The 117,978-nt window shown below is 40.4% G+C and overlaps 6 protein-coding genes across 9 annotated transcripts; 4 read left to right on the top strand and 2 right to left on the bottom strand.

Moving 5' to 3' along the window:
- The first annotated feature begins 10,667 nt into the window (after positions 1 to 10,667).
- Positions 10,668 to 81,154, top strand: LOC306963887 (galactosylgalactosylxylosylprotein 3-beta-glucuronosyltransferase 1). Of its 2 annotated transcripts, XM_079557643.1 has the most exons (9): positions 10,668 to 11,163; positions 45,104 to 45,252; positions 67,582 to 67,736; positions 68,637 to 68,779; positions 70,394 to 70,465; positions 70,543 to 71,048; positions 74,168 to 74,464; positions 78,310 to 78,418; positions 80,139 to 81,154. In XM_079557643.1, the coding sequence occupies exons 4-8, from the start codon at positions 68,668 to 68,670 to the stop codon at positions 78,394 to 78,396; spliced, it is 1,074 nt and encodes a 357-aa protein (XP_079413769.1). In that variant the 5' UTR covers positions 10,668 to 11,163; positions 45,104 to 45,252; positions 67,582 to 67,736; positions 68,637 to 68,667; the 3' UTR covers positions 78,397 to 78,418; positions 80,139 to 81,154. The 2 variants fall into 2 exon arrangements, with proteins under 2 accessions (XP_079413769.1, XP_079413770.1); XM_079557644.1 differs by lacking the exon at positions 70,394 to 70,465 and having other exon boundaries at positions 10,669 to 11,163.
- A 2,886-nt stretch (positions 81,155 to 84,040) lies between these two features.
- LOC306963843 (beta-galactosidase-1-like protein 2) lies at positions 84,041 to 92,685 on the bottom strand. The gene is made up of 19 exons (XM_079557578.1): positions 92,451 to 92,685; positions 91,223 to 91,408; positions 91,069 to 91,137; positions 90,743 to 90,838; positions 90,528 to 90,636; positions 90,240 to 90,332; positions 90,087 to 90,168; positions 89,842 to 89,906; positions 89,666 to 89,750; positions 89,415 to 89,558; positions 88,949 to 89,029; positions 87,710 to 87,816; positions 86,126 to 86,272; positions 85,842 to 85,913; positions 85,603 to 85,681; positions 85,440 to 85,527; positions 85,062 to 85,176; positions 84,848 to 84,964; positions 84,041 to 84,716 (listed from the first exon to the last, which is right to left on the bottom strand). Exons 1-19 carry the CDS (start codon positions 92,543 to 92,545, stop codon positions 84,630 to 84,632), a joined length of 1,917 nt encoding a protein of 638 aa, XP_079413704.1. The 5' UTR covers positions 92,546 to 92,685; the 3' UTR covers positions 84,041 to 84,629.
- Positions 92,686 to 93,572: 887 nt separating this feature from the next.
- On the top strand, positions 93,573 to 97,687 carry LOC306966685 (beta-galactosidase-1-like protein 2). 3 transcript variants are annotated; one of them, XM_079561496.1, is made up of 19 exons: positions 93,573 to 93,693; positions 93,761 to 93,923; positions 93,990 to 94,058; positions 94,169 to 94,264; positions 94,343 to 94,451; positions 94,571 to 94,663; positions 94,735 to 94,816; positions 94,940 to 95,004; positions 95,383 to 95,467; positions 95,554 to 95,691; positions 95,789 to 95,869; positions 95,949 to 96,055; positions 96,142 to 96,288; positions 96,383 to 96,454; positions 96,539 to 96,617; positions 96,705 to 96,792; positions 96,860 to 96,974; positions 97,059 to 97,175; positions 97,262 to 97,686. In XM_079561496.1, exons 2-19 carry the CDS (start codon positions 93,763 to 93,765, stop codon positions 97,370 to 97,372), a joined length of 1,815 nt encoding a protein of 604 aa, XP_079417622.1. In that variant the 5' UTR covers positions 93,573 to 93,693; positions 93,761 to 93,762; the 3' UTR covers positions 97,373 to 97,686. The 3 variants fall into 3 exon arrangements, with proteins under 3 accessions (XP_079417622.1, XP_079417624.1, XP_079417623.1); XM_079561497.1 differs by having other exon boundaries at positions 93,574 to 93,693; positions 93,799 to 93,923; positions 97,262 to 97,687; XM_079561498.1 differs by lacking the exons at positions 96,539 to 96,617; positions 96,705 to 96,792; positions 96,860 to 96,974 and having other exon boundaries at positions 97,262 to 97,687.
- A 531-nt stretch (positions 97,688 to 98,218) lies between these two features.
- Positions 98,219 to 102,562, top strand: ilvbl (ilvB (bacterial acetolactate synthase)-like). Its single transcript, XM_079576591.1, has 14 exons — positions 98,219 to 98,582; positions 98,935 to 99,136; positions 99,479 to 99,606; positions 99,680 to 99,930; positions 100,035 to 100,134; positions 100,202 to 100,299; positions 100,414 to 100,550; positions 100,630 to 100,764; positions 100,840 to 100,954; positions 101,070 to 101,239; positions 101,350 to 101,420; positions 101,487 to 101,558; positions 101,799 to 101,904; positions 101,990 to 102,562. Exons 1-14 carry the CDS (start codon positions 98,469 to 98,471, stop codon positions 102,166 to 102,168), a joined length of 1,878 nt encoding a protein of 625 aa, XP_079432717.1. The 5' UTR covers positions 98,219 to 98,468; the 3' UTR covers positions 102,169 to 102,562.
- Positions 102,563 to 103,166: 604 nt separating this feature from the next.
- On the top strand, positions 103,167 to 109,212 carry fam118b (family with sequence similarity 118 member B). The gene is made up of 8 exons (XM_079564319.1): positions 103,167 to 103,376; positions 104,245 to 104,334; positions 104,490 to 104,742; positions 106,272 to 106,499; positions 107,016 to 107,144; positions 107,792 to 108,089; positions 108,298 to 108,363; positions 108,562 to 109,212. The coding sequence occupies exons 2-8, from the start codon at positions 104,252 to 104,254 to the stop codon at positions 108,630 to 108,632; spliced, it is 1,128 nt and encodes a 375-aa protein (XP_079420445.1). The 5' UTR covers positions 103,167 to 103,376; positions 104,245 to 104,251; the 3' UTR covers positions 108,633 to 109,212.
- A 502-nt stretch (positions 109,213 to 109,714) lies between these two features.
- On the bottom strand, positions 109,715 to 114,893 carry srpra (SRP receptor subunit alpha). Its single transcript, XM_079561437.1, has 15 exons — positions 114,805 to 114,893; positions 114,553 to 114,694; positions 114,050 to 114,133; positions 113,806 to 113,969; positions 113,553 to 113,716; positions 113,184 to 113,343; positions 112,831 to 112,981; positions 112,624 to 112,745; positions 112,438 to 112,553; positions 112,277 to 112,363; positions 112,015 to 112,187; positions 111,731 to 111,944; positions 110,870 to 111,033; positions 110,683 to 110,781; positions 109,715 to 110,609 (listed from the first exon to the last, which is right to left on the bottom strand). Exons 2-15 carry the CDS (start codon positions 114,673 to 114,675, stop codon positions 110,481 to 110,483), a joined length of 1,950 nt encoding a protein of 649 aa, XP_079417563.1. The 5' UTR covers positions 114,676 to 114,694; positions 114,805 to 114,893; the 3' UTR covers positions 109,715 to 110,480.
- Between the last annotated feature and the right edge of the window lie 3,085 nt (positions 114,894 to 117,978).

The raw sequence follows: 117,978 nt of genomic DNA, 5'->3' as shown, positions 1-117,978 counted from the left end.
ATTTCCATTTTGTAATTGGATGTACAATATCCCTCTCTTCCTTTGTCTTTTCTGTCAGCGTAGTATTTACTCTCATGGACAATTAATGAGTAAACAAACGCAACATGCTACGACACCTGCAGTGGCGCTTATGGCCTCTAGGGGCATAAGTTACTTACTTCTGCTTTAATACCCGTTTGAAACAAATGTTATTCTTTTTGATGACATGGCCTTAATTGTGTCAAAATTCATTAGATTAATTGATTTTTTTGGCAAGTTTTACAAAAAAATTTGCTCAAAAGTTTCCCATTGTGTACAATTTGGTTTACCTGAATGGAAACAAACCAAATGACAAAAACATAGATTTTTTTGCACATTTGTGTTTAGGCAATAGAATAGCATTAACAAAAGCTTGCCAACAGTGATTGGAGTAGTGGAATGCAGCATTTTTAAAAGTTGTCTAACCAGTGTTATTATGCTACATTACTCCGGAAATCCTAAACCGTTCCAGAGAAGTGCAGGATTAGTGTTAGGATTTGGGAAGAGGCAATATGCTATCATGTGAGCTCTCCAATCAGACGCAGACATACTGTATAATTCCTCCTTTATCCTCAGTGCGCTTCTGTCGGCTGCGTTTAGACCACATCACACGTTGAGCTTTGATCTCCCGAACACAAACTGCCGCCTGAGATCTATATTTCATGTTTTGTTTGCAATGCTGTTTGTAAAAAAGCAGATGGAGGAGAGAGAGAGAAGGAGAGTCTGGTGCTTCATTGATTACATCACAAGCTTCAAGGATTTGCCTTTTCTGGCATTTTCTCACAAAGAGCTCTGCATGCACCACAGTAACCTTTGCAGCTATACATTTCAGACAAACATGCCTCACAAGCAAGGGAATGTGGAGAAAAGGACAGAAATGCATTCTTGGGAAGAAAATATGGGGTTTTCTACAGCCAGTGTCACTGGGCAAGAGCAGGATAATGCACGACCATGTTTTATGTATTGCATTTTCAACATTGTATGATTCTCATTGGCTTAAACTATGAATGAACATGTGGGATTATTTAGGAAACAAAAGGGTGAAATTCTTAAAAATTGCCTTTATTCTTGGCATTTTCATTCACTCATGAAAATGGTTTCCAGAGTCCTGTGAAAAGTGTGCAAAGCAGTAATCAAAGCAAAAGGTGGTTATTTAGAAGAATCTATTTCACCTTTTTTTGTTCAACCTCTGAACCCCCGTCTTAAAGCAGAACTAAGTAACTCATGCTCCTAGATTCCGTAAGCGCCACTGCAGGTGTCGTAGCATGTTGCATTTTTTTTTACTCATTAATTGTAATATTGTACATTGTGCCACGACCCATTTACACAATGGAGATTATTTTTTTCACTCAAACTTGGCTGTAAATACTGCTAAAGTGGCGCTAGCCCACAGTTAGCTTTGCCCATTAGCCTGTTGGTTTCTCCTTGTGTGTATTGCGCCTCTGACCCGGAGGCAGGGAAGTTGCAAGGGTGGTTTTCTGGCCAGAGACACCAGGGGGAGATGAAAGACCCCCCCAATCATCCCATTAACACTTGGATTACCCCCACAGGGACTACAAAAAGATTATTAAGGTAAACAAGTTGCTTAGTTCTTCTTTAGCTGAGTGCATTTTCTCCAGTTTGGCTTTACCCAAATCTAAAAGCTTCTTTAAAAAAGTGTCAAAATAGCAACGAAAACAAGGATGAAAACCCAACCATTACGTAACACAGAAAGTGACAAAGAAGCTACAAAAGGGAGATAAAAACGTGCCTGAAAAGCAAAAATAATTCAGAAAAAAAGTGACCCAACTGGCACAGAAAGGTGACAAACACATGGCGAAAACTAAAAGTGAGGAAAAATTGGGCAAAAAAAAAAAAAAAAAAGATGGAAAAGCAACCACAACACGACAAAAAAACTGCGAAAACCCGACAAAAACACTTCATAAATGAGACAAAAACGCGTCAATTTTGTTGGCCTTAGCTTTCAAATGAGCCGTTATTCTGTTGCTCTCCAGTCCGGGAGAATCTACAGTGTGAGTAGTCTTGAAATAAGAAATACACCAATACAAAAGCGTTTCCAAACTCGAGTGTATGTAGTTGGCGTGAGGTAGACTGACGGAAGCGAGGCAGCCGATCCCTCCCCAACACCAACCAACCACTCACTCACACACAAGGTTGGTAAAATGCCCAAGGACACAGCTGCACCTGTGGGAGACGGGATCTGAACCGCTCTGCCACCGGAGCTGCTGCCACTCCAACGTTGTAACTTCACAATGAACATGTGTATTTACCAGAGAGAGCACTTTTTTGAGGAATGAATCAACCTCAGACTGAACTCACACCACAAGACAATGCCGCAACCTTTTTTTTTTTTAATCTAGCGAAATCGAAAAGTTCATCTCTGCTGACAAACTCAAATGAAAACGTGGCACACTTAGCTTCTCTGTTCAGCTGGCAGATGCGGTTTATGCAGATGAAACCACGGCGCTGCTTTTTCTGATGGTGTTGTTTATCTCAGATATAGAAAGCGGGCCTGGGGTCAGATCATCTAAAATATATGCTGCAACTGTGCTGCTGACTTCACTTTTTTACTTATTTTTTGTTTACAGATCCATTTCCAAACTGCCAGACAGATGATAATATTCTAAGACTGAATCCATTTGCCGATGCATACTGATGAAGCCACCTCGGTGCTTCAGCAGAGCCTCGGCACAAATATTATGATCAAATGCTTTATCACAAGCTCAAATCACACCTTTCAGCACATCACAACTCTCTCCCAGACACACATAAATAACACAGGTGCTGCACAAAACAGTGGAGTGACGCCGAAACAACCATAAACAACTATCTGTGAGTGGGGGGTAATTTGGGGAGTGGACCCACTGAATGTCAATGAAGATACTTGTAAAGACACTTGTATTTTGTTGATCAAAATATAATTGATCAACAAAACAATTAACAATTTTGCATGTCTTCTGTAATTATCTGTGTAAAAATGAATCCAAAGCAGTTAGTTATGACCATTTAATAAAGCGCTTGTACTGTATTTTCTAAATAAAGACCCACAGATGCGAGCCGCCGCTGTTAAGTGCGTAGCATATGATATTGTTAATGTCCAGAGCAGCTTGAACACTGGCTGGCTCTGCAGATTCTAAAAATGACGCTCAAAACGAACACTCACAGAGAAAGCGTTGTGATGTTTCTTTGGATGCCTTCTCTTAGTGGGTGGAAGAAGAACTTTCACAGAACTGAGCAGCGTATTGACTTCCTGCGCACAGACAGGATAGTTTATTGTAAATTGTCTGTTTTGTGTCACAGTGTCTATTCGTAGTAAAAAGTGCATATGACACGTTAGAGACAATTTTTGCTAAAACATAGTTAACACAATTATATTCACTTCCTTATTGGACACCGACAGGAAGTGACGTAGAAGAAGGTAAACAATTTTAAACTGTTGCCGTGCCAACCATGTTAAGTCAATGGGAAATGAGTGAGTCAAACTGCGATGGAACGTTACCTTCTTCTGTGTTACATCCCGTCAGCAGCTTAAAAATTAAAATTAAAATACCTTTTCTGCCCGACATTTCTTCATTAAAATTATAGCTTCACAGAAATAATGCAACTGATGTTATCTTTCTAAATAAGCAGAATTTTCAAAAGCATTTAAACCTGTCATATGCCCTTTAGCTCATGATTTTGTTTTTTAACCTCTTAACCCCCTGTTTGACTTTACCCAAATCTGAACTCTTAAAAAAAGCATAAAAATAGCGACGTAAACCAGGATTAAAACGCAAACAAAAACGTGGCAAAAACACGGCAAAAAAGCAATAAAAAAAAGCAACTCGCCGTTCATTCACCACTCCAGGTTGCGCATTATGGGAGACAAAGCCTTCCCATGTCCAGGCCCCAACACTCTGGAACTCACTCCCTTCACACATACAAACCCGTTCTGAAAACACATTTTTTCAAGTTGGCCTCAGTCCAACAACCCGTTAGTTTGTGTGTGTGTGTGTGTGTGTGTGTGTGTGTGTGTGTGTGTGTGTGTGTGTGCAAGCAATGGTTTATATATAATCAGTGCTTTTCAGTCTGAGCATCCTTATTGACAGCTCCAGCTCTTCTTAGCACTGCCTTTACTGAGAATCCAACCTTGAAGATGAGCAGATCGATCGGGTTTGCCACTGGGTCTTAGTCTTATCGCGTGTGGCTAAACAAACGGGTTCACTCTACACAGCAACAGCTTTCTACTTGGACGGCATCAAACATCTATTATATAAAAGCAAAGAAAGGGAAGCAGGTAGTATTTGTATTGTGAAGAAAAGCGGTTTCATAAATTCACTGCTCCGATCTGATGTGTGCGCGTGTGTCCGGGTGTGCCCTTGAATCATAGCTGTCAGAAAGCTATTTGTTGACGTGTCGGAGTCCCCTGTTCGTTGACAGCCCCGTCCAAGTGATGGGCTAACTCAATGTAAATACAGTCCCTCCTCACCTCGGCCTGCTGTTGCCAATGGCAGCTGTTCAGCGGGCCGCCCGCCTCTCCGCGCTGCTCCCCGTTGTGAGCAAAATACTAGTAACAAATGTATGAGATGAGAAAGATGGTGTTGTGTTTCACTCCATCTGGGATCTGTATATTTTGAAGGCGGGTAGATTTATTTTTTTGTCTTTTCCCAACTAACTTGCTGGATTTTATGGAGAACACAATGTAGTCCTACCACAGCAAATTGTGCCATTAACAGTCCCATAACTCCACACCCAATTGACATAATTTCCTCAATAACTGAGTAATGTGTGAATGAGCAAACATGACGACTGCCACCCAAATGTCCTGCCCGCTACCACACCCCAGCAACACATACTGTAAAACATTAACGTTTTCATTGCATGGTTCTGAGTTAGCTAAGCTCGTGTGCAATCCCCTGTGTTGGCAATATCCCCAATGAAGCTCCTCTGTGGCTTTCTAATCCAGGCTCCAGGAAGGCTTCCCATTTATTCTCAGGTAAAATTGGGTTAGTGCGCCATATCTATCTGTCTTCTGGACTACCTATGTGGTCACTAGGCCACTATATTGCCTTTAAGTAATGGCACACCCAAGGCCATAGAAAAAGAGACCATTGCACAGACTGTTATTGGTCTGGCCACCTGCCCAAAATCTCACCCAATGCTGCGCGATTGATCTAGATAACATATGTCTTGGTGGAAAGTGTTTAGCCAGAGGATAGTAAATGCATTTAGTTGGGTTAGTCAAAAAAGAAAACTATTGTAAGGCATTGGGATTTACTTAGTTTGCTTTCTTGCAGTATAATGTCTCCTTTTTTCTTAATCGCTTAAGTGCATTATCTTTTACTCTAAATGTTACTGAAATATCATTGCCCTTGGGAAATAAATAATAAGTTAATACAATGACATTCCCCCCCCCCTGCCCGCTCTCTCATTAGTGAAGGGCACAATACATGTAGAGTTTAAAGCTTCATGTTTTTAAAAGGTCAGAAGGTTTTGGAATGTATTAAGAATATTTTTCTTCTCCTGTAATTATTGACATTGACTCATAATTGAATTGACTTCTCCTATTTTTGAACAATACCACTTCTTATATACAGTTCTGGTTGCTCAATAAAGTCCTGACTCCAGCAGCACAGTAGTCAGGCTGCATCTTATAAAATAGGGGCAGTTCCAGAAGCGGGTTGACTTGCATTATTGGTCGCTCACACATTTGCACTCATTGCATGCAGCACCCAGAGCCACCATAATTGCCCCTGACACAGCCCTGACACCAGCCTTTTCTATTTCCTCTCTGCCTCCTTGTTTGCCTGGTAAAAGTGCGCGCCTCCGGGCCATCCTGCTAGAGCCACAGAAGGAGAAAAAAAACTCAATTGTGCGAAAGTGTCGCACGCTGTGAGCCGAATACAAAGAGCTTTTGACAACTAAATTTCACAAGCGCAGGAGGGAACATTTGTCTTCCTTATTCTGGCCTAAATTGACTTGCATAGCCTGATTTGTCTCGATATGATAATGGGAAATGTAAATGAAGGACAAGCGTAAAGATTAATGTTTTATCAAATGGCGTACGGTACAATGCATCGTATTGCCGGGCAGACAGTGTTGAATATATGGGCCCCAAAGTGAAGCGTCTGTGCAGCGTAATTCTCCCACTGATGCGTGGCATGCAAACATAAATGAAAGCGCTGAGAAATGGGAAACTATTTAGACAGAAAAGTGGGAACTAATGGCAATGAAGGTAGCTGGAGTAGTATTAGGACGTTGACCAGTGATGATGGTGGTCATAAATGTCGGTAGCTCTAGGGAAAGTATTGTGACAGTAGAAGATAATTACTTCTTCTACTTCTTGGAAAACGGTGACCAGACATTTGACCATTTGAATAGCAATCACAATGCGTACGAGTCTCCATCCCAATGCCCAGTTCAATGAGTGTCAGGGAGTGTGATGTGGATGAAACCCCCAGTGAGGAAAAAGAGGGGCCCGGTTCGAGCCCTGGCAGTGGCCCCTCCATCTGCTGCCCTTCTCCATTCACCGCGTCCTGGCTGCGCTGACGCTACATCATGGCAACATTAGGTCGGCGGTTTCTTGTTGGAACTTGGCCTTTGTGTCCCAGGATAAAAAGAGGTCCCATATCGAAAGGGTTGTGTTTTGGTTTGAATGTAAGAAACCCATCTTAGTGCGTAACTTATAGTTTAACCAAGGGGCCTATGTAATAACAGAACATTCTGTATGATACAATTACGACTCCTTCCTGATCGGGAAAGAATTTAACATAACATTGAGTTTACATAATTATGGACATTTTTAATCCGGGAAGATTGTTGATGACCTTAGCGTGAATATGCTTTTAAAGAATTATATTCATTATAAAAGAATCCACTTCCCCAAAGTGGCAAAGAGAAAGACTTTTGGAACATTGAAAAAACACATTATGTTCCCTGGCTCTGCCCTGTGGTTACCTGACAGGTTGTCCCATCAGCACCAGTTGACAGATTACTCAAATGCTCGCTTTTATGCATTTTATTTGTTCACAATCAGAAGTTAAATCTGCCTTTTTAATGCGGTATGAGCTCGCCATTCCCGCCTCATGTTACCTGTCCTCAAAATCACCCACTATGGCAGTAAATCTTGGTCAGGTCTGAGGACAGATTCTTGACGTATTGAACCAAAAACTCATGTCCTTGGCCACGTTCACACTGACCCACCGGCAGCACGCGGCGCAGTCAGCCTGTAATCAGTGAAGTTTATTTATGGCGCTTCAGACCGGCATGTTTCAATTCATCAAAACGCACTTAATTTCACTCAAACGACAGTGCACTCAACCTAAATGCACATCCACTCCACAAACAGGAGTGTATGAACTGGGATGGCCTTGTACTGGGGGCAATAGTTAACTCAACATGTCATCTTAATGGTTAAATCCATATTGTTGCTACATGGATAGTGAGGTTGTTTCCATTGTCCCCTTTGACAGAATATAAATGGTTTACGGAGAATACGAATCCACAGTCGTAAGGAGGTGCGAGAAAACACATTGTTTGGCACATAAATAAATATTTAATCCTCTTTATAGATTACTGTGGTTTTTCCTTTGAAAGCAAGTATGCACTGGCAACAATGAGGACGTTGCTTTACAGCTTCACACATCAGTATATACATATATTTCAAGCAAATATGGGGGATAACACTAACACAAGATAACCAAAGATACAAAGTATCTTGCAGGTGCACTGCCATCAGAAACTCAAAATGCTTGTAGTTGGTTCTCCAAAGCTCTCCATCCATACTAGCCCTGCAAAGTTGTTCTCTAGAGTTAATTATGTAATCTAATCCAGCAATATGTCGGACAAAACTACATTACCGACTTGTCGACCAACATATTTCTTTTTTTTTTTTTACCATCTTTCACATAACAGCACTTTTATGTAAGATTTGATGTACTTTTCCAGTTCCGTGCGCAAATCCGGGCAGACGTTTGCCTGTCATGTTTTTGATTCAGCGCAGTCACATGAGTCAGATCCATGTGGACACACAGCTCAAAATATCACATCGCACGTGAGCTCGAAATGTAGCAGGTCTTTGCAAAACCATCAGAGGCCTCTTCCCCCGAGTGATTCAGGCTTACGGACATTCGCATCGCACTGCAAGCCATTTCATGTGTTAGATGCAATAAAATGGACAAGCGTCAGGATTTGCGTGATTCTGACAAAATTGTACAATGGCTTTATGAAAACTGCAGCCCTCGTCAGGGTATTTTAATGTTGGGAGTACTTAAGGTATAGCAAGTGTTGTGGAGATAACGCTCTGATTATTCTTTTAACAGGCTTCCTTTCGATACCTTGATGCTCTGCTGGCGCTGAGGGGAGTGAATCAGTTCAAACAAATATGAAAATAATAGTGGCCAGCAATGAGAAAGAAAAGTACTGGAGGCAATTCAAGCACTGAAAGGATCAAGTGCGGTGGGCCAGTGGTTTATAAACACAGTCACACTGATGAAAACAGCAGGTTTTCATCATCCAAGGTTTTTCGCGGTGGTGACAAATCAAGGCTGATCCTGGTCGATGTTTGCAACAATCATGACCACAAACATGGTCGCAGCAGCTCGATCGATACAGATGTGAGCTAACGGCCCTCAAGGTTGCTGGTTCGATATCGCCAATGCGCGTTTGGTCCACACATGTCATCCACAATCAGCAAATGCAGATTATTATAAAAGCAACGCTTGTAACGCTTGTGTAGATGCCGACCGTGTAATCAAAGGAAAATAATCATAACCACATCAATCCAGTCCTAATTCTCTGGTGTTGTTTTTTCCGCCGCCGTCAATCAGCTGGGCGGTTGGATCGGTGCCACCTCTCCCCCGGTTTTTGGCTGTCTCCCCGCGGTCTCCCGGAGGTGCGGTGACTGGCCGTGTTGGTGTTTTTCAGCCCGGGACCAGACGCTGTCTCACCTCCGCCGCACACTGGCCCTTTATTCATTCAAGCCTGAAATTACATGATGCACTTCCTGGAGGTGATGGAAATGTGTTGGAAAGAATAAGGAGGTGTGGGGGTGGGTGGGGGGGGGGATGCGTCTGTCAATCGACAAAGATGTAGAGGCAGAGAATATAAGCATTTGTGTTCTCTGTGTCATGCAAATTTTCTTTAGTGTTTCGTTCAATGCATGCACAATCCTAACATGTGTCACGCGAAAAGGGCTTAACGTGACACAAATGCATCTCTTCCAGAAATAATTCACCGCTGCCAAAAACAACACATGTTCCTGCGTTGCATTGCGCGTATGTCCAAGCTACGGCATTTAAAGGTTTTTGTCAAGGATGAAAGCTGTCTACCATGTTCATATTCACACTGCATGCAGGGAACTTGCAAGGATTAGGAAAGCTCGCCACTGCGAGTTTAGTACGGCGTGTCGGTTATTAAATTAACTCCGTCTGTTCTGGCTGAAGAATTTAATTGGGGGAAAAATGAAATTGAATCCATAAGCTAATCGACAAAATCATTACATTTATTCATTTATTAGAGTGCCGCTATTGCTACAGTTGTTCATTCATCTTCGACTGATGCCAAGACACAAATGGCTGGAGTCCTGTCCAAGCCTGCACAATGACTGGCTCTCATGTTTGAAGATACAAACAAGAACTATTCATACTTCTATTTGTTTGCACCGTGCAAGAAACTCGCCCCACGTGTAAATGCATTGCCTGTAAACGTGCCATGCTGGAGTGCAGACATTGTTTGTGTCTAATTTGTGTCCCTCAATTTCACAATCACAAACACATTCCTACATCAGCGTACGCAGAAGACACAAGGGTGCAACAGTAGTATTCTCTGGCTGACCTCAGGAAACCTCTGCCCCCCACTCATTTTCTTATTTGTTTGATTCCGTATTTACTACTGTTCCATTGCTCCAGCCATTGTTCATACATTTTTAAAGGGTAGCTGTTACTGTTATCATTTACAAACACAATTCTCAATTCAAACATGACAGAGTATTCCATTAAACCTGGGCTGCAAGATGACTGACAATTCAATCAAACGTTGAATGGCCATGATCATAAATTGGCTGCAAACATTTATATCATGTCTTGTCTGAGTTTTGCAGTTCCAGTTTATATTAATAGTCAAATACTAATAAATCTGAATGTGTTTTTTTTCTTTTTGTGCTTAGAAAACTGCAGTCCAGATGGCTTCCCTGACACAACCCTCGCTGGGCATGGGACTGGCACAACGAGGACAAAGGTTAGAGATTCATACTACATGGCTTTGCTATAATAAAAATAGTTGTTTAGTACATAGAAGGACAAATTGTCTTGTAATTTATACATTGATTCAGGTGATTATCTTATCGATCCAACTCTCCCTGTCATGACTTTACAGCTGAAGCCATTTTTAATCATTTAACCAGCTGTAAAGAATTGCCCATTAATCATAATTGCGACGCACACTTCACTCCGTCATTATATTGATTTAAGGTCACCTCTATGGAGCGTACGCACATGTCATAAGGCATTGCATCACTTGAGCGCACTGAAGTGACTTCTATTGTGTCTGTAGTTATTTTATCCACAACACCTTCTGTCTCTTCTCCCCCCCCCCCATCGTCGCGCAGTGCTATAGCCCACCCTGCTCCCAGCTTTAATGGTACATGCCATTAGAAAGCCCATCTCTAAAAGGGAAGGAGGGGGTGGTCTCGATCTCAGCTAAGAGGCTACTTTAGTCCCCCCCTGCCACCCTCCTCTGGCATAAGCACATTCGCAGATGTCTCTGCACGCGTAGAGCCGATCCCGCGTCACGACAGTAGCAGCGAACCGCGGAGGGTGAAGCGGAGTAGGACACGAGACAAGGAGAGGAAGGGAAGGGAGGGAGGAAGCTGAAGCACAGCAACACTTACTAGTCTGATGAGAAGAGAGAGAGAAAACCAGCACGCTTTATACTCCGGTCTTTTTTCTTTTTTTTTTAACCCATCATCTGAGGCATGAAGGCGGCTGTCAGCTGTAGCATAAAACAAAGGGATGCTTTCAATGCTGCCTCTCTTCTTCTGACAAGGGACGAGCGAGAGGAGAGGAGGGACGTACAGCGAGGGGCAAAGCCAGGATTTCTGGAATGAATGGGGAACGCTCCTGCCGCATGCCGTGAAAGAAGAGTCAACCAGCGAAGTCTCCAAATCGGGTGAGAACCATCTATTCACTTTTGTTTGTTTAACTGTGATCGGCGAGAAGATAAACAGCCCTTGGAACAACGCTGCGCCGCACACAAGATGAACCAATTTCTATGCTGATCATGATTAGTCCAGCGCGAGGGGAGATTACCATCTTTGTCAAACCCCTTTGGTCCATGTTTACAGAGCGGCAGTGCAAGTGAAGACGGGGGGTGGGGGGGGGGGTAGACTATGCAGCGTTTCAGAGTGCAAGAGTGATGAAAAGAAGTGCAGATAATCCCAATGATGAGCATGTGTGGCTGCTGAGATAGGGAATGGACATAGCAGAGATTGCTTTACACGAGTGACAAGGAGATGCTGAGAACAACTTGTGCTTCGGATTGTCCGTAAATGCATAAATAAATCAATGCTTGAAGACAGAAGCAAGTGTAAGGTTTTCTCCCGTCAGACAGACCACTTTTACTGGTGACCCTCGGGAGCTATACAGCAGCTCTCAGACAGAAAATAACAACTTGTCCGCTCAAGTAAACAATAAAAGGGCCTTTTTATGGCAGAAAGGTGTCGGGACTTAACGGGATGGCAGCTTTTTCATCTTGACAGATAAAGATGATTGTCTCAGGTACATACAGCTCTACCACAGGAGCAGGTGCATCATTTGGCTGTTTGCTGATGTCACTGTTTTAAAGACGGTGATTCAGGGAATTTACATTTTCAGAGAAAAATATCTATTTGCATTTTTCTGTCAAGCATCGTGCTTAGTTACATTTTATTGAAATCAATCCATTTACAACTCTGAACAATTATTTTATCTAAATGAGCAAAGCCCTGAGGATTTGGTAATTGCAACTGCGATATTGGCTCTATTGCAATTAATTATGCAGGACTATGGTGAATTGACGACGTCTACGACAGCACTTGTTTGCGTTTGCAGCTAAGTAAGCATCATACTGGAACATTTTGCACAATGTCACTTTGCTGCCAAGGGTTAAGTCCTCTGTTCTTGTTCAGGAGCCAAGAGACAGGACGCTCCCTGGAAGTTCTGACCGGTCCCAGTTTTGCCCAGTGACACCCCAATGACATCAGGCATTATTTACGAGGCAAATGTTGTTTTTCTTGACAACACTGGAAATTCATAAGCAAGCTCACTCAGCTTAAGATAATGATGTCTATTTATACTATAATGAAAACATGACTAAACAGAAAAGGATTACATCAAATTAATGGCAAATGCTATTGAAGCATGGATTTGATGTTTGTCCTCGATTTCCTTCACATGCATAGGCTCCAAAAATCTTCCATCTGTTTTGTGAAGTGGTTCATTTAAACCAAGGACTCTCAAACATTTTGGGACAGAACAGAAAAAAAAAATCCAAATCCCTGAACAACATGCTCCTCTTCCCCATTCAGTTTTGCTGCAATGAATTCAATGGTTCAAGACCAAGCATAAAAGTATTTCTGTGAGGTTTTTTTTTAATGTGATTTTTGTCGATGAAATTGTTGTTTCCATCAGCAATTCACCCTTCAGGTGATACCAGGGAAACTAAGGCTGTGTGGTTTTCAAGAAGGACAATCAAGAAGGACTGCCTGAATATTTGGTTCTCAAATAGATCTGCCGATTAAAATCACTGCTACACAAAGAGAATATTAACAGTATTATTATGTCTTTACAAATCAGTTTCCACACGTCGCCCCCACATGTTATAGGGACCATACTCTCTTTCTCCATGTGTAAATGCCGACTGTCAAAAGCCCATACTTGCTGGCATAGACATGAGGCCGTGGTGACCCCTTTTACTGTGAAAATAATTAGAAAAAGATAAATACTTGAACGCTTCCAGCTATAGGCCATGCTTCAGACAATGACCTTCATGATAATAGGTTTCGCAGACAGTGTTGATAGATTTGATAGACTGCTGTAATGTGGATCTGAGCTCAAATGGGTGTAAATTCCAGAAGCGATGAAAACAGTTTGATTGAACATAAAGCATATCTTCTGAATAACTTGCAGCTGCACATCACTGATACGATGAGCACTTGTCACTTGCTGGTTCCTTGATTAATTAGAGGAGAAATCAAATGCTGGTAGCCACACTAACAAATTTACACTTGGTTAAACTCATTATATCCTAAATATTGTATAACTTCACTTGCTTTGGAATGCACGCGTACATTTCTTGTGTTTCTTGTGCTGCCAACCATAACAACTGAATGCCATTACTGTGAGATCAATACAATTAAGGCTTGTTTTAATTACCAACAGATATTACTGTATGCTGATGTCGAGGGCGCGTTCCTCCAGCTGTTTTTCACATAGGTGCCAGCTTCATGCTCCTATGGCTTTGCACGCACTGATCAAGTGTATATTTAGTTTCAGCTGGTTGGGCTTGGTCAGCAAATAGCAGGCAGGTCTCATTTACAGGAGCAGACGGCTTGTCGCTTCATTCTATGTTCCTTAGGACCACACAATGCACAAGAGTGCAGCGCGTACAGAAATCCAGGCTTGATGGAACAGCTGCTGTACAATACAATAAGACCGGGACCAGGACGTGTAACAGGGCAATTTACTGTTCCCACTGTGAAAATAATAACAAAGTAGAATAAGAAAATATAACATCTTCTATGCTGCAAACCAGTGTGAAATTGTTCATAATTACCTCAGATGCTGAATCAGAAATATACCTATTTACTGTAAGGCCACACAACAGGAAATATGTTTAGGGCACTTTGGTGTGGACTGTTTTCTAATTCCATATCTGCATGTTTGTATGAACTGAACCATGTCCATAACTCTGCGTGGTTTAAAAACCTGTTCCAATTCAGTGAATTTGTGAAGCAATACTGAAAGAATACCGCATAAAATGATCACCCTGATGATTACTGCCACCGCAAGCACTATCAAATAAAACAATACGCATTGTTAATCTGTTTGACATTAGACGCGTACAGCTGTTGTTAATTTATATGTTCATAGTTTCCCCTATGCATGGCTGGATATGCAGATGTGCCCGGTGCATATGTTCATCAGCATTTACCCCTTCAACATTTCACACATGACTGCACTCTTTAATAATGCGCACAGAACCCGACAACATACAAAGGCTGCAGTTGGCCCGTGTGTGTTTTGAGCATTACTGACAAGATGGGAGCACTTTTGAAACAAAGGGGCAATGTGTGGGTGCACGTAAAAACCACCTCTACGCACCCATGGTTGAGATGCTCTGCTTTTTTTTTTTAACGCCGCTCCGACGGTCAAAATTCATTTATGTTTGATGTCTGTTCTCTGAGTGCTGCAGGTTTCCCTTTGAAGGCAGGCCGACTCTCTCTCTAGATTGAGTAGCGCAGCTGTTGGGCCTTAGGCAACAGAGAGGTAAAGCGGTACGGAAAAGATAATTTTGACATTATTGTTTATTTGTAGAAATGCCCTCAACACCATTTTGTATTGTTAGTGATTCTATTAGATCAGCCTTTTATACATTTGTGTCTAGAAGGTCTTTGTTATTAGCTTGCTTTCTAGGCATCATTTAGCGGTTTCCAAATAAGGGGTCATTGATGAAAATGATGTTGCAGAGGGGTTGCATCATACAGTAGCTCACACCGGGACGACCACAAACCTGTCACCAGTTTACCGCATTTTATTCCTAAAACAACTTTAGATTGACACTGACCACGTTGACATGCTGTGATCCCTAATTTTGTTATTCATATTTATGTGAGGTACAGTATATACATTTAAATATGTGACCAAACATTTTTAGGCATGTTTTTGTTAAGGAAACTCCAAAAAACAAAGAAATCTGGGAATGCTTGAACTGATTTTGTGCCACACCTTGAAAATATCCTGTCAGTGTCCTCCCACAAGTACTGGTGCTATGTCAGATCATTTGCATTTGAGATAGCAAGAAGAGTAAATGAATAACAAACACGCGTTTTTCCCCGTCCTACAATGCGCCTTTGTTAAGAAAATTCAATCGTCGAAAAAATGACTGTTCCTTCTGCAATCAATTTTGAGGCTTGTTTATTATATTCAACATAAATCTGCCCTTGCTCTATGCTCTGTGCCTGAGCCATTAATAGCGGCACAGCTTAAAGAATAAATCTGAAACCTAAATCATGGGAATACGCGATGACAGCGTTGGACTGTGGCCTGGGGCGGTCCCGGCGGCGGAGGCTTAAATCATACCGGGCACTTGGCCTTTTTAATGAACAGCTCACAGGCAAAGTTATGGCAAAGCGACACCTAAGGACAGTCGTACGGCGTGTCTCTATCTCTATGGGTTACCCTCCACGGGGCTCTTCAACCCTTCCCTGCTGCCGATTAGGACAGCCCCGATGCTGCCTCATTAATGTCCTGTGGAGGACTCTGAGGGCCCACAGCACTGCCCTCTCTCCTGGCACAGCAGTGCTTTGCCAAAGGGAACAGCAGCAGTAAACTGACCAGTGGGGCACATCTCATTTGAATCTCAATTAACATTTAGAGTTGTTCAAACGATTTAAATCCTTTTTAAATCGCTGCTCAAAACCCACTTATTTAAACTTAGTGAATCACTTTGATGTGCTTTTGTAATGTCCTATTGTGATTTTATCATTGTATGTCATGTGAGGTGACCTTGGGTGTTTCGAAAGGCGCAGACAAATAAAATGTATTATTATTATTTTTTTAATCCAGTTGTTTTTTAAAGGCGTATTGTTTTCAGCAGTAGTTCAGTATTTACTATGAGAATCTGAGAACTGACAGCTTTTACAAAGAGCTGACGTTTAACAGATTAGTTTTAAAACGTGCTTCATTTCTTAAGGGATTTGCTCCTAAAGCTTGTAATACTGTTTGCTGATTCAAAAAGTAACACTGGAGTGTTTTTTTTTTTACAGTTCCCTCTTTTTCTTAATGAATTTTAGTTATAATCCCATTATATGTATTAGTGGTTACCCACAGTCCCTTGGGGCAGTGGAGCTCTGTTAGAAAACAGGCTGTATAAGAGACAGCTGGCCGTCTGGTATCAGTTCATTTTCATTAGCCTGGACTCCGACTGGAGATGAGAGTCAGAGCAGAGATGCTGCTGAAGTGTGAATTCTCTGTATATGTCCCCAGCCTCACATTCACAGTTACACACTGTCACTGTCTATGGGCTAAAACAATGGAGCCTGCACCAGCCTGCAGCTCTCCCTCCCCCACTGTCAGAGTCTGTTCTGCCACACACAGCCACCCAGAATAGCAAACTCGCCTATTCTTTCGGATCAGACATTTACCATTGCATAAAGCACGTGACGAGTGTATCCCAATGTCTTTTATGGTGAAATGAGCTTAGCCTATAATCAGCGTGCCCCGTCTTCAGAGAGGTTGGTCTGCACAGTGGGAGGCAGCACATACACTGAACAGTCCTTCTGACAGTGGAGTCAGCAGCCTGTGACCGTCAGTGCTGTAATGACACAGGGCTCCCTTTATCATGTCACTCCCCATAATGATGATAACATGAGCTGACAGTTAACACTAGACTCCGCTCTTCTGTAGTGGCACTGGCCCGAACACTATCGCCAATTATAAGACTTTAACAGAGAAGTAACGGACTCCAGCATTCTGCCAATCTCGCTGGTGTGGTTAAGGGTGCAAGCATTTTCTAAAAAGTTGCAGCAATATGAAATTCCATAAAACTTTTCGAACCTTGATCATGTTCTTGAAAATGTTTTTCAGCTTTGTACAAACGAAACACCACTGTGGGAAAGCGCCTAAGCTGCTAAGAACTGACCATATTAAATTATGCTAACTTTATACCAACAGAAAATCCTTTGTTAGTATTCACTTTTGACCAACTGCAGCTCCTTTTTAGTTTTGCTACTGTAATTGCATCCACCTTCAACCCGTGCTAACCTCAATAACCGCATATCCCTGTTTTTCAGACACAAACAAGTCTTGTTTTGAGACACAAACCACCGTTCTCAATTACCCTCTTCACAAAATCCTTGGGGGTTTACGGCAAATCCCTCAGCTTTAGAAATAACTGACCAAACCAAGCGGTGGGGAGAGATACGGTAGCATCGCCTTATGAGCTCGCTCGTTCATTAGCTTGCAACGCTCCCCCATTGACAACATGGGCTAATAAAGGAACCTGCCTATTACCTGAGGGCTTCTGCACCTATAAAGTGGCTTCATTGTGATGCAAGTCGTCTCCGCGAATCATTAAACTGAGCAATTACGAGACAGAAGATGGCCCAAAACATTGCCTTATATTTAAATGATGCTCAGGAGATTTGGGTGGACGCACAAAAGGGATAAACGGAAAACACATAGTGGCGTTTCTTTGCTCGTGAATATATGTGTTAAATCCATTAGGTGGTAAACATTTTCAAAGCAAAACAGATTTTTTGGGGGGACTTGGTTAGTTTAGTACTGACGAGAGCTGAGCGTTCGCAGTTGCATGTGAGGGTAAGCAGACATTGTCCCATTTTTGGTCGATGTAATGATTCTGGCAAAACACTGACCTATATCCCCAGGAGCTGTGGGGGACATTTGCAGTTGCAGGATCATGATGTTAGTGGAATAAAAAGATGGAACGTTGGATTTCCAAAATTATTCGTTGTTTTACTGTTCTTTTTTGGTAGAAAATAACATAATAATTTATCATTTGTTTTGCTCTTCAGTATTTTGTAAAAGCAGACATTGGTGAAAAAGGGCTTTGTTCATTGTGCATTTATTTTTTACGTTTTTGATCTAGCAGGGTATTGTTGTGTACATTACTGTGACGACATTGCTACCTGAAAGTTGGGAAACATGTAGACTCATCCCTGTGTAGAATTGGGGTGTTAGAAATGCCATTGGACAGTTAGGAATGAGTCGGGAAATGTAGGTTGTCCTTCTTTAATTGTTTGTAATAAAGGAAAATGAGATATAAGACCTTTAAATTAAAGCAGTACTAAGTAACTAATGCCCCTAGAGGCCATAAGCGCCACTGCAGGGTATCGTAGCACGTTGCAGTTTTTTACTCATTGTCTGTGAGAGTAAATACTATGCTGACAAAAAAGACAAAGGGAGAGAGGGATTTTGTACATCCAATTATACAATGGAGTAAATACTGTTTAAGTGGCGCTAGCCCGCAGTTAGCATTGCCCATTAGCCTATTAGCTTCTTCTTCGTGATTCCATTAGTGTGTATTGGTGTCTCCGACCCGGCAGCAAAGTTGCAATTGTGGTTTTCTGACCAGAGACATCAGGGGGAGATGAAAGTCATCCCATTAACACTTGTATTACCCCCAGAGGGACTACGAAAATGATTTATTAAGGTAAACAAGTTACTTAGTACTGCTTTAAATACAGTGCTTACAAAAACCTCAGTCTACAAATAAAGAATATTATGACAGTCACTACCTCTATTTTTGCCTACCTTGAAAACAAGATGAAGCAGAGAAGTGAGTGACGTCTTTACCATTAATCTGATTTAAAAAGCACAGCATTTTGCAATGTACTGACAAACTCCTTTTGCAGATATTAAGGTGGCATATAGGTTACACATGTGAGCGTTTTCTTTGCCAACAATGGCAAAGCTCTTTGAATGCACCAGAAGGAACTGAATTTGTGTCAGGAGTCTAGAGAAATACGTTTCTTTTCATTTCATTTTTATTCCCTTGGTCTCTTTAATACCGTACGCTGGAGTCAGTCTGAAGTTATTGTGTGACTGTTTAAATAGATTAGTGAGAGGAATGAGAGCTGAGCCACTTGCCAAATCTCAGTGTCACCCGGAGAAATTAAAACATGTTTAACGCAGCTGTTATTGTTATACACCTGAATTATTGTCCTTATGGTCAGTCATTCATCAAATTGTGTCAAATTGCTGTTAGTTACAAAATGATGAACACATCAAGTGTCCTAATCAGTATTGGCATCCACATAAAACAAATTCACATTAGTTTAACCTCTTAAATTACAGCAAATGCCCAACGTCGGTTTACTTTTGTAAAGGTTGTAGCTTTTTAAACACACCAAACTGGTTCCCCTGAAGAGCGCATTTGCAAAAAGATACAGTAAAGGTCATTGTAAAAAAAAAAAAGCGAGGCTTGTAATTTACTTTTTGCAGAGCTTTGTTTTTAACATCCATATCTATCACGCATAAAAGGTGGTATTTTGCATTACTTTTTGACTTTTTGGATTATTATACTAAGAAATGCTGCTCTCTCTTTGAAACACTTGGGGTTGTGTCTCGAACCACAACACATCCCTCTAACAAAAACATCAGCCGAAGCTTTACAACGCAACACACTGCAGCCCACTGAGAGACTAGTCCGAGCGAGGGGAGTGGCTTATGGACAATGCTCGTTGAACCAGGAAGAAAGGCCAGGGGAAGGTTGTAGTAAGCTATACAAGATCATTTTAGCATTTAAGTGGAATCCGCTCTCAGTCAGCACTCAGAGAGAACAAAATAAATACACATTCAGAAAGATACATAGACTTTCTGTTGGATTTTGGCCAAATACAATTTTTTTCCCACTGTATCTACACAATAGTTACTGCATATGACCATGTGGAAACTAGAAATCTACATTTTGTACTTGATCATGATGCAAAGCTCTAAAGTAATATTTTCAAGACTTTTAATTTGCTGTGTTGTGCTCTCACTGCTCTTCAAATATTGTCACCTTGATCCATTTTCTACTTGTTACTGAATACTTATGCTCAGAGGGTATGAAGAGCAGTTGTAGAAATTGATTTGTTGTTAATGACTTGAAGAGCAAGGTGACCAAGACTCCACTAAGTCTGTCCTAAAATAACAAGGTCAGTGGAGCAACATGCAAGTTCACAATTTACCAACCTTCCTTTTAAAATGTAATACTAATTACCAAATATTTTAAGTTTCCTTCCATTAGACGTGCATTTAATGAATGCATTTTGAAGATGAGCTGCCTGACCTTCTTAGCATCAGCGTTCCTTTGCTTTAAGCTTATCCTAATACAAGTTAATTAGTGCAAACAAACCATAAAGTAGGGATAGAAAAGTAAGGCGATTTTACAGTTTGTTGGCCTAATCTCTTCAAGGACTAAAGATGGTGAGTTGAAAAAAGTAAAAGGTGTAAAATTAGGTGAGCATAGATAAAGCTAATCATAAAGTTGAAATGAGAGTCTGCTCATGACAGTGACCCTCTCTCTCCTTAATTTGAATAAGCAGCTTTGATATGCACGTTTACAAATGCAATCCTCAGGGCTACAGCAGGTTGCCCCCGGCTACAGCTCCTCCGCTTGACTCTCCCATCTGACTTCACTTTGAATATCATGGCTATTAGGTTACATGTAATATTCTTCAGAGCGTTTCATAATGAGATGGAGGATTTGTTTATTTGTCAATATGTCAACTGTTAATATACAGATGTTTTGCCCTGGTTTATGGTGATTATTTCTATTTCAACCACGGGATCTGCATGAAACAAAAAATAACCAAAAAAAACATAAATGTCTACTCAATCAGCAATAATGAGCTAGGGTGAAATATTTATTTCTACTACGGTTTTAGAAATAAGTGGGTGAATGCACTAACGATCAAAATGTGCACCCCTACCAAGAATTCTATAGGCCTGTGCCATCTTTCTTTCATTCAGAAGATGGACAAACACTACCTTCAACAGGGCAACAAGTTGGTACATGTACCAATATCAAACAGTGTATTCTGGTCTCTCTACACCATTGCTCCAGAAAGAGCATCTCCTGCTACTGTTCAAATCCTGTAAGTGTGTCGCGTTTTGATCTTGAAAGACTGTTTTCTTAATGTATCCCTTGCTCCTCAGGCCCAAAGTCTAAGCAAAATAAAGCAAAAGAACTGTGTAAACGGTTCATCAAGCAGGAAATTGCATCCTTTCCAACAGAAAAAGTTGCAAATATGGTGCTTGTGCCGTCTTTCTCTTCATTAACATACTGTCCCACCATGAAGACCTCGATGAACTGCCTTAATAATGTGTGTTCGGGACAAAGCTGTGATGTTTAAATGAGTACTTTGAGGTCTTGCTGAGCAGTGTACTTGTATCTAATGACACATACTGCATGTCTGCTATGCCGTAATAATTGTTTATACTGTGAGATGGTGTGTCTGAGAGCGGTTATCTCCTGCGAGACGTGTGGCGATCAAAAAGGGAAATGGCAGAGACAGCATTTTCTCGCTCAGGTGGTCCCCTACTGTCATCTGATTGATCATCTGGTTATAGTGTTTTTTTATAGCTATTGTTGTTGGTAAAGTGACTATAATGATTGTAGCAGACGATAGGGTAACATACTTTTTAGCTTAGAAGTTTAGATATTAAAAAGTATGTCTTTGTGTGCTGAGGTATCAGTATCTATTCATCATCTCGGAGTTATAAATAGCCCTTTATGTAAATAGTTTTGTAAGCAAACAGTGGAGACACTAATCAGCATTTCTGTAGGTAATATGCATATGTGATGTGTGTCTACGCTACATGCTCCCAGCACACGTGTCTTTTGTCTTGGATTTGTTATCAGTATTGAAACAGGATCATTTGAATGAACGCCAAGAGGCTCTGTGATTACATGCCGCGCAGTGTACTGCCAATGCTAAAGATAACGTCAGACAACACAATGTGCAGCAGGCGGATAGGAGCGCAGTTATATCACACACACCACACTGGGTTTGGAGCCCTGAAACAAATGCCCTTGTGTGATTGATTACACGCTACAAGCTAATGAGATAAACAGAGCCTGAATCGATTGAGCCGAAGAGGAGTCATGCCACAGGCGCGCTGCGGCTACATTCACACACAAACATTTGTAAACCTATGAACAGTGTGTGTTTTATCTTAGAACGATGCCAAGTCCTAACCAACGTTGGAAGAGTTAGAGGTAGTGTTAAATAACTACGGCAACCCAAATCACGCAGAATAGACTCATCATTCAGTGAGGCACTTTCAGAACGATAACGCTGCTTAGATGTGGGGATGGATCTCCCGGGCACTAAACGGCGGTCGCCCACTGCTCCTGACAGGTTTCTTTGAAGGATGGGTCAAAAGCAGAAGTTAAAATTCCACTTAGGGACAGTAAAGTATACTTTAACAAATGTCAGTGTGTATTGAAGACATTAAGTACCAACAAGAGTACGTTTTTTTTTTGGACATCTTGGCACTCACAACTTAATTGTGACAGATGGATGGAATACTCCATGTTCTAATAAGTAATTGACTTAAGTACATGCTTAAGTGGGTCAGTTCAAAAGTATACTCAAACATAAAGGTTCTCCCCACCTCACATCCTCTTTCACATTCTTTGTTGGCAAAGGTCAATGCTGTTGACTTCAGCGCAGAAACCAGCGTCGAGTGGTCGGTTGGAGAAAGCACTGAAACAGTTATGACATAAGCAAATTGTACCACGAGCATCAGGGCTAACCACAATTGAGTCTTACTGACAACAGCCATTAGCCTTTCACCAAGACAGTGATAAGAAGAAAAGAAAAGTTTCACCGAGTCCTGGCAAACTTGACATGACATCTAAATGTTGCTCAGCATTCTGTACCGCTTTTTTCTTGTCTTGTCACTATGTGACTCACAATTCATAATCAGACATTAACTTCTTGTCTATAATTTATCAGATTTGTTTTATACTGCCTTTATGGTAGATTTGTAGATCTTTTTTTTAATGTAGGTTATGAGCATAAAATGCTGTTATGTGAAATTGCAAGCCAAAGGCGAAATTCAGCAATTTGTTGTAAATGGAAGACAATATTCTTCGCCACTGGCAAATAATGGTCGCTTGAGGCAGCAGTTTTTATAATATCCTTTGGGCTATCTCACAGTTTATTTTTTGTTTTCCATTACATTTCAACTATTAATCAGCAGATTAACCATTCCATCCATTTCCACCATGGATGTCCAGCATGGATGCAAAGTATTTCATAAAATACCAGAAGGACAGTCAGAGAGGAGGCATGTTCTTGTTTTATACATCAACCCAAAACATGCACAAAAGGCTCATCCAATGCTGCTCAAAATCTAGGTTGCAAAAAATGCGCGGTGGCATTGAAAAAAAAATTTGAGGGTAAAATACCAGAAGGACATTCAGAGGAGGCCTGTTTAATTGATTGCTTTGTGATTGTGTCACTCAAGTCTGCCCGGCTCCACAAAGGACATGGGGCCAGACCATCAGTCAGGAGAACGAGGTGGAGAAGGCTATAGAGAAACTGCACGAAATGGATGTTTATAGCTTCCCCTTCCCCTGCACAGAGGACGAAAGGACACAATTGCGTTAATCAAGTGATAGTAAAGATGTGGAGTTCAAATACTATATTCAGCCTTCCACAACCAGAATATCAATATATCAAAGGGAGCAAGTCAGCTATAAAACGGCAAAAGTCATTTCTTCCAAACGCTTGACTGAACAAAGCTAGTTACTGTACTGTATATTTAGTAAAAAAAAAAAAAGGCAAATAGGAGGATAGATGATTTTTCTGGACCTGGCCTTTTCACCCTGTACTGAGGCAGAAATACGTTTCATTTTATTATTATCTGTGGCCACTTTGACAATAGTTTGATGTTGAAAAACCAATTGATTTAATAAAACCTTTTGCATGAGTAACCTTCAGTTTTGCGCCACGAGGCCTGTAATTATCTATGCTAATTGACATGTGCTGCCCAAGATCTGACAAACCCCGGAAATCAGGCTTTTAAAATCATATTCAAGGCTGAGAAGTGGGATAGGAATCGATAGCTTTCCTGCCGCGCTATACTGCTAATGAAAAGCGTGCAAGTCATGATAATGGATATGGATTTTGTGTGTGTAGCTCATGTTTTATTCCCATATAATGTTCAAATCTTTATATTTAACGGTGCAAAATATGATTAATGCTACGAGTCCCGGCTCTAACAATTTGCTCGATATCTCTGGCCTGCTTTTCATTTTCTTCCGACCTGAATTGCTATGTCCAAAAAAGCCTACGAGCCAATAAATAAAGAAGAATAAAGAAGGGAAAAAAAGAAGAGGAAATGTTTTGGAAATTGGACTTACATTGAAAAGATGCCAACGTTTTTCTCCACATCTAGGGGGCTTCCTTTTGACAGTTTTTGGCGGTCGTCAGTTGTAAAAAGGTTGAAGATGTCATGTTGATTTTAACCCCCACCTGAGCCGAACACATTTTCTCCAATTTGGCATTCCCCAAATCTAAAAGCTTCTTTAAAAAAAAAAAAGCACCAAAATAGTGAGAAAAACAAGATAAAAATGTGATGAAAATGCAATCATAAAGTGAAATAATATGACCAAAAATTAACAACAAAAGTGACAACAAAAGCAATGAAAACGTGATGGAAAAAGGAATAGAAAAAGTGACAAAAAAGGCAAGGATAAAGTAACAAAAAAGTGACAAAAAAGGCAAAGATAAAGTGACAAAAAAGTGACAAAAAAGGCAAGGATTAAGTGACAAAAATGTAATAATAATAATAATACAATTTATTTATATTGCACTTTACATTTCAGCGAAACCTCAAAGTGCTACAGCAGATGAAAAAAAATAAGATATAAACAAAAATAACATTCATATAGTAAAACAAAGCAAGCAAACAAACAAATTAGTCAGAAAAGGCATTTTTAAATAAATGTGTTTTGAGGCCTTTTCTAAAGACACTCTGGGGAGCCCTCAGGGACTCTGGCAGGGCGTTCCAGTCTAGGGGCAACTGCCTTAAAGGCCCGGTCTCCCATTGTGGAGAGCTTGGTCACGGGCTGGTGTGGGTGGAAGTGGACCGTAGGCGCCTTGTGGTGGTGTGTGGAGTAACTAGCTCAGTGAGGTATGCCGGGGCTGTTCCATGGACACACTGGTGTGTGAGGAGGCAGATTTTGTAGTGGATTCCGTAATGGATGGGCAGCCAATGAAGGGACCGGAGGACGGGGGTGATGTGGTCATATTTGAGTGACAAAAAAGCAATGATAAAGTGACGAAAAAGGAACAAAAAAGTCACAAAAAGGTGATTAATGCAACAATACATTGACCGAATTGCATCAAAAAGAGCCACAAACGACCATGTGATGATGAAAAAATTAAACAAAAAAGTGACGGCAGCAACGTGAGGAGAAAATGTGCTCATGTTAAGGCGGGTGGTTAAGAGATTAAACAGAAAATCTCAGACGTCCAGGTGGATACATAAATAAAGTCAAATGAAACAATACAGCTGGGTATTTCGGACCAAATCCCTTCCTCCAGGTGGTAGCTGAGTCCCCACTAGATCGGACGGTGCACACAATGTGTTTGTCCGTGACTGAGAGCTGTTCCTGTACTGCCACCCACTTGTCTACTCACTTATGGCATTCATGTATGGTTGCAGGCCTTCAGCTATGAAACGTTGACCAGGAAATAATCAAACCAATATTCCCAGTTTTTTTTTTTTTTTTTCCAAATATACAAGCGATGACTATGTTCTTGTAAAGTGGGAGGTCTAGCCTGCCATGCACTTTGAGTAAAACTGTGTGGTTGTAACCAGCGTGTTTGAAAACACCTACAAAGCTCAGCGGTGTAAATATAAACGAACTTTCAACTGGAGGCAGATGCGGCGCGTGGAAATGTCAGTGCAGAATAAAGAGAGAGGGGTGAGCATTAGCCTGTTAACCCCGCTGAGAGGCAGGAGAGCGGCGCCGCGTCTCTCGCGTTGTTTGTAATGAGCAGGACCTCGGCTTTCGCGTTCAAGACTTCCCGGTGTGTCTAATGTCTGTGTTTGCATCCGATCTGTGCGTATGTGTCTGAATTGTTGTGCGCTTGGCATTACAGTTGTGTGCTGGATGCGTCCCGCTGCGTCTATCTGCCAGGGGGGTCCCACTGTCGGGTTCCTCATGCATTTGTATGGACGGCCTGGTGTGTGGTATTTGCGGCTGCTGATGATACCGTTAGCAAGAGGGATAGCGCCTGGCATAGGGTGAGTCATTTAGTGATGTTTTCTTTCTTCAGCACAGTCTCTCTGCATAAGACTATGGATGGAGGATGCTTGTTTGCGGTGGTCACAGGTAAATGATTTCAGTTAGAGAAAATGTCACGGTCCGGTGTTGTTACTGTGCCGCTGCCCAAACGTTGGACAGATGTTGGGCCAGGCTGATGGTCTGAATCACCTGGCTGGAGGATCGCCTACTGTGCATGTTTTTGGAAACCGGAGCACCTGGAGGAAACCCATCCAGACGCGGGGAGAGAAACAAACTTTGCACACTTCACCACTCAGCCACCGCATCAGTTGCCTGTGTACTTTGCAGCCCCAATGAATCACATAAACACATACATAAATAAGAAAACGTTTTATTACACAGCAATACCCATGTTGGCTCACACACATACAGTTTACACACAGTTACTTAAGTACCTGAGCTCTTAAGTCACAAAGTTTGCCGATTAAAAGTAAGTCTATGTGACAGGCTAAGTCCTTTCTCTTTGCTTCCTGAATGGGTTGAAATCCATAATTTAAAGCCTTAATCCCCTTGCAAAGTACAGTGACCTTTTAGTGAACATTTTGGAGCCTCTGCGCAAATGTGGCTGCAGAAAGGGAACTAAAGGGAGCTGTTGTCCCGACTTATAAATAGATATCGGTTTAATGAGGTCACTCTAATGTGCAGCTTAGAAATATATGAATTGGGCCTGCGTCCCTTATCACAGATGCTGTTAAGATGGTGTATTCTATTTGGAGCCATTGGGGCCAGGGTAATGCTGTTTTTCTGTAAAAGTAAGTCAAATTCAAAGTGAGAAGGCATACAGCATATACATTGTGATAGTTACACTTTTATGTGTTTTATTGAAATTCAAAAAGCCGAAAATCATGCAAGGTCTTCTGTCTGACGGTCAGCTCTGTTTGCACAAGCCATTCCACGGTGTTGCTTTTTGACAAAGTCTACACCACAAAAACAGTTACTTTATAATGTGTTTCTGACTTAATAATGCATAAAGATGCAGAGCAAGTATAAAGCTCCATCGGCATCCAAAGAAAGCCACTCTGCTCAAAGTAACCCGCCACATTCTGCCGTGATGGGAATTTGGGAAGGAGCCCAGCATGTGATTATATTTCAAAGGACAAAAAACGGCGGAAAAAACGGAGCGAGGTGTCAGACATTCAAATGCATTATTGATCGCGGAGTCAGCGCGCCATTATAAAACTCATTTTAACAACACGCCGTCATCATTGAACACATTCAACTGCGCCGCGCTTTACTAACCACCTGATCAATACAGTCTCATTCACTCTGCCCTCACCGGTGACAAGCTGCGATAATGGCTTCTGTGTCCACCGGCCAACCTGACACATGCTACACTTGTAACATGGGCTACTATAAAAGCCCACTGTAAAGGTTTGGCAAGCTGTTGTAAAATGTCTGGTTATTGGTGTAGTAGTCACATCAAGATTTTAGATGGACTTTGTTGTTCCTGTAACAAAATACCTTCGTAACCCAGGCTTCAACGCTGTTTCCCCCCCCTTAAAGCAGTACTAAGTAACTTGTTAACCATAATAAAGCCTTACCGTAGTCCCTCCGGGGGTAATACACTTGCAGCTTTCCTGCAACGGGTCGGAGGCCCCAATACACACTAATGGAATCACGAAGAAGAAGCTAACAGGCTAACGGGCAAAGCTAACTGCAGGTTAGCGCCACTTAAACAGTATTTACAGCCAAGTTTGAGTGAAAAAAAATCTCTCCATTGTGTAATTGGATGTACAATATCCCTCTCTCCCTTTGTCTTTTCTGTCAGCGTAGTATTTACTCTCACGGACAATTAATGAGTGAAAAAACGTAACATGGTACGACACCTGCAGTGGCGCTTATGGCATCTAGGGGCATGAGTTACTTAGTACTGCTTTAAACTTCCCTTAAACAGTGCAGCAGCTGTGGACGCATCTCCATATCTTGAGGTTTGATCAAAGGAGCTGGACTTCTCAGCAGAGTCAATGATTTAAAGTTCAACCAAATATAGCAATTCTAAATATAAGTCTGTCAATCAATAAAGAGTCAGTCTGTATATTTCATTGTGTACAGCGACCATTGGAATCCACCTTGTTATCCTTTTTTTTTAATATACTTGACAGCGTTTTCACAGTATTCATGCATTGACCATAACGTTCCCTTTTAAAAAACAATCTATCAACAGTGATTTTTGGCAAAGTTATGCAACGAACTGGAAATGGTGAAGCGACCCACTTTTGGTCCAGATCCATCAGTTGAAAACCAATATATTTACGAAAAGGAACAACTCTCAGATGGTCACACTCATAGCCAAAATTGTTGTGAAAATTAGCAAATTATCTTTCCTGGCTGAAAGATTTTGGTTGAATCAGAGAGGAGTCATTGACTGACGTGTTTTTAATCAAAAAGCTTTGGAAATTCACAGAGGAAATTTGCAACACCTATGAGGCCTTTTGCAGATCCGCTGGGTGCAACTGAAATTAAATTAAAACTCGAGGAGCAAAACTAAAAGCAGCGAGTCTTATCTGATTGAGACACTGTTACTTTGCGTAAAAAAAAGATTGTCAGGGTTGAAATGTTCTTGTAAAAACAAAACCTGAACATTTAAGCTGAGCCAGGGAGCTTACAACTGTGGTCTTCGGAGAGAGATTTCAGTATGATCCAAAAACGTTAACAGAAATGTTTTTGCCCAAGGAGGTGTCTCAAGGTGACGAGAAGCAGGATGTCTTTATTCTCCAGCAGAACACCAGCTTTCTCTGACCACCTGAGCCTCCACACAGTTTGACAGTAACCTCTGTACGGGCCAGTGTGAAAGTGGGTCTGCCTGCAGGCTTGTCTGTGTTAGACCGATGATGTGAATGATGCTTCTTGTGCAAAATCGCCCTTTTGCAAAAAAAAAAACAACAACTCTAATTTCGATGTTTTTGCTTTTATTCAAGATTTTATTATAGTGGCTAATGTTTTGTCAATTTTAATGGTCAAAGTCTGAATGCCCAACACACAGCGTAAGCATAGATTGTATAACATATCAGCATGTTGGCCAAGATGTTAGGCTTTTGGTTCAATAATCAAGGAAACTATGGAGTTTATACAGTATGACCATCCTCTGGTGGGTTTCTGCCAGGTTTTCTACATCAACCCAAAATATGCACAAAAGGCTCATTCAATGTTGCTCAAACAGTGCACTGCAGCATTGAAAAATAGATCAAATGTAGGCAAATTTCTCTTCCGCCATACCACCTTTGCTCTGGCCGATTTCGTCAGATCTCAGAAGCTAAGCATGGAGGGGCCTGGTTGAGATGGGAGTCCGTTTAGGACCTGGAAGCCTGGGTGAATGTAATGTGTGAGTGAGTGGTTGGTGGTGGTCGGAGGGGCCGATGGTGCAGACAGCATCTATGTAGAACCAATGTTTTTTTTTTTTTTATATACCTTTGGTCACCTTTATATCGAACCAGTATTACCTTATTTTGCAATCTGAAATATGGAGTACGTTTGCTGTTCCTATTACACGTTATATAGTTACAAGGTTTTTGTCACAGGCAACTTCTGCAAGATACTGACCACTAATGACTGACAACTTATTACTGCGGACAGCAGGGGAGGGGTGTGGACTGAAGACCATAAAAATGCCTTAACAAAAACACCCAGTTAACCTGCTTTATTGTCAGAAATGTATTCATTGTCATGGCACTTTGATGGACGTATCCAATTCTTTAATTTGAGATAAAAATGAGAGGTGCCTTTGCTGTCTGCGTATTACGGAGATGCAAAGGGTTATGATCCACAGGAATAATTGGTTTCTGAAGTATTATATTCAAAGAAGATGATTGTTTACTAATCCTAATGGCTTTTGGATATTTCTGGCTGTATACAATAAAATGAAAACTGTAACTGCCCAAAATCTTAACCATAATGCACTTCAAAATATAATTTTAAAAAATGGATTAGAGAAGTTGTCCAAAGATGGCAACGCTGGTCCACCAAAGTAGAAATGCTGACTGACAAATACACATACTACAGTACTTTGGTGACACTTCCATTGCAAGTAAAATAAGTGTGTGAAAGAGGGAGTGAGGCAGCGAGGGTTTCGACGGCCCTTTATAGCTTCAGCAAGTGCACACTATATCACAAAGTTGATATTCAAGGCCAGAAAATGACATCTCTCCAAAGTATATATCTGAAAACAGGCATTACGCGGGCAGCTATTTTAGGAGCTGTATCCTTGAGAAAATCAGCCCCGCTCAAGACCTGAGCAACATTCAGAGTTATGGGGAAATATATTTTTCAACACAACGCTTTGACTTGATTTCACAACTTTGGGCTCTCGAGGTATTAACACCTGCTGTATCTGTTTTCCCACAAGTAACTTAAACTCTTCGACTTACGCATGTCCCAGATGCAATGGAAAGGCAGTTGTTGGATGATACAAGTATTGAATACTGATGTTGTATCCTTGGGCAAAGTACTTAACCCGCCTCGCATGTATGTATGAGTGGTGTAGAATATTCGCCTGTCCCTGCAACTGTAGCTTACCACCATCAAGTGTGACAGAACAGTAAATGCAAAGCCAATGTCCAAAAAGACAAATATTACTCTTCTTAGTATTGTTAGATTGAATAAACAACTGAGAGTTCAAACCAAAATGAGTGAATGACATTGTTTTTCCAAATGTTTGTCCCATTTATTCGTTGTATCAGCCTGTACGGGTGCTCTGCTGTCTGCCGTGTCTCTAATGCTGTACTTCAGAGCAGGTGATGGATGGCAGAGTAAGGACACAGTCCCTGGCTTCATTCATCACACACAGACAACCTCTTGGGCTGGTGGCCCAGTGACAAATGAGGACTGGAGTCCCATGCTGGGGGGCGCAGGCCAGTGCTGCTCCAGAGAAGGCAGGATTTAGTCCAAGAGGACAGACACCTCTTATATTTGATCTTCTTCTTCTTCTTCTTCTTCTCTGTACTCCCCAGGCTAAGCATTATGCCAGACTTCATAAAACACCTTTGAACTTTTGTCTCGAGGAATGACTTGCATGACAAATCGCTCTTTACACTTTAAGCTGGGTTCAAAAAGGGCCCAAATTGGTACTTAAAAGTGTGAAGAGAGACAGATGCTCTGAAGGAGGCTGTGGAGACTTGTGTCACAGAATCACATTTTACATTTGGAGCCAGGCGGCAGCGAGAGAAGTGATTCTATTTGAAGCCCCACATCAACCGCAGGCTTCAATGCATATTGTTAGAAGTCTTTTGAAATGGGAGGAGAATGCCAGTTTGAGAGCAGAAAAGACACATTAACTTCCACATCTTAGCTAAAGCCCTCTGAAAAGGGCTGCCTTTAAATAGCATAATTCAAACTATTACACAATTCTCTGAGCTGTGGAGTCTCATAAATAAATAGAATTGCTAATGTCGCATTGCCTGGTGAACTACACCTACGAAAGCTGTTGAAGTACAGCATATGCAACAGTCCATAGTCATGCGTGTAAAAAACTGTGAATGTTAACAGGATTCTTTGCGTGCTGATAAAGTTTATCCCTGCCAAATGTGTGGGACTGGGAGGCAGGTGCAGTTGGTGTCTCATTTGTATAGTTAAGTAATGTATTAATTTTTCTATTTAAGTCACATCCTTTCCACAACATTTAGTAGTCAAGAACATTCTGCTAACTTGTAACACAATGAATACATCTCAGTCGGGTATTTGTGAAAACAAGTCAGTGCTCTTTGTGCCAGTCCTAAGCATGGATCAAATTGAAGTATTGGGAAAAAATTGGCAGGGATAATTGGCCTTGGGGCTACGTGTGTTGAAATTATAGGTTAATGTATCTACATGTGTTTACATTAACCTGATTATGATCATTGTCACTTTAGTAGATAAAAAATGTACAGTACAAATACTAATCATTCAAAAGCAATGCAGTGTCAGTAAAAAAAGAGTAGTATTTGTCATGTAGTCCTCCTAAGTTACGTGTAACAAGATGGTGTCTGGTCACGCACTGATCCACACTTTGAACTGGTTTAATTACGAGCTGACTTTGACTGTGACTTTGCAGCTTAAACCATCCATTCCCCAAATGCAAAGGAGTCCATAAAGCCTTAAACTTCTTATCACCAGTGGCTGCGCGATATGCCAGGCCACGTTTGATGGCTTTTTACCCCAGCTCTTTGATTTCATTTCAGTCCCTCGCCTCTCTCTCTTTGGCTTATAAGAGTGCCTCACACTCTTGTGTTTGGTTTGATGTTTGCACATGTTATTGATTTTCCTAAGTGCTTTGGCTGGTAAATAAGCACAGCTTGGATGCAAGTTTGTTGACAGAGCTGGAGCTTTTTAATTGTGCTTTGCTTTGTGCTTGATTTGTAAATTTTCCGTTATGATCATGATTGGTCATGATTCAGTTTTCATGTTTAAAAACCATGGCTTTTGTATTGCATGTAATGAGTTTACATAAAACCCGAAGGACTGCATGCCCTCCAAAGTGAATGGCACTCTCACACAGGGGAGCATATTTTATTACGACCTCAATGTCAGGCTTTGGTAACTGTCCATAGGGAATATAGTGGACACACTTCGTGTCTCTAATGTTAAAGATCCAATACTGCAAAAAACAGCATTGGAATAATCCAGGTCCGTGAGGTGAATATAGTTTGACTGTTTTAAACACCTTTGAAGCAGTTATTAAAGGAACAGGCCACTGTTTTTACATACTGAGATATGTTCTTACCTGAGCTTAGATGAGTTGATACGTACCTGTCTGGTCTTTGTGTGTGCCCGTGGAAGAGCGTGGTAGCTTCCAACTTCACCCCTGTTTGGAGCTATAGGAACACATTGGAAGAAGCCAAATGCTAACAACATCTTTGGTCATTTTGCGTGACTGATGGCACGCACAAAGACCAGACTGGTACGCATCAACTCGTCTAAGCTCGGGCATGAACATATCTCAGTATGGAAAAATGGTGGCCTGTTCCTTTAATGATGAAAAATGTGCCATATGGTTAAAATATGTGGCAGCAGTGCAATAGTCTAACAGTAATCTGGGAATTGCATAGTTGGCCTTTTTGTGTTCAGTCTGACCACTTCATGGGCCACTTCAATCATAGGAATGTGGCTGGTTGTAACATGAATATGCCAAAAAAATAATTAAAATGTTGCTGAAGAAGCAGTGGTGGTTCTTTTGGAAAGTCGCAGGAAGATGTTAAAAAAAATGCATGGTTAAATTGCATTTCATCAACAATCGACATCATACTTCGGTTTAAATTCACATATTTTATACCACTGTACAAGCTTTACCCCCATGTTACATGCTTGTGACCTTAAGAGAACAAAGGCTTTGAAATTGAACCAAAGAAAAAGATTCTTGTGAAGTGGCAATTATCTGTAATCTAAATTACAATCTCAGTTGGCATTAATGCATATCCATATCTTAGTCGTACCCCCTTATAGATCCTTTCCATATCACATGCTAAAAGCACTGTTTTCATCCTCGTCAGCAATTACACCGCTTCCATCATGTGTGTTTGTAATAGAATCTGCTTTATCGGCACATCTCCCTTCATTACTCTGCCCGTATCGCATAACCCTTGCAATTAGTAAAAGAATGTTTCTAATGGTCATGGAAAAGCTGTCTTATAAAGGTATTTTCTTGACGCAGTCTTAGCGTCGCAACTCTGCTACAATTAAGCGAAAGGAACAAGGGCTTCGGGAGTTGTTTTCCCATAAAGGCGCTCCAAGAAAATTGATGAAATGGCCATGCTGTAGGGCTCCACTGGTGGGCTTCTCGTTATTTCGCACTTGTATAAAATGGTGTTCGATATGAAATAGTCATGGGGATCTCGACACAAAAACGAGCCAGATCAATCTTTGAGTTCTTCAATTAATGACCGTATTGATTTGGCACACATAAGAGGCGCAGCTTCATCCCCCCTGAACGGATAAGTCCACCCTTACTTCTCTTTTATAAGTAATTTTTCGCTCCACAATCTGGTGTGCTCGTCACTGGTATAAAGGCTATTGTTAGAATATTGACTGCAAACGCAAATCACACGTTTCTTTGAAGGTTTTTGGCAATCAGCGCAGATGGAAGAATATCAAAATTCTCCTTTTTCTTTTGGCAAATATGTTAAGGGTAGAATGTTTTATTGTTTCTTGCTTGTCACCAGACCTGCAATTTGTGCTGGTCATATTTATGATAATATCTATATATTTCATTATTTTTTATTTTTTATTGAAGTTACGTTGGTTTTAAATTCAAGATTCAGCTCACAGTGCACATTTACAGCATGTTTCAGAATTAATAATGCTGCTTAAACTACATGTGTGTAGACTGAAGAGGTCCAAATAAAGGGTTAATATACATGCCTTTCAGTCATGTATCTTCTGTTGTTTTGGCGGTCATTTTGAATACCAAAATAGAACATGTAGCAATATCTCTACTCAGGATATAAAAGAAAGACAACTGATTGACAATGGCATTTTAATGTACTCGTAATCATTGCCCAAGAAGATAACAGTAAAAACATGGCGCACATTTATGTGAAGAAACCAGTGACTCATTGTTTTAGCTGCTCAAGATGTTAGCATGCTACCGGATTGCATTTAGCTTCAACACGATAAGCCTCTCCAAGAGAAAGCCCTGAACCAAACTCCAAACATCTAGCCTTGGCTACAACATGTAACAGAGGTCAGAACTGAGCTGTTACTGTAGTATTTCCTCAGTGTTCATAGAAGAAATATGTTTATCGTGTTGAAGCCATTGACAGTTGGTTGACAGTTGCTAACCGGTAGCATGCTAACGTCTTGAGCAGCTCAAACACTGACTCAGACTGAGACTCTGTTGACACGACAAACTGTAAAAATCACAGAGAAAGGTTTTCTGTTTCCTCTGATGGGTTAATTTAGTCTGAGGAGTGAAGCAGATCTTTAGTAAATTCTGCTGTAGCTCAACAGACAGAGCTGCTATGTCTGTGCCACATTTGCTGGTTTATTCACATAAACGTGTGTTCTTATCTTCTTGAGCAATTATTAAGACTCCATAAAAATGCCACTGTCAATCAGTTGTCTTTCTTTTATATCCTGAGTAGAAATATTGTTACATGTTGTAGTACTGCATAATTCTACTTCAGTATTCAAAATGGCAGCTGGAACTATGTGTGATGTCATTGGAAACACATTTGATGACCATACGTTTTTTCCCCCTTCTTTTCCTGCAGCCCTACCTGCAATATACAACCGTCTCACACTGGCACTTTCATTTTCTGTCATAAATGATTACGTGCTGTTGCCTGATCTATGGTTCTCCTGCACTTTGTGTCTCTGTGACGTACAGTATTTTGTGTCCCAGTGAAAACACGTCCTTCACCAGCCACGTTACACCCAATCATCATGATCCATTATGCCACTGCTCTGTCACTGGCGTGGGCCCGTGCCGAGAATGCAGAAATAGAGCTGCATAGGCATGAACAGGTCAAAAATACTACTGATCGAATGTGAAGCAGTGAGTGTAAGGACTTGGAAGTGAAGCTGACTGTGTGCTGTCAAGCCTCCACGCCGCAGATGGACGGGGGAAACCGTGTCATTTGTCAATGCTCTCATTGGACCTGTCAGTAGATTTGGTGGGGAAAATTGTCAATAGTAAATGTATGTTTTAGTTTTTTTCTAAATTTAAAGATGTAAATTAAGCCTGGTTTGCTTGGCTTCTTGTCAAGGTCTTTCATCCCTATGGCAGAATTGATTTTTGAACTGTCAAAATACAGATGTGTCTGCCATCCAGTGCCTCTGTCAGCCCAAATTAACTGAATTGAAATTATTTTCTCACAACTGCGTGAATAACTGGTGGCATTTATCAAAATAACAACTGTAATTATTGTCAGTTTGAAGGATTTCTAGCCATGAAATTAATCTGGGAGGTTTATGGACCTAATCCCACAACAGTATCCAGTTAATACAGAGAACAGGCCATAATAAAATGCCCCTAGTGAAGGATGTTGGGTGGATTTTTCCCCCCCGTTATTCTTTTCTTTTATCTGTCTATTTGTTTGCTTTTTCATATAACAGCAGATAACCATGCAGTAAACAATGTCTGTAGCATGTTCATTGTAGTTACAAGGTTGCATGGAGAGTCCCCTTGGTGGGTACAAAAAAGAAAATACTTTATTTATTTACAGTGATCTTGCAGCCATAAGGAAAAGACAGAGTGAATGAATACCTACACCAATTATGTTCATGGATACTGGGTTTTACATAATCCTCTCCTTCACATTCAACCTTTTAAGGAACCGTGTCTTCACTTAAATACAGCTACTCGCCAACCTTCACAGTGCACCCATCCAACAAGGACATCCACGTTCTTCTCAATATCCTCCTCTCCACTATAACTTGCTTCAGCCTATCGTTTTATGGACGCCAAAGCTCTTTGGATTCCCCCGCTCCTGTAATAGCACTGGCTGGGTGCAGGGACCTCATCAGCAGAAGGTGTATTACCTCTGAGGGAGTCAAGGAGAGTGCTTGTGGGAGCTGTGCCGGAGTCAAGGGTTGGAGCATGTAAAGGGGATTTTCTCACTGTTTGCTTCGCTGCGCTGACTGCCACGGGCGCCAGTAATTGTCATTGGCAGCTGTGTAGTTGGTCATAATGAAACATAATGTGAATCGTGATTAGACGCCAGCGACATTTGCTGTAGGCCAGTGGCTCACTCGACTGCATGTAAGGTTTAGCGCATTAAGAGATGTCGGATGTCCCATATTGATAACATTGTGTCGAGTGAAAATGGCCACCACATGAACCTTAAGTTACTGTTACTGTGCAGGGCCAAGGACAGAAATATCAGTGGTGTCAAAGGCTTAGTAGACCATGGCACAGCTTAGTAGACCATGGCACAAACAAGCATATCTGTTGGATTAAAATAGTTAGTTTGCTCAGGTTTGATCTATTTGTGGCCCACAATTCAAATTTAATAAATTGTCTTACGCTAATGTAATGCAAAAAGAAAAAATAAAGAAAAAATAGTAATATCTTCAGTAAATATTTGGTTGTTCATCCTTTTAACTTATTATTTTAATCAATTGTACTTTTATGACTGTTCAGAAAACAGAAAATGTTCAGCATAGTTTTTTTGTGATTAATAAATAAATTAATACTTTATTTTTAAAGGCATCAAATAATCTTTTGAATAATCGTTATAATTCATAATCGTGATTATTATTTTTTCAATAAGCGAGCAGCCCTACCACCGAGTATGAAGTGAATGTAAATTGTTCCATGCTTAGCTCTTTGTGACCATGTCTGTGAAAGGCGCTGCACAAATAAAGTCCTTTCCTTTCCTACAGTTATACATGAGATACACTGTTTGCATGAGTGGAGAGATTACCCCACAACAGGCATTTGTTGAAGTTGCCTTCGCGCTGTATGTTGCCAGAGACTAAACAGTGTAGAGTCGGATATTGCTGTCGAGATGTCCCTTAGCTGCTGACTGGAGTTAAATTGACTCCAGTCCACATTTGAAACTCAAAGTTGGAGTTGTTCCTCAGAGTGACTTCAGTAAAGATGAAAGAGATGTAGTGATATGTTGTGACTGCTGTTCAAGTAATGGTAGTGAAAATACTCAGCCGAGGCCTGCCATATCTGACAGTTTATGGGTTATGAAAAGTGGTACAGAACTGACAGCCAAAAGTGTGGCACAGCAGTAGCTCAATATGGCTGCAACATTCACTCGCTGACCCATTCATCTGCGGTTCAATCCCTGCTTTAGGGATCTGTTATTGTTTCCTTTGGCAAAACACTTGATAAACACTGCCTTGAGAGAATAATTGTCGTGGCTTTGATTATTTATTCTAGCTGATTCATCCTGCTTTCTACATGCCAACATTTATAGCACAAACTGTTTACTTGCTGCTTCACAAAAACCCTCATGTACCACAATGAAAACATAACGTAACACTTGGTTTTCTATTATTGTGGGCAGCATAAAAAAGCAAATCAATCACTTAGTAAAAACATCCATAAAATAATATGCTCACATTTCTACATCTGATCTGGAGTATTAATTTCAAAAGGAGATGACACTAAATCTCTAGCTATTTATACACTTGGGACCAACCCAGCAGGACCTTGCCAGCTGATGTTATTCAGGCCTGGCTCAGACCCACGTTCCCCACAGGGATCAGTGTGTTGTACAAATGCAGTGGACAGTAGCAGTAGTTATTTGTGTGTGCAAGTATGGGGGCACTGAGGACAGTCGTAATAATAAAACTGGGATTACCTGCAAAGCCACAACCTTCTCTTGTCCTTTGTCCTGGACCAGAGGTTTACCCCAAAGTGGTATCACAGAGGGATTTGGCAAACTCCAGACTGGGATTGCTTTTTTTGGGTTCAAAACATTGAATAAGTCTTAAACGAGCGAAAGGTTTGACTTTTGCCAAAGTTGTTGAAGTTGTTTGTAACTTTTCTTGTTGATGTTTTCTTTTTCCCCTTTTCTTGCCCCTTCCAAATTGGACTAAACATGTATAGTATCAAAAACGTACAGTTCACAACAGCAGAATATCTTTTCATGCATTCATTGCATTTACAGTATTTCTGCCCGGTTCAGTGTGTGTATGTTAGCTCAGTAAAGCTCTGTTGTAACATATGGTACTTTATAAAAGCATACCTTTCTATTGTATGTGATGCTAATGTACCATGCGAATACCCTTCATGAACATGTCCCTTATTACGGTGCAATTAACTCTCGTCTGGCCCATAGGAAAGACTGAGACTCGCTGGGGGTGAATAGATTTCTTGTGATTTAACCTACGCTCAGCTCTTTCCAAACACTCTAGTCTTCGCTGCAGCACATCGCCATGGCAACTGATGGTCAGGCTGAAAAGCTCACTACGGTTTTTTGGCCCTAAGAAAACAGTCAATAAAAGGCGGTTGCATGATATGAAAAAATGAATGTGAAAATTAAGCAGTAAATTAGATGTCATTTTTGTTTGAGCAAGCTTATTTTAAATGTATATAAGGGATAACAGACAACGGCTCATAGAATCATATGATGCTTAAATGAGGATAAATATGATAAATTCGCCACATTTTTAATTTGGAAACAATGTAGCACTTATTTTATTGCCAATGTAAAGCATGTGTAGGCTAATCCTCCACCCACATCAAGGTATGCTTTTGTTGGGACAGTATGAAACTTACACACTGACCAAAAATACCACGATATGCCGGTATTCTGTGAAATATTTTTTGACATACAATCATTGCAAATCTTGAATTCTCCTATTGAGGTAGCTGGTATCCCGACAACAATTTGACCATGTTCTGTGGCCATAGAAGAAGAACACACTCGCCAAGGCAAAACCTCCTCTCCCCAAAACATAATGTCTTGCACATTATTGTCACTGTATGCAAATGCTCGGTGTCGGTGAGAGGCCTCCTCTGCATCCATCACTTGCGCCCAATTGTACATCTCAGGGAAACGTATGAGCGTGTCAAGAGATTATTGCTGCAAAATCTTCCACATAAATCACCTTGCATGTAATTGCATCACATCTCCGTTATTGCGCCCGTGACATTTCCCTTATCCTTTAATGTGAGTATAATGGAAGCCTAACATTACATCCAGCGCTCTCGTCCCCTGTAGATAATGGACTAAGTGGGTAATTATGAGTTAACTGGACGTCTTCGAGATGTGGCGTCTCCAGAGTGACCTCTGTGCTGTGCGATTATCATTGCTTACATTTTTGGTTGTTTGTCTTATTTTTTGGTGGGGCATACTTCTCTACTCACATGTTGGCAGCGTCAAACGATGCAGAAATGTCTTCTTCATTCCATCTATTATTTAGGCCTGAGCACCATCAGGGCTGTTTTTTTATATTTGTTGTTGTATAATACTAGATATACCTTAAAGCAGTACTAAGTAACTCATGCCCCCAGAGGCCATAAGCACCACTGCAGGTGTCGTAGCAAATTACGTTTTTTACTCATTCATTTTCCTTGAGAGTAAATACTATGCTGGAAGAAAAGACAAAGGGAGAGAGGGATATTGTACATCCAATTACACAATGGAGATATATTATATATTTTTCACTCAAACTTGGCTGTAAATACTGTTCATGTGGTGCTAGCCCGCAGTTAGCTTTGCCCGTTAGCCTGTTAGCTTCTTCTTTGTGAATCCATTAGTGTGTATTGGTGGCTCCGACCCGGTGTAGGCTAAATTGCAACTGTGGTTTTCTGGCCAGAGACACCAGGGCGAGATGAAAGCCCCCCCAATCAGCTCATTAACACTTGTATTACCCACAGAGGGACTATGAAAAGGATTTATTAAAGGATCAGGCCACCGTTTTTTCCACACTGAGAGGTTGATGCGCACCTGTCTGATCTTTCTTTGTGTGTGCCCATGGAAGAGCTTGGTAGCTTCTAACTTCACCCCGTTTGGAGCCATAGGAGTATACTGGGAGAGGCCAAAAGCTTACAACATCTTTGGTCGTTTTGCCTGACTGAGGGCAAGACCAGACAGGTACGTATCAACTCATCTAAGCTCAGGAAAGAACATATCTCAGTATGGAAAAAGGGTAGCCTGTTCATTTAAGGTAAAGAAGTTACTACTGCTTTAATGTCAAGCTTGCTAATTCTATTTTCTAGAAAAAAATATTGCTATTAAATTATAGCCACTAGGGCCATTTATTATTGAATTGACTGGAAAGTGAAGTGACTGGAAATTTTTCTGACTAGTATTGCAGTAGCGATCATGTTTGTAACTTATCAGAGAAGGCTGAAATACTATCACCGGCGTGCAGGACAATTTTGTGATGAGGTTTACAGCGCAGGTTAGCAACTACAGCCTTTTCATTTGTGATTGTTTAATTAAGGTCGCAGCCCTAATAATTACCCTTTTTGGTTGTAAATGATTATAACAGATTGGTCTACCACTGGGCTGTATGTAGCCTGTCCTCTCTCCCTCTTCTGTCTTTGGGATCAATCACACTGTCGCCCTCTGAGAGAAACCCAACCACCAAAGCTCCTCCAATTTCTGCTGATAGACCACATCCATCCATAGCAATAGACCGGGCAAGGACACAAAATGAAAGAGAGGAGGGAGCAAAGAAAGACAAGAAAGGATGTGGTGATGAGTGCGTTGAACTTTGCCAAGACGGATGTTTAACTTATACCCGTGTGTGCATTATTAATGTTGACCACTTAGACAAGAATAAAGAAGCATTTATTCTCAAAGCGACACGCCTGAATTAATCATGGAGCCCGTCTCAGAGGCATTGTGGATTCTCTTTATGACACTCTGAATATAAATGACAGATGTCACGCACAATAGAAAAAGGTCACAAACTCTTCCTTTTCTCCGTCTTTGATGGGGTTCGGTAAAGGATGATAACGTTGTATTTTTGTCTGTCCTTGAGCGGCTTTCTTTCCTTTATAGACATCAGTATTTGGTATGCATATAGGCCTGTATTAAAAGTAATCTGTCTTATTTGGAACTTATGTTCTTAGATGACACAACATTTGGGCTTGTAAATGGATTTGTATTGATACCAAACAAAATTGTTCATTTCATCGTCATATAAACGGCTTATCTTGGTGAACACATTGCCTACTTTTCCAGATTTTTCACTCCATCTTTAAGTGTATCCTAATAAATAGAAAAGAAAAGAACAACATAAATAAAATAGATCCTAATGCATGATGAAAGCGAGAGCACACAGAAAGTATGTTGAAGTGGAATGTGCAGTTAAAATAAATTCTTCACATTGCACTATGGAGTTGCTATGCTCGCCTCAGGCACCTAAGGTGCCTTCCATACTGTTTACAGTTATTATTCACATACTGTATATTTAATATCTGCTTTATACTGCGCCTGGTTTCACACTGGTCCCAGTGGTTGCTCCAGGAAAGGCTGAAAACACTATTCCCCCTGGAGCTCAAGATGGGTTGAGGACTGTATACACATACATTAGATTCAACAGATGGAGTTTTACAGTGTCCAGCGTTGGGAAATGGTGCTCATGTTTGTGTATACTTGAATCTAGCCTTAAATCATTCATTGTTAAATACAATAGACTTGCTCTTGAAAAGTATTATTGTTACTATTATTATAGTTTATAATGCCCAAACACTGGTCTGTTATGTTTAAAAAAAAAGAAAATACAAAGTTACAATTTGTGCATAGTAATTTGTTGTATCCACTCCATTGGCAAAACCCCCCCAAAAAAACATCTCTAACGAGCGGTTAAAGTTTATATGCGAATGAGGGGTTTTATATGCGACATTTGTTGTTTCCATCACTCATTACTTCTGCGAAACGTCAAAATATTAATTAAGATTTAGTGACGCAGAAATGCTGTTACTGATTCCAGATGTGTGTTTCTAAACCTTCAAATCAATTGTTGCAAGATTTGCACACACACAAAAAAAACAAGCTTGCTCCCACTCTACGTATACTGTAAATCTGCACATCACACAGCCCCCCTCCCTGACATAGGTCTAGTCTCCCCCTCTCTCTTCTTCTCTGTCTCAGATTGATTGTACGATCCGGTCGGCTGTTCTGTGTAGGCCATCCGTCAGTGTCAGAGCGGCAGACTGACGGGGACACAGCGGTCAGCACACATCACAGACACACAGCCCACTGCACACTGAAGCCCGCCTGCAACTGGGGAACAAGACTCACTGCGCTCGCGTGAGGAACAGGAAAGGCAACATGAGTGATTGCTGAAAAGTGTGCACTCCAGTGTGGACAAAGTATTGGGATAAGTTGATGTGTTCACGCAATGGCAAACATTTGATTCACGTCACTTGTTACAATGAGGGATTGCAGAGAAATAGTATGGATTTTCTTTTATATATAACCGTTTAATGCTTTTATAACAATCCTTTGAAACGGCCACTATCCTCTGCTGTTATCGCTGTACACAGGCACAAAAGACACATTTTGGGCAGAAGCCGAGTTTTATCTGCGAACCCTGAACACCAGCTGAGCTCCAGCACAGTGTGAGATCAGTGTCCTCGTTTAGTAGGACAGCACCTTAGCTCTTCTCCGCCCTTTAAAGCGTTTTCTTTCATTGATACTGTGACCTCACGACAAACCATGTGTTCTCCACTCGCTCCTGTAACGCATTCACAAAGCATTATAAATCCTGGCTTGCGGACTGTCTTTATTTTATACATTATGTAGGAGGGCTGCACAATACATCGCAGAAAATATCGCGATATAAGGCGATGCAATATGCGCATCGGAAGACTTCACAATGTATCGCAACATCAATAAAGTCTAAATTCAGACACTTTTTTTGCAAACTCCGGATTTTTTAAGTCTTCTTTTGACACAATTTAGAATGGAAAGTATTGTGTTGAAATGGTTTAGTGAAATATCGCAATGATATTGTTTTCGCGATATTGCACAGCCATCTCGCAAGTTACTTCAGTATCGTTCAGCCCTAATATGTAGCTAGATATATACAAAATGCCAAGGTTTTAACACATATTGACTGTTATTATATATTTGTTTTTAAGTCGCCCCACCATCCTTTGATATGGGTGATCTTCTCAGGTGTACACTGAGACAACAGTTTGCAGGGGTAAGGTTAAGATCTACTTTATTGTCCCTATAGGGATTTTTGTATAAGATCCCAGTCATATAGCATCGTTGACACTAAAACCATTCCCTAATCAGTTTTATCGATGGAGTGTGCTTCAGCGGCAAAGTTGAGCAAGCGTCTCCAAGTCATTGTGGGTGTTTCTGTTGTGTTCCTCTGTATGAGGTACTCATAAAGTTATTGTTGATCAGTTGCATGCCCTGGAGTCAGTGGGTTGGCGTTAGGAGATAATTACTGCCTGCCCGTGTCACTGCTCTATTGAATTTAGATTAATGCAATAACAAACCTTTCGACTCCTGTGCCCTTTGCGTTGCCACTCGCACAAGCTGTTAATACCCTCAACCCCTTGTCTTTTTCTTAACCGTGGCATCTGCTGGTCCTCCGTTCACCCGCAGCTCTACCCACAGGCTGCTACTCTGCACCCAGCACAGTGGCACTACGGCTGGGGAGGAAGTGGCATTAATAATAGAGAGACGAGCAGAGGAGTGACTCACTGCAGCTGTTGTGTTTGTCCCACTTCTTTCAAATGGACACTTTGAAATGTCTCCCCGGAGAATATGCATACAGTATGAGGCACGAGGCTACACTGTACATCATAGCAGTGTGGGCTGTAATTTAGCTGTATACACAAGTTGTATTCTCTTTGAAATATACTTGCATAAGAGGATGTTTACTCGCTAAAGGAGTCCTCAGGTTCACTTGAAATCATTTCCTCTCAATATGCCATGTATTTGAAAATGCCGTGCAAGTCACTCTTTCTAGGTAAGATTTCTATTTGAAGACGGTGAGTTGTTCATTTCCAGACAAGTTTCAATCATCAGTTGAAATGAGCATGTATGCAGTGCCGCGGATGAACTTATTTTGAGCTACTGCATAGCTTCACTCCAATTCAGAAACTCGCAAATTAGAAAATGACCAAAGTTGAACCCCAAATATTGTCAATTTACTGTTTGTTTTTTTGCCATAGCTCTGTTTTGCTGCTTTACAACATTGCCCTTGATACACAGTCAAATACAAGAACAATGCAGTCGGACACCGCAACAGTCTGAGTCACTGCCCTTTCATTTGCTGTAGCCCATGACTAATTTAATATCCTATATCTTGCTCTGTGATAAAAGGCATTCCCGCCAGGAGCATCATCTGCTGCCGTATCACTGCTAGTTCCATCGTTGCACTGATTAGGTTTACCGTGCTCCTAAAGGTGTGCAGGCGGGTTGCTCTACTTTTCGCTGTCTGAGAGAGAAATCTACTTTGTTTCTTAAGACGGGTGGAGGAGGCAATGCCAGTCCACACAAAGCCTGATTTTGTGTTGTGTATGAAGCTGTAGAAACTAAAATATCAAGTTTGCCAGTACTGCTTTTCTTATGCTATCTCTCCTTTACCCTTTCGCTTCGTCTGTGGAAAAAAGTTTTGTGCAGCCTCTTTGTTATTTAATGGACAAAAACAAATAGAGCTGTGTGCTTTATTTTCTCCTGTGCTTGTGTTTCCCTAGGGGCCAGTTGAGGACTTGAATTTGTTGCATGACCATTATCAGATGCGGGCAGCTTTCCAAACTGCGCTAATTAAGCGAGCGCGGTGTAAGAGCGGTGACAGCCCCCAGCAGAAGCAGTGGACCGCTCTGGCAGGGGCGGGGTCCTTTTGGTGAGTATACTGACATTTGCAATTTTGAAGGCAGCTTACGTCGCATGCACTCATAGGGGGTCATTTATCAAGAGTGCAAGCTGAAAAATAATGTGATATTTGTGGGAGCGTTTTGAACCGAATGTACCATTTGAAATATCCCGTTTCACAGAATTAGGGCCGCATGTACATGAGAGAATGCTGCCTGAGTAAAAAGTACAGAAATGACTCTCCTGCTGATCCACTTTTGCATGCGAGAAAATGCTTGGTAAATAAGCCCTTTGGCAGTTTATAAAATGACCTTTTTCCTGAGCCCTGCACTTGCGTTAGTGAGAACTTGGTTAGAGACTAAATTTCTGGTAGTGTGTGAATGGTTTTATGGTTATTGCAAACTGGTTTTAGCCCGAGAAACCAAATTGTGTGGCCCTGTCTGATTTCTAATTAGAAATTTCAACATAATGATTAGGGCTGACAGATATATCGTTATCTTGTCGATATCGAGATATGAACATTCAAGATATTGATATCGAAAAAGCAACGATATAAACTATGTAGATTTTCATCAATAAAACTGCACTCTTTTGAATTATGATGTTTTTATTTTTCTGAAAAATGCTTGGTTTTCACCAAACCCGTAGTTATGTCGTATTGTATCAATATTGAGATATCTGGCATAAATATCGAGATATGAAATGTTGTCCATATTGTTCAGCCCTAATAATCATTATTTATCAGTATATTTTATTATATATATATATGCATATTCACGTTAAATTTGGGAAAAAATGGCAACATATATACGCTACCTTTAAATATATATACATACATGTGATTGTTTATGTTTAATATCGCGATAGAGATTGATGTGATACTATCTTTTAAGATTTTGACATATTGGAAGTTTCATTAATGTTAGAAGAAAAAAATATATCTGATGAAGTAATATTGCAATGCTTTTAACCAATGGTGATTTGAATACTGTGCTTACTAGTATTGCTATGATTAGGATTTGGCTGGTTTTGTAGTATAGTATTATATAGTGTATAGTACTGTGCTGTAGAAGGGACATAATATCTGAGGACTGACTTATTTCTGCTAGATGTTTCCAGATAGAAAATAAGAAATTGAGTTCATAACCAGAAAGTGTCATGGTATTGATTTCTCCGTTAGGAACAGTGTATTTTGCCCTGGAGACGTTCGAATATGAGATTTTTTTCTCTCTCTCCTGTAATCTGTGTGTAAGCAGTGTTGTACACAGTCGACCCTGCTGACCTTGACAAATTTTCTCTCATATGTGTCTGTCACTGAGGATTTAAGTACATTTTTACAATCGCAAAATCAGTAAATTAGGGGTTTTGTCAATAGTAACAGTAGTTGGGGTGGCAGTCGAAATAGCATTAGGAGGAGGACTTATAGATTACCTTTTATTATTATTTTTCAGCATTACTTTGCTTTGAATCCATATTTGCTATGGCAACAGTCCCCATATTTTCATCACTTTGGACTCAGCACTCAGGTGCTTGGTTTTCTGAGATGCACATTCATACTGCTTGCACACAATGTAATACTGTGTGTCCTTTTTGGTCGGTTACTCTTAACCAAAAAGTAATGTATGCTGCTCTGGAGATGTTTCTCATGAATGCCAGTCACCACCCATAACCTGTGCTGACCTCGACCATATTGTCTTTGCTTCTCTTTTTTCTCTTTTCTTTTCCAGTTCCGCTTTAGTCATAGAAAACCGTACTTTCCATATTTATTTATTTCCTGACAAGCAGCTAAATTTAAAACCCAACACACATCAGAGAACAGGGTTAAAGTGAAACCTGATGTAAGTGACAGAAACTCCACCCACAAGTTTTTTCCTCCTGCTGTCTTCTCCTATCATCATCTCGCGATCCTATTCGGTGCATGTAGTGCGCATTCCCCATGAAATTTGGCAACAGAATTAGGTAGTGGACTAGGGCAAAATGATCTGACATCTTCACTTACCTGCCCTGTCTCTGGTTCTGCAGGCCCGCTCATATCGTTAGAGCGTAATACCCCACTGACACAGCACACGGGAGGCTTCGGGGTAGAAGGCTGAGAGACTCTGAACTGAGAACAAGACAAAAAAAATTATACTGAGGTGCCAGCGAAGGCCAGAGAATAGTGGGTTATGTAGCAGTTTGAGCAGCACACAAAGCCAGGATAATGTGCACTGAAGCAGTTTAAATGAATAATAACTGCTGCTTTTAGCAAAAAGGTGTAAATATTGGAGGCAATTTGATGAAAATATCATTTTATTCATTGCACTGCACTGTAGTGTTAATTTCAACGGGAGTCAAAGAAACACAAAACAAAAACACAGCGTGGTTGCAATTCTCACTGTTTGTTTTGTATGATTCTTTTCATCCCACCTGAATATGTTGTTCATTGCATATAGTTTTGTTTCCACAATTGCCGTATGGGTAAGCTGGCACCAGTTTTGCACAAAAGGTGATCATTGGCTCATGAGGAGTCACACCACGGAGCTTGGAGCCTGTGCTTTATTATGTGATTCAGTCACTTATAGCCTCCCCATCATTATTGTCATACATTACTTGTGTGACCTGCCTCGGGACTACAGATGTAAATGAGCAGTTTTACTATAATCTGGCACATTTACAATTTGTATACAACTTGTATACGATTGTTCATTAATGTGTGTTGTCCTGATCAAATAAATAAATCAAATCAAAATAAAGAAATTCAGCAGTCTAGTCATCTAGTCCTGACTAGTCTAGTCATCCCAGTGCTGGATTAACTCTTGCAGTCTAAAGGGAAAAGTGTTCTCCAGCACACGCACAATATGCTGATTGGACTTGTGGTTTCCTCTTGGTTATGTGCCACACAAGCTGTACGTGTTAGTATGAATACTGACTGTGCAATCTTCAACACCTGTGCACTGGAATATGTCCACTCTAAAACCTGGTGGCACTTAACTTGCTTGGCCTTTTGAAGAGGAGAATTGGATGCTCTCAAAACATAAGCCGTATAAATGCAGAAACTTGATGAGCTTTAAAAAAGCTTGGGCATTTTTGATCCTGCACACTTGCTCACCACCTGTGTATATGTGTGTCTTTACCCACAACAGTTATATAGTTGAAGACATTTTTCAGGTCTTCAACGAAACAACATCACCTCCAACTTTGAAACATGCCTGGATGAGTTCAAACACAAAGCTGTATTTAGTCTGTAACGGTCTCTTTGCCAGTTTGATAAAGCAGTTGTAGTACATAGTGGTGCTGGAGTTGTTGTGGCAGAAGTCCTCGGTGTAATAGTTGTTGTACCGGTAGCAGGGATTAAGCAAGTACTTAGCAGAATTAGCCACGTGTAATTAACATGTAGCGGCCTCTCATCACCGATCTTTAGATGGTTACGATCATACCAGATTAACTAATTCGATCGTGAGGGAAACGCTTTGCTCATGCACACTCCTCTCTCTCACACACACATACTCACACACATGCAAATTAGTCTTGGGCTTTTCCTTATGTCCTGGTAGAGCTGTCACACAAGCTGCCTGTCCTGGCACCAAGAGACCAGGGTTGACTTGAATTAAACCGAGCGGATGTCCTTTTTTTCCAAATCTACAGCGAAGCAGGGAGGCGCACACCAGCATTCCCCTGAGAGAACAAGTCAAAAAGACTGACATGCTGAACACACTGAATATAGAAGACTGTGGAGATGCCTGGGAGAGGAGGAGGAGCAAGTTAATAATAAAAAAAAAAGGGGGACAGGAGCGGAAGGAGAGATGAGGTGAGATGAGGAGGACACTGGAATATGAAGGAGGCAGATGGAGTTGTGTGTGGGTGTGTGGCGCTGATAGCAGAGCAAAGAGAGAGAACCAGCGGCCAAGAATTCAATCTAATTACTATTGTGCAGGTTGGACCTAGCCAGAAGGAAGTATGAATTTGAGATATATATGTGTGTGTGTGTGTGTGTGTATACGGTATATATATATATATAACAGTGATAACTGGAGGAGGCTGCGCTATAGGAAAGGTTGTGAGCATATCCTGTGATGATTAGTTTGAAATAAAAACAAATATTACTCAAACTAGTCACATAATGAAACAGTTGTAAGCAATATGCAGTTGATGTGCGTTTTTCCAGATCTGATGACTTTTGTTTGTAATATCTATGTACAAATGTTCTGTGTGTTGTTGATCATGTTGCGTTTATTGCAGTTTTGGAAGAGATATTTGAGGGTGCGTAATTAATGTAAAGTAGTCAATATGGCAGATGCCTACTGTGCTGTAGAATTCATTCTGATGAAGGAACAGTTTCCAGTAACATAAACTTGGCTTCAATTTAACGTAGCAGTTGGAAACTTGGTCTCATTATGTCTTTGCGTATTGCATTAAAAACTAGTGTTTATTTGGATGCAGTTCTTGACATATTTAGTTGCTTATGTTTAACTGCAAATGCTCAAGATCTGACTCACTTATTATAAAAGGCTTTAAACAGGCCACCGTTTTTCCATACTGAGATATGTTCATACCTGAGCTTAGATGAGTTGATGTGTAGTTGTCTGGTCTGTGTGCGAGCCCCTGGAAGAGCTTGGTTGCTTCTAACTTCACCCCGTTTGGAGCTATAGGAATATGCTGGGAGAGGCCAAATGCTAACAACATCTTTGGTCTTTTTGCGTGGCTGAGGGCACACAGTTCTTCCACACTGTGATATGTTCTTACCTGAGCTTAGACAAGTTGAGACGTACCCGTCTGGTCTGTGTGCGTGCCCCTGGAAGAGCGTGGTTGCTTCCAACTTCACCCCCGTTTGGAGCTATAGGAATATGCTGGGAGAGGTCCAATGCTAACAACATCTTTGGTTGTTTTGTGTGACTGAGGGCATGCATAAAGACCAGACAGTTACGTATCAATTCGTCTAAGCTCAGGTAAGAACATATCTCAGTATGTAAAAACGGTGGCCTGTTCCTTTAATATATTGAAAAAACATTGGGAGTTGTTGGTATTGCCTTAATGCTAAACTCTGCATCGCATTCAACTTCCTTCCACTGCCACTGAGAGCCAGAGACACTGGGTACAGCAGCTTTAATGACCCTTTTGCAGGGGTTTGGGTCAGACATAATGTCCCGTCTCTCCATGAAGATGCACTCCTGAATGTTGCACCTTTTACAGTGCTCGTTGTAATCTACATGTTCACCGCTGTCTGGCACATGAGCTGAACATTGTGCTGCATGTTCAAAGCAGATTACTACAATGTATATCCTCTACCTAAGGCTGTGCAGCAGATTTGGTGAAAAAAAAAAAAAAAAAACACAACAACAACAACCACCGCAGCCTTTTCTGTATCTATCCTCCAGGCCGCATTATTAACAGTGAAAGAGCTGCAGAGTCTATTCATACTGTTTTCTCCATTTCTCTGGATGATAAACACAGCCCGCTTCAGGTTTGTGTTGAACAAAAAAATTGAAACATAAATTATTAAGTGAGAATGTGCTGCTGCCAAAAAGTTGCATTCAATGTATTGTTCCCTCATGGCAGCGGCCCCATACAGAAAGGAGGGGTGACGCGAGGTGAGCTCATTACTCTTGATACAGGGAGACATTGCACATCATTGTCACTACAGCTGCAAGCCACACTCGGCTCTCCCACATGATTTGACGGCACTCCAGAAACATCTTTATAGGTATTGTTCCAGGACGATTTCCACATAGAAAAGCAACAGTCATCTTAATATGATGTCACAAGCGTGTGCCTTAAGGGTAGACATTTTGAGGAGGGATATTTACTTTTTACTCAATAACACATGTTGTAAGGATATTGTGATTTGTTGCATATATTTGGAAATGTTGAACCGGGATAACTGTATTGATTAAAATAATGCAACATTGGTTCAAATCTCACCCAAATCTCACCACATCCAGTCACAGTAAATGTCTGGTTTTGACAAAATTCTGTTAAATCACAAAGCAGCTTGTTGACTGCCGCGACCCTTTAACATGATCACATTTATATTTTACAGCCAAAACATCTGTAGAAAATGAAATTGTTGGAAGAACACTTAGGTTGGGGCCACATATGAATGCAGATCAGATTGCGACGTATTTCCTCTGTCCTTCCCATTGCCACTCAACACTAATTCATATTCATAATAAGATAGACTTGCTATAGTTTTCCATTTATTACTCTGGATTTCTCATTTCACTTTGGGGGCTTTATAGTCATTCCCACTCTAATGATGACATTCCAACCATGAAGCACAATCATTGGACTGCGAAAATAGGCAAAATTAGCAGTTCAAAGCAAGTAGCACACATCATTCTTTACTTGGGTTCTTCCACCTACAATTCAATTACAAGGTTGCCTTTGGCAGTTTCACAATGTTCATTTTACTGCGATGTACGAATGCTGTAAATGGCTGACCTAACATTTGTGCAATACCTCATTTGCCAAGAGTTTTTGTGTCCTATGGATTTTATGAACTGCTTAGTACTAAAATAGATCTCCAACCCTTTCGAGGTACCTCGCCAAAGACTTTCCACATTTCGACACACGCAACACAATTTGCAAACATTTAGATCAATATAACTTAAAAGGACAAAACTCAAGTCGTTTTCTTTTAAATCCTCCTGGGTGAACTAAGTCACACAGTAACATGAGTGTCTTCGAAGGATAAGTAGCTCTCTGATGTTTTTGTTGCGTGAAAGTAGCTTTTGTCCAGCATTTTTGTCAACTCTGGTTGTTGTGAGGCCCTATATAAATAAGAATTGATTTTTGATAAGTGCAGTAGGGCACCACAATCCATATATGAGAAAATGTCCCAGTGTAAGGAAAGAAAAGAGAAAGTCATGATGCAATTCTTAGCAATTGCATTGTAAGCAAAAGAAATACTGTTCAACAATTTCCCATCGAATGGTGAATTATTTATTCCACAGAAACCTGGTTTCGCAAAGTAAACCTTTGCAGCAGATTCTGGGACAGTCGCTGTGTAGCACAGCGGCACATTAAGGACACAAGTCAACAAACAACACCAGGAATTATTTCAGAAGGTTTTTTTTGTTTGTTTTTACAGAAACACTCTTGTAATATTTCTTGTATTTATCAACGCAAGATTTTTGCTTGGCCCTAACCCTCCGCACATTCACTATTCCACACACTCTCTGTTAAATCCATAGGGCTGAGTCTGGGCATGGTATCTGCACACAGTGAGCCCCAGATCAGATAACCAGGACGGCTCTAAGACCGAGTGCTGTCCGGAGGAGCCCACTCAGACCCACACAGGAGATAGGAGATAGGAACCAAAATAAACAAGTTGTGCTGCTGTACCTTTGATGCCATGCATTTGAGTCACTGTTCCTGTTGTCATTCTTATAATGTTGCTTTTAGTTTAAAACTATATAATAACGATAGGACAGGACGACCGTGGCGCAGATGTCTCGTGATCGGAAGAGCGGGGTTCGAATCCCGCAGGTGCACATTGTCATTGTGTCCTTGGGCAAGACACCTCACCACCTTGTCTCCAGTGTCTGCGAATATTGGTGTATGAGTGAAAGTGTGAATGGGTGAGTGGTCTCTTGATGTAAAGTGCTTTGAGTGCCTAATGTAGGAGGAAAAGCGCTATATAAGTTGAGACCATAATACGGGGCCTATTTGTGTGGAGTTTGCATGTCCTCCCCATGTTTCCTCCTGTACTCCATTTTCCCTACCACTAAAAACGTGTGTGTGAGAGTGAGTAGTCGGAGGGACCGATGGAGCAGATTGGCAGCCTCCCATACCACCACAGACGATGGAGTGAACGTAAAATTGTAAAGCGCTTTGTCTGTGAAAGGTACAATATAGTAAAATTAAATAAAGTCCTTTCCTTCCTTTCCTATAGTTTTATCTGAGGATCAAATTGAAATTCAGTACACAAATAAATTTCATCCAAAAATAAATGAATCATTGAAAAATTGGTGAGCAACTGCGGCTATTTATTTTTATTGCACTGAAAATTGGTGTTATAATACAGTTTCGTTCCTGCTGAAGTGTATATAAGCAGTCTCACTGTGTTGCATTTGTGTAGTGCCAGTTAAAAGGACAACAGCTCGGTTTGATGCACCACCCCCATCACATTACCACATGTGTTTTCTCTGCTGGGACCATAAGAGGGATATGGTGATACTGTTTTGCCCTGCAGGCATACAACCACAGCAAAACCTCAGTGGAGCTCTACTGCAGGATTTTCTACCATAAATGGTCAAAATATATAATGCAGATTATTTCAGCAATAAAACAAATGTTCAAATAGCAGCTTTGGTCAATGTCTTTCTTAATGTATTATTTGGACAGTGAACAATTTACCGAATCAAAATAGCATAAACAAATATCAGCAATGCCAACAGAATGAAGGATGCCTGTCCTGAACAATGAAATACTCGATGTCAGTATATACGATTACTGGAAGATGAATGGTATTATTGGCTACACGACCTTTCTTTTGTTTATATGCACCCTTCTGAAAGGTCAAAGGGTAGAGAGTTCATCCATCAGCCTTAGTGACGCTGTGGCCATGTTTGTTTCAGGGCAGAGATAGATTTCTTACAACTGGAAATGATAAATGTGAGGGAACAGTCACCTCAGGGCAATGGAAAAAATCTGTCCATGAAACATGTATTTACTGTATTATGTCTGTGGTAAAACGGGAACACCCTGTAAAATACAAATGAATGGCAGTCTTTTTATTTAAGAGTGAGCAGCGCACATTGGCTCTAAAGTGTTGTGTGAGAAAATAGCCTTTGATTTGTGCAATCAGCAGACTTTAGCAGAGCTGAAAGCGCAGGTTCAGACTGGAGTCAGTGATTGAATGCAGTGCTGATAGCGCCTGATTGTAGCCCACTCTGTTCCATAAGCTCAGCTCTAAGGATATTACTGCCCAGGCCTCGGCTTCCTCTGGCCTGTACCTGGGTGCACTAATATAGATATGCACACTTAAAATGTATATAGGATTAGAATCTTCAACATTGCAAATTGAGTGATGGATCTGCCAGGCTGTTGCTATGTTATGATATTGCAGGCATAACCATTTTCCACTGGGGTAGCACAAAGGAGCACATTACAGACACTGGCCTGCTCAGCTCCCTCACTGAGGGCAAAATGGTTTGGTCCTCTTCAGAAGGAGTGATGGTTCAGTCTGATAAATACAGAAGGGCTCCCTATTGATCCTACGGAGGTGTCACAGGGGTTGATGTTGTGTATCTGTGACGCAGAGAAAACAGTGCTGAAATGACTCCCATGCACCATATTCTCAAATGTAACACTGGTAACTTAAAAATCGACTTTTTTTGAGCATTGCTCAATAACTTTGTTATTATGTTGGTGGTGGCCTGTATCTTGTTTTCTTGTTTTTAGCTGCGGCCGGCAAGCAACAGACGAGTTCCCAAAGAGTAGTCTTTATTGTGTATTTTACATGATCACATGCACTGAATTAAAATCATACAGCGTGAAATCTAAATGTGTTTGTGATCACGGTTTTGCCTTCACTTAACAATGGTAGGTGATGACGGCCACGGCTCAGGTCGTAAAGCAGTTGTCTGAAAACCACAAGGCTGGCCGTTTTCCCCTGACCAATGTCTGTCATTGTGCCCTTGGGCAAGACACTTCACCCACTTTGCCTGCGTGAATGTAGTGTGAGTGGTTGTGGATGGTCAGAGAGGATGTCAGCTCAAGTTGACCACAGAAGTGTCACCACTCCACCAGTGTGTTGAGAATAATGGCTGCTGTTGCACCTTCAGACTGTAAAGAGTTTTATTGCAAGTCATTATTTTCAAGATTATTAGCCTTAATGTATTCTGATGCTGTGTAGAGCCCTCCCTTGCATTTGGTTACAGTGGCCCTAAAGCTGTGCTCGCCCTTGGCCCATACAGTATGCTCATATTTCTCACAGTTGCAAATGGTCCGCGGCTTTCCTGCGTGCCAGCGGAGACATGCCGTCAGTCAGCCACTCAGAGTGCACTCTTTATCTCTGAAAGTCATTTGTGACTCGGTGACACTGCTGTAATGTCCCGTCAGCAGCCTGCACCGCCCGCTGTATCAACACTCTGATGGTGTCATCTTTCTGCTCTTTCTCCAGTACTTCAGGATCACCGCATACACTCATACAGAGCAATGGGCAGAGAATAGCAGGCGATAAGCGCTGGTTTAGCAGGCGGCACTGAAGGAAATGTTAAAGGCCTCATGTTCGAACGCTGAGGCGGTAAATACTTGTGAACTCGCTCTTTCATTAGGCCTGAATCACCACTTATCTGACATTTAAAGAGCTATTCTAAATATCGGTGGTTTTTAGTCCAGTCTAGGGTGCAAATTCCGGCAATTTTCAACGTCAGAAATTTTCCATGGAAATGTATGGGAATTAAAAAATGAAATAAACACAACTGGAGGTTGCTTCTTTCTTGACAGATACAGACTGCAGCATGAGATATTCAATATTTAGTATCCCGGGGGAAGGCTCAAACAAATCATCTTGGCCCTGTATGACACCAGTTTTTAAAGAGGACAGTGTGTTTAGGTTTACGGCCAAAGAAGAGCTTTTGGAAATGGACTAAGCTCCATTCCATGTTTGTGTCCATCGTATGTGTGCTGTGTAAGAATATTATATAGTTTATTGTAGTGTGTGTCTGTGTGAGTCTGTAGAGATTGTTCTATATTTAGGTCTGTTCTGTTTGATGCAGCTCTGTATCAGACACGGGGTCTACAGTTCCATCCACTCCTCGTACCGTATTGGTCGCTGAGTGAGTGACAGGTGAATTCAACCAATTACAGTCTGATAAAACGAGATCATGGTATAAAACTTTGCCGTTTGTCCCACGTATTAGATGGAGAGTTACGCTGAGTTAAGCTGTTTAGAAAAGTTGTATTTGTGTTTTATATGACGATATGGAGCCTCACATTTCTTCTACGTACATTTTTAAAATTCCCCACATTTTTTTTGTGACCACTACCACAGCTGCTAATACTGATATTTACAGCACGACTATTATGGCTAATGATTTTTAAGCGCTGTTTTTGTGTTTTTGTTTGAAAAGTGCTTTATAAATAAAGTTTGATTTGATTTGGAATTTTATGGCTTGCATAAGCATAATGCTTACAAATCTTTTTTTCTTCTTTTTTTTTAACCATTAGAAACTATTGCAGTTCATAATTACACTACACTATGTAGTCATGTTTTAGTCACAGTGGTCTACTACTGTGACTAGCTCTAGTTTTTTGTACTAGATCTAACATGTGTCTAAAAGGGTTCTGATTTTCAGGATAAAGATTGTTTTGAGTATTTTATTCTTTTTTTACTAGCCATTACAAATTGTTCTGAACAACTGTCACTACGTTGGCTTAAATCCCCTAGGTTTAATTAGCCATGATCACATCTATAATGATATATTTTCACTCCACAAGGGCATATAATTGGACAGCTTTGACACTTGGGAATCTTTCATAGTGTCCACAGTCTAACCCCTTGTTAATGAACACAGAAATGGCTGGAAGTTAGCTGGTAGATTTCTGACAGTTTGAAGGTGCAAGCCAAGATTCTCTACGTTCAAAATGTTCACTCAGGAAGCAGGCTTTAATTAGCTAAATGAATCAGTGCGCTCCCTCTGCCAACCCTTAACCTTATGGCGAGCCGTAATAAGCCAGTTCACATTGAGAGACACGTCACACGCAGTTCAAATCAATGGTCTGAACACCAAACCCTTTTTTAATGAGGTAAACGCAGCACCGGACTTGATGCTGTAGTGAGGCTGGTGTCCTCCTGTACACGTTTGAAATCTGTTCAGGGAACTCTATAAAAGGAAACGGATTGATTAAATGTCCGATGTTTTTATTATACTTATTAATGCGCAAAGACTGTAAAAGCGTTTACAACCACATAGCTGTAAAGGCAAGTTAATGGATGCAATAAAAAAGGTCAATACATTATTAAACACAGCAGATCAAATGATGAGGTTTTTATGTCCCACATGTCCTTATTGAAAGCATTGGTTCAGGGCTGAACAATCTGCAAACGTAAAAAATCTTTTAAAAATGCTTGAAAATATGACACCTTGCCCAGTGTTGTCACATGAGTCATAGCAATTTTCAGGAAAAAACAACAACTCTTTGGAGCCAGGCTTTAACCCGCCGAAAACCAAGCGCATTTTCTCCAGTTCGGCTTTACCCAAATCCGTTTCTTGACTGGAGCTTACAGCCTATAGGCCAGTGTAATTCCTCATTTGACAGATTAGACCTACAAAACTGATGGAACTGATCGTCACTTATTTTTTTTAGCTTTTTCGTCGCTTTTTTGTTGTTGTTTTTTTGTCCCTTTTTATTGTGTTGTGTTGCTTTTCTTGCACGTTTTTGTTTCCTTTTTTTGACGCTTATTTGCCATCACTTTTTTGTCATGTTTTTGTCCAGTGTAACGCCTCAATTGAAAGCTAAGTCAAGGGGGTGGTGTTGCAGGAATGTCAGCTCCCGGCCTTGAGGACCAAAGAGAAGCACCTCACTGATTGGTGCTAACTTGTACCTTTGTAGTACATACACAATGGAATAAAAATATATTTGAACTTTGGAGGTACATAATCTAATAGACACAGTAAGACCCTAATCCTAAGGGTTTCACGTCTTATTACATTAATTACCTCCACTTTACTAATACACATTATTCCATTGTGTATGTACTACAAAGGTACAGGTTATTGCTGATTGTTACAAAGCAGATTACATTGTACTAAATGTAGTTGTAATTTATCAAGGTAGTGTCAAATAAAGTTTAACCCAATTTTAATCCTGGTTGTGGAGGCAGAAGCAGCAGAAGTTGTCTGTATACTTCATCTTTTACAAAGAAGATGAGTAGAAGTAATAGGGGAAGTCATACTAACAGAAGGAACAGAGTATTTTGTTTCGTAGAACATCATGTGCAATACTTTTTTGTGGAGTACTCACCTCTACTTTAGAAAGAACAGTATGAATAAACCATGCTTTTTATACCTCTGTAGATCATTAGTTCCCGACAGACTCCCCTGACATTTCCAATGACTGAGTTGTGATCTGATTTGAACAGAGCTGCCCCACAGGTCCCCACTGCGCTGCCCCGGCTCTTGAGTCCGCCACCAGAGCTCCACCAATGTGCTCTGGGTGATCCGTGATATAAATTAAACACAATTTGGTGTGCTAAGACTAGGCTAACGCTATCCCCCATGGTTTTTTAGCAGGGAAGAACCAGCATGAGCGAATCACAATGAGAAGTGGAATATGCTCTTAATGATTATATTGAATTGCAAACTCCCATGCCCAAATTACAATTACTTCGGTACAGCAGCAAAGGGAACTACAAAATCCTTTGTCCCTGGTTTATTGAAGGCCTCGTGAGCAAATTGCTGCTTTATTTGAGGTCCAATTATTTTGAATATGGAAGTAATGATTGCTCTACAGAAAAGGATTGTCAGGATAGTTTTAGAGAAAGTCATTTCTATGATGCCCCACCAACATCTCAATTAATACCATGCTGTTACATAGTATAGAAGTGGTGGTAGTAGCAGTCAGTTGTGTATAATATTCATTAGCTGCTTAGATAGCAGCATGTATTATGCGTAGTATTTTACTTTGAAGTGGAAGGAATGAAACAGAATGAAAGCAGCGTGTGCAGAATGAGGCTCTCCATGGTCATTCGCAGAGAGGAACCTGCCTGAGGTTGAAGCTCTTAAATCTTTTATCTGCTGCGGCAGCCACATCCAGGGCTGGACCGGGGCCATCCATCGGGGCCTCACTGTTAATTATTGTTCAAGTACTTCGAAAATGACGTCATCTTTTACATTGAGTCAACGTGGAAGCTCTACTGTTTGCACTCTTCATGGTTGTTTTGATTGAACCAGCTTTCCTGCAAATGTGTGCCAGACATAGAAATAAACAGGAGAAGAGACGGTCGATCCTGTCGTATGCAGGCAGTTAGCAAGTCGGCTAGTCCGGGAGACTTTTGAGTGTTCATAAGCCCATTCATGTATTTTTCCTTTTTCCTTTAGCCTTCAGCCATCAAACATTGCAAATTATGAAAGATCCAGATATTTCCAGCTGCTGTCAACTCATCAAGCATGTTTTGTTGTGGTCAAAAACAATCATTACTAAGTGTACAGACCTTTTTAGATTTCACTTTAGATAAAAAAAATAGCGTGTAAAAGTGGCCACGGAGCTAAATGCATCAAGGGCCTGCTTTTTGTGGGGTCTGATCAACGTCCTCTTAATGGCATGTCAATGATAAAGAAAGCACATACACTCAAAAAAGACAAACTGGTGGGCTGTTACATTAACTTAACTAAACTGCAACATGTATTATGGAAGCTATACTTGTTTTCAAGATAAACATAATAAAATCATGATGGATGCATGAAATCAGACAACTAATGTAATTTATTAAATTAAATCATCTTAATCGTCTTAACGTTGATATGATGGGCGGGAAAAGCCAAACGAATTTTGCGCGAGAAGACATCGCTCTCGCGATACTTCACAAGGAAGCATGGGAAGAAGACCGTTAGGCATGCACATGATGCACATGGAGAAGGTAAGCTGAAATCCATTATCCATCTAAATGCAAACGGAGTACTATGCAGAAATGCCAGTAGTCCATCATTTTCAGCGATATTTGGTCAAGATGATGTTTTTTTTTTAAAATGCTGTCAGACTAAACAGTCGTCGTCACAGGGCTCTAGACGAGGTTGTTTGCGAACGTGAATGATGTCTGCAAACGTTTTTTTTTTTTTTTAAGTTTGCACGTTTATCCAGCTACACATGCACGCAGCTCTGTGCAACACTCACCTCAGAGACAAAAATAGAGAAAGGCAAATAAGAATAAGAGAATGGGATCAGGCGGAAAGAGAAAGGAGGTGAAACACCTGCAGCCAGCCCGTGCGTGAGGAACGAACTAGCGGTTTTTCACAAAATCAAGATCCCTACAAACTTAAACTACTACATACATGTAACAAGCTTTAGTCATCTTTTATTTGAGATCAATCCGCCACATATTTTAGGTTTTATGGATATATAAAGTTACGCTAGGTTTGTGGAGTGAAAGAAAAACTTTAGCTTTTTTCTTTCCTCTAATGCACTTTTTTTTCTCTCTTTACAGTCTGTCGTGTAATGGCTGCCCCAGTGAAACTAAGAATCATACTAGGAGAAAACAATTCCCAGAGATTGATTATTCCAGGTGGAATTCCAGAGTCTGTCAGTGAACTCGCACAGCAAATAAAAGAGACAGTGTGGAATAGAGGGGGTTTTCAGGCCTCAATTCATGGATGCAGAATTTGGGAATGAATTCAGCAACTTGCTGTCAAGATCAGAAGTCCGGGACAAAGGCTCCACACCACCTCCCTCCAAAACTCCTCCCACCTCAGCTTCGTTCTCCTGCTCTCCAAGTGACTCGTCATCACTTTCAGCTGGCTGCACTTTTGATACAGATATAGTATCTCCTCCCAAGTCGATCTTCTCAACATCCACTGAGGTTTTGATCCGTTGGCTTGAATGGGGTTTCCTCTTGCTGTCTGCATTGTATGTGACAGCAGTCTATGTTAAGCTCGTGCATGACGATGGAGGGATTGTAGCCAACAATTGTGGTGAATAAGCAGCATTTCAGCAAGTGCAGAGCATGCTGGTCCAGTAAAGGTCAGGACTACCCAGCTCGTATCCCAAACTGTTGACATGACTGAGTGTGACACAGATAATGAATATTTTGAATGTTGAAAATCGATGTTTTAAATCAGGGGTCCTCAGACTTTTTTTCTCTGGGGCCACATTATTGTTCCTGACTGTGATGGGGGGCCGGACCGGGTTGGCTATAATATAGAATTGTATGACCCAGGACAAAATGCCTCATAGTGAAGTAGAGATTACTCGCCTGCACAGTCGTCCCCACGACTATTTCCACAAGATCAACACTTGATTCAGGCTCATGTTTGTTTCACTGTAGTGGTTTGCAAAAATAGTAATCAAGTCTTCACACTTTCTTTTAATTTCCATTTATTTTTATTTCTTCTTATTCTTATTTTTTATAACTTCTTACACTTGCATTGCGCTTTACAAGCCTGTGTCACAAGTTTCTCAAAGTACTGTCGTCATTATTCATTCTCTCCACACTCTGTGGTGGTAAGCTTCATTTACCACAGGGCTATAATGTGTTATTCTGATCTCTTATGTAAGTGCCCTCTGCTGGACACCTGTGGAATTATTTTTTATTTATTCAAATTGTCCCCTAGTGGCTGGAATGAGTAAACTGGTTATTTAGTTAAAATATCCTAACTCCGCACAGGTATGGGCTAGAAACGTACTTTTTTTTTTTACATACTCGATTTGTGCTCTACAAGTGGGGGCCGGATTAAATCATCTTGCGGGCCGGATTTGGCCCGCAGGCCGTAGTTTGAGGACCCCTGTTTTAAAGAATTCTGTAAGAAACGGGGACACAGTGTTACTGGGAAGAGAACAATAACTTGTGGCCCTTTGTAAACCAATAAATAAATAAAAAACAGTTGTTGTATTAAGTAAATAGACCTATTGGTTACAAATAGCATTACAATAGCTATATGTCAAATTTACTAATTTAATCCATTCGTCACAATGTTCTGGATCTTTTCTTTCAGTAGTAAATGTGATGAGTACGTATGGTGGCTCGCATATACAACGCTGTGAGGTTCCTTTATTGCACTCGTGAATAGAGTAAAACTCTTCCATGGACTGATTAAACCCACGTGGACAGTCGCACTGCAATGGAGAATGAATGCGAACCTGGCATATCTCTGTAAAACCACTTTAAGCGACGTAATAGTCACTAAATAGCCGGTTGTTCTACTATGATAGTCTGGTTTTAATGGGCTTTGTTGACACCGTGGGTAGCTGTGAACATTGACCGGAATATTACCATGCATGCGTACTGACAATGCTGATTTGGCTTGTAGGGGGAGGAAAATAAATAATTTTACATTTTTAACTTTCGTTTTATTACTCCTTCTGTCTCTTCCGTCCAACCACCTGTTCACCACAGACATGGACTTAAAGAGATCCATGTCTGGACCCTCTAGGTTAATCAAGAGGAGATTTGTTAATCTTTTGGGTTTTTTTGTGTCACAGACGGCCATGTCAGAGACACTCTTTGGAATCTTTGTCATGCAACATGAAGGAGCAGAGCCTGGTGATGACCCTGAGGATGTTGGAATTATTCTGTAGGGGGTGCAAGTAGGCCTACTCAATTAGTTGTTAAATGTACCTTTTGCTGTGGCAGTGTTGCTTGCTCTTGTATATGCTCATGAGCTACCCTCCAGATCTATACTTTTCTACAATGCTTTGAAGCCTTAAGTGCATTTTCTCCAGTTCAGTTTTACCCAAATCTAAAAGCTCCTTGACCTGAGAATTTACAGACTATATCCCAGTGTAACGCCTCAGTTGAAAGGTACAAAATGTATCAAAGCAGATCTTTTTACTCAGATTGTTGCTGTGTCTGTAACTTTTCTATCATCACTTTTTTTTGTCACTCTTATCACATTTCATCGCTCTTTTGTTGCAATTTTGTTCTTTTGCTCCATTCTGACACTTTTCTGTCACTTTTTCTTTGCTTTTTTTGAAAGTTTTCATCATATTTTTGTCACAATTTTGTGACACTTGGTAAAGCCGAACTGGAGAAATGTGCTTGGTTCAGGTGGTGGTGAAGAGATTTACATTTATTTTTGTCAGTTACATTTGAACTGGTTTCCTATACTTAAAGGGCTTTTTGAGACTGCCCATTGATGTTCTCAGAAAATGTCTCCTAAATATGGTATGGACATGTTATTTTGTTAACCTGTGTTTCAGTAAGTTCACCAGCACATACAGGTGCAAAAACTTTGTAAAATGTTGCATTATTGCTTATTTGGAGAAGCAACTATTTGCCAGTGTAGACCATTCTTGGTCATTGACTAATTTGGAAAATATACATTTTCATGGCAATACCGCTTGTCTTTTCTTTCTACACTTTACACCAAGCAGATGTAGACTTTGTTGATACTCTTCACTACAAACCTTAAAGCGTTATCACATAAATAGTATTCTTTGAAAGACCTTAATTAAATAATGGAAAGTATTTCCATGTGATTGAATGGCTTTTTTCAGCATTTACCAATTCTGTTGAGCCAACTAGTTTTACTTGGGTTGGATCAACTTAATATAGTTTTTGTAATTTCACTACTGTGAAATTAGTGGGTCCAATACTATTATATTTAGTCAGTTCTAGCCCTAGGAAACAAGTTAAATCAATCCCAATGAATTAATTGATCCAACACATCTAAAATGAGACCCAAACCTTGTAAATAAGTTCAATCAACTCTAATATATGGCTTTGAACCAAGTCAAGTATATCATGTTGGGCTAACAAAATTGCTTAGTGCTGAAAGAAAGCCATTTAATCACATGGAAATACTTTCTATAATTTTTTTTATGTTCATTCAAAGAGTTGTTTTTTTGAGTGTAGAATATATAAATGCTATGAAACGGACAAGCCATACCTTGACAAACTTTTACATAGGGATTGGCTTTTCGCTCAGCAGGTCCGGGAGCCTTTTGCTAACAAAATTTGTAGGAACAGAAAAAAGGCATTTCTTTGATTTCTATGGACTTCAAGCAAACACTTCTAATTCAATAGACTTTAAACAACAAAACAATTTTATGTAAAGTTCCCAGAGTTGGAGTACAAAGTTGTTGAGTTTATCAAAAGTGACGTGCCTCCACTTTGTTTTTGAATTCAAGCAACATTTATTTTTCTTGATAAACTTGAAACAAAAAATGCTGGCTTGCTTGACAGAGCATCTGATCACGCTTGACAGGGCATGGCCATGATTATCATTTACTCCACATAAACTTGCATACACAGACAGTCTTAATCCATGTTTTTCCAAGCTCTTAGTCGTCCCAGGGTTCCTCGGAAACTGTAGCGCTACCAAAAAAACTTTTTTTTAAATGAAATGATATAGCACAATGAGTTGTAACATAATATAAATGTGACCAGACTCATTCACACAAGTGAGAGAGGACCAGGACTAGCCCAAGTGCAACCCATGCACTTGGGCTAGACTAGATGCCGTGAAGGCCGCAGAAGGGCATGTTGAGTACAGATAGCACAAAAACATAAATACATACTAGAGGCTCCATAGCTTTTTTACAAGGGCTGCTTGACACTAATGGGTCATAAAGGCATCCTTCATCCCTAATGCTCCCACCGCTGCCCAGGTATTAGCCACTACACCCAATCAAAAATAATCCTGAGCCCCCTAAAGGCTGTATTAAGCTACCTCTGACCATATCATTGGTAACAGTGGCTGCGCGCCTGTGCACTATTTAGTAATCGAGGAAGTCACATCTCGCCTCACCCACACCACTAGGGGGTTTGAGCTGCCCACTAGAGCAGTGGCTCAACCTTTTGGAGCCGCGACCCCCATTATAACAGTTAAAGGGGTTCGTGACCCCCCGCCCGGGTCACGCCGTGAGAAATCAGAACATTATCCTACATAATTTGTAAAAAACTAAGAAAAAAACAAATGGCTATAATAAAATTCATCAAATTACGAACATATAATGGCACTCTGGTAACATAGCAAACACATGCAACAATAAAATATTTTAATATACGCTAAAAAAAAGGATGCATATTTTATCTACATGATCTGGCGACCCCGCAAATTCATCTGGCGACCCCCTTGGGGGTCCCGACCCCCAGGTTGAGAACCACTGCACGAGAGGTATACAGGACTATAGGACCGGGCATCAAGCTGCTGTGACCTCACCCACTACAATCCTGTAAGTTCCTCTCGGCTACATTGGACTCCTCTGCTCTTGACCTGCCTTGTCTTTAAAGACACAGAAAACAGTACATGTTGCACATTGAAATTGCTCAGATAATGTAGCTGTAGGCTAACACAAGCATTCAAAAGTAGCATTACCACAATCTTCCTACAGGTTTACAAGTCACTTGACCACCATAAACTTAAATATACATGCAGAAAATAAACATGAAAACACACTTTTAAAACAAAAAGCACAACATGCAAAGAGGTACATAAGAAAAATCAACACAATTTGCAGATCAGGACAGGCTTAGGCCTACTATTATAGCCTACAAACAGTAGGCTATGGAAGTGTCTGTGTTGGTAAACAATCCGGTCGACGACAACACATCGAGAGAGCAATGGACGCCATGGTGCGAGTTGAGGCTCTCAACCACTCGCAAAGCTAAAATTAAACCTGTGTTAGCGGCTAAATCCAACAATAAAGAATGAGGAAATGAATGAGCGAAAGCTACCTGGACCCGTAGAACACCACGCACACCCTGGGCCCAACCAGGCCAGAGGACACCAGTGAGGAAGACAGAGGAAGTGCATCTGAACTAGGGTGGCTTTTATACTACCGGTGTTTTATCGGTGGCGCTATCTGCTGACCGCTTCAATATTTAAAATACACAGGTTTATATAAATGTATTAAAATACATTTAATAAAAACTGGTTACACCACATAAAGATTTGCATATCATCTTTCTAGATTTTCTCTCTTTTTTGCACTGCCCTGTCTGGTCAAATAAAGCTGCTATGTTCTACACTCATTTTGAGCTCTTTTAGCAAATGTTTGGAAATTTCATCGCAAATCTGAGCCCTTGCAGCCCCTCCTTCTTTGGCACAGGACGTCTCACAATTAGTACATCCACGTGTGCCATTGAGTGTGTTATTCTTTATTAATCCGTGGCAGGTGTTGTCTTCACAGCTGGTTAACTCATGCTAATGTCCCGCTCCACTGTCTGCTCTCCCTCTCTCGGTGTCTCTCCACATTACACAGTTCAGGTGCCACAGACAAACTCTACATGTGGGAGAGTGTTCGGGGCAAAAAGCTCACTGCTCATTATCAGTTTCATAATGAGTTTTAACAAATTGAATTGTGATTTCGTTGCCACTGATCCTGTAATTTGGTGGACTCGTATCACTGAGCTCCCTGTTTCTGCATAACAGAGAGGGACTCAGACAGATGTGAGTTGAATTCTGATGTCTGTTTGTAGTACGTAAAACTATAATACAATTGAGGTCAAGTTGCATGTAGAGTTCAAAAGTAAGCACACATTTAAATCAATGTACATATTTAGTAAGTGCATGTTTGCACAAAAGGTGCGCTATCAATAAACCTGCTTGCTTTATTAGTATTGTATTATATAATTAAGATTTTTAATGATCTCTAAATGAGTGACAATATCTCTGTGTATCTCAATAAGAATATGGAGATAGTAACAGATGGCAAAAGTTGTAGCTTTTTTTTGTCAACACATACAGTATTGTGCTTTTGTTTTGCATATTACAAATCATGTACAGTACTTTTGTGCCATCACTTTTTTTCCATACAAAGTGGACAGCTTCCTTGTAATAATAAGTGATTACTTTTCAACACAACAGCTTGGGATGTATTATGTCCCCACAGAGTCTGGGCAGTCACTGAGGGCACGCTGACAAAATCTGTGCTGAGATTTTGCTCACAGTGCAACTCTCCCATTGGACATGGCCATTTTGTTCAGCCGTGAATTCTCCAAACACTCATATTTGGAGCTCACATGAATTTCCCCAAACTCCGAAATCTAGTCCGCTGTGTGGAGCCTGAGTTTTGAAGATGAAGTGCCGCGCAAACATAGCAATTTCTCAGATGTATTTGAATAAGACATGAAGCCAGCTTATTTCTGCCACTTCCCTCACCACAGACTGTGGCCAACAATTGAACAGAGTAAGCAAAGCCTTTTCTAAGGCTACGAAAGAAAAGAGAGTGTTTGTTTGGCAGTTTTCGAAAAAGATAAATCGCATAATTGCAAATCTGGTTGTTCCATTGCATCAGTTTTTTACTGTTGTTTTTGACCACTACAATAAAGATATTTTCATGACATTAGAATAAACTGTTAATTTGTATTTAATGGAATAAGTCTAGTAAGTGGCTTGTTTTATAATGGGGATAGCCTGAACTTGCAAGTATTTCCTGTCCCGTTCATTTATAAGAACAGTTTTAAGTCTTTCAAATAAATAATCTTCTTATGTAAATCTTAAGAAAATATATTCTATTTTTATTTAAGTTAAAGGATATTGATGTGGTTCGTGGGAACTAAAACATGTTTCCCAGTTGAAAGCTGCACCGAACTGCAGAAATCAGCTGATTGGTTCAGTTATTGTCTAAATGTGAGCTTTTGGGAGAAAAGCTGCTACTTTTTGGAGTTTACTGTGAGTGGTCGTTGTTCTCAGAGTTACATAATCACAAGAGAAATGCCAGACATTAATAACAAAGGCAAATTGATGTGATTTTCTTTTTTTCCCCTTTTGTTTTGCAGGTGTGCTCTGTGAGATGCCTGTCTGAGTCAGTGGACAGGGCAGAGGCAGAGGAGATGGTGGGATAAACCTGTCCAGGGGAATTACGCATGCCGCCGCAGTGAGGCCTCTCCAGCTGTGCATCAGTGCTGGTGCCATGATCCCTTTATAAGTGTGGGTAAGGAATTAAACAACTACACTGTCAATTTTACTCTCTATTAATCATCAGAAAGCTTTTACATATATTTAAATTGCATGTTATACCAGCTTGCATTTTAGTCCCATGGCTAAGAAAGTGTGTTCTAGCTTAAGTGTTCCCATGGGTTAGACATCAGATATCAGTGTGTGTTATGTGGCATAAACCAGTAGAGTTTGTGATGGACTATTGTGTGGTGGTATAAGAAAATATTTCATTGACTTGAGCTGAAACATTTTGATTAAACATAAAAACCTGCCCAGTTGATATTGCATATTGTCTTTACCTGGAGAAAAAAAGATTTTACTTAGACTTTCCATTAGGCTATAAAAGTTTTAATGACATAATCCTGAGTTCTATACCATACGCAAGCTTTATTCCTAATAATTCCGTTTTGTGCAATATTACTAGTGTCACGTGAGTAAAGGGCAGTTTAGTAGCTCTATTAATGAAAGAGGTGTGACACTGCAGCCATTTGCCTATGAGCAAAATAATGCAGAGCCAATTTTCATTATCACAGAGAACATATTGTATATGTGAGTGAATTTACTGCTAAGCCCTTCCACTTAATAGCCTGAGCATTAATGATGTATTTATTTACCCAGCTCACAACGTAATTGGCATGGCTAATTATGAAAGAGAAAGGCTCAATACAGCCACAGCATAAGGGGGTGTGAACAGATCGCAGAGTTCTTTTTCAACGCCACAAAAAACAGAATTACGACTTTTGAATGTTAAAAAGCTGAGGTAATGAGACACTGACAATTGTACTCCTGTTTGTTGCACACAAGGTAAACAATCAAACAAACAAACAAACCATATTTCTGGATTCAAAATTTACCGCACTTGCATAACGCGTGGTGAATTTCTTCTTTCGAACAGGTAATGTCGAGGCACATCACCGATCCTGGAGATGCCGAAGAGAAGAGATATTCTTGCCATTGTGTTGATCGTGTTACCCTGGACTCTGCTCATCACTGTGTGGCACCAGAACGCAATAGCGCCTCTACTGGCAATCCGCAAGGGTGAGTGACCGCTGCCTACACTTCAAATGACTGAGAGGGAACCTGAGTCATAATAACTTAACAAAACATTTAAAAAATATATGTTTTTTGAGTAATGGATGCATTTGTAAGTGTAAAGATGGTAGCAATGGAGGACATACTGTGGCTCATGCTTTTATTATTGCTTCATAGTTAAAGGCACACCGCATAACATTTTGGACCATACTGTCGCCATCAGTACAGAGCATGCCCTTAATGACCAGCTCAACACAGAAAATGATATTACTGCAGTGGGTAATCAAATAAATGATTTGGATGAGGAAAAAAACGTGTTTATATCTCAAATTCTACTGACTTTAGCCACATCTCCATGGAGACGAGTGGGAGTCATGTCTTCGGATACGTGAGCCGCTCACAGCACATGTTTGTACATTTATGAGGTATTTTTCAAAAATGAAAATATCAATATGTCATAAAATAAATGCTTGTATTTCAGGGTAAAATTCTATGCGGTGTGTTTTTAAGTACTTCTGTAATATGCAGTGATTTTTCTGTGGTCTATTGTGTTGCCGACAGTGTACTTTCATAGCATTATTGCACAAGGGATGAAAGTGCTTTGGATTAGTCGACCCTAATGTGTACTTTTAGACCTGATATTATAAGTAATTGAGACAGCAGTAACACAAGAATAAGGACTGCATGGCGTGGTAATGTTATTAGTAACAGAACAAGTGATTGTAGTAGTGGTAAAATGATGAAAGGAGGAGTAGTTGTAGTGGTCAGTGGGAAAGTGATTAATAGGAATTTGCAGTAGTTCAATAAATAGTAGTAGTAGTAATAGTAGTAACAACACCTAAAGAATGAAAAGAATCCAAAGGATCCCATGTTGCCATGAATTAACGTAATATCTGACCCAGTTTGCTCACAGCTTCAGTCTAGTTCTTCTTCAAAGCTGTGTTAGAGGTTTTTTGGCAGATAGACTTGTCTGTGCTGGCAGACTCACTGCAACATCTGGCCATCAGCAGATTGAGTTAATCCACAAACTGCAGTCAAAGCCTTTGTATCATTGGCGCTGAAACTGAGCACTGACAAAAGATGCCATTAGTCAAAGCACAATAGGGAGAAATGATCGGTGATTGTGAAGTGATGCCATTGAACCATTAGCGCGTATTAGTGTAAAATACCCACTGCACATGCACGAGGAGTCAAGGAAAGTCCTTTCACTTGATGCAAATGTACTAACAGACTTTATGTAGGTCATAAAACACCAAAACAGAACTAACAAAATACAGTAAATTAATTTTTTAATTGTACTTTTTTTGGACACTCAAAGTCGGTTTGCATTGCACTAATTCACTCACAATCAGTGGTTTTAAGCTTAAATGTATTTGCTGTACATGACATTGCAGTGTCTCAGGACAAGAGAGTCTGTGGTGGAGTCTGTGTCTTAAAGCAAATCATGTGAGCTATGGCTATGTACATCCAGTGCTCACATTTCTACCACTAAAAGCCAAAGCACAAAGGTGTTGCTGGAGGAAACGCTCCTCGTCCTTCAGTGCCGCCTTGTGCTGTGCACTGTCTCTGTGTCCATCAGCTGTTATGCGCTCACGGCTTGCCTTGCCTTCACTTTTGCAGCCTGTCACCACCTAGTAAAAGAGATCTTTATCATACCAGAGAGGCTCGCGGTGCGCCACCACCGGCTCTCAGGTACAAATAAGTCACAAAGGCCAGTCCAAGGTTACACTAATGCCTTACATGTCGTCTCCTATCTCCCGCATCTGCAGATGACGGCACGGAGGGCAAGAGAGACGGCGCGGCGCAGGACTCTAAGGAATATTGTGCCTCGGATAAGGACATTGTAGAGGTAGTGCGGACTGAATATGTATACACAAGGCCGCCTCCCTGGTCCGATGTGCTCCCTACCATTCACATCATCACCCCGACGTACAGTCGACCGGTGCAGAAGGCAGAGCTGACGCGGCTCGCCAACACTTTCCTTCATGTTCCCAACCTGCACTGGATCTTGGTGGAGGACTCCCAAAGGAGGACGCCCCTCGTTACAAGACTCCTCAGGGAGACAGGGTTGAATTACACCCATCTCAATGTGGAGACCCCCAGGAACTATAAACTGAGGGGGGACACGAGAGATCCCAGAATCCCACGGGGCACCATGCAAAGGAACTTGGCACTGCGTTGGTTAAGAGAGACATTCAACGCAAACAGCAGCCAGGTGGGGATAGTGTACTTCGCAGACGATGACAATACATACAGTCTGGAGCTGTTTGAAGAGGTAAGTAGAATTACCTTTAAAATCTATATCGTCCAACTGCTTGGGTAAAATACAATAAAAAGATCACAAACAAACATATGAGTAATTATAGGGTCCTCCGTCAATATAAATGCCTTAAATAAACTGCCTAACATGCTTGAGGAACATCGCCTTGTGTCAATAGTTTGTGGGATACTTTCAGGTGTCGTAACTCAACATGTAAGAATTATGTAACTGATACATAATCAAGTCATTTCTTGTAGAGAGCTAATAGACTAGAATCATACTCAAACAGTTCAATACTGACTTAAAGTAAAACATTTTCTGATGCTATTTATACTGTGTACTGAAGGGCTCCCTACGGCCATAAATCCTTAGTTGTGTTACATGGAGCATTTGTTTTAGCACTTAACGAGCACACTGCAGTGTGAGCTGTGGAGCTGTGTAGTGGAGTGAAGTTTGGGCATGTAATGAGTCCATCTCGGGCCATCCATCTTGACATGAGCTGAATTACCTGAGTGGACACGCTCGGGGTGCTCTGCGCGTTAGCCTCCAGTCTTGTTAGCGCTGCAGACGTTGGCCGTAGTAAATGGAGCGACGGTATTGACGGGGCCTGTCATTACCTTTCTGTGGGAATCAGCCCAAGTGCCCCGTCTCTCCCTGGGGCTCTCCATCACTGCAGCGCCACTGTTTATGGGCCAGAGCTACGACTGCAAATGAGAGAGGAGAGGAGAGGAGAGGAGAGGGAGAGTAAGGGGTAGAGGGGAGAAAGAGAGAGAGTGTGTGACAGGGAGAGTCAGAAAGCAGTAAAAATAAGGACCAGCAGTGTACTTTATCACAGTTACAGTGTATCTATAAATGTTAGCCAGAAATAATATTTATATCTAGTAAATGCAATATTTTTCACTTTATGTGTGGTTGCCAATTGTATAACAGTTGAAATAATGGTTGTCTTTCATCTAACACTCAGAGTACAATACATTATTTGAATTTAAAGCAGTACTAAGCAACGTGTTTAGTTTAATAAATCCTTTTCATAGTCCCTGTGGGGGTAATACAAGTGTTAATGGGATGATTGGAGGGTCTTTCATCTCCCCTGGTGCCTCTGGCCAGAAAGCCACAATTGCAACTTCGCTGCTTACGTGTCAGTGGCCCTAATACACACTAATGGAATCACGAGGAAGCTAGCAAGCTAACGGGCAAAACTAGCTGCGGGCTAGCGCGACTTAAACACTATTTACAGCCAAGTTTGAGTGAAAAAAATGATCTCCATTGTGTAATTGGATGTACAATATCCCTGTCTCCCTTTGTCTTTTCTGTCAGCGTAGTATTTACTCTCACAGACAATTAATGAGTAAAAAAAACGTGCTACGAGCTAGGGGCCTGAGTTACTTAGCACTGCTTTAATCATATGTCAAAAGTAAAGCAAAAAAATAAATAAAAAAATAATCAACCAATGTACGTACCATAACATCTCCATAACATAATCCTTATTTTGTAGTAATGATATATCTTGTTTATGTTTAGCAATCGTACAGTATTTGTCGTTGGTCATTCGTTTTTGTTCAGAACATTTATCTGTTCAGATCGTTGTATGGTTCATAGTCCTCCATGTCTCAGTGTATTTTATCTGTTCCAAATTGCACAGTATCTTGCTGTTTGGTGCAGTTGTTTTCCCTTAAGCCTAAAGCCCCAGATTCCCATAAGCCCTCTTCAAACTCGACTCTACTGCAGTGATCCCTAAAACTGACCACACAGCAAGTCGTTACATCACACTGCAGTCCATACTACTGCTCAGGCTGCACACAAACACCTTTTTCATAAAGTACACAGTCAATGCGCCACACTGACTGCATAATATATAGGTGTATAACAGCCTTATTAATAATTACCTCTCTTTATTCCCAAGACTGAAAATTTTAGGTCATATCTTATGGAAACAACAAGGCCCTGTTGTTTTGGGCCTGATAAACTATTACAATCACAATTAGACACTGTTGATAAAATTGTGCACTATTACTACTTACTAATATTACTACTATTTTACGTCCAAATAATATCAAATGTATCTATCTTCCTCCCTCTCGGAGCTTGATTAAATGACGAGGCTGTTTGTGCAGTTCCTCCTCCCTCCTTCATTAGAAGCCCACACCTTTTATTGCAGATGCTGCAGCTCTGGTTCAAACAGTGCACACAGAAGAAACTGTAGCGAGAATGAAAGAGCGGCAAGTCTGTTTGATGCCCCAAGATTAAAGGACAAGTATAATGTGAAAGCAGAGCGTGCTGCACTACCATGAAGTGCCATATTCACATCAGGGTGATATGCACGTTGAAACTTGATAGTGCTGCTTGCTTTAGTGTAAAATGCAGCAGTCGAGCAATTTTTTAAGTATTGTGCATATGTACTTTCCCTCCAAATCAAGTTCATAGAAACAATCAGTACATTCTATGAAAACTCTCAGTTTGAGTGTTTTTGAGGGGCAAAGTGGGCACTAATCAAAGAGAGAGTTGTTAAATGCATTGAATGATTTGTTTAGCTTTTTTAAGAACCTATCCACGTCCAACCAAATAGTAGGGCTGGGTAAAAAATCTATTTGATTTAAAAATCGAGTGGGTAAGTCAAATTGATTTTTTTTCTTCTAATTTGGATGTTTAAAAATCTTCACAAACTGCATACTGCACAGTTTTATTATTGCCTTTGCTATTTTTCAAGGTTTTTTGATGCACTTTATCTAAAAACAATAAATATATATATTTTAAAATATAGTTACAGTCAGCAGTCATTATGTTTTAAATGGAGGAGAAAAAAACTAATCGAATCGAATTGTGAATCGAGTCCTTTTTAATACAAAAATGTAATACTTTTTTTGTGGAAAAATTGCCCAGCTCTAACAAATCGCTGCACATATTATTCCAAATCCACAGTCAAATAAAAGCTCTACAGCCATGTAGCTGCTCTGAGGTTGACTAGTGGATGTTTGTTGTCTTGTGTTTATGGTCTTGTCAAAGGACACAATGAATGAATCTCTTAATTGTAGCATTTGTGTTAACCCTCAGTATTTTGAGCAAAAACTACTGTAAAAACCCTAGCGTAAAGTTACTGCTGAATGTCTATCATTTAATTCCTCTCGCGTCTCCAGATGAGATCCACTCGCAAAGTCTCGGTGTGGCCCGTGGCCTTCGTGGGCGGTCTGAGGTATGAGTCGCCCAAAGTGAACGCTGCGGGGAAAGTGTACGGCTGGAAGACGGTGTTCGACCCTCATCGGCCCTTCGCCATCGACATGGCAGGCTTTGCCATAAACCTGCGGCTGATCCTGTTCAAGCCCCAGGCCTACTTCAAACTGAGGGGCGTGAAGGGGGGGTACCAGGAGAGCAGCCTGCTCCGGGAACTGGTCACGCTCAACGACCTGGAACCTAAAGCAGCCAATTGCACTAAGGTGAGGTGTTAGTTTTTTTGTTTGAACTTAAATTACTCTGCCAATGTTTTAGGTGAGCGTCTTGGCAGAATATCTGTCTTGGCTGCTAAAAACTAAGCCAAAGTTTTTCATTATCATGTAGAAAATCAATGTGAGCAAAGTTACCATATTTAGTTCACTTCCCTTTAAAAGGTAAAAAGAATACAAAGATTTATACATAAAATACACAAAAAGTACTTTGAGGTCTCGGTGGGGTGCTGGTATGCAGGCATTGTTTTGTGATATTGATGTTTGAATGATCACACCTCATAGGCAAGAGCTTTTGTAATGTGATTGTGCTGTGTGTGCAGTGGGTGGGGTCAGTCACCTCCAGTATTGTTTGCCTAAATATTTTTACTAAAAATAACCTTTGGCAAAACAAGGTTTATTGGTCCTTTTGTCAAGAAAATACTGTAAGTATGAATTATAGGTGCAACGGGCATGTCCAAATATGGACAAAACTAATTAACCTTAGGTTTAAGTGGCGTATGATCAAATATGGTGCCTGCCTTTTTTAATGCTGTAATTTCACTTATTTATTTTCGTCCTCCAAAACCAACACATATATCATCACTTTGCACAATTATTCACCAATAAAATGTGTGAGTTTCATCAACATCATGGTTAGTTTTCAAGTTGCGTAGCAAAATGTACCATGAATTTAGCCAGACTTGTATCTTGCATAGATCATTCACTTTTTGTACATTTTCTATGTTTCCTCAAGTAATGATGCCTTGTGCCACCTGCCCACAATAGTAGAGGTGCCTTGGGGCTAGCAGCGGTAGCAGCATTCCCATTTCTTCCCTCCGCAGCTGGGGCTTCGGTCTTTGTTGTGGGTCACATCACTAAATCCTTCTCTCTGTGGTGTCAGGCAGAGGTCTCCCCGTCGCCACTCTCCACACAAACAACACATCCTTTACACAAAGTCAGAGAGAGACAGAAACCAAGGAACAAAATGAGTCCAGCTCGTTCGCCCCCCAGAGCCATTGAGTGTGCTAAATGAAAAGAGAGGATTCAAGACGCCGAATTGGAGTTGGGGAGGTAGGGACGTCACGCTGATTACAGATGAGCTGAAGGGTGGACACAAGGGCAAAAAGAAAGTGGTGAAAAAAAAGGATAGCCGTGTGCTGGCATCTTCACTCCTTATAATCCTCCACTTCACATGCAAGCGTAACTATTAACCTCCCCCCCTCGCACCTGAGCAAAGTGGGAGTGGGCTCCTGGCACATTTCAAACACACGGCCCATGCATAATTCATGTCGGGCCGCCACGGTGAGATGAAAGGAAAGTGGCTTCTAACGGCGAACAGAGCAGAGCAAAATGAGCTTGACACCTTTTTTCTCCTCTCCTTCCTCTCCCATTCACCCCGCCATCATTTCACTGGTTGTTTGTCCGGTCTCAAGGGCCAAATCAATCTGGAATCTAAAGGCTCTCCCCGTCGCACAATTGCATCCCCTGCAAACTCGCGAGACAGTGATTGGATACCGGGGAGAGGATGCGGCACAGTGTGGGGATGGAGTTGCAGGTGTCGCCCGAGATGAGGAAAACATAAAATATCTGAAAATTGCATACTTTGTAAATCGTTGCCTCATTTAGCTGGATACACTGTAGTTGTTTTTTGCTTTTAGGAGTCTTCTCCTGGAGTGGTTCTAAACAGGTGGGTCGGGACGCAAAAGTGAGTCACGAGCCTTTCCCAGAAAACATTGATCTTAATATTAATGTACAGAAAAGGTGTAGAATCACTGCCTGAGTCTGTTCAAATGAAAGTTATTGGGTTGTTCTTATCATAATTCAGCTGGTGTGGCTTATTTAACAACATTTTTTGAGAAAAATACAATAATTGGCATTCTATTTTACCATTATGAGTAGTATTTGGGTTGCGGCTTGTCGTCCCAGGGTGACGGTGGGTCCCAACGCCATACCACTTGAGAACCACTGTTTTATTTATTATATCCATCCATCCATCCATCCATCCATCCATCCATCCATCCATCCATCCATTTTCTTCCACTTGTCCGTTTCCGGGTCGTGGAGCTGCCCAAATCACATGGCACCAGCCCCTTATGGCTCCTCCTGCAGGTGGTGGGTCCACAGAAGGACGGCCTCATGGTCCTAACCCGGGCCTGTTGGTCTCTCATAAGGGGCTTCTGAACTGCTCTTTGTCTGACCCGTCACCTAGGACCTGTTTGCCATGGGAGACCCTACCAGGGGCACAAAGCCCCTGACAACATAGCCCCCAGGATCATTCAGGCACTCAAACCCCTCCACCACGTTAAGGTGGCGGTTCCAGGAGGGGTATTTATTATATTTAAGCTTTTATTTGTTCATGATGGTAAAATTGCTGTTACATTGTTTTTGTCGTTGTTTTTTCCATTTTCAAAAGCGACAGCTGCCCCGACATCCAGATTTTTCATGTGTCTGAATTTAAATCTAATATGCAGAGATGTGATGCAGAGAGCACACTGCCATGTAAGATGTTATTCTGCTTCAAAGTTGTTATCAGAAACCTTTCCTATTTGTACCTGTGAGTGTCCAAAGTTGTGCATATACAGTGGGTTGCATAAGTATCCGTACCCCTTTTAACTTTTCGACATTTTGCCAAACATAAATCTATATAATTGAAATGTTATGTGAAAGAAACACACTAAGTGACAGTGTACATAAGATACCACTTTTTTTTTAAATCTGTTTGCACATTTCCTGTCTATTTTGCTGAGTGAATTTCTCCTTTGTGAGATCAATAAAGGATTATCTTATCTTATTATATTATCTTATCAATATCAATTGTGAAGTGAAATGAAATTTATAACAGCTCTGGTCAGTGCGTCCTTGTTCGGTCAGTAAGTTGAGAAGGACGGCCGGGTCTTGGTAGGTTTGCAGTGATGCCATACTCTTTCCATTTCTGGATGGTGTATTTAACTGTACACTGAGAGGTGTTCAAAGCTTTGGACATCTTTTTATAACCAAACCAGCTTTATACTTCTCAATAAATGTTTCCCGGACCTGTCTGGTGTGTTCTTGGACTTCATGATGCTGTCTGCTCCCCAATAGTCTCTTAACAGACCTCTGAGTCCATCACAGAGCAGATGTATTTGACATTAGATTACACACATGTAGACTCTATTTAGTCATTGGGTCAACATGTGACCATTCAGAAATCATCAGGCAACTTCTGAAGGCAATTGGTTGCACTAAAAGGAAAGGGGGCCTATACTTTTGCACATCCCACTTTTCAGATTTTATTCATAGAAACAGTTCAAAATCATGTATAAATTTCATTACACTTCACAATTGTGTGTGTTAAAGGGGTATGGATATTTTTGCAACCCAAATATGTACCTAAATAATTGGCCAATCATTCTGGTTTGCGCCAACCAACACCCTCTCTTCTGCCTATGCCATGGCCCCAGTTTGTGCACCGTCCTATTAGCTTAGTTCAAGTCAAAAGTCTACTGCCACCATTTTGAGTCATTTGAGGATTCCGGGGCTATTCTCAGGCCAAAGTCTCGTTGCGTGGCTTTAATTAGTAAATGTTGCTTTCTCCAGTGCCGCACCTGAGGGCAGCCATTATCCTATAACTGTGAGAGGAGCAGAGCCGCGCTGAGTGGACCGCATCATATTTGTGAGATAACACACTGTTGTAGACCCTCTTCACTCCCTAATGCAGGTTTCACGCTCAAGTGGGCTCTTTTACACCGAGCTGCAACAAGAAATACATATTTTTTGAAGAACAGGGGGCCCGAGTGGGAGCTGAAAGAAAGTAGCGATATAAGAACAGCATGTTACTAATGTTCCCGTCTGCACCTGTGTGTGTCTTTTACCTCCAGATACTTGTTTGGCACACGCGAACAGAGAAGCCCGTCTTGGTAAATGAAGGCAAGAAAGGGTTCACAGACCCCAACGTGGAGATCTGAACACGTCACAAGACTCTATAGGGTAAGTGCAAAGAACATGTTGTAGTGCTGTGCAATAGACTGAGAGGGATGTGGGGAAATGCTGTTAACTGAAAGGACATTATTACAAGAACCACCTGACCAGGACTACTTTGTACCCCCTGTGTTGGTCCATTTAGGCATGCCGTTAAAAAATAAATAAATGACGACTTTTTAAATATACAAAAGAGGTTGTTTTTCTATTTTATGACTGACTTTCCCTGCCCCAAAGAGCACCTCTGGTTTTTAATCATATAGTCCTTGGAGGTCCAGGAAGCGCTCCTCTTTTCCTCTAGTTTGGTAATCACCAGGACTAGATCAAGCTTTAATCAGGACTAAACCGGGTCTAAAAATGACCTAAAATGAACTGAAAAGCCATCCATTTTCTTCCGCTTTATCCGGGGCTGGGTCACGGAGGCAGCAGAGATGCCCAGACTTCCCAATCCACGCACACCTCCTCCAGGCCAACTCAGAGACATAGTCCCTCCAGCATGTCCTGGGTCTTTCACGAGGCGTCTTCCCTATAGGACAGCAGCCGCACCAGTGGTACGCAGTGTGTGAGCCGATGCTTCTGGTGTTAAGTACTCAGCAGAGGTGATTTAGAACTGGTGGTTCAAAGAAAGCCAGACATTTTCTTAAAAGTTAGAAGGTAGCGTGCAGCCAACGGCCTAGTGGGTAAGGCTGCTGCCCATATGTTATATGGTGGAACACTGTTCCACTGTTTTTATTGTCATTGTTTGGAAACAGGTTCACAAACTAGGATTTTTTCTGGGTGAAGACGTGCAACCTTAAACATAAAACATATAACACAGAGTTTAGATAAAAAATAAGCTTTGAAACTTCAAACGGTGGGGCTTTAGCGGCATGCATAAAGAATATTAAAATATATAAGTAAAATAAAATATGGTAAGACGACAACACTTGACATAGAACAACAGCGGGTTTGGATATACACATATTGTGTAGGTTTATAAAGTGATAAAGTGGTAGCACGGATCTAAGTGTGGACGTACCACATAGTGCAATAGAGCAGATTACAGTCTGCACTGAGTTATTTGGTCTTGTTATCGTTCCTGAGTCTGATGGTGGAGGGGAAAAAACTGTTCAAGTGGCGGGATCTATGGGTCTTGATAGACCGTAGCCTCCTACCTGAGGGGAGAGGGGTGAGTAGTCTGTGTCCTGGGTGAGAAGGGTCAGCTGTGATCTGACCCACACGCCTCCGGGTCCTGGAGTTGAACAGGTCTTGGAGAGATGGGAGCTCGCAGCCAATCACCTTCTCAGCAGCAGCACAATGTGCTGCAGTCGATGCTTGTCCCGGTCTGTAGCGCTCACAATTTCGCTGAATGTCAGTTTCTGATCTTCACCCCTTTCCACCCGAATAATGCTGCTATAGAGCATTTCTTTGGTGAGGAAGGTTAGAACAATACAGTGTATTTGTGTATGAAGTATGACTCAAAAATAACAGCATCTCATTCTTTCATCCATAGGTTTTGTATGTTCAATTTCAAATTAAACCAACAAAGCAAAACATTAAAATGCGATGTATTCCCCCTGTCACTAGGAAGCAGGTGTTTGCAATTTCCTCAATAATAATTAATGATTCAATTTCCTTTTCACAATCGCGCCTGCGTTTCATTATTAAATGTCAGCTGTAAGTAGCTCTAATTAACCCAAATGAACGCCCGATGCTCTTTCTGATTGTATCTCAATCCCTTTCATTGCAGGTGCTTGGCCTTGGACCTACAGAAAAGAGGCGACGACACCCCGCTCTTTATAAACGCAAACAGCGTTAACGTCTTACTCATCGGAGGACATTTAAACAGGCAGCAAGACTTTTGAATGGCGTTTTGTTTTTGTTTTTTTGCTTTTTCTGACATACATTTGGAAAATACGGAACGTTACAAATGTATCCGACTAAAGCACAGAACGATGCCTGATGAAGACGGACGCCTCCAACCTGAAAGTCACTGGATAATAATGGTACAAAAAGACAGCACAAAAGGAGCATAAGTGGATTCAAGATATAAGTGGGGGAGGACAAAAAAAAGAGAATAAATTAAAAAAAAACTGAAAAATTTCAAAATAATGTCTGGATCTGCACACTCCAGAGGACCTGACCCGCCGCGAACAACAACGAGACAAATTTCAGCAAAAAGGATGGAATGTTCTTTTGATAATGCGTATTTAATTGGTTCAAGTGTTTTGCAGGCACTTCACTCTCTCGCGTTCGAATAACTACTGACTTTTTTTTTTTTTCCTTGCAGCCTTGCGTTCTCATCATCGGTCATCTTACAGGCCATGTCACGTTGACGTCATTGCGTTCGAGTCACCCGTAACAAGTCCACACACGATAGAGTGTTGCTTGGAAGTGAAACACCTTTAAAGAAAAAATTAAAATAAAAAAATACTCGTCTCAGCACTTATCACGGGATCCTTTTGTGGCGACATGTGTAAATAGTAAGTCAACTCGAGAACAATCAAAGGAGCAAGCGGTGTAATTAATGTATTTAAATGTTCAAACGTAGCTCGAGGCCTCACAGCGATGCACAGGTTTTACTCCGACATTAGGGGAGGGGGGGGAGTAATAGCACACAAGCCCTTCACACAAAGTAGTAGATGATATAGGGTCTACTGCGTCATCACAAAACCCATGAAAGCAAACAAGGCAGCTTTAGTAATAGGTCTATGCACATATACACCGATCAGGCATAACATTCACTTCATTAGGTTCATCAGAGTTACCGGTCCGGGTTATTGAAGATTGTGGATGTGCTTAGAGAGGACGGGGGTGAAGGCCGTGAACATACTGTATGCTAATAATCAGTTATGCCTGATTTGTGTATAGCACCTGGAGTTAAAAACAGCGTCTAAGTATTATACATTATCCCAAATATACCCAACAATAACACTTAAAAAACACATCCAAATTCACACGGTGCATCTCACACATTTTGTCGCATGGCCCCCGGACACACAACTTACATTGCTGCGACTTCATCCTACTGAAAAAGCACAAAATATCACTTTTTTGTTGGAATCGGTAAGAGCAATAGGCCGAAGCTTTGTACTGCATTGTGGATTGATGCTGATAAAACACCCATGGTTTTGCGTTGTACCCATATCTAAGTGTCTCACAGGGAAAGGGAGAGTTTAGACCGCCGTAGATACAACACTGTATAGCTTAACACTGTAACAAAGACATCCTCCTCCTATAATAGGATCTAGTGGACTTGATAAATGATCTCTTATCGTGCAATACACAGAGGTAGCGCTTATCTTATAGTATTACAGCAAAAGGAGCAGCGCGGAATTGGAACGTGTAACTCGTTCTGTTGCCAAATTATCTCTCTAACCCCCAAATGACGTATGATACACTTAAACCAGGGCTGTTTCTAGCTATGAGTGGACTAAGCATTTGCAGAGCCCCACAACCTCATCTCACACACACACACACCTTCCCCCAAGAAGGATTGTTGATTATCTTCACGTGGGAGATGGCGTTGCTCTAAAGTTTTGTAAGTTGTACCTTGATGTGTATTTATTTATCTTTTTGTCATCTCGGTTACACGAAGCAGTAATAGAAGGGTGATACAGATGGAAACAACAATAGTGTAATGATAATTAAATGACAGTCATTGCATTTTGTGGCAGTATATGACCCAACACTGTATTTTCTTAGTATGGAAACAGGGCGGCACAATGCACGGCCCTCATTATCCCAAGTAACCGTTTCCATCCTATTACCATATCATTACTGCACTTTTCTCCCTCTCTTTTATTTTTTTTAAACTTATTATGTCACGTCTTAAAGCTAGAATCTGCCCTCGGTCAAAATATATATTGTAAGAATGACCTCAATTCCTTTGACAAGTTTTGGTCGACTGTGCATCGTCTTACTTTTGGTTACAGCACTTATTTGAAGAATGTATTACAACTTGTTTACCCTTATTTATTGAAATGGAAGTGTATTTTTTATTTATTTACAGTATTTATCAGGCGTGGATGTGCAATGCGATCTGGTCTATGTTTACCCTCTGAAACAGTATACACACATCACTTAAAAAGACTACGCCCTCTGTGCTTTGCAAACAGACTGTCTTGGTCATATCACTGCTGTTGTCTCTATTAAGACAAGGCTTGTGTCAATGTATTGCTGCATCATGATAGTAGCATTTTGAATTGTGCAACTTGATATTTCACAAAGGATAATGAATTACCACTGAAAATTATTACTGAGTATTTTGTGACCAGAGGCGCTTTGTCTTATCTTATCTTATTATTATTCTGACAGAATAATATGCTTCTTTCCCTTTTTTTTTCCTAATATAGATCCATTTTTATTGTTTGCAGCAATTCATTATTGTCTTTGCTCCTTATTAAAAATATGGTGCACTTTCATTGTTATAGGGCAAATGTTTAAAGCCCACATAATGCAAAATATGTCTCCTGGCTGAGTACTCACAAGTAATGATCAAGCAGCTTAAATCAGCTATAACAAAACAGATTCCTTTAATATTAACTACTGTTTAAAGCAATAGGTAATACTCTAAATTTAATAAGGGTAATGAGCTTAGACGGTGCAGGCTGTTCAGTATTTATTGTCAGTTACGGAGTGTTTCCTTGTGAGGGCTTCTTCTAAGGCACAATACACTTTACATCAGAGTCCTTCTCTTTACTCTCTCTTCTCTCTTTGTTCTTCTCACCACTGTCATCCGTCCGCCTCATCGATTCACCGTTTATGCATGTGACTCTTACGGTTGTTTCTTTGCCACTGCAGTTCAGTCTCAGAGAAAGATGTTAGTTGAATCAAGAAAAATAAACAACAATGAAGATTTAAAAAAAAAAAAAAAAAAATCAAATGTGTCCGCTGTGTATCTTTGTGCATTACTGTGTAGCATTTGCTTCATTTTTCCTCCCAAGGTCACTCTGGCAATTACTGTTGATATTGCAAAGGTTTATTGATGGTAGATTTCCCCTCAAATGAAGCAATTGTTCATGCTCTATTGCAGGCGGCGGCAGAGTAGTCCTAATTCTACAGGCCTGAGGCAGAGACATATACAGTACATGGACAAACACACTGGCTACTCTTGCATTAAAGCAGAAATAACTCATGCCCCTAGAGGCCATAAGCGCCACTGCAGATGTCATAGCATGTTGCGTTTTTTTTTTACTTATTAATTGTCCGTGAGAGTAAATACTACAGAGAAAAGACAAATGGAGATTGTTGTACATCCAATTACACAATGGAGATATTTTTTTTTCACTCAAACTTGGCTGTAAATACTGTTTAAGTGGCGCTAGCCCGCAGTTAGCTTTGCCCGTTAGTCTGTTAGCTTCTTCTTCGTGATTCCATTAGTGTGTCTTGCGCCTCCGACCCGAAGGCAGGAAAGTTGCAATTGTTGTTTTCTGGCCAGAGGCACCAGGGGGAGATGAAAGACCGCTCAATCATCCCATTAACACTTGTATTACCCCCAGAGGGACTAAGGAAAGGATTTATTAAGGTAAACAAGTTACTTAGTTCTTCTTTAAGTTACACATTTCACATTTGTTTACCAGGGATCTTCAACCACTAGCTAGCCTTTCCAAGTAGCTAAAGGCTTTCTACATCTCTACATACATTTGTTTTGAAAATAAGTAATCTGCAAATATTTAGGCGCATATTATAAATGTAAAGCAGAAAGTAAGGTCATTTTCTTGAAACTGTTTGAAATATCATCATGGCTACTAACTTACACGACTGGCTTCAGTTTAGTTTATTTCATTTATTTCACAGGGAGCTCAATTCCATCTGCAGTCCCTGAGACAGACAGGGACTGCCCTCTGCCATATTTTGTATTGTAATGACTTGTGTTACAATGTTATTCTCACACAAAAACAGGATCTTCACATTTACACATATAACAAACCTGAGAGACACAAAGTCACAAAAATATTATTATTACATATATATTACAGTCGGTATAGAACAAAAGACTGACTTGAAGCACTTTCCTCAACAAAGCTTTGGTTATTTTGCATTTTGAACTTCCTGCCTTGCTGCATCTTCGAAAACCGATGCAAAACTGCATACAATAGAGTTGTTCTGTTCCTTTTGAGTCTTTACATTTTATTTTTTGGTTCATGGAAGTGTCTCTCTTGAGCAGACACCAGCTGAGGTTGACTGTAATGCTCTTGAGAGAGATCACAAATTGACGACTTCCTCGGCGGTGGTTCTTTCACTTGACATCAACGGCCATGCCATAGTCGGCGCTGGGTGAGAACTGGACCTTACCATCTGACTCTTTCTCTTCAAAAACCATCAACTGTCAAACACACAGAGCAATTATGTGCAAAAGAAAATAGTAAGTCAACCCAAGAAGAATCAAAGGAACTAGACTTGTTCTATTGTAAAACACATACGATATTATAGTAACAATAAACACAAGTGCAGTACCTGGTTTTCTCCTCTTTTGAGCCAAGGGGCAGGTAAATATAGAGTCTGTTGTGGACCTGCTGAATTGTACCGTCCCAGATTTCTTCCATTGACAAAAATGACGCCTTTACCCCACCCCTGGACAAAAACATGATCACAGCATATCAAGGTCTGTGGAGGTTCAGTCACAACAACATGTATTTACTAAGGCAATACAAGTATCGACTAAACATACAGGGAGTTTGACAAAGGTATCCTTGGGCTGTGTCTTTATGTGGAGCTTGGTTTGAAAAAATCCAGGGAAAGATGGTCTCTGGCGCATTGAGACCCAGTGGCCTGAAGTCTGCAATCTGAGGAAACAAGTTCAAAGAATCATTAACAATATTGCAGTATGTACTCATTTACAGGATACATAAATGTAAACTTCGGTCCCCTTCCAGGCATGTGAGCTCAAACATTACAACTAAGGCTCCTAAGATTCCCTAATCCTGTCAATCTTTTACCCCTCCATCTGTCTTTTCCTTAGTGCTTAAATTCCCCAAAGGCATCTCATACTAAACCCTGCCAAAAGCAAATCTATTTTACTGTAGAAAATAGTTTGTCTGACACCGACCTGTTTATAAAGGCTGGCTTCATTTCCAGACTATAGATAAGGAAATCCTGCAGCGGTTTCTTGTTGAACTCAATGTCGCCAACAATACCTGGAACAACAGAAAAACACATTTACTTTTCCAAATGTGAGGGAATTTTCAATTAAATTTAAATCCGTATGGCACCTTTGCGTTGTTCAGCCAAACTAGGTCCGTAATTCACTCTGCCAAAGTTCTCAACCAAAAAGCTTAAAGTTCTTTTGCCCTAGAGCATTGCCAAAGGAGAAAATAAAAAGTAGTTTGAGCACGTTTTCTATATCCAATTGTTTTTGTATTTGGCCCATTGAAAGAAAAATAAGGAAAAGTAAGAAAATGTCAACTTTTTTCAACAGCGCAATTTAACCTTGAAAGATAAACTTCCTTACCTTTCCATCTGGTAACATGAGCTCCAAACTCTCAAAATCAAGAACACCAATGAACTGTTTTTCGACAAAAACCTATGAAAAATAACAGAATCATAACAGTATGTAACACGTCGACAAGCATTTGTGCAAAAAATCACAGAGATGGTTAACAAGTACAGCAACCAGCACCAATCAGTGCGGCGCTACTTATGACAAACACTAGACTTACTGGGACTAAAAGTGCAATGTTCTTACAAAAGTCAAATGTGTTATACAAAAAAAAGCACTGAGAGTTTCGTCCTCACCAAGGCTCGGTCTCGGATGTTGTTGTTGGACTTGAGGGCGCCCCCGGAGTTAATGGCTGTCTCATATAAAGTGTATCCATACGACTGGCCATTGTGGTTATTCACGGGAAGATTCTCCATGTTGATAGGTCGCTCGGACTTAAAAGGCTGGAAAAATAAAGGCAGTTAGCGTACACAAATAGCATTCCTCTACCTCCATGTCAGAGTGGAGTTGCAGTACTGGTTTGTGGAAAGAAAAGACAAGCTGCATGGCGTTTGATGAACATATATGATGAGCGATAGCAAGTAGCACCAATGCTACAGACCATTAACCAGATTATTGGGACACTCTGCTCCCTGTGAAAGGTGATTATGAGCACATTCACCAGGGAAGTTAGAAATTAGTTTTCATTTCATTTAAATTTTGTGGCTTTAAAGCGTGTCTGTTGTTTCTATTTATTTTACATATGTTTTCTTTTCTTCTTCTTTTTAGCCCATCTTATTAATCTTTTTTTTTTTTTTTTTTTTCATTTAGGCTATTAATTTCAATATATTGCTTTTTAATTATTGCTTTTTATTACTCCTGAGGCATGACACAGTGAGAGAGTGATTGGTGGTGGTCTGATGGACATTAGCCACAGAATGGCAGCCACCACTAAACCAGTAATATCTAACTGGGAAATGGGAAAACTCTTGAAAAGTGGATGTAAGATATATGCAAATCGCCCTGATGTATAAAATCACCAATCATTTGCTTGTGGTGCCACCCACTTAATCCCTGTCGTCCAAGGAACTAGATCTAATCATCCATTAAGATATCGTACTGCGAGATCCAATACGATCCTGAATAAGAAGTCTTTCCTTCTTTTTTTCTAAAACCAACTTTGAAAAAGTGTTTCTTTTTGCCAAAAACGTCCTCTACCCAAAACCAGGTGCCATGATTAAGAGATAATCTGTGTTTTTCACTTAATCTGTCAGTGATTACGATGTCATGCCTGATTGGTGAAGTTGTTCCCCAATGGCTTGATGAAACAATTATGTCAGACACAATCACACTATGGCTTTGTGATTAAGCAAATTGACAAGTCTGTCTGTAACAAGTTTAGCATTCAAATATGTGTTTGTGGAACATTTTGGATTGTGAGAATCACACTTGGAGGAAAAGAAAAAGAACAATCAGGAACTCCCTGCTTTGACAAGATTAAATTGCAATTACCGAAAACAAGACCTTACCAACTTTATTATTGTGTCCATAATTTAAGTTGTATCTTGATTGTGGTAATGCTTTATGAACAATGAAAGCAGTACTTATTATAGCCCAATATTTCAAGACATTTGGCAATAATAAAGTAAGGCTTAAAAGCTTTGGACTAAAATATTGGACTCACGCAGACAATGCTGCAATGGAATATGGACTGTGTTGCTTTGGAAAGTAAGGACAATGCTGTGATGGCCGGTGGGTGGGTGTTTTGCGAGGGAGGGAGGGGAGGGCAGTCCAGTCTTGTCCAAACACAATTGGTGCTGCCTAGTCCTGAGATGAATTAAATGGTGATGTGCTTTTTTCAGAAAGGAAATCCAACACAAAAGTCTGTGAATACACATTACCTTGTCAATGAAATGCAAACTGTCCCAAAGAGATAGATGCTGGTGAATGACGGCTGGCTGGTGCGCTTGTCTCTCAGACAGAAAAGGCGTTTTGGGGAGGTCCTCAGCTGAAAATGACATTGGCAAAATTAACTGCAAGCCCCTTATCTTTGTGTTAAAAAGGCTGACATTTTTTATCCACACACATTTTATTCCCTAAAGTGCCTCGATCCACACTTCTATACAACTATCCACTTTACAATGGCTAACAGCCGTCCGCTGGCCGACTAACTGCTTTTGAAGGTGTTAAAACTTGTACAAACACCAGTGCTTCCTGTGGGGAAGCTTGAAAGGATTTCTTTATCGCAAAGAGTAACAGCGCCATTAAAAGTCCTTGATGGAGAAATGCCTAATCCTACCCTTAAACTATACATTATGGTGTTGTACGTTTACATCAAACCAATCAAACTATGTAAAAGTATTGTTGAGAGAGAGATTTAGATAACTAGATAAATTTGTACAATAATTAATATTGAACATAGCAAACTACTTATTTTGACTTGAATTTAACCAAGAGTTTCAGAAAAAAACATTTTAGAACCTCTTTAGAGGAGAGTCCCGAGTCCTGGCTATTCAAGAGACAGTTTTTGTGTCTTATTAAGCCAGGATTAATTGTAATAGGTATCAATCAAAGTCAGTCTCCAGGAGGGAATATGACAATACATGCAACATAATGTATCCTACATCTTATAAACAATCCAATTACGGAAACAGGTCATGCAAAGAAGATGAAGGCCTCTTAAAAAGACTCCCTTATATCTGGGCCACTGCACATTGTTTAGCCGACAACAGACCATAAGGATGAATCATGCAGGGAGCCTTTCAAACTAACTTCAATCAGTGCTTGAGAAAATTGTTATTTTGTGAGGTTGGATTCACTCCCAGATTGCCAAAAGCTATATTTTCAGCCCAGGCCACAAAACACTAGAGACTTTAGGCCCCGAGCACAAAAGCATTGTTTTACAAATAACAAATATGTGCAAGGAATAAATTTGATAAAAGAACAGCAATTTTTCACAATGGGGGTTATTGAGAGTGTGCAAAATCATCACAAACATTATCCACTGCATGTGGTGCAAAACCATTTAGATTTCACTGAACTGCTTCAGGGAAATTAGCCTGTAAGTTATAAGTGGTTTAGCAAAGACAATATATTCCAAAAGGTAAAGATAGTTTTATTGCTCCAACAGAAAAACTCACGGTGGTAGTGGCTGAACACATTTCTTAGAAGACGATACTTGGTGGTGTAATCCCCGGCCTCGGATAATGGCGCATCATAATCTGAAAGATAATGTGCTATCAGAACTGCAGGTTCAGGAGTCAGGCAGTGGCACAGCACACGGCTATCACACATTTCAGAACGCAGCGGACTGAGACACATTCAGGTTATCTTGACACAAAGTGTAGCCTTTTTAAAGTAAAAGGCTAAAATACTCTCAGCAGTGTACAGGTGTGAATGCTGATCAAGGTAAGAGGCGGCCGGAGTACTTTTGAAATTCTCATCTTCAGCAATGTCATTACAATGATAAGGATCACAAGGAAATATCAAACCCATTTTACTACCGTGTTATTTAGGTCATGGGTAAAAGCATTTTGTGCACCACGCCACCTTTGTCTTCTGATATTCATTTGCATATTCAGTTGCAACACATGCAGTCGAACATACCGTAGCTTGTGATCATCGGTTTGGGTAAAGGCAGTCCTTCAGCCAATCCTCCATTCATGAAACCGAAATTTGTCCCTCCGTGAAACATGTACAGGTTGATGGACATATCCATTTTTAAGACTTCTGTGACAACTGCTATCATATCTATCAAAACAAAAGGGATACACAGGAGTTTGACTTTTGAGATGACCCTGTAGGTAATTGTAGCACACAGCCGAGGTTTGTGAGTATAAACAATAGGTTCTGACTACCTTCCGCTGGGAACACATGATGCAGGTCTCCCCAGGTATCAAACCAGCCCGACCAGAACTCCATCACCATCTTAGGCTTATGGGGCTGAGAGACAAATTCTTTCATCATGAGCAGATTCACATACAGTTCACGTGCTACTGTATTGAACTTATGTAACAGATGGATTCAAACCTACCTGTATCTCATCCAGATACTTGATGTCTTTAGGGTGAAGTCTCTGAAAGTTAATTGTTTCAAGGGCTATAAAAAAACATTAAACAAAGACAATATTTTTTTCAGTTACAATACTTGACAAAAACAACATTAGATGAAATGCACACGAGTATTTAAATGGTTAAAAAACTGAGATTAGATTCTGCAAAAATATCCATGATTGTGCGTGTGCGTGTGTGTGCGCGTGTGTGTGTTATGTGACAATACCTCCTTTCACTGCTCCCTTGTTCAATCCTTGTGAGTTGTCTGAGGTCATGAGCAGCTCTGTGATGCCTCTAGACAATAATGCCTGGAAAGAAAAAAATAAACCCATTTTGATAAAAAGCGCTAGTAGCCACAAAAAATAAAATAAAAAATAACCTCTTTAATAAAGGGCATATATTCTGTGTCTTTAGCGTAGCTTCCATATTCATTCTCCACTTGAACCGCGATGATTGGGCCTCCATTGGAGTACTACAAGGTAATACAGGTCACAGAAATAAAGAAAATATACATCAAGTCATAATTGTCACCATCCCTATAGTTGCAACGCAGTAGAAATTGCAACATCATGTTTTAAATAGTGTCAAATGTTATCACAGGCATGAGTGGCGACCATAAAACGTCCTTATCTTGACCTGATGGCAAAGAAATTTCAAAAAGACTCACCTGATACGGAACAACTTTTTTAATTAGTAGGTCGAAATAGGGGTCGACTGCATCTGTGAATCCTGGATAAGTTGTCCTCACTTTCATGTTTGGATCTCGGAGCAACCAGCTAAAAAAAATAAAGGTTAAAAAAAATATATCAGCCTGGTTACTAGTAACTCATTAGTGGTTTATCTGTAGTGTAGTAAAACCAGAGGTGATCTTAAGGCCGCTACCTTGGGAGCCCTCCGAAGTCCCATTCAGCACAGATGTAAGGTCCCGGTCGCAGAATCACCCACAGTCCTAAACTAGCAGCAAGTTGAAGGTAGGCTCTAGGACGTAAATGCACAACAACTGCTTTGTCAAGTATTTCATATTCAACAAACGTAATAATACTCTTTCTATGTATTACTTGGAAATGTGATGTACCCAAGGACATAACATAGTGGATAATCTAGATTGGAAAGACTCTTTTGTAGAGCAACAGTGCCACCATCTGGAATAGTTGCTGCATGATTGATGACTGGGTGAACAACACTAAATGAAGTGCTTTTCGACTTACTCTAAATCCAAGTCATCCTCAAAGTTAAAAACGCCGCGCTCGGGCTCATGTAGGTTCCAAGGCACGTATCTGAAAACATTTTAATTATTCATCAATGGTAATATTTGTGTTTTATATTTGTCTACATCGTATTTGCCTTCAGGGATTTTCTTACGTTGTGAGTGTGTTGATCCCACAAGCTTTCATCTTGAGTAGCCGGTCCTCCCAGTAATCCCTAGGCACACGGAAGTAGTGGATGGATCCACCCAATATGCGAAATGGTTTTCCTCCCAGTGTGAACTGTGAAGCATTGGCTTGAAGTCCATCTGTTCGACTCATTCTTCTTGATCCAACCTGGCTCCTACTTCACAAAAATAAAATCACACACCACTCCTTATGATACACAAGAGCAGCTTGGAGAGCTTCTAATGCAAAAGCAATGTAGCCTACGATGAAACAATCTCATCCATTCCCCAAGTTAAAAAGCTCCTTGTAAAACACAGTGTCAAAGGGTGGCCATAAGGTGTGAACACTGGTGTTGTAACAGGTGAGATAAGACCGTTTGGGATTTCCTAAGCATCTTGGCAATGGAAGACTATTGCATTATTATTAAGCCAACAATAACCTTGTGCTGAACAACAAAACAAAAACTAATTCACAACCAAAGACTTGAGAGAGCACACAGGATCCCAAAAATCATCAGCTCCCTGTAAATGAATGCACGTAAATACTTTAAAGGTGCATTACGCAACTTTTTATGCCGAAAATAAAGTTGATATTTGTGCGCATTTCACCTTGAATTGACCCAACGGCTGTATGAGTGGTCAGCATTACGACTTTAATTTCCATAACGATGGTCTCTAGGACGCTCCAGGTTCAATTGTTTGGAAGGTGTTCACTGCTGACGGACCCTCTCATCAGAAAACCTACAAAAAAATTGATCCTGGAGCTTTGTAGAGGCCAAGGTGATGTAAAGCAAACACGCCACGCTGGCCACTCATACAGCCGCTGGGTCACTACAAGGTAAATCGTGCACAAATATCAACTTTTTTCCTGCATAAAAAGTTGCGTAATGCATCTTTAAGTAGAGGGTATACACATTTTAAATCGAATAGAACCTTCAACATTGCAAATCAAAGAATCACACTGCATACTTGCCACTCAAATTCCTGCTAGCTGCCATTCTGTTGCTATGTTGGAGATATGATAATATTTTAACAGGACTGTGTCTGTGCCACCTTGTTCAACCTGTTCAAAAAGGCTTTGTGTTTGTGTGTAGGCCTACTGTACTAATACACTCTCTATAAATGGAGATCATCTAACCATCTTGCTAACTATATGAACAACTGGCATTATCTGCTTTATGTATGACTGAAGTGAAGCGAGGAGCTGAAGAGTCTTACCTTGAACGGTGATAAACGATTCCTGCACACACCGCCACGCAGAACAGCAGCAAGTACCTCTGCTTCAGTGACAGGCGGACGCATATGCGCTCCATGGACCGTAAAAAAGTAACTATCGGGTAGTTAGCTGCTGCTTCCTCGTCATTGCTTTACTCTTTACTGCCAACAACATCACTGTTAACAAATCCCCCAAAAAGGCGAACAGTTCAGACATGGTTTCGACAACATGCAAACCGACATGCCTACCGTGGGAATTATGACCAAACTTAAGTTACGCCATGATAAGGACAGTGTTGTTCGGGAATCCTAAACTTCGAGTCCTTGCATGACATCAAACTCACATTTTCTGGAGTAAAAAGGAAAGCATTTATTCAATCAGGCAGGCTAGCTAAATCTAGCTGATCAAACTGAATGTAGCTGGTTACATAGCCAAGCGAGTGGATCGGGGGCAGTTTGGGTTTCTGTCAAAACAAACGCGGTGTTGTTATTAAGGGACCGTCAATCAATAAAAACACGGTGGTCTGTTTTTAAGGGACCGTGAGTGAATGCAAATATAAAGAAAAACGAAGAGTCGGCTACTGCTGATATAGCCTATTATTATTGATAGTTATAAAAATAAATAATTTCATTAATGATGGCTGATCTGAGATTAATAAAGTTGTCGGGTTGTACAAGGGTCTATAATGTCAACAACTGTATTACATTATTATGACAGTTATAATATATATGCAGTTAAATCATATTCAAAGGTTGGTCCTGATATTTATTTTGAGGCTATGGTGTTTGGCTGTTATCAAAACAAAAAAAAAGGAAAAAAAAGACTCCCGATCGTAATTTTGCCCTTGCAGCTGGAATTTCAAACAACAGCAAAAAACTGCCAGAGGGCCACTTTTGACATCCAGGCCATTTAGACTGGACTTTTCAGATACACCAGCCTGCATAGAGTAGATTTGCACCACCCCTGTAGTTGAAAGAAATCACTATGTGTTAATATTAATAAATACCTGTCAATTTTGAAACAGGCTATTTGGTATTAGAGAATTTGTTGACATACTGTGGCCACTATTTTGGCATTACAAAAGGGCAACAGATTGAGACAAAGGAGTATTATTTCTCTCTTGAACTAAACAATAGTTTCCCTCACAAGCGGTTTGCTGCGGTCCGGCCCCATCCCAATGCTTTTGACCAGGCAACTGTCCACAGGAATTGACTCTAAAATTTCTGTAGATTATTAGATCCCTTGGTAAGTAACCTTTATCATTTTTGGCTTCCTGAACATGCATTTCTGTGTCTTCTTATGTCCAAAATAGACATGAACATGGAAGGTCTGAAGGACACTTCTTCTCAGTTCACTCTTGATGGGAAGCCGTTTCGGATTTTTGGGGGATCGATCCACTATTTCCGTGTTCCCAAACAGTATTGGGAGGACAGACTGATGAAGATGAAAGCATGTGGCATCAATACTCTCACAACGTAAGAAACAAATGCAGTCCAGAAGTGCACTATTTGAAGCCTTCGTTTACAGTATTTTTGGATCAGATATGTTCCATGGAATCTGCACGAGCCAGAAAGGGGGGCTTTTAACTTTGAGAATCAACTGGATCTTGGGTAATTTTGTTGTGAGCTTTTGTTTTTCTCAGTTTCTCAATTTTCTCAATTAATTTGAAAATTAATGCATTTGGTTGTCTGGTAATTCTGTAATTCTGTAATTCCTTTAGTGCTTATGTGACTTTAGCTGCAGAAGTAGGTCTCTGGGTGATTTTGCGCCCTGGACCATACATTTGTGCAGAGTGGGATTTGGGTGGACTGCCAAGGTAAGCACACCTACACATTAATTAAATAGCCTATATAGCACAAAGCAAATTGCACTTTTCTTTTCTTTTTCTTTACAGCTGGCTGTTACGTGATGAAAATATGCAGTTACGAACAACATGTCCCGGATTTGTTGGAGCCGTCAACCATTACTTTGACAAGCTTATGCCTATCATCAAACCTTTGTTGGTAAGTAATATTAGCCTCATCAAGAGAGATAAAGCCACTTTATCTGCTGTAATACTGTGCCTTACTGCATATGCATCAAGGAATGTTGTCAAATTACATTGCAATGATTGTACTTGCAGTATAAAGAGGGAGGCCCTGTTATTGCCCTCCAAATTGAGAATGAGTATGGATCGTATGGCAAAGATAAGGATTACATGAAGTTTATCAAAAATGTGAGTAAAATGCATGATTTGAATATTAATGTACTTAATGTCACCATGTTATTGTTTGTTGTTTTCAATAGTGTTTTCAATCTAGAGGAATAGATGAGTTGTTAATGACTTCAGATAACTGGGAAGGCTTGAGATGTGGGGGGACAAAAGGAGGTATAGCTCAAAACAAACATTACTGTCTACTGTTTATATAAGTATATATACTGTATATAAGTATATAGTTCTGTATACTGTATATAAATACTTAGGCTGCACCTAACCATGTGATTTGTGCAGTTTTACAAACCATAAACCTCCAAAGACTCTCATTTGGTGCTATCCAGCACTTAGCGGACATTCAGGTATGCATATGCCCACATGTTTGTTCATATTTTTGCATGGCAGCACCTGGCGCAGCAGTCAGGGCTCTTCCCTCACAGTCACAATAAGAAGGTTCAATCAGCGCGTGGCTTTTCTGTTTGGATTTGCATGTTCTTCCCTTGCCTGTAGGGTCTCCGGTTTCTCCTACCACTGAAAGCGTACTCAATAGGTCAAAATGAATGAGAATGTGTTTTTGTGTGTGACAGTTGGACAACAGATGCAAGTTAGCCTATGACTATATTCTAGCGTGATGTGTTTACATGCATGAGACCCGTGTGTGTGTGTTCATTAACATGCATTGTCCCAACAAAGTAAATACTTTTTTTCTGGGCATAATTAAGCTGGATACTCTATTGCAGCCACATAAGCCACTAATGGTGATGGAGTATTGGACTGGCTGGTTTGATGTGTGGGGAGAGCATCACCATGTGTTCCACTTAGAGGGTAAACATTGTTTTTTTGCACTGCCTTTTTAAGTACATTACAACCGTAATAATTAGTAATAATGTCCAGTATTCACTTTGTATCAGACATGCTCAATGTGGTGTCAGAAATCCTTGAGAGGGGGATCAACATAAACCTTTACATGTTTCACGGTGGAACCAGCTTTGGATTCCTGAATGGAGCTTTGGACTTGGGCACTTTCAAGCCACAAGTCACCAGTTATGGTCAAGACACTTTCTTTCCCAGCCAAAGTTAAATTACATTACATCTCAAATTACATCAAGAGTCAAATGTCAATGTTATGCTGTTTGGTTATTGAAGACTATGATGCCCCATTGTCTGAGGCCGGGGACTGCACTGCAAAGTATCATGCCTTGAGAAACCTTTTCAGCCAATATCATTGTAAGGCATTTGAATAATTTTCAGCATATTTTAATTTCATTCAGTTTATTCGTATTGCTATCATCACTTTTTTGTATAGCTGAACCACTACCAGCTGTGCCCATAACTCAGCAAAAAGGAGTGTACAGCCCTGTTATTGTTGAACAGCATCTATCGCTATGGAACAGTCTCTTCACAACTTACAAGGTATGACATCAGTATTTATTTGTTAATAATGCGTCAAGAATGGGAAATCTTCTTTTGTTCACATGTATTTTGGCTGTTTTTCTTAGCCATACATGTCTGAGTTACCCATGAACATAGAGCGTCTTCCTGTCAACAATAACAATGGTCAGTCATATGGCTACACGTTGTATGAGACAAACATTACCTGTGGAGGGACACTTTACTCTAAAAACAACATCAGGGATAGAGCGTTGGTAAGATACATTTTGCATGACATTATTGCATTTTCTAAAAGTTATGTTCTACTTATCGTGCATAGAATGCCATCGTTCGCTTTGCTCCCTGAAGGTTTTTGTTGATCGGCAGTTTGTTGGAACTTTGGACTACAGAAACCATGAGGTTGTACTTTTGGATGGACAGGTATCAGTCTCAATATCAAAGACAAGGATCAAACTCATTAGCAAACTCAGGGATATTTTTATGATTTTTATTCAAACGACAAAGGGACGGAGAACTCTAAGTTTTCTTGTGGAAAACTGTGGACGGGTGAATTATGGGAAAGCGTTGAATGAACAACGCAAAGGTACATTTAGCATCAGTTAGTGTTATTAGACTATAGTGAAAGAAGGTTAATGAGAGTAATGAGTATTGAGAATTCCTCCCTCTCTAGGCATTGTGGGAGATATTTTTCTCAATCAGATTCCTTTGAGAGGCTTCGCAATCTTGTCTTTGGAAATGAAACCAGATTTTATTAAAAGGTACCCATCTTTCTAATCCCATAATGACCATTTCCATGTTCTCTTATGATGTGGTATTCCTTTTCAGATTAATGATTTTGGATGAATGGAAATCTGGCTCTCACTGCAGCTCCATGCCAGGGTTTTTCAGAGCAAGACTGTTTATTGATGGTCCACCAAGGGACACCTTTATAAAACTCCCTGTACTTCTTTTCCTTATCAGTATTTGAACAACATTATTATTACTACTTTTTGTTCGCATTTTATGAATATCTGTATATTCTTAGGGCTGGGGTAAAGGAGCTGTATTTGTCAACAGCCACAACCTTGGACGCCATTGGTCAATTGGTCCTCAGCATTGTCTTTACCTTCCGGGACCTTGGCTCAACAGTGGAGAGAATCAGGTAGTTGATAATTCAACTTGGGCTTCAATGTAACCAATATTCAAAAAAGCTTAATATATTTCTCTAAACATGCATTTCACTTTTAGATCATCATTTTTGAGGAACAGAAAACCGATGGCGTGATTAATTTTGCTGAAGTTCCAGATCATGGAAAGACAATTGATGTGTACAAATTTCCTTTTTGCAGTCTATTATAAAAATGCTCAGACAGCGATTTTACAGATTCCTCCATTATCTTCACATTGTCAAGGAATAGGTTAGTTTGTATACAGCATAATCAATAAAATCAATTCAAACTCTTTTGGCAGGGTATGTTGTTCGGCTATGGCAGTGGTTCCCAACATTTTATGCCTCGTGTACCTCTTGAGTTTTTCATTTTTTACCCAGAATACCCCTTGCCTTGTGGGTGTTGCCACTTATTTAAAAAGTGAGTAAACTAATCTCAGATTTCTTACCCTGGTTTGGAAACACTGGGCTATGGAATATTTGGTCAATACCTCAAACTATATTTAAAGCGTATTTAATAATAATAATACATTTTATTTGTATAGCGCTTTTCAAGACACTCAAAGACGCTTGAATTTAATTGAATTATATATGACATTATATAATATGTAGGCCCATTATATAGTATGGGGCCTAATAATTCTACCAAATGAACTTTGACCCATATCTAGTGGTCCGTGGACTTTGGAAAGAAAAGATATGAAAATGTTGTTAAACCCTGACCTTTCCCAGATTTTTATTGGCCAAAGGGCTTGTCCTTTAAACCCGTAGCTCTGTTATAAACTACGTTGTCGTCAATACAGATACGTCTGCAGTTTCTTCACAATAATAGTATAGTTCAGTATGTCGTTTGACGCGTATGTATATAAGTTTCATTAAAATAAATATTTATGGTTTAAAGGCTACCACATTATTAATTTACACAGCATTTTTCAAAATGGTAAAGTAAAAACGATGGATTGTATTTATTTTGAAAGTGCCGACCGGAAGCAGCGTATAACATTGAAAGCTTGATGCATCGATATATCCCTTGTTCCTGTATCACTCCGGCAATTGCGGAAAGACACAAGGGTTGAACCTTCTGTCAAGGACTAAATTCTGTTTAAAGCCTTATTTGCTCCTTTCTTTAGATTAGCTTTCAAAAGCAAAAAAAAAAATGTACATTTACTTGTAGCATTTGTTCTTGTGTTGTGCTTCTGAGGTTAGCCTTGAAGTGCAAAGAAGTAAACAGAAATAAACAAAGTGAACCTTGTTTGATAAAGGTTTCTTTGACCGCTTGGCTTTTCCATGGAGACCTTTGAGTCAGTCTGCACTCTGCTTGGATGTGTTTCGGGCATAGCTGCAAGTGGACTCCTGTTTGCAGCCTACAGACTTGGCTTGTTATACCAGTTATTTCACAAGGTAGGTTTTCGTCATAAAGCTTGAGTTGCCATCTTACCAGATTTATTTCATATCCAATTGCAGTTACATTCAGCTTTAACATTCAAAAGATGATGTAACATTGTCTACCTGATATGTAGCCTACTGTGTAACCTGACACACAGGTGAAAGGGAAGCTGCCTTGCATTCATGTAAACTTTAACCAGGCTGTCCCAGTGGTTTTCAGTGACAATGGTTTTAAAATAAACAAGCTGTTTGCAGTATTTGTATACCTGCACAATGGACAGACGCTCCATTAATGACTATAGGACCAATCTGCAGGCACCTGTATATGACTATGTTTTATTTATTTTAATGTTTATTGTTTTCTCAGACGGAGACAAAAAGTCCACGGCACGGCGGTGAGAGCGTGGCTGAGGTCCTGCGCTCACATGGGATAAAATATGTCTTCACCTTAGTTGGAGGGCACATTTCCCCCATCCTTGTGGCCTGTGAGAAAGTGGGCATTCGTATTGTGGACACTAGACATGAGGCCACAGCTGTCTTTGCGGCAGATGCAGTTGCAAGACTCTCAGGTAAACCTTTTAAAATCTGCAGACTGTTTTCTATGTTTAGTTTATTTAGTTTATTTGAGCAGCATAAAGGCAACAACAAATGTTTACAACAGGGAAAGGAATTGAGTTTGCACGCTCAAAAGGAAGTTGAAGTTCACAGAACCTATGTAGACCTACCGCGGACTATTTTTCTGTAATATAGAATCTATTACATAATATACAATCTATATTGTAGGGGTGTGTCTTTGTAAAGAATAGATTATTTAAAATAAACAAAGGTGTGTGTCCATGCTGTGTGACTAAGCTGGTATTATACAGGCGAGCTAGTTAGTTATAAGGTTTTTTTTCTGTCTCTCACAACAGGAACTGTTGGTGTAGCAGCAGTGACTGCTGGGCCAGGCCTTACTAACACTGTCACAGCTGTAAAAAATGCTCAAATGGCTGAATCCCCTCTGCTGCTCATAGGTGGAGCTGCTGGCACACTTCTTCAGGTAAAAAAAACAAAAATTAAAGCTGGTTTGAATATGCAGCTCCTATGTCTAATCTCATACTTTTTGATTACAGGGCAGAGGTGCACTGCAAGATATTGATCAGATGTCTCTATTTAAACCTCTTTGTAAATTCTGTGCTTCTGTCAGGACAGTTAGGGAAATTGTACCCACAGTTAGAAAGGCCCTGGCTATTGCCCAGTCAGGAACTCCTGGTCCTGTGTTTATAGAGTTCCCCATTGACACATTATACCCCTATCACATTGTATCTAAAGAGTTTGGTGTGAAAAACCCGCCAAAAGGACTGATGGGCAAATTTGTCTCATGGTAAGTTAAATCTTGTTAGATCATAATAGACGCCTGAAACTGTGTAATTATTGGAGTAAAAATATGCACTCATTATTTTCATCATGATCTCAATGCTTTCAAAGGTACATGAATAATCACCTCATGAACCTTTATGCTGGAGCATGGGAACCCAGAGATGTGTCCCCACTTCCTGTTAATATCCCACAAGCTACAGATGATCAGGTATGTGTGGCTTTTTCATTACTCCTTTTTCATTCAGTTGTTACTCTATATTTCCTATTTCTGACAGGTCCAGAAATGCATAGAGCTTGTGAGCAGAGCAAAGAAACCAGTTATTCTGCTTGGAAGCCAAGCTACTCTTCCCCCTATGCCAGTCGATAATATAAGGTAATGGGCATCCCTTTCCGCAAGCTATTGAGACACCCTCTGTTGTTTTACACACAAAAAATCCTGGTAAAATCCATAAATATTCAAAGTGTGATTGTTTTTTCTGTTTTTCAGAAAGGCACTGGAGGACTTAGGCATTCCATGCTTCCTGGGTGGCATGTCCCGTGGAATGCTGGGTAAAGACAGTCCTATACATATCAGACAAAACCGACGTGATGCCCTAAAGGAAGCTGATCTTGTGATTTTAGCCGGTATGGTCAAAGTAAGGCAACTTGTTGAGTCACATCTAAATTAATAATAATAATGAATGCTATTGGGCTGTGTTGACAGGTACTGTCTGTGACTTCCGTCTGAGCTATGGTAGGGTTCTTAGTAGACGCAGTAAGATCATTGCAGTCAACAGAGATAATACCCAACTGCTAAAAAACTCAGATATGTTTTGGAAACCAACTGTTGCCATTCAGGGTATGGCTTGCAAACATTTATATTTTACCATACCTTAATGGTGCTAGTTAATAAAAACTTTGATTTGTGCTAAAGGAGATGCTGGTTCATTCTTGGTGAATCTTTCCAAAGGCCTTAAAGGCCATCGCTGTCCAGAGGAATGGCCACAAAACCTTAAATCTGGCGATGCAACCAAAGAAAAAAACAACAGGTTAGTGGTTTTATCTGTCTTTTTCGTATACTACCATAATCCAACCTCATCTTACAGCAGTAAAATACATTTGGATCTGACAGAAATTAGCTGACAATATTTTTCCTCTGTACAGAGTCAAAGCAGAGGAGAAAACTGACCGTCACTTGAATCCACTGAAGGTGCTTCACTGTGTAGATGAGCTGATGTCAGAGGACAGTATCATTGTTGCAGATGGAGGAGACTTTGTTGGAAGTGCTGCTTACATTTTGAGACCAAGAGGACCTTTGCGCTGGCTTGATCCAGGTTGCCTAAAGTCTTGCATGGAACTGTTCATCTTTGCTACGCACTGTAAATGGCTGTCATTCGGTGTAATGCACTCTACAGCACATGGGTCGTTGTGTTTTTGTTTGTAGGAGCCTTTGGGACTTTGGGAGTTGGAGGAGGATTTGCTCTGGGAGCAAAGCTGTGTCGACCTGAATCCGAGGTACGTAGAAGCTGCGCTCTTTGGAGTCATGTGAACCTTGACAAAACTTTCTTTATGTGTTTGCAGGTGTGGATAATCTATGGGGATGGCTCTTTAGGATACAGCGTTGCAGAGATCGACACATTCGCTCGACACAAGGTAAAATACTGTACATCTTATTAATGCTTGTTATTGCAGCTATCAAAAACAAACACACAGTGAAAATGCACTCCAGCTTGTATGTCTCCTACATTCACTATGTGTGCAGCACAGCTTAAAACTCAAATCGAATGTCTTCTTGTGAGTGTATAATTACTTTTTCCGGTGTCTTAGGCATGGCAATGACGACTAACAACAACTGCTCATAACTTTTTTGTCATTATCTTTATTACTTTCCAGACTCCGGTTATTGCTGTGGTGGGAAATGATGCCTGTTGGAGTCAGATCTCGAGAGAGCAAGTTCCCATGCTTGGTAGCAACGTTGCATGTGGACTCGCGTTTTCAGGTAGATCTGACTGCTTTACAAGACAGCTGTTGTATAATGAACATGTCAGATGTAAGTTGAGCATTAATTGAAATTCTCTTTACAGATTATCATGTGGTAGCAGACGGTTATGGTGGCAAGGGCTATCTTATAAACCGTGACGATGAAGAGAAGCTGAGTGAGATAATTAAACAGGCCCAGAAAGATTGCCAAGAGGGAAAAGCTACACTTCTCAATGTACTTATTGGGAAAACCAACTTCAGAGAGGGCTCTATTTCTGTGTAGAAACTTCACAATGTTTGCCTTAACAAAACCAAACTGCTTACCTTTTGGAGCCATGTCCTCGCCTTCTCTCTTTTCATCTTTAAAGCCATACTTATTTTATTCCCTGCCAGATCTTAAGTAAATATGCTCTGCATAACATTCTATTCTGTTGCGTTTGAAAAGCATTTCGACTTGTCTTACATTTTACACAAAATGGTAAAATCCGTATAAAAAGTTTTACACTGAAAATAATGTCTTTGTTACAAGACCAATATGCTCCCCCCCCCCCCCCCCCTCCCATGAGCATTAACAAATAAATATATGCAATGTGTATGTTTTGATAAAGGGAACTTATGTCATATTTATATCTCTGAAATACAGTTAATGTATTAAATCCTGACCTGATAAAATGTTTTGCACTTGAATTGTTTGCATTTTGGAGTGGTGAATGCGCATTTACATTTGAGTTAGTTGAAAATATACTGTAGATTCAGCACAAATAAAATGCATTGTATGGTTTCTGTGACTACTTTGACACACTACTGTAATGTTCATTATCACCGGAAGATGGCGCACGACCCAAGTGCGCTGACGTGTTCTTTAACATGTTTATGATTTATGTTCATCAAAATGCTTCATGCCTATTCATTGGCCATCTGATAGACTTAAAACAGCATAAAACAGCTTCCTCTATAATGTCTCCAGTCTAAACGGAGAATTAGATAACTAATTTCTGAATTTGAATGCTTAACCTCTGGATGAGGAAGCGCTGGTCGTGAGCCTGAAGTTCCTCTTTGTATGCAACATGTAAGCAACCCTCTGCAGTAAAGCGGAAACGTGCTTTTTATATGCCATTGGCTGTTTGACGAAAATGGAAAGTCCCTTTCAAGTACACTTCGTAAAATGACATTCCCAACCTGTGACAGCGCTGTTTATCAGACTGATGAACAGTTTCCATATCAACTGGTTTAGTAATAATGTTGATAGATCGAAACGATTGAAAATGTTTCTGGTTTATTTTCAGGATTAATTGTTTATTTCAATTTGGGACTACAGCGACGCATTATTTTCGGGGAGACAGTTTTCCACGTGGCCCTTGAAGCCACCGTCAGCAGGCGCATCATCTCCGCAGGCGGCGGCGACTTCAACAGCTCCTAAAGCAACAGCAGTGAAGGTTTGGGACAGTCACCGAGAAGATCCACAGAGGTCCACAGCGGGCTATCACTCGGGTAAGTCAGGCTCAACTTTATTCGGCGAAAGTTCACTTATTACCGATACAGCGATCCGCCGGCCAGCTTCTCCGTCAGTGTGTTCGGTCAAAAGGGAAATCCCGCTGGGCTTAAGCACATGAAGTTATGGGCTCATTTCGGGTACAAACATAGGACAAGTTTTAAATATTCATTGCAAACAAAGAGGGTAACAGAAAAGTGTACGCTGAAGCCGCGTCTTATTATTATGCCTACACCCTGGTTACAGCACAACATCTAAGTTACCCATCCAAGATGAAAACAAAGAAAAACAAAAAAAATAAGTTGAATAACTCACTACAGATAATTAATGATCATAGGCCTAGCATAGTGTTTACTTCTACATAACACTTTATCATTTTATCTAGCTTACTTGAAGTCTATGACAGAAATATTTAGACTCAGGTCAAAACAGTCTACTCCAAAAATGGCTCCCAACGTGAGGTGGCAAAAGTAAACATTGTTATTAGTCATCATTGTCAGTCAAAGATATTAGGTTGTTGTCAGGGGAGCTCATGTGATATGACAGAAAAATTGCTGTTTTTTTGTTTCCCACCTATACTGTCCTCTTGTCAAATTTGTCTGTCCAGCACTTCGATCTATTGGCTAGACGTTTAATTGTGTCCTAAATAGTATTTGGATTACAATTTGAACAATTGGTTACATTATAAGATTTGTCCTATGGAGGCATAGTTTATTCTTCAAATAAAATAAGACTTTATAAAAAAGAAAATGCTCCTGTGCATTATGTCTACAAATAGGCATTGGGACTGCACATGTGGTTTATTAATGTTTGGTTTGCCTAATGTAAAAACTTGCACTAAATTTGACCTCATCTCTGATCTGACAGGAGCTGAATGGCCTCTGTTGTAGCTGCGAAAACTGAGAAGCGACCTGCTGCTGACTCTCAAGATGCAGACTCCAATGCAAAGAAGCCCAGGTTAGCCATACAAGATATGTTGATTAAAAATAGTGAAATGTTTCATTAACGGTTTATGATATGTTCATGTACTTTAATAGAAACTGAAAATGTGCTTGTCTGCAAATACTGTATGCAGGATGCAATTTCTTCACTGTCTGTCCTTATTCCATTAGGAAATTGCTACCCAGCTTAAAGACCAAGCGTGCCCCTGAGCTGGTGCTGGTGATTGGGACAGGGGTGAGCTCTGCAGTGGCGCCCCAGGTCCCAGCTTTGCGCTCCTGGAAGGGCCTGATACAAGCACTGTTAGACGCTGCAAATGACTTCGACCTGTTGGAGGAGGAGGAGAGCCGGCGCTTTCAGAAGCACATGCAGGAGGACAAGAATCTGGTGCATGTGGCCCATGACCTCATTCAGAAACTTTCTCCAGTAAGACCGCTTAAGACTTTTACCTTGGCATTTTTCTGTGCAACTGACCTACATGTTTACAAATACAAACATCCACTCCATTTCAATGTTCTTAACTAGAACGTTTCCCTGCTTTGTAGATCTTAAACTACGAGAATGAGTTGACAGTGCATATCAATATAAATCAGTTTTTTTGTGAGTCCATTTTAATACTGTCACTACAGGTGTCCTATTTTGTGCATTGTCAAATTGTTATTTAAGATATAAAACCGAGGAAACAGATGGTAGCGATCATAGCGTTTTCCTTTGGTGTTAGTTATGTCTGAGCGCACTTTTCACATTGATAAAACGCACTTTGTTCCTGCCCTTAAACTTGTTGTTACCACAAGAACAAAGAGCTTTTATTTAATGGCTTTTTCAGTTTATTTTAATCCATAGTTGTGGAGACGTACTCGGTGCTGCCTGCAGCGGCACAAACAGAATAATGACAATGGGTAATAAATAGTTCCTTGTAGTGATATCATGAGTAACATGACTCGTCAAAAAAAACAAAAAAACAACTCTTGTAACACCAGGTCACCTACTCCTCAAATCAGTTAGATTACTACCAGAATTTCAAATCAAAAACTTGGCTGAGAGACTAGGGCTTTGTAGGATGTGGGTTACCCACTTTTATAGAATTATGATGGATTATGTTGGCCCTCCTCCATGTGTCTTGAATTAACTTGAGTTTAGAGAACGGTTTTGTTTGAAATTTGGAAAACAAACCTCAAAACACCAGCTTTGATTTTGTGTAAATTTCCAAAGCTTTTTTCATTTCTCTTGATAATATTGCCATTGACAACTGACATACTTCGGAATATGTCAGGTGTAGACAAAAGAATCTGAGTCATTACTTCAGACAGTAGTTGTGGATAACAGGTCTCTTCCGCTGGAAAGGATTCCTGCTGCTTTAGCCCATTAGAGGCTTAATCTGTCCAAGCGTTTGGCTTGGCTTGTATCACCTTGGTCACTGCAGCTCTCTGCTGTCTTGACTATTCTTAGCCTTTTGACTTCTTCTGTTCCTTTTTTATTTACTTTATAACCTACACTCATAGAAGAGGAGTCCTGGCGCTGTCATAATTCTGAACTAATGTGGAGTAGTGGCAATGTTATTGTCATGTGAACCAACACTCTCACATTCCTGGAATCCGTGACTGCGAGTGTTCTTAGTCTGACCTTGATTGAAAAAGACAGTGATCTTTTTTTGTAACAGGGCAGAATAGTAATAATTAAAACTTCTTTTTTTTATAAACCACTTACTTAGCTTTGATATAAAGCTGTGTTTATATTCAGACACTAGGTGCACTCAAGTCCCAACACGGCTCACATGTGCTCCCGAGGGAAATCTCATTAAATGAAGAGCATTGTGTACAAGTTACAGCACACAGCACATAGACTTTTTTGAACCTCATGGACATACTGTAGCATCAATCCTTTGGTGAAACGTGCCTCAAGCAGTCGCGCAGAAAGTCAAAATGAATAATGATTTGTGTTTGTGTATGACATAGAGAACAGGTAATGTGCGATCCACTTTCTTCAAAGACTGTCTGTATGAAGTGTTTGATGACTTGGAGTGCAAAATGGAGCATGCTGGGAAACATCTCCTGCGCTCTGTGCTGCAGCTGATGGAAAGTGGAGCCCTGGTCCTCACCACAAATTTTGATAATCTCCTAGAGATCTATGCAGCACACCAGGGCACCAAGCTAGAGTCTCTGGACCTCACAGATGAGAAAAAGGTAAGACTATTTTGGAACTGTAACACATTGATTAGTGTTTTCACAATACTTGCCTTTTATAATGAGAGTAAAGGTCACTGCACTGTGCATTATCTCAAGGGCTGCCAAACGCAATGTAAATTTGTAGTAAGGATTGACTTTCTTTAAGAAAAAAGAAAAAAAGAAGATCTTTTCTAACATTAAAGTAAGTTAAACAGCTGTGGCTTTTTATCTTCAGTTGTGCATTTTAAATATTTATTATTTTCTGAATCCACCCGAAAAACCTAATTGCAACTATGACTTTTTGTCTTCAAAAGATTACAGCGTCAGATAAAGTCATGTTTATATTGTAAAACTGAAATATTTGTGACGTAATCTTGGTTTTATGAATGCCGGTCACTGCTTGTCAGTCCTGGTATTTATGCCTGGTCTCCATCAGGGCAAATATCCTCTAACTGCGGTTTAAAGTGATTTTGCTCTGTGTCCAGTCTGAACTGGATTGAGTGCAGTGGACTGTAAATGTGTTTGTGTGTTTAGGTGTTGGAGTGGGCGCAGGAGAAACGAAGACTGAGCGTTTTACATATCCACGGCGTCTACACTAACCCCAGTGGTATTGTGCTGCACCCTGCTGGCTACCAGAATGTACTACGGAATACAGAAGTTATGGTAATTGCCAACACTGAATTTGATAGATTTATACCCCAGTTTACAAACATGTACAGAAGGCAAAGGAGATAAGACATAGCAGTATCTAGTTTTATGATTAAAATAAAATAAAATCTGATATTGCCACCATGGAACAAGACTACGCGGGACTGAAGGGCACAGTCATTGATGTGGAACTGTCACTTTCCACAAGATCACTAAGGGCAAAATATGGCTGAAAACCTGGTCAAACTGGAGAACAAATTGAAGCTTTGGAATGGAGGTCCCATAGGAACAATATTATGGGGGTCCCTGAAATTTACACTCTATCCTGTGATTATGTGTCCACTCTTTTGATGGAGGCCTTCACACTGATCGGTGGCTGAACTCTGGAGGTTCTTTGCTTTCAAATGTTGTCAAAAGTGCTTAGGTTCATGTGCAGCTTGGAGCAAACCAAGTTCTGCCTCCTACAAACATTCACTTAAGGTTTACTCCATCAACATGTCCTCAAGCGTCCTTTAACTGGAAGGGCATCAGCTGTAAAGACGGGGCAAAATCATCAACAATATGCACCTCATGAGTATGGCTGTAGAAATGTGATTTTCTTATTCTGGACTCTTGACTATAATCGAGGTGTAAATCTTCATGTCTTGCCTTTTCTTTCACAGCGCGAGATCCAGAAGTTGTATGAGACCAAATCCTTTGTGTTTTTGGGCTGTGGGCGGACAGTGGACGACACCACATTTCAGGCCCTGTTTTTGGAGGCGGTCAAACACAAGTCGGACCTGGAGCACTTCATGCTCGTTAGGAGGGAGGATGTGGGAGAGTTTAAGAAACTACGGGACAACATGTTGGACAAGGGGATCAAGGTCATATCTTACGGAGACGAATACGCCGATCTGCCTGAGTACTTTGAGAGGCTGGCCAATGAAATCTGCAACCGCGACGTTTCTACCAATGGCTGGGGTAAGATGTCTTCCCGATCAACACCACGCACATTTACTATATCAGTGATATTAAAATAAATGTATGATTTAGTCTTAACTCTGAAAAAGATCATCATCCCTGTTTCTGATGAAGACAAGAGTGTGACAGTATTGTTGGTGTAGGCCTTCATGTGGAATTAAGCTTTTATCAGAGTCAATGACAAGTTTTCCCTTCACTTTGATTACAGGCTCTCCTTCACAAAAAGAGGAAGAACTACAGAACGGCGTTACCACACAGAAAAACCTCTTTCAAGGTTAGGCCGGTCACTGCTTGGACGAGGCGCTTGTTGCACAATAAAATACAGGATCGCTTGAGACTGCATGCTGGTTATAGCTCTGTTGTCAACTTTGTGGTGTGGTTTTGCTGTACTGCATGCTCAATGCTTTGTGGCATTTCATTGGATACTCTCTGTTGCCCACCACTCACAAGTCCTTCCTTTTCTCTTTGCCAGACATCACTCTTGACAGGCACACTATTGGAATCAGTGTCAATCATTCTCCTCCACAGCTCCATCCAGTCTAAGCTACTTGGACTAACGTTCCTGCCACACTCAGGCTTGGAAATTCAGATAATTTAAATAATATGGGCAAAAGCAGAAGGGCAGAAGTGTTTTTCTTTTCTATTTTTTTTCTCTCAAGTTTTCACATGACGGAAAAGGTCATCATCAATGTATACGTTTTGTTTACAAAAAAAAAAAGGTCCAGTCGCACACACGGTTTGGAGCTATGAATATGACACTTGTCCGTTGAATATTCTTGTAAGGATTGCTACATTATGATGATAGAATTCAAAATGAGTGATCGAAGAACCAGTTTGTATTGTATTTTCATTAAAGATCCTCAATTCAAGTTAGGTTTGTCACACACAACCTTGCCTAGAAAAGCCGTTTGTGCGCACAAGCTAGAGGGCAGGATGATTAAGGCATCACTAGATTGGACTTCACACTGGTTTTCAGCGGTAGAGACACGGTTTCACTACTGTACGGTGTAATTGATTTTGTATTTTGATATTAAAAGTTTACAAGTAAATATTATTTATCTGCTGTCCTTTTGTTAACATCCATATGTAATATACCTATCAAGGTGCAGGTTCTTTGTTCAAGACCTTCAGAAAGGGTTCTATCATGCTTCACCACATCCCCCATTGACAGATAATTGAAGTGCCATTCAAGGATAGGTCCAGGGGCCGATCGTGGCACAGGGTGGCAGCTGCTTGGGTGCTTACAGAGGCTCACGCTCAGTTAGTACTTTTTTGATAGGACAAAGAATTATAACAGCATATATTAGCTAAAACTAAATAAGGAGCCAGGTGCAAACTCCTGTGCCTCTCAAGATTATTATTATTTTTTATTTACAAAAGTTTACATTTTTCCCAGTTAGAAACCCCCTACTTATATTATGGACCATGCTACTATTTCTCTTTGTGCAAGATGAGTTGGTTATTTTTTATATGAGAAAAGGGAAGCAACACACACCAGAAGTAGTCTCAGAGGTGCAGATGTCCAATTTTTAAATAAAGGATGATGACGTTTAGGCAAAACAGAGACTCTGAGGCTGGCACAGCATATAGCAGCTTTATTTAGAAACGCTTACATTCTCATAAATTAACTCAAACCTTCTTTAAATCTCTCTTTAACCTCTTATTGCACCGCCATAAATTAAAAGGGGCAAACTGATTAAGACTTTAACTTATGTGAACACAAATGTAGAGTCGATTTTAACAATGTCCACTAGATCTGTACAACTAAAAGGAAATTATTAGATCTCAAATAAACTTGGAAATAGAAATTAAATATGGGTTTTAAGTGCGCTACAGTTTGCAATTGGGTCCAAATTGATGTCTGTCTTGGGTCCTTTCTCATGTTACTTTAAATAATTCAATAGTGAATTATGATACTGCAGACATTCAGCCCCACAATAGAATTGATGTATTTTTGAACATAAAGTGTAAAAAAGAATCAGAGGCACAATGGTCACCAAGCTTTCCTCAGGCACAGGCTGCTGCTAAAATGTCATATCTTGCAAGCCTTCAGAACTTGGGGAGCACAAGTGACTGACAAAATCACTTTTATGCCTTCACTTTGTTACGAGTCTAGTGACGATTATATCTAAGATTCAATGGTCTGCTATAAGTACTCAGGGGTCAATCAGATTTTACTAGTCTTGTTCAGAACAGTAATGTTGAGAGCAGTATGTACCACACGCACACCAATAAATTATATGATGAATGCTCTACCTGTTTTATTCTGCAAACTAATTGTAAATGTCACTTGATGTGACTCTCTCAAAGAAATTGATCAATCACCAAGGATGTAACATATTGGTGTGCGTTATAGACTTCATTGAATAAAATAGGGAACCAATTCTCAGCTTAAGCCTTCATCAGGGCACTGACCACTGCTCGGGCGTTGAGGCTGCGCAGGTCATTGTAGGTCTGCCCTGTCCCAACAAACACAATGGGCTGCCCGGTGATGTATGTCATTGAGATGGCAGCACCCACCTGTGAAAGAGATTACTTTCATTGAAATGATATGAACATGAATATCTTCTATTTGATTGTGTGAATATTGTACTTTGTCATCAATTGTGTCAAATTTGGTGAGGACAATGCCATCAATGAGTCGGGGTTTGTCAGACATGGAATGATCAGCCAGAGCCTGGTTGAACTTCACCTGAACACAAAAGACAAATGTAGATTAATCAATACATGGAAAATCAAGAGGAAAAGACTTGAAGTAAGTCACTGGAATGTTCTCTTACCAGCTGATCCACAGCCTCATTGCCCACAAGAGCCTCTCCAACAAACAGCACTAGGTCAGGCATGTTCACTGCAATAAGTTTGGCAAGGGCCGTCATCAAAGGGGCATTGTCCTGCATACGCCCAGCAGTGTCTACCAACACCACATCAAAACTCTGGTTCCGAGCTATAAAAAAAAAAAAAAACGTCAACGTCAATAATGAACTATAGGAATTATGGGTCGACGTGGTGATTACAACATGTAAAGAAATGTTCGTATAACATTAGCATTTTTTAGCCATCTGTTACATAAGCCATTTGTTTACATAATACTCATAATACTCATGAGTTCATTCACGCTCTGAGGTTGTAAGTCGTAATTTTCTTGCCATTGAGCAATTGAGTCTGGTGACCATGGCATCGACTACATTTCAAGGGCAGAAGATAAGCAAGCAAACAATAAGCAAGGAGTAAACCAATCAGTCTGCCGTTGATTCAGTGTTATTAGCTGTTCTCTGTTAATATTCGTACTGGATTATGAATCACGAAACTCGTTATTATTGAGGGGACTGTCCCAAAAGGGATGCTGCTCGCTACCACGGGACCACAAATAAACGATTGTGACTCAAATGAGCACTAGAGTTTTCTACTGATGCCAATGAGGGCGTGGGGCCTGGTACAGAGGTTCATCACTCTCTGGCCAGGCTAGTCATTTTCAAGTGGGAAAATTACTAGCTACCAGTTGTCTGAAATACACTACAAACCAGCATTTATTTATTTTTTTATCAGGTACTTGTTCACTTGGTTCAACTGTCCACTCAGGTGAAACAAAACTGTGCCTGAATTTTTAAGCTTTAACATTTTTCAAAATGCTTTTTGTTTACCATAAGCAATAGCTTCCATGGCAATGCCTGCAGCATCCTTCCCATAGCCCTTCTCATAGAGCTGGACCATGGGCCGCCCTCCGTGCTGCTCTGGGGGGTGCAGGGAGTTCAGTCGCCGCTGATGAGTCCGCAGCTGCTCCACAGCTCCAGCACGAAAAGTGTCACAAGCTGCAATCAGGACCGTGAAACCATTCTCAATCAGCCAGAAGGAGATCTGAAAGCAGAGCTTTAGATTAGGACAAGTTAAGGGAACAGGAATTCTTAACAGTAATATGAAGAGTTACTTTGGCCAAATTTGTAGATTTTCCAACCCCATTAACGCCACAAAATGTGACGACAAAGGGTCTCCGTTGGTTCTGTGCTTCCATGACGTCTCTCAAAATGTCCACTCTTCGTTTTGGCTGCAGGATTTGCACCAATGAGTCCTGAAGAGCCTGCTTTACAGTAGAGGTTACAGCTGAAGAAAAAGATACAGTCGATTCAGCCCATGAACATTCACACGTACCCTATAATCAATAAAACATGTTCAATCAAAAAGAAACTCACTGGTGAATGTGCCCATAACTTTTCCCTCCAATTTTTTAGCAACAGACTCACAGAGCCGGGAGGAAATGTCGGCAGCTACATTCTTTGCTGATGGGTAAATCATGAAAATATTGATAACATGGCAGCCACATAATGAGGATATGAACAGATTTCATACATACCAATGAGGTGGTCCCTCATCTTTTCTAACACTGACTCCATATCTTCACGGGTCAGGCTCTTGGAACCCACGAGACCCTTCAGCATCCCAAACATGCCACTAATACTTCTCCCTGAGCTGAGGCGAATACTTAAGTCCATTAAACTCTTCAAAACTCTTGTACTTTCTGTTTTTGTTTTTGTTTTACCTTGGAGTGCTTTTTTGACTGACAATGATTTTCTCCTCTTCTTCTTCTTCTTCCTGTTCCTCCTCACTGGACTCGTAATCCACAGATTGCAGGTCTCCCTTCATGGAGCTCAGCTGGATTCCCTACATCACATTACAAAAAGCTTAATGCACTGCATTGATGTAAAATATGATACTTTTAATAATTATGTCTGTACAATGTACATACCACATCAATTTGGGCCTCCTGATTTGCGTCTGTGCCATTAGTGGCATTATCTCCATTTCTTCCGCTATAGTCCAAGTCCTTAGTGCTGTTACCACCCATTATCCAAACCCGCATTTGTTTTTCCTTTGGTTTCTGTGGTTTTGGAGACTTGCTGTGAGAGACATGGGTTTGAAGCAAGAAAAGATTTCAAAGTTTGAAGATAATTATATCATAATGCTGCATTTTTGGACATCGCTATATTCATCCAAACTAAGATGTTACAGTCATGCCTATAACAACAAGCACAAACCCCTCACTATGCTACATGTGAAAGCAGGCTTTACAATCAAAATCTATGTTAATGCTATATTTACGTTTGTTTTTCAACAGTTCCTGTCTTTTGCTTCTTTCGAAAAAACTCCTCCCGATTCTTTTGGATGACCTCTTCTGCTGTCAATCCCTGGTTACCGTTTTCCATTGCCTTTGGACTGGATGTCTTCCCATTGTCAATTTTAGCTGGCTCTGCTGCAGGAGCTGGGAAAAAAAGTGTAAGCTCTCAGTCGCACTGAAGTTTTCCCATGTAGAAAAAGTAGTCATTTGTACATTTTTTTCTTTTGTTTTTTGCCTCTTCTCTTACAGCTGTAAAGAGTTAATGGTCTAACTACTCTACTGGAGGAGTATAAAGATTAAGTCCAAATGACTACTTGAAATGGCATTTGCCAACAACAAAAAACACAACTCACCCCCTTTTTTGGTATTTTTATTCTTCTTGCCACCGCTTTCCTTGGCTTTATCTCCACCCTTTACCTCTATCATTGATTTCACAGTTTTCTGAGATTTATCAGACTCCTCAAAGGTTCTCATGCCACGACCTCGGCCTTTAGCTTTGCTGCTGCCTTCTGCATCTCTGCATCCAACAGCAAGACACAACGCAGTTAGGAATTATTAGCCATCAATGCACTTAAAGGTATCAAGTACATTTGCAAATTAACTTACTTCAGAAGCATGTTGAAGTCATCCTCAAAGTCAAAGTTATTGTTGAGTAGTTTTAATGCCCCCTTTTGCTCCAAGTCATTCTTATAACGATCCCTAAAGTGAAGCTGAACTTCATCCAAGAACTTGTCAACATATGTCAGCGTCAGGATCTTTTGAAAACCCACCTAGACAGTAAATAAAACAACAAATAGTAGCATCCCCATGACAATTTATGGGGTTATATAAAATAAGAATATTAACTTACCACAAATACTAATTCAAACTCATTGTCCAACTTGTATTTCAGACTTAGAGCTTCATGGGTGAATGTATTATTTCCACTGCGCTCCTGCAAAGTAAAACAAAACAAATTCCACAACGCACCGAAAATGAATTTCTCTTCATACCTAGAAACCCCCTCGCTTACGTCTGTGTGTGTATATGTATGTATATATTTATCTATTAAGGTGGGCCCCAAAGAAGCGTATTATAATACCATATGTTTCGAGAAAGTTCAACCATAAAGGCGAATGCGCAACTTAATTTACACGATTATTGTGTGAAACAAAACAACAAAAAACATGAGGAGGGTAAAGCGAGAACATGCTAATAATAAGTGCATTCATCGGTCTCAAATATGAAAGTTAAAACTCGTGTTGCGATAAACACGAAAGGCCTACGCGGATATTTGGGAGACCTTGCGCAATAAATAGCCTTAGCATTAGCCACTGTCTGAAACAGCCAAATCTGTAATGTGCCACTTCGTACCTGGAGAATAACGGAGCGGATAAGGGCGTTTACGGGTCCAGTAAAAGACCCTGTGACTCCTGCCCCCTGGAAACACCACAAAACGATCCCCCCTTTGCTGAAGATGGTGAAGAAATCGAGCATCTTGTGTCCACGAACCAAACTAGATGATCAGATTTAAAAACAACAACACACCGAGTCATTTCCCCGGGTAAATGCGCTGTAAACGGCGTCAGTGCCACAACGGCAGCCAACGAAATGAAGGATTCTTACCAAAAACAGAAGAACAGAATAATCCTCACATGAATAAGTACACTCCACAAATAGTGCAACAACAGTTTGAGACACGTCAGATGCAGAACCGGAAGTGGATTAGAGTTTCCGGGGGTCCGCGCATGCGCATTGAAAGGCTACTGTAAATAAGGTGCTTCCTGAAAACACCTCTGTATTTTATTAACATGGGTCTATTCAAAGTTCGTTTGACTATACACAGGGATACCGATTGTATCAAACTACCAACTACCAATATATATATATATATATATATATATATATATATATATATATTGGTAGTTGGTAGTATCAAAATATATATATATATATATATATATATATATATATATATATATATATATATATATATATATATATATATATATATATATATATATAATATACAAACAAACATAGGCTTTACAACACACCACGTCTTCCTGCTCAAACTTTGTATTCAGCCCAAAGTAACCAATATTTTTTTTTTTTTTTTAAATGAAGGTCCCATGTTTAAGATTACAGTAATATGGCACGTGTCACTTTGCATGTTTAACTTTTTTTTTTATGCAGCCTACGCTATTCGACCGTTTGGAACTTCCCTTTTTACCCTTCTGGTCTCACATGACACTGTTCATTGCAGTGAATATATCCATTAGCCTGCAGACCTATTCCAGCTGGAAATATCCTAAAAAAGTTACAACAATGAAGTTCAGAATATGTATAGTAAGTGCTTTACGCCTTTTTCAATCTCTGTATAGTTGGTTGTTAAATATTCTATTGTTGTTAAAACCAAATTTGTCTAGCTGCTCGGCGGTGTTACACACAATAGATATTCCATTCAACTCATTGTTACTTGGATAGCAAATAATAATAATAAAATAGATTTGCCTAGCAACCCTTCATGTAGCTTTCGGTTTGACTACTAATGATAGAAAGTCTCTGAAAGAGGTGAAACTTCTCAACTTAAGTAGAGTTCAGTCAACAATGATTGAAAATCTCTACTATAATCGAATGATGTAATGTAAAAAAAAAGGAAAAGAAAGAAAAGAAAGAAAGAGGGGGAAAAAAAAACATGGGGCCTGTTATTTTGAGCAGTATACAGGTGTTCGTCATATAATTAGAATATCCTGAAAAAATGTCTGTAATTCAACTTAAAATGTGAAACTAATATATGACATAGACTCATTATTGCAAATGCAAAGTGACATTATGTCAAGCTTTTATTTGTAATAATTTCGATGATTATGGCTTACGGTCCATTTTCAAAATATTCGAATTTTTAATTTGGGTTTTTTACAAGCTGAGAGCAATAATAATCAAAATTATAACAAATGAAGGCTATATGTCACTTTGCATATAATGAGTCTATCATATATTAGTTTCACATTTTCAGTTGAATAACAGAAGTGAATGCACTTTCATGATATTCTAATTATATGACGGGCAGCTGTATGTAATTTTTTATATGGGCTACTTTTTATTATTTTTAATAATTGACCCAAGCTTGTTATTGGTAAATCACTTTTCTTTCTTCAATTATTGTTCCAGTTATAGTGGGTGGGGGGGAATAAAGTACAGTGTCACTCCTAATTTTAAATATTAAACCAAGGCTAATAAACTAGCCGGGTCACAAAAGCGTCGTTAAGATATTCATTTTCACATTACAAAAAGATAGTGCTGATACTTAGCAATCAAAATGTCTACTTCTGTGTTTTTGTTTCAGGATTGATTCAATTTTTTAAATCAAAAGCTAAACCAAAAGTTGAGTCTAAGGTGGCGGTTTCGACACCGTCCCCTTCACAGACAGTTACTCCTCATGCAGCAACGTCCTGCCAGCACCAGTCCCCGCTTAACTGTGCAGTCAGATGGAGTCGTGAGTATGATGTGTTTGTCTGCCACAGCAGTGAGCACTGTGACAATGAAGAGGCCGAGCGGCTGGTGTCCTTTCTAGAGGCACCCCCTCGCAACCTGAGGTGCTTTTTGTCTCATAGAGACTCCTGTCCTGGAGCAGCCATACCCACGGAGCTGTGTCAGGCTGTGCAGAACAGCCACATTAAAGTTCTGCTCATCACTCCTCACTTCATGAAGGATGACTGGTGCACTTATGTCATGCACCAAGCACTGGTCGATGAACCTATGGCAAACCGCATCATCCCCCTAGTGCGAAACTTACTATTTTCTCAGTTACCACCAGAACTAAAGGTCTTCACCTGCAGTGATCTCAACAGGAATACAGACCACTGTTATGCAATGGTCAACAGGACTCTGCTTCTGTGTAAGTGATTACTAATCCTATGTTTGTTTTATATATTTAATCTGTCTCTTTATTTTTTTTTATAAAAAATCGTGACATATCTTTCTTTCTTTCTTTCTTTAGATCTTAAAGACTGTGCAAAAGGAGGTGACTGACTGCAGTTCTATTTATTATCCTGTGATATAATGTGATATATCCATCCATCCATCCATCCATCCTTCCGGGGCCGCATCATGGAGGCAGCAGTCTGAACAGAGATGCCCAGACTTCCCTATCCAAGCCATGCACACTTTCCTCAAGCTGTTCTGGGGAGATTCCAAGACGACACCAGGTCAGCTTAGGGACATGGTGTGTTCTGGGTGTTCCCGGGGGCCTCCTCCCAATAGGACATGTCTCGAACACCTACCGAGCCACCTCAATCTGACAAAACATAGCCTAATGTTACAACATAATATATGTCAGTAGATGTTTGTCGCTGTATATTAGGTCTAATAATGTTTTTAAAAGAAATAATTAATGGATAGACAAATAAAGACTATATGTCACATTATTGGGGTATTACTGTTTTTTGGGACAGTGCATGCAAACGACACAGCTCATTTTTATCCATGGTTCCTATCCCGCGGTCACAAACTTTGTACTTAATCATAATAGCCTAAGGAGGTAGTCTTGCTCATCAACAGCGTCATGAGCGTCAATTACCACTAGATGTCACCTTTCCCTAATCCATTCAGTTTGGAAATAAGGGCGCCCTGTAAACATAACAGGCTAGTCCATCTGACCTGATTTATAGCCTACTCTAAAATGATCAGTCATTTGGTGAGATACCAGTGTTCTATCTAGGACCACGATTTAGGCCTTTGCATTGTGGTTGCTGTTGTAAATGAAATGCCTCTTGCTAATATCAGTTTTCAAATAGG

Source organism: Gobius niger, assembly GCF_951799975.1.
Source record: "Gobius niger genome assembly, chromosome: 1".
Classification (NCBI taxonomy): domain Eukaryota; kingdom Metazoa; phylum Chordata; class Actinopteri; order Gobiiformes; family Gobiidae; genus Gobius; species Gobius niger.
This window is presented reverse-complemented; position numbering and strand designations above follow the sequence as displayed.

Excerpts from the sequence above, each read along its gene's own strand:
- fam118b (XM_079564319.1), top strand. The coding sequence starts at position 104,252 with ATGGCCTCTGTTGTAGCTGCGAAAACTGAGAAGCGACCTGCTGCTGAC. Across the intron at positions 107,145-107,791 it reads TACGGAATACAGAAGTTATG|CGCGAGATCCAGAAGTTGTA; the intron begins GTAATTGCCAAC and ends TTTCTTTCACAG. Across the intron at positions 108,090-108,297 it reads CGTTTCTACCAATGGCTGGG|GCTCTCCTTCACAAAAAGAG; the intron begins GTAAGATGTCTT and ends CTTTGATTACAG.
- ilvbl (XM_079576591.1), top strand. The coding sequence starts at position 98,469 with ATGGAGACCTTTGAGTCAGTCTGCACTCTGCTTGGATGTGTTTCGGGC. Across the intron at positions 98,583-98,934 it reads TATACCAGTTATTTCACAAG|ACGGAGACAAAAAGTCCACG; the intron begins GTAGGTTTTCGT and ends TTGTTTTCTCAG. Across the intron at positions 101,905-101,989 it reads ATGTGGACTCGCGTTTTCAG|ATTATCATGTGGTAGCAGAC; the intron begins GTAGATCTGACT and ends TTCTCTTTACAG.
- LOC306963887 (XM_079557643.1), top strand. The coding sequence starts at position 68,668 with ATGCCGAAGAGAAGAGATATTCTTGCCATTGTGTTGATCGTGTTACCC. Across the intron at positions 71,049-74,167 it reads GTCTGGAGCTGTTTGAAGAG|ATGAGATCCACTCGCAAAGT; the intron begins GTAAGTAGAATT and ends TCGCGTCTCCAG. Across the intron at positions 74,465-78,309 it reads AAGCAGCCAATTGCACTAAG|ATACTTGTTTGGCACACGCG; the intron begins GTGAGGTGTTAG and ends TTTTACCTCCAG.
- srpra (XM_079561437.1), bottom strand. The coding sequence starts at position 114,675 with ATGCTCGATTTCTTCACCATCTTCAGCAAAGGGGGGATCGTTTTGTGG. Across the intron at positions 113,970-114,049 it reads AGTTTGAATTAGTATTTGTG|GTGGGTTTTCAAAAGATCCT; the intron begins GTAAGTTAATAT and ends TTTACTGTCTAG. Across the intron at positions 112,982-113,183 it reads GGAACTGTTGAAAAACAAAC|CAAGTCTCCAAAACCACAGA; the intron begins GTAAATATAGCA and ends TGTCTCTCACAG.
- LOC306963843 (XM_079557578.1), bottom strand. The coding sequence starts at position 92,545 with ATGGAGCGCATATGCGTCCGCCTGTCACTGAAGCAGAGGTACTTGCTG. Across the intron at positions 89,907-90,086 it reads CAAGGGAGCAGTGAAAGGAG|CCCTTGAAACAATTAACTTT; the intron begins GTATTGTCACAT and ends GTTTTTTTATAG. Across the intron at positions 85,528-85,602 it reads TTTGGCTGAACAACGCAAAG|GTATTGTTGGCGACATTGAG; the intron begins GTGCCATACGGA and ends CTGTTGTTCCAG.
- LOC306966685 (XM_079561496.1), top strand. The coding sequence starts at position 93,763 with ATGAACATGGAAGGTCTGAAGGACACTTCTTCTCAGTTCACTCTTGAT. Across the intron at positions 93,924-93,989 it reads GGCATCAATACTCTCACAAC|ATATGTTCCATGGAATCTGC; the intron begins GTAAGAAACAAA and ends TTTTTGGATCAG. Across the intron at positions 96,618-96,704 it reads GTTGAATGAACAACGCAAAG|GCATTGTGGGAGATATTTTT; the intron begins GTACATTTAGCA and ends CTCCCTCTCTAG.